This window comes from Sparus aurata, chromosome 18, assembly GCF_900880675.1.
Source record: "Sparus aurata chromosome 18, fSpaAur1.1, whole genome shotgun sequence".
Classification (NCBI taxonomy): Eukaryota; Metazoa; Chordata; class Actinopteri; order Spariformes; family Sparidae; genus Sparus; species Sparus aurata.
Genome location: NC_044204.1, coordinates 33815228 through 33945036, shown reverse-complemented (window position 1 = coordinate 33945036; position 129809 = coordinate 33815228). Strand labels below are relative to the sequence as shown.

The 129809-nt window shown below is 41.4% G+C and overlaps 5 protein-coding genes across 10 annotated transcripts in view; 2 read left to right on the top strand and 3 right to left on the bottom strand.

Annotated features, from left to right (window-relative positions):
- The first annotated feature begins 17673 nt into the window (after positions 1-17673).
- cxcl14 (chemokine (C-X-C motif) ligand 14) lies at positions 17674-28545 on the top strand. The gene is made up of 4 exons (XM_030396608.1): positions 17674-18091; positions 20025-20130; positions 24735-24848; positions 26044-28545. Exons 1-4 carry the CDS (start codon positions 18028-18030, stop codon positions 26057-26059), a joined length of 300 nt encoding a protein of 99 aa, XP_030252468.1. The 5' UTR covers positions 17674-18027; the 3' UTR covers positions 26060-28545.
- Positions 28546-30057: 1512 nt separating this feature from the next.
- fam13b (family with sequence similarity 13 member B) lies at positions 30058-101777 on the top strand. Of its 4 annotated transcripts, none has more exons than XM_030397137.1 (24): positions 30058-30316; positions 49262-49414; positions 52057-52263; positions 56307-56519; positions 57909-58086; positions 59261-59405; positions 69292-69419; positions 84569-84613; positions 87678-87773; positions 88241-88388; positions 89444-89541; positions 90850-90907; positions 91025-91154; positions 91770-91841; positions 92434-92707; positions 92822-92963; positions 93133-93214; positions 93950-94159; positions 95302-95516; positions 96128-96211; positions 96298-96393; positions 96475-96860; positions 97239-97340; positions 97946-101777. In XM_030397137.1, the coding sequence occupies exons 3-24, from the start codon at positions 52098-52100 to the stop codon at positions 98067-98069; spliced, it is 3192 nt and encodes a 1063-aa protein (XP_030252997.1). In that variant the 5' UTR covers positions 30058-30316; positions 49262-49414; positions 52057-52097; the 3' UTR covers positions 98070-101777. The 4 variants fall into 4 exon arrangements, with proteins under 4 accessions (XP_030252997.1, XP_030252996.1, XP_030252998.1 ...); XM_030397136.1 differs by having other exon boundaries at positions 30059-30316; positions 49267-49414; XM_030397138.1 differs by lacking the exon at positions 91770-91841 and having other exon boundaries at positions 30059-30316; positions 49267-49414.
- A 1939-nt stretch (positions 101778-103716) lies between these two features.
- Positions 103717-124997, bottom strand: klhl3 (kelch-like family member 3). 2 transcript variants are annotated; one of them, XM_030397140.1, is made up of 15 exons: positions 124903-124997; positions 121907-122065; positions 121427-121533; positions 121210-121331; positions 117546-117708; positions 117108-117217; positions 115048-115164; positions 109196-109345; positions 108965-109082; positions 108666-108863; positions 108474-108575; positions 108247-108375; positions 107832-107972; positions 107398-107541; positions 103717-107286 (listed from the first exon to the last, which is right to left on the bottom strand). In XM_030397140.1, the coding sequence occupies exons 1-15, from the start codon at positions 124950-124952 to the stop codon at positions 107258-107260; spliced, it is 1839 nt and encodes a 612-aa protein (XP_030253000.1). In that variant the 5' UTR covers positions 124953-124997; the 3' UTR covers positions 103717-107257. The 2 variants fall into 2 exon arrangements, with proteins under 2 accessions (XP_030253000.1, XP_030253001.1); XM_030397141.1 differs by having other exon boundaries at positions 121907-122041; positions 124903-124995.
- LOC115569186 (piggyBac transposable element-derived protein 4) lies at positions 110423-113521 on the bottom strand. 2 transcript variants are annotated; one of them, XM_030397144.1, is made up of 3 exons: positions 113108-113521; positions 111273-112277; positions 110423-111140 (listed from the first exon to the last, which is right to left on the bottom strand). In XM_030397144.1, exons 1-3 carry the CDS (start codon positions 113272-113274, stop codon positions 110726-110728), a joined length of 1587 nt encoding a protein of 528 aa, XP_030253004.1. In that variant the 5' UTR covers positions 113275-113521; the 3' UTR covers positions 110423-110725. The 2 variants fall into 2 exon arrangements, with proteins under 2 accessions (XP_030253004.1, XP_030253002.1); XM_030397142.1 differs by having other exon boundaries at positions 110423-112277.
- Positions 124998-127364: 2367 nt separating the features above from the next.
- LOC115568498 (heterogeneous nuclear ribonucleoprotein A0-like) overlaps positions 127365-129809 on the bottom strand; it is a 5630-nt gene continuing 3185 nt past the window's right edge. The window contains exon 2 of the mRNA XM_030395812.1: positions 127365-129214. Coding sequence (XP_030251672.1) covers positions 128059-129006 — 948 coding nt within the window. The 5' untranslated portion in view covers positions 129007-129214 and the 3' untranslated portion in view covers positions 127365-128058. The remainder of the gene's footprint in view (positions 129215-129809) is intronic.

Below are 129809 nucleotides of genomic sequence, written 5' to 3'. Positions count from 1 at the left end.
GATCAAGCATTTGTGTGTTGTTTTTTTAATCACTCAAAATAATGACTGTATTTCAAGCTAGAACACGTGCATCTCTCTCCTCCCTCCATTGTTGTGTGTGTTTGTGTCGCTGCGTGGTGTTACACGTGAGTTATCCTCATGCTGAAAACGTGACTTGTCGCACACGTGACATCACTCCCCGAGACGCAAGAAGAAAGCGAAAATATATATTTTTACTAAGGAAACTGACAAAAATGATAGTAACGCACAGGGACTTGAATAAGTAACTTTAATCTGATTACTGGTTTGGAAAAATTAACGCGTTAGATTATTCGTTTCTGCAAAAAGTGGTCAGATTAGAGTAACGCGTTACCGGCATCACTGATTGTATAACTTAAGTGCAACATGGAGCTTGAAGATGTAAAGAAAAAAAGAAAAACAGGAGAATTAACTTTAAGCAAGTTTAGAGGTAAGTCGGAGGTGTGGAACCATTTTAAACAAATCATGGGCAGTGACAACATGTGTCGGCTGTGTCGAGTGCATTAAGTGCGGCACTTGTTGCATTATTCGTTAAGATAATTCTAAACATATTTCTGTGGCTCAAACAACATGGAATTGTAGTTGAGAACATCATTTATAACAGCCCACGTATTAAAAAATAAATCGGGCTCGGGCTCATAATTACAGTTAATGGGCCGGGCCGGGCTCGGACACAACGTGCACAGGCTCGGGTCGGGTCAGGCTTGATTTTTTGGGCCCGATCTAAGCTCTAGCTGGGACACCAGAATGATTAAACTTTCGCTCATTTTATCAGATAAATCGTTTGCGTTGTATGATGTCACTTCCCGTCTACAAAGCAAGCGATTTCATTGGTCAAGCGTGTAGTTTCGTAGACGGAATTCTGCAGACGACAAAGTGGTTCTGGATTTTTTTTTTGCCGCACGAAAGTTCCGCCCCGGTGTGCAAGCTCCCATTAAAACCCATGAAATCATTATTTATAAATTTCCGTGCGAATAATCCGCAAGGAAATTCGCACTTGGTGTGAAACGGCTTTAAGTTGTTTTTGGGATGAAACAACTTCTGCAAAAGACTCAAGACGTCACCTCGACCCCACATAGCATGACTCCCTCGCTGAAGTAACCTCACAGTACATCAGAGAGAGGGCGAGTCCTCTCTATATATTCAGTTTCTATGTCCTCATCTTTGCCCTGACATATGTCCTGGAGCTCCTGGATGAGGCCTTTCTGTGCATGAGATCTCGGAGCGATCCCTTTACATGACACGTGAATTATTCAGGCGCCCGGTCACGTTTCCACGGGTGTGCATCTCGTCTCGTGCCAGCGTTCGCTCGGTGACCTATATCGTGTTCGCAGCCTTTATGTTTACATGTAGGCCGACAGCCAGGACGGAAAATAAATGTGTCACGGTTGAATAGAGGGATAGACACAGCACGTCGGATCAGATTGCACGAGTGTCGACTCTGATCCTCACATCGCTGAATGTATGTAACTCCTGCTGGGCATGTTTCTGTGTCTGAGGCCTCTGGACTAGTTTAACGATGATAATTGTTTTCAGTGGGAATAAGTGACAGACTGACAGTCGGCTCAAAGCACCTCAAGTTTCTTTCTTGAAAGTATCAAACGTTTGGCAATGTAATCTCAAAATGACGCCTGTCATACCGGCTTAACGTAAAGGTTTCGTGAGGTGTGTGCAGGTAACATCAGTCAGGAATGTTGAGGACTTTGTGTGAAGTCTGTGAATGACTGGAGGCCGTGAGCGGTGCAACAACAAGCTGCATAACACAGCACAGATCAGACTGAGGCCCTGTTCTTTTTAAGTGCAACCAAGTCTTTTAAAATGTTTAATTCAAATGAAATGTATCATTATCTACTTCAGACTCTCGACACTTCAGGTTCGTGCGTAGCGCTTTAGCGTCGCAGCTACGGCGATGATTTCAGCTTTCTATCTGTAGAAGTTGACACAGCTGCTGTTTTGACGTTCCACCGCGTGACGAGCGCGTCACGGTTCTTTCTCACTGACTCACAGAGAAAACATGAAATAATGAAGTTTGATTGTATATGATTGAGCAAAATGACCGTCTAATTAGCGATAATCACGGTGTTTATGGGGGAATTGTTTCATCAGACTTAAGCCAAAGACAGACGCAGACGGACATGTGGCCGTTACTGGAAAGACAAAACACGACAGTTAAAACAACACAGACGTAAAGTGATCAGTGTGATTATTAATTGACTCCGGTTATGAGGTCAGCTGAACCTGTGTGTGATGACCTGCTCAGTTTAACACACCAACTTCTCTCTGTTGTGAAACTGAGGAGGAGTTTTCAAAGTAAGCAAACATGATGTTCTTAAAAAAGAAAGAACTTTATGAAGGAAAGTTTTTTATGGATGCACAAATGCTTCAACTTTTCCAAACACGTGTATCAGCAGAGACCTAATTAACTTTAATTTAATCAATGTGAGGTAGCGTGTCCGATCAAATGGCGTATTTTCCACCAGCGGATTTGCTTTTCCATCACCAGTTTTACTACGACTAGTCGAGCCGGGCCGCACACGCGATGGTTCTGCTCCGGAATACTGCCAAGCCGGGCTCGGCCCAACTCAGAGCAGGCTGCGGTGACGTCTTGTGACTGCAGCCAACACGTAAGAAGCTCCAGTACCAACCTAAAAGATTAATCATTGATCGATTAATCAGCGTTAAGAATTGAAATAATAACAAATGTCTTAAACGACAGAGCTGTATCACAAATGCATCAATACAATCACAGATTACAGATACTTGCTTTTCAGATAAATCCATATGAAATAGTAGTTTGCAAACGGGTAAAGCTGCATCATAATAAAAGCTTTTAAACGACTAAATTATGTGGGTATTTTATTTAGAAGAAGTTATGGAAAAACGAAACATGTTTGTAACTGAATTAGCAGAGCAGCTTTGTTGGTGGTCGCCAACAACATTCACTGTGCCAGGTTTAAAAAGGTTAAAACACTTAATGCCACTTTTAAAAAGTTCTCATGTGAGCGCAGAACAGCGTGGAGGAGGTGAACTGTTTGAGCTGGTGGAAAAAGATTCAGTGTTTATATTCCATCATGAGAGAGGAACATGTTGCAGCGCCGTAGCTTCATTAGCATCAGACTCTTAACCGCTGTTTATTTAGAGAAGAGGTGGCCAGTATAGTGTTCTGGTCAGTGTGGTGCGTGTGTGTGTGTGTGTGTGTGTGTCTGTGTGTGTGTGTGTGTGTGTGTGAGTGTGTTGTATCCCCATTGTTAATCTTGTGACACATGCAACCTGGATTCTGCTGTTTCTGCTCTGGTTTCACACATTTACATTTCTGTTTCGTCTTCTCTGTTTCTACCTGCCTGTGTTTATCATCTGTCTCCTCCCAGGTGACGTCCTGTTTACCTCCATCTTGATCTCTCCTGTTCTCTCACTCACTACGTTAAAGCAGTCTGCATATTTTGCGTGTTCAGTGTAGCCAGCTTGTATCAGTTGCAGGAGCTTGTCGAGGCCGTTCTAGAAAACCCTCATGTTTCCTGCGGCTGCACCGCGGCACGTTTCAGCCGTGTCCCAGAAGCGTCTCTCTGCTTCACACATGTGCCAAGTAGGAGTAGGATTACGTCATTATCTTTTCACTATTCGTCTGTTTTAAGTGTGATTATTGTAAATATTTCGGCCTGTGTTCTGCTGTACATCCTGAGTCGGCACACAGTGTTTTATTTTGGAAGTTGCACTTGGATGCACTTTGCAGTTCTTCACATAAATCAAAGAAAAACAAACACAATGTGAGCGAGCCGACAACATCCGGCAGGCACGACGCTCCTCACCTGAAACACTCCCGGTGGGATCTGCAGCGTCGGACTCAGCAGGTAACACAGACGTGCCCGGTGTGCTTCACTTGCTTTGTTCTGGAATTACCTCAACAAATTGTTCGCTCTTATATAATGTATACAATTAGTTCCACACTTCATCCAGCAGCTGCTTAGTTCAGCCTGAAAGTCTCACTCACACCACCTCCACAGCTCAGTGAACAGCAGGTTCACAACAAGTAGAAAAACAACACGCTGTGCATTTATATTCCAGATTATTTATTGGTGCGGCACGGTGAGATGGAGTGGCTGTTTCCAGTCTTTGTGCTAAGCTACGAGCTAACCGACTGCCGAGACAGGCTTCACATGTGCAGCTCACACATTAGAGGGATATCGATCCTCTCAGCAAACTTTCCTCGAGACCGCAGGAAATCATATTCCCCAAAATGTGCCAACAAAAGCACAATGTTCTTGTTCATATCATATGAAGTATGAATCACTTAATTGCTGTGCCTCAATTCAAGGACTCGGCCTTTGTGGTCTTTGAAGGCGAGTCCTTCAGAGAGACCTCGTTAACCGCGTCACGTTGTTAAATGAGACGGTCTAGCCTTTGGAGCATTTCCTGGTTGTGTCACGATTTCTGCCGCCCAGTGACGCGAAAGTGACGATCTACGACACGCGATGTCTCCGCAAAGAATCTTGGGATATGTGAGGCCACGAAGGAGAGTAGCGGTGCGTCCTCCAAAAAGAGAGAAAAGATCTTGAGGAGCCTTTGAATTTGGACAGGCTTCACGCGACGTTGTGACGTAATTGGCCTTCAAATGTTCCTCTGAAGGATTCAGACCCTGAACTGAGACACAGTAAATAGCTGAAGGGCACGATCAATATATTGTGTCGACCTACACATCGTCTTTATAAGCATCTCTTCATACAGAGCACATTTTCAAAATGAAACGTGTTGTCTGTGTGTTTTGTTGAGCAGCATGGTTCATGTTAGGACAGGTTTCTGAGTCTTAACTCTTCTTTTACAGCGCAGGGAACACATGGATAACATCTCTCCTGCATCTGCTCGCTGAAAGCTTCCATCTGCCTTGGCAACAACAGAGACGATCGGTGGGATGGAGGGACGGGAAGAACGCACACAACGCTACAACAAAAGAAAAAATGAAGTTGAAGAAAAAGTGTGTAGGTGTGGGAGAAGACGACAGGAGGAGAACTGATACACATCAGATCTCAAAATGCGATCACGCGTGTTTTTTTTATGCGTCTTTCTGTGGATCTGCGCTCGCACACGCTGGAGCTTCATCACGCAAACACAAACAGGTTGTTTCAGCTGCCGTTGTGTCTCTGAGTGAATTCAAACCTTCAGGGCGAGTCGTGACGGTTCCTGTGGGCTGAACTTTCTCGCAAACACAGATCAGATGTCGTTTGGCTCTGATCCGATCACATTCATGAATCAGATCGGTGCATGCTGCGTGCGTTTACACTTTGCATGAACTCCTTCTCCACATAAGACATTAAAATTTATGTCACATTATAATAGATGGCCCGAATGCACTGAGATTGACTCTGACTGTGATGTCGACTTTAAGGAGAACATACTGTATACCTGCATGAACTCTACAGGCAGGACTGAAAACAGCTGTAGAGATTATTCTTCCAGATTAATCGACTAATTGTCTATTAAATGCCACTAATTGTACCAGACAGCCTCTTCTGGCCCTCATACGTCATGAAGGCACCTGGGCGCTTGTCAGTAAAACAGAACTGGCCATATCTGCACCAGAACCAGCCCTCCACAACACAACTGTGGCCCGCATTGTGCCCGTTCAGGTTTATTCAGTCCGCTCTTGGCTGACATGTGGCCTGTTTGTGGCTCAGATCTGATAAACAAGATGCCCGAGTGCCTTCATCCTGCACCGTATGTGGGCCAGGAGAACGAATGTGCAGTGGGCCGAAAATATTTTGCTATCTGGGAGATTCCTTTTTTTGTCCAACCAACAGCCCATAAAGCAAAGACTCTTCATTTACAATATACATGACAAAGAAAAACACCAAATATTTACATTTAAGAAGCTGGAACCAGCAAATGTTTCCTCTTTTTTGAGAAAGAGTTGCTAGCGGGGTCTGAATACTCGTTAAATATAGCGTGCTGTAGGCATTCACACTAATAGCGGAGCCAGTGGACGTTCACACATCGAGTGAAACCTGTTGTTCCTCTGTTCTGATTGGTGGACTGATGTTACGCTCTTTCTAGTGTTCAGCGCCACAAAGAACTGATATTAAGCATCGTGCAATTAATTTAAAGTCAACTACACTTTAGAGTATATGTCTTTATCAGTAACTCTTCAAAACTGAGGTCACTAACAGGTGACCACCGTACAGATCCAGAACCAGACGTCGTACCATCCAGACTTGGACCTATAGCAGTTGAATTATGACTTTTTGAAAGAGCATTTTGACTTTAAGCTGCACACTCAGATCTGTGCCCTCAGATAAGCATTAGCGAGTGGGATCACATGACAAAACGTCTCCACAAAAACTTCTTGTTCTCCAGATTATCATCATTATGTATATATATTTTTTTAAGGCGAATGCTTGTGGGTGAACTGGAGCACCTGGAGAAAACCTGTATGAAAATCCAGAGAACATCTTCATCTTCCACGGACAGCTCGGAGGTCCAACTGTCCAAGTCTCTGAATTTTTTTTCTAGTTATTATTTAGAACCCTGTAGATGATTCATGTGGTACTTGACACCAGCTCCAGATCCAACCATCATAACAACAGATTTAGTTCAGTTCAGCCAACATTGTTATAACTCTGTTAATAAAACAGCTCAGGATGGATACTTGTTCTGGTTTGATTGTATCTAGGGTCAAAGATTTGTTTCTTTTTTTTATCTGTCTCTTTGTTGGAAGTCTCTCTGGAAACTTCACGATTCCCGACAGAAACCTGGAACACATTGTGTCCAAATTATCTGCCAGCAGATAAAAAAAGGCCGCTTGGGGTTTATAAAAGATGATTGGGATGGTAAAAATACTGCAGAGCTGGACGGTCTTCATAGGTTCTTGTGTGTGTGTGTGTAAAATGTTAGTGTGCACCTGCTGACTGAGTTATTGAAGCTGACAAATACTAGAAACATTTTTTTTACTTTATTTGGCAAGAGAAGCTCTTAGATTAATTGAAAAATAGAGAGAAGAAAATCACAAAAATGGCAACAAAAACTCTTAAATGAGCTCACGTCTGTAATCTTTGAGATAAACAAAAGCTTAACGGCCTTAAGTAACCTCGACCACAGCTCCCGTGTTCACTGAGAATGTTATCGGTACGTATTTGTCAGCTGTTAGTACGATGAATGAATGAACAACTGAATGAGACTCTTTCTTGCTAAGAGATCACAGCGACACGGCACCGAATTGGTGACAGCAACCATCCTCACATGGTCAACTTTGAATCTTAGTATTGATACAAACAATATGTGTTTTGCTGAAATATTGTTTGATACAAAGAGTGTACGAGATTTAACATGTTACAGTTTTTACCTGTTCTGCCAGACTTTCCTCACTCCTGGGGCGAACGATGAAGATACAAACAGCACAATCTATATATTTCTTTCTCCGAACACTCGTGTTATGGTTAGTAAGCAAAAAAACTTAAAGGTTTTTTAAAGCCTGCGACTCACATTTGGATGAGAGGTGAAGCGTCTTCAAGAAACTGAATCAAGTCCAGTACAGCACTCAGAATTACCACTGAGAACCTTCATCAACATGTTTTTTAAAGTAATCTTTCAAGTAACTTTTTTTAATTTTATTTATAATGTTTTTAAAGCATTTTCTCAGTAATGCACTGTAGCTTTTTTCAGTATAAATATCCTTATTTTTTCATGTTCCCACTGTTTCCAGGCTCCATCAGCTGCGTCCAGCGTAACCTAGATATAAGTGGAATGAACGGTCAGTTTTTAGAATTGGCTTTGATATGGTGTGAAAAAAAAAGGATTACATAACATCAACATAAGCCTGGATCAATGTCATAAAGGCCTCAAAATAGGACACGTCCTGGGACTGAACATATGTTGTCTTCATGGTGAATTTGATGGCAGTCGGAGTCGGAGAAGTGTTGACCTCACATCCGTGTCATCAGGGACCCTCTACATGGTAAAACATGAACAGACATGTGAGTGTGTGAAAGTGTCTTTGAGATCCGAATCGTTGTATAACACGATTTACAATCATCCATAGAGGCAAAGGAATCGTTCACCTTTTGGGGAAACACACTTATTTTGTTTCTTGCTTTTGTACCGATTGAACAAACAAGATAAAACGTGTTTACTTCAGAGTTTTATACAAATTTACATTCAGATTATTGACTGTATGAAATATGGACGGATCATCAAGGTCTGAAAAGTGAAGCCAATGCCGAAGTGGCTTAAAACATCATTAATTCTACTGACCAGCAGGGGGCAGTACATCTGGTTGCAGAAAGCAGTCCGACAGTTTAAAAGCTTATGAGAAAATTATCCTACTTCTCACTTGATATACAACCTCAGTAAACAGACTCCAAATTAGTTTAAGATCGCAATCTCTACTTTCAAGTCTTCATTCCTACAGCATGATGTTCATTTTTTAAATTATGGTCCCATTTAGAGTAAAATAGACAATAGATTATGCTATGGTTATGCTTTAGAGCGTCTCTGGAGACGTAGTCACTTCTGGCCCCAAAAATCTAAGATCTTGACAAGCATGGTGACAACTTAAAGACTTCAAAATGTCCACAAACATATCGGTGACATCACAATTGGTTTCCACTTGATTTGGACAGAGCCAGGCTAACGGTTTCCTCCTGTTTCCAGTCTTTATGCTAAGCTAAACTAACCAGCTGCCAGCTGTATCAGTATTTGATGAGCTGGGAATGAGACTCAACAGTCGACCATGTTTCTCCTGGAAGTCACATTTTTTTACTTTATTATAAACGGCTTTACACACAGAGACTGTACTGATGGAGAACATTAAACCCCCTTTTGGTTAAAATCTCCCAAACAATCAAAGTCTCTCTTGTCTTATATTTGTCCAACTTATTTTAAATGAATATATTAATTTAAGTTTTGTATTTAGTGGTCCCAGTTTGATCTACCTGTCCTGGCCTATATAATGTATTTCTACATGTATTTTTAGAAGCTCTCGTGTCGGTCCAGCCCTGCAGACATCACGTGCACTCACATGCTTTTCTACAGAGAAATACGTCCAAACAGACCGACAGTGAGTCTCTGCTCAGCACTAATGGCTTGTCTGTTTACATGTTAACTGACGTGGATATAAGAGATTTCAAGTGGGAACCTCCGAACACACACACACACACACACACTCGTCCTGTAAAAGTATTTACTGCCAGCAGACGAGTCGTATCTATGAAAAGTTTTCTCGTAGAAGTCGTACAAACCCAAACAAGCTGCGACTGATGACATGTTTGTCTTCTCGGCTCTTTTCATGTCCCAGCAGGTAACGTCGTGTCACGAGCCCGTGTGTGACATCCAGTCAGACTCAGGACTGTATAAGGACGGATGGTCTCTTCCACATGAGCATTAATCCAACAGGAGAATTTTGGAAAGAGTGAGAGGAAAATAACATTGCAGAACTTTTGAGCTATATCGTGATACACAGTAAACTTCTCGAGTTTATAAAATCTCCTCAAAAGGACAAAAACTCAGTACGTTTACATGCACAGCTCAGTCGGATTACAGCCATAGTTCGACTGTGCTGCTCAATCGGACAACTGCAATTATCTGAGTATACATGCCCCAGAGAAAATCAACTGATCGGAGCATGTCATACCCCGCTATGATAGGTGGCGCTGTACCCATTTCAACTAGTGGTAACAGAACCACCTCCAGCTGACCTCTTTACGTAACCAGCAACAACAAACTGCCTCGGCATTCGAGAAAGATGGCGCACGAAGAGCGAGACGAAGCTACATCTTTGTACATTTCGTATATTGTGTACATGATAATTACACAAACTAGATGCACAATGGAGCTCTTTCTTGCGGTTATTTCGGAGGAAAGACGCCGCCGCCGCCGTCCTTCTACTTCCGGCTCACGGGCCCCAGGAACAAGATCTCAAGCCTGCGCAGAACACAAAATCTGAATCCAATCTGATAGAATGTATACATGCAGGAGTAATGCAACTATCAATCAAATAATCTAGGTGTTTTAATCCAGCTATCAGAAATCCGATCCGGTCCGATTTTACTTAGACTTAAAAATCTAATCATAGTCGGACTAACGGAGTAATTCTTTGTCATGTAAACGCACTGACTGTTTTATAAATAATCATTACTCTTGTGGAAATAATGACGAAGTGGGTAAAGGAACAAGTAGACCGTCTGATAAGTTTAGAAAGTAACATCACATGCAGTATGTCATATCAATATTGCCCAGCCAATGGAGTAAAAAAAAAACATCCCATCTCAAATATAATAAATATTAAAACTGGTGGTGACTCATCGATGACTGTCTGCAGTGTTGTACTCACTCATATTTACCAGTTACCTAAATATGCCAACATTTTCCTCCAGATCCATTATTTATACACAAAAGTAAAACAAAAAAGAAATCTCAAAATGTTGAAGAAAGTGAGAATAAATCCTGGATCCGTCCCTTTCTGTACCAGAGGGTTAGCAGCTTTTTATCCTGTGTTTCATGTCAATCCATTCATCAGTTTTTGTGTGTTCGATATATTATCACTAAATTATGAATTTAAAAAATGGGGGTCTGGCATCCCTCCTCAAGAGGAAGACATATTAAAAATCACAGTGAGTTATGAAGTAATAAGAAATGACCACAGGTGGAGGTAAAATTGCACCCTGGAGGAAAAAGAGGAAAAGACCATCCTGTCATCACGGCTCAGCCTGAAACTGATGAACACGATGTGAACACGACGGCTTTAACAGCAATTACATCTGTGCCCGGGGCCGTTAACCTCCCCCTGCACCCACCTCAGTCACCTGGGAGGAATGTTCCTCTCACACCTGCCTGCCTGTACGCACCTTCCTGCACACCTTCTGTCTGTCTGTCCATTGTTTCTGTCTGTCTGCCGGCTTCTCAGACTCGCTATAGACACACAGAATCAGTGATGTGGAACTGTACGTACAGGAATATTCTGGTTTCACTGGTTTATTCAGGGTTCCTGGAAAATGTAGTTTGCGAGAAGCCACAAACCTGATAACGCCGCCCAGCATCCCATTCAGTCGGTAATTACCTCCCAGCATCTGCACACCTGTCTGTGTGTCTGCGTCCCGACACGCCTGCATCCCCCAAACACAGAAAACAGTCCTTATTTCCTGCAATTACCTTCAGCACCTGTCTACCTGTCTGTCTGTGGACATGTCTGTGTGCCTGCTGACCTGTCTGCATGCAAATCCTAAAAGTTGTCTCTCTCTCTCTGTTGCAGGGAACAAATGCTAAACTCGTGGACGACATGCAAATAAGAACGAAGAATGCAAAGAAGGATTCTGCAAAAGATACCAGACGTCCAGCTGGAGGTAAATCAAAACAGCTTCATTCCACCTATTTAGACTCAGTTAATGAAGGGTTTTATTTACTAAAGTAATGTATCTGACTGAAGCTTTGGTGCTTGAAGTGATTGACACTGATCTGAAAAGCTTCATGATTTATTTTAACGCTGTGGAACCTCACAACACAGAAGTTTGTGTCATGTTGCGTCTGAGGAGTTTTTGTTTGCTACACCTCCTCCTCTAATCCCAAAAACCCTCACAGGTGAGGATTAGTTAAATCACCTGACAGTCAGTCACACAGTGGACAGACAGACAGCAGACTCGCAGTAATAACAGGTGTCGACCCGCTCGGCTTCAGGCCTCGATGTCCTCAGACGGAGGAAGTCCAGCTTTAATGAGAACAGAGAAGAATTGACTGCTGTTATTCTGACCCAACCAACAAAACAAGGGTGATGTCCAGAAAGTAACGTGATGGTGAACAGGTGGTTCCATCCGGTTATTTTTGTCCAACATGAGAAGTTTATGCAGAAAGACACACACATAATTAATTTATAATCCTTTGCTTTGGATTTTATCATAATTCTTTGCTTGAGGATAAATTGTAATATACATTTCTGCATTAAAATGCAAAAGAATGTAAACCTTTACTTCATGTGCAAAAAATAAAAATTATTTATATTATTTTGAGACTTAAAAACATTATTATTCCCACGTTATTGGGAATGAAGATCATAATCAACTTCATGCTTCATCATTAAAACAACAACTGTTATAAACACGATGCAGGTTTTCCATCATTCCTCGGACTGATCGCGGTTTTAAAGGATGAATGTCTCATTTCCGAACACTGTGTGCCCTCCAGATTTTAATAAATCAGAAGGGATCTGTTGGATCACTTTCTGGCATGAAAGCGGATGCAGCTGCTGTTCTGGTGGTGGTAACACTGTCAGGAACAGACGTTTGTTTTTAACATTGTTTATTGCTGTGTGGTAAACAGACATACAGCACAAGCATATAGAGAGCATGCTGCCCTTTCAAAATAAAGTCGAATATAGCGAGGAAGAAGTAAATGCACCACGCTCAACAACTTCAGTATGATTAAATTAGTTCACAAAAAAGGTGATTACATTCAGCAGAGACCATCCAGATTCTCAGGTTCTATCAGACTCACCAGACCAAAGGCTACACACCATATAGATATTTCTACAATACGACAGTCACATTACATGTTTATGACTTGACGGGAGGCGGAGATGGCCGCAGTTTGACTGAGTTCCAACTTTCATAAGCGTGACACTGTTCTGTAAAACGAAATAAAGCCGAGCACTATCGTGGGTTTCCCCCGGACCTGTTTGTATGTAACACACTTCCTGTCTCTGAAGTAAACCTGCTTACAAGGTACTGGCACAGTTGCAAAGTCCGCTTACTATAAGCGACTTTGGGCTTGTTTTTCTGTAAAGTAGCTTATTAATATTGGTATTCTGGGGGTGAGGGTTTTTGGGCTTGTGCTTAAAGTGTTCCTCTTCCTGTTGTATTGCATGTCATGTTGTTTTGAAGTCCTGGAACTAAAACAAAAAAGGATCACAACATATAAAAACAATAATAAATACAATGATATTTCTGGATTCAGGGTGGTATTTGTGTGTGTGCTAAGTGTAATGATCTCTCTCTTTGCTTGTTTTGGGCTTGTTTTCATAGGCCCGCTTGCTTGTTTCTCTCGCGATATCTGGCAACACTGGGTACTGGCTTGTCCTCCGTCTCATCTTTGCTAACATTTAGTCTGATTGTTAACATAACAGACACCACTGGATATATTTAAGAAGATCTCGGGACGTATCCAGTCGTGTTTGTGGTGACGAAAAACAGATATTTCGAACGAGACGCCTGAAAAATCTCCGGGTTTGTTTTAAGCCAACGCATGGTCTTCTCCTCACCCTAACCACGAGCTGATTGTGCCTAAACCTAACCAGAGCACAGCGGAACATAAACTGTCACATCAAGGAAAGTTTCAACATATTCATGGTACGTTGTAAACTTGTATTCTAGTGATTTTGTCACATTTTCATTGGGGGTTTCTTAACTTATCTTTAAATTCCTCTAACCTCGTTTAACTGTGCAAACAGACATGTTAGTTCAGCAACATGTTAGTAAACCTTTAAATAACCTCTAAAGTCTTTGACATCATGTACGAGCTGTCTGCTCCGTGATACGTCTGCTTACAGTATTAAAACTCATCATGTCATCACAGAGGCCATGATGAACTGATTTTTTTTTGGGACGTGAACAACCTGAAATGTTTTGTGTGTTTTCGTTACAGACCTGTTTTTAAAATATTAACACACATCCCTCACTAATACACAAACTCTCTCCTCTCTCCGTCTTTTCTCACACTTTCACCACATTTCATTTCAAACTAAACAGCCTCAGCTCGCTTCACGTTCTCTCTGCCATGTTTGACTTCGGGGTAAACTGTGCGATTTCCCTGTGAATTAGGTCTCCGCGCTCACGCTGCTGCCAAGTCCACTAAGAGCCATTATATTAGACGCTCTGCAGGATGCATCGCCGAGACAAATGGAGTTTACAATCTAACGAAGCGGCGCAGGTTTGTGTAAGTACACGAGTCCATCTCTGGAGGAATGAATTCAGTCATGTTGAAGGAATGAGAGAGGTGGCCAGAGGGGCCGAGGCATGCTGACAGACACTCGAACAAAACAGCTGTCTCACTTCATCAAGTAATGGAAAAATCTTGTAATCCTGCAAAGTGTCTGAATGTGACGTGTTTATTGCCCAAATGATCTTTTGGAACTCACAGTGATCGTGGCTGGCAAACTACAAGCGTGTCTCGCTTTCCCACCGATCTGAGCCACTTGAAATGATTCACTCACACAGAGAAGCCAAAAATCAAATGGATGACTGGTAGAAGACGTCCAGCTTCTGTCACTGTGGCTCAAATGCAAACTTGCTCAAAGCTTCTGGAACACGACGGAGAGCTTACGTTCGCTGAGCCTCGAGCTTCGTGCTATCGCAGCATGCTAACATGCTGCAACACATCCTCATAACCAAACCACTGAATGGGCTGATTGTCAGTGACTCCCAGGCAGGTTTATGAAAATGTAACTTTGGCTCAAATATCTTCATCTGTAGCTTCTGTTAGAGATGTGCCTACGTTACGTACGCAACTTCAGTCACGTAGCTTAAGTGCAATAATGTGATTACTTCAATAATAAACGTTGTGTGTGAGCGTGTGATTGGTTACAGACTTGCAGTAATCCCCTTTTTAACTGAATCTATCTGTAATCTAACTACATCTTTTTTTCCATAATTTTACTGGAATATATTTGCCTTTTTTTTGTCCTGATTACATAATTTACATGTACTCCGTTACTCTCCAAGCCTACGTACGTGACATAAACTTCACTCTGTAACCCACCGTTGAATTTACACTTCCACACTGGACATGAACAGCTGTGTATTTTGCATGACTTCCTCCTTTGCAGCCTTAATTATTACTCCGGCCACTAGAGGTCGCTGCCTAACGAAAATAGTTAAATAAGAGTCGTAATAAGCTGCGTTCACCGTTGACCTGCATAGTTTTGGTTTTCTAATGAGGACAGGCTGACAACAAGCTAACATTGTGATGTTTAGCAGGTATTATGTTTACCTTGACCACCTCAGTTGGTAGGATTTATGCTCTGAGCACTGTGAGGTGATGAAGAGGTAAATAAATCAACGTATTATTACTCAAGTTTATCACATGGAGCCAGACAACAAATGCAGGGACCAGCTGATTTAATGCTCTCCAGATGTCATTATGATGTCGTTATTTGTTTCAGATATTGGCTCCAGCCTTCTGCTAATATATTAAAAGTGTTGGCACAGTTCGGCTCATAGTATTATTTTTGCTGTTCACTATGCTTTATTGTCAAAGCTGCTGATGTATGTCCTTTTATAGGAATAAACATAAATACATATTGTTGAGATATCCTCACTGAGGTTCTGTTTCATGATCATGAAATAATGCTAAAGTTCACTTCACTGAACCTCCTCCATCTTTGACTGATTAAGAATGACAGATGATGTCATCTTCATCATTTCCAGACAGATTCCTTCTGAAATCCTGCGTATTTTTCTCCCATCACTGCCTTCAGTGTCTTTCCTTTGCTTCGGTATTCAGTAAAGCTGAAGTGATCTGATGGGTGAAGACAACAGACGTCCGACCGATGATCAGTCACTTCGGCTGAAGGCTGAAACCGACAGCTCGCCTGTGTCTTTTATCGTGAGATCAAAAAGACCTGAGACGGATTCGCACAGCTTCAGTGTCCTGCAGGGTCACGAACATCTCAATCTGTCACAGTTTACTGGAAATGGAAGCTGGCGTCATATTTTACTGTCGTTTACTGAATAACCAGAAGACCAGAGGAGGCAACGATTTCATCCTGTTTGTGACTCAGACTTCAGAATACAATATGTTGTGGCTTCTCCGGGTTAAATCTCTGACTTTTAAACATAATTTGACCAGATGCACTGTGGATACACTCTTAGAAATATGGATATGCTGCCATGAACATGCTGTATACACACACACACACACACACAGGTCCACGGTGCAGTCAGACATTTCATGGCCGCTGGTTTGAGTGATGACAGGAGCTGATTGCATCAATGTTCAGGGCAGGAAGGTGAACACACACACACACACACACACACACACACACACACAAACCCCTCATGATGCTGGACGGTGATGAATTCTGTTTAATCCTGTGGTCAGAGCGTCCCAGGTGGGCGGGGTCAGACCTTCTTCTCAGGGCTATCTCTTACAGGCCAGTGGTTCATCCTGATGGCCTCCGCAGATACAATGGCCTCATTTATTTGTATCAATAGAAGAGAACGGACATTCACAGGGAAAAATGCCCCCGAGTTATAATTAACTGTTCTTTAATTGTCATAAAATACACAACAAAAGTGGTGAAGTGTCCTGCAGCTCCCTCAGATATCATGCTGTACAAATATTGAATTCTAAAAGAGTTACGAGCTCGTCGTCTTTAATGTTATTCTGTTTATTGTGTTCTTGTTGATATTTGTCATTTGTTGTAATTGTTCTGTAAAGCGGGGCTTCCTTCTTATAAGCCTGATGTTTTTGACCTCTCCTGACACATCTGTTATTTAATTTGACATCATCTGATTTCGTCTAATCTAATCTGTGTGCAAATAAATTACTTAAAAAATTATTTTTGCACATCCGGTTCCCTCGTATAAAAGTCCATCAGGTTTCTTAAATTGTTTTTCAGTTAAATGCCTGAATGAAGGTCTGTGGTTATTACACACATAAGATACTTACCCGTTTTGTTCAAAGAATTTAAAATACATAATTAAATGTCCCACAATTTAATCTTAAAATGCTCATGTGTCTTAAAAAACATGGTTGCTTAATGAAATAACTTACAACCTGCAGATTGATCCATTTTTTATCAGTTTTTCAGGAATCGTGTAGTGAGACGTTTGGTGGTGCGTGTAGCCTCCCATTTTACTTTTAGCAACTTAATTCTCGCTATTAAAATCACAAAAGTGGTGTTCAGATGTGAAGATTATCCTGCTGAACAAAACCTGGAAGTGTGTTTATCTAGTTTATTTTCGGTGATATCCCAAAAAACCAAATAAAAAAAATTCTCACAGGCTTTTTGTCGAGGTAACGGGCGATGCTAACTTCCAGGTTAGCCTATAAAAACACGTCATCGTTCGCCGCTCTACTCTTATTCTCGTCTTGTTTTATTATTTTCACACATCAGAAGACAGTTAGGTGACTTATTGAATCGTTTCCACTCATCAGCGGATGTTTAACGGTGTTTTTTTGCTTGTTTTAAGTCAGTTAGCTAGCTTCGTTTCACCAACTGCACCTAGCTTAACTGTTAGCAAGTACTGTTGCCATGGAGACGTGCGCACTGATATAAAACCGGTGCCAACGCGTTTTACCGGAACTATGTTTGAGGTAAAACATTCCTATCCACAGGGGAAACGATGTGGGACTAATTATATTTATTTTAGTCTCTTTTGAATCATTCCTTTTATTTCACGAACACATCAACGGTGCGCAACTGTCGCCATTCCTCCCGTCATGGCGTCCGTCTTCTTCTCCTTCTTCTTCTCCTCCTTATTCTTCCTCTAGTTTGTCAGTTTTAATCAGAACAGAGGCTGAACAGCCACAGCGTCAGCCCGACAGAAACCATGCCATCACCCGTCTATCAAATCACACGTCACCCCTCCCTCTTTATGGTGGACAATATGCGTATTTTTGTATGTTTCCCCTCCCCTCCTCTCCCTCTCCATGCTCTCCATTGCTCCCTCGCAGGCCACAAGTGTTTGATTCGCTGTCTGGCCGTGCATGTTAATGAGGAGAGGACAGCGGGCTGCTTTTAAAAGAGCTGCTGCCTGAGAGAGGGAGAGGGAGAGAGACCTAAGCGACTGATTGGAGCTTCATCCAGGCGCACAGGACGCACAGCCGGAGTTGCACAATCAGCGCTCCAGAGAGACTCCAAGAAGCAGAACCGCCTCAGCAGCTCATCCGCTCTGACATCCAGCCGACAAACAAGTGGATATTACTCATTATTTGCATCTCGACAGAGTCTTTGTTGTGTTTTTTGTGCGTATTTTCTCTTTTGGAGAGCTCGGATTTTTAAGGAAAGCATCTTTTTTTTAATAAACTTGTGAAGACATGCATCGGTGCACAGCGGTGCTACTTCTGTTAGTGGTGGCGTTATACTTCCTGAGCGCAGAAGGTAAAACTTTACAGCCTTTTTATCTCTTCCAAGTCGTGTTTATTTCCCCTTTATGTGTGCAGGATGAAGTACATTTGCATCATGAGGGAAGTTGAAAACAAATCTCCATCACAGGTTTGAGAAAACAACAATTTAATGTCAGTTTCTCAGCGGTGTCTTGATGTTGACACCTTGTTTTGTGCATTTCACTCTCGGTCTGATCACAAATCACCACTTTGTTCACTCTAATCCAAACTGTGGTGATTCACTCAGCTGTGGTGCAAAAATCTGATCTCATCAGGAGCCTGAAGTTGGCTCTCGCAGGCGTTTTTACACCCTGAGACTCAAAGTGAAGCTCAGCATACATAGCCGAGTTAATTAAAGACAATATTAAATGGACAAAATGGGATTTGTGTCTTGGGGGGGGGAAACAGACTCAGTGAGTAAAAGCAAAATGAGAATCTTAAATGAATTTAAAATGAACTACAAATGTCAAATTGTATGTTTTTTTTCTCTGTCAGCTCTTTGGAAAACAGGGGGAACATTTTGGCAACCATCAAGTTACATTCAGCTTTAAAAGTAACTTAAATGGCAGAGTAATCTGATACATTTCTTTAGTAAGAAGACTCTATCTCTTCACGTAGACTCGTAGCCGTTTACCCCAATCCAGACCTCTATAACACACTATACAGATGTATTAACCTCAGAGGGGCCACACTTTTATTGGCCCTTGTTGTGCTGTGTGTGTGTGTGTGTGTGTGTGTGTGTGTGTGTGTGTGTGTGTGTGTGCGCAGGCTGAGTGTTGTGACAGATTTAGTGGCCGGTGGTGGCGACAGATAGCGGGTGATGGATGAGGGAAACCTTGGACCATCCAGGTCATCACCTCCCATCTCAAATATACAACCCAGCTAAAACTCGTTCCCGCTGCCTTTTATTCAGTCGCAGCGTTTAGAAAACTGGACCTGGAGTGGCATGAAAAGCAGCGTGTTGTTGTTGAAGCCGCAGGTTCCCTCTGCAGTGTTTTCTGCAGGTTTGTGGAGGACTTCAGTGCATGAATGTAGGGCGAGGGGGTTGTTTTTTAATAAAATAATATGCGCTTTTACATCATCTCTGGCAGATTGTTTTGCCGTATCTGTGTACAGAAAGTTGAAAAACCTAGAGCAGATGAAATAGATTAAAAAATACGCACCAAAAAATGTGTAGCAGTTTAAATTATAATCACTTTTTTATCTGCCATATGTGAGCGTATTGTAAGGTGACCTCTACGAGCCTGCGGACGATTTGTTTAAGTCGTTTAATTCGTGGATTTCTTTGTGAAAGTTGGATTTTTTAGCCACAGTCCAAAAAATGTGACTCACCTCAGCGCCTCGCTCCGCTAACAGAGAGCGACAGCAGCTAACGTTTAGAAATGGAGACCGCTAACATGAACCAACGACAGAGCGCCTTTAATGATAAAACTTATCCCTGAGATCTGTGAAAAGTCATTTAGACGCTAGTTTTCATTCATCTTCCAGTCACGATTTACTGTTTTCCCTTGTTTATACAGTTTGTGATCTAATCTTTACGTGAATGACTGTTTCACCTCGTTGTTTGAGTACAAGAAGTAAGAAAAAGAAGAATGTGAAGCTGTGACGTTCCAGCAGTGAATGACAGGACTTAAATACCGTCGCTGGTAATCTCCCCTCGTCACAGTGTGCGCTTTAAAGATAAACTGCAGATTGACTGGGAGCCAATTAACTGTCAAACAGCAAAGAATTCACTTTTCTATCACGTCAGTTTCACAGCTGGATGTAATCCTGAGACTGACTTGATAAAAAAAAAAATGTCACATCATTCAGTTTCCACATGATCAGTTTGCATTTTTTTGGAAAGAAATGCAGCATCACAACTTCATTTTGTGTCTGTTTGATGGTTAAAGTCCGTCTGACGTGTTTGTGTTGGATTTGTTTCATAGCCTACAAGTGCAGGTGCACCAGAAAAGGACCTAAGATCAGATACAAGGATGTACAGAAGCTGGAGATCAAACCCAAACACCCGTACTGCCAAGAGAAGATGATATTGTGAGTGAGACTTTTACTCCCTTTATTCTCTTTTCATAAACTATATACTATATTTTCTCCTTCGCGTCCTCTTCCCTTCTTTTCTCCCTGTGCTTCCTTGCCCGACACACATATATACAACTGTGGCTGCGCTGTGACGGTCCTCCGAAATACCGTCGAAATATTTGGCAGCTGTTCAGCCGTTATCAAAACATCCTGTCGCCTGTGCTTAAAGCACTTGGGAGGATTTACAGCGTGATAATAAACTGATGATGTAACATCACCCTGCCGTCAGGAGCAGGAGGGATTTATTCGTAGGAAAGATGGAGAGAGAAACTTCAACTTCCAAAAACTTTCCAGAACTTTATTTTCAGACATTTGATGATGGATTAAAGCGTCTGTGCTGCAGTTAAGATCCTGTTACACGTAGAAAACCTTGTTTGCATCACATATGTGCATCTTTATTACATTATTTCACACAAAAAAATCTAAATTTCATCACAGATCGTCCCAAAAGTTGATTTCTGTTTGATATTACACCCCAAACTGCAGTGTCACATACAGAATAGTTAGATATCCGACCTTTGACCCATTAAATCACAGCTCGAACAGACAGGCAGCTCTTACGTTCAATCAGTCATGGTGGTTTAGAGCACAAACCGCTTTAAATAAATATATATACACAGACTATGAAAATCTCCTGCATAGCTGGAAATGTGAGCTGTGATTCCCGTGTGAAATTCATGTCGGCGCTCCATGAAGGCACAACAGATGGGGACGTTATGTCAGCCTCCCGGGAGCCCGTTTAGTGTCCAAGCCTCAAACTCTGCTGCCGCCTGCTGGTGGATCACAATGTCACCCGGAGAACTGAGCTCAGCGTGGAGGAGACAGATGGCATCAGTCTGTTTCACACAGTCACTCTCAGAGCTGGAAGAAGTACTCAGATCGTTTGTAACAGTAGCAGTACAACAGTGTAGAAGTACTTTGTCATGCATTTGATGTTTTACTGAAGTTATAGAATCAAAGTATCAGCAGCACATTTATTTAAAGCACCACAAGTGAAAGTACTCATCATGCCGAATGATTTATTGTGTTCATCACTTTAATAATGAAGCTGCTTAATGTTATTTATCTGCTGGGTAGTTTGTGAATTTTCATCCTTCGGAATCAATTAAGCAGTTTGTTAAATGTAAAGTCACACCTGACTAGAAGTAAAGATATCATGATGTACTGTATACTGTATACTGTATACTGTCGACTGATTATCGGATCTGATATTCAGCATTTTTCTGATCATCATTGTGGGGTTTTATTTCACCTGATTGCTGATAAAATAAATGGATGTTTTTTTATGTACTATTTAAGTAAAACAACAAAGTAACTAGTTATTAAAGTTGTCAAATCAAAGGAGTGAATGGAGTAAAAGTACAATATTTGCCTCTGAATTGTAATCAAGTAGAAGAACAAAGTAGCAGAAAATGAAAAGACGTCAAAATTGAACTTCAGTACAGTACTCGAGTAAATGTACTGAGTTACTTTACACCACTAGTCAGACCGAGGCTTTTTTAAAGGAACAGAAAAATCATTCAATTCTAGGATTTAGGAATAAATTCAGTAATTATCTGCTCAGTCTCCCATCAAATAAAGTAGATTCTTGTTTTAAAACATTATGAAACAACAGTGCAGTCAAAGTCTCAAAATGTGTGTGTGTGTGTGTGTATGTGTGTGTGTTAGCCGCCACACAGCCATTATTTATTGCCGCTCTATTAGCATGAGATGGGGGCCACCAGCCGCTGGTGCCCAATGAAAAATGAGCCTCAGCGGGCTCCGGAAAGCCTCCGAAAGAAAGAGAGTAGGAAGAAATAAGAGAGAGAGAGAGAGAGAGAAAGAAAGAGAGAGAGAGAGAGAGAGAGAGAGAGAGAAAGAAAGAGAGAGAGAGAGAGAGAGAGAGAGAGAGAGAGAGAGAGAGAGAGAGTCCCTCTCTGGCAGTTGTTGTGGCCGTTTGGCTCACAGCGCTCAGTTTGGCATTCAGAGCGACCACTCCTCACCTCGACACAAGCTGGGAGCCCCAAACGTCCCTGTTTTCTCTCACTGTCTTTTCTCTCTCTCCGTTTCCTTCGTCTTTCTCTTTTTCATTCAGTCTTTTTACACTTTTATCTTCTTCTCTTCTCTTTTGGTATAATTTCTGACCCTTGTTTTTTTTTCCTGTCACTTGTTAGTTTTCTTGTCGTGTCTTTATCAGATCCTCTGCCTCAGTGAAAGTAATAATACCACACTGTAAAAATACTATTCTGGGATCGATCCTGCTCGTTTTAGCTGTTTATCTCTTAAGATAGATAAATAAATGTTAATATGCAAAGTAACTTATAATTGCAGCTGTAACGTGACTGTAGTTGTATAAAAAGTACAAAAGAAGAAGAAGAAGTGCATTTTTAAATTAATCTATAACGTCCACCACGAAGGTTATGTTAGCACCTGTTTCCACTTGTCGGTTGGTTTGTAAACAGGATTAAACAAAAAGTGCTCAACAGAATTCCACTAAACTCCTTTTGAGGATGAGTCTCAGCCCAAAACAGACCCCAGTAACTTTTGGTGCAGATACGCATGAAGGGATGGATCCAGGAATCTTCTTCTCACTTTCTTTAAGGGGAATTGTTGGGCTTTGGCGGAGGTATGCGCTCTACTGAGTGCCATTCTAGTCTTACCTGCAGTCAGATAAAGACAAATGTAGAAAAATGCTGAATATCTGGTTTGATCATTTGTTGGGCCGGTAGCAGATCGACCAACAGATAACGGTTTATACAGACATTTATTTCCAGAAAACTGCTTTTGACACTTACAGTAAACACATTTAATATCAGATACTGAAACCTCCTGAACCCTGAGTGTCCCTTTAACTTCCCCTTAAGCAGATTTAAGGTTAAAAGATAAATATCCAACATTTTATGATCACATAGTTTTAGTAACTTCTTGTTCAACACACTATATGATTAAGAAACGTGAAAAGTGAGGATGGTTAAATGTTAAACATGAAAAATAAATGAAAACATCTTTAAGTCTTTTCAATTTTCAGTTTCAGTTTGGTTGGTATTTTTGAAAACTGTCGCCTGGAATTAAGTAACTGGAGTTGTGACTAGAATTTAAATGTTTTTTTCCCGCATTTCTTTATTTTCTGTAATAAAAACAGGTTGTGTCGATGATCCCTGTGTTAAGGTTGAAGGGGTTCAGACTTTAAGGACTATTTACCAGAGTAATATTAGGACACTACATCTTTACCTTTACTCACGTGTGACTCTTGGGTGCTTCTCGCACCACTGAGTAGAATTATAAAGCAGCAGGAAATGGAAATACCCACTTAAGACTGAACATCTCTCCCTCTCTCGTTTGTTTTCTCCCCTCCTCTCCATCCTCTCCCTGTGCTTGTGAAACATTTCACAAACCATATTAGACGTTTGCGCCGGCGGCTGCACCTCAGCTGCCCAGGTGAATTATAATGAGGAGGAACTAAAGCTCATATTAACACAGTAATTAGGTTATATTTCACCTCTGCTGAGCAGCCGGGGATAAACATTAAGGTGCGTTTATTACAGCCTTGCAGATATGAGTCCTCTGGCGTGCACGCAAACAAAAGCACTTTCATGTTCTCTCTATCAAACGGTCAGTTCCTCCAGAACAAAGCGCGTTCAGCTGCCCAGCGAAAAAAACCTCAAGAGCCGGACAAAGTGACGACTGAATGGGCAGGAAAACAGATGCAGAACTCTTTAATCTTATCCGTATAACTACTGAATGCAGCATTTTTATTGAGAGCCGAGCCTTTTCTCTCGTAGTCAACTCATTGAACATTCATGGCCGGGCCGGTCTTTGACTGTGTCACTGGATGGAGAGGCCCCATGGCACGCTGGGTGTTTTTCCCACAATTCTCTTGTTTGGCCTGAATATGCCACATGCAGGCAGACTGTCTCTACCGTTGCCTTAGGCAGAGGGTTACAGGCGGACCACTTGATTCAATGAGCTCAGATGTCACATTTTTCAGTGGCAGCTCCATAATATTACTCCATTGCCAAGCGCCCGGCCGCCCGGTGCAGGCTGATCTGTTGAATGGAGAGGCCATTTCACCGAAGACATGTTTTGAGGGCAGTGAAGAAAAGCAGCCAAAATTTAAGGGAAAAACATGTCAGATGTGCTACAACTTCACCCGTCTCTATTGAAGCGACTCTGGCCGGCTTTCAGATGGTTTAAAATAACTCAGCATAAGTATTTTTTTTTTTTTACTTCATTCAGCTTCATTGAAATTCTGCACGTTGGCTCCTGCAGTCTCAAACTATTCAAAATAACATGGTTTTCTATTCCACCAAACAAACTGTGCAGCCTAGTAAAACTATTCTGTTGCCAAATTATTTGACAGGGGGTTCTAAAAGTCAAATATATATTCCTTTATCTCTATATTACAGTAGCATGCAGATTGTAGTGGCACGTTATTGTCTGTGAAAATCACATTCTGGCCTCCAGAACGAAAAACAGTCATGTGAAAAGTTGTTTCTTATACTTTATGATTAATATTAGATTCTTTAACTTTCTAATTTCCCTGTTTTTCTTTGTCTTTTCATGTTTTCTTGCGCTCTCAGTGTGACGATGGAGAACGTGGCTCGGTTCAAAGGGCAGGAGTATTGTCTTCATCCCAAACTGCAGAGCACCAAGAATCTGGTCAAATGGTTCCGCATCTGGAAGGACAAACACAGGTAAGGAAATAAATAAAAATCAGGCAGTTAATTTTTTATCTTACACCTTGTATTTGTATAATTGGGTCTTAGTTAGCCAGTATGTTCCAGTATAGGCAGTTTCTCCAACAAATCGAATGACTATGTGAAAATTAGAAGGCGTCACTCTTCATTAAAAAAAGGCACAAACAATAATTCCACTTCCTCTCAGCACTGCGGAGACTGTGTCTTGTTTTAGTGGCCAGCTGGTGAACATAGTAGACCAGAAACAAAACTTGGTCTTGACTTTGGTCCCAATCTCAAGCAAATCCCAAGTATTTTTTTCCGAGGCAAACCCACTGAGCATTTCTACAAACATGTCCAAAAGAATGGATGAAAGCCAGAATGAAATGTTATTATTATTTTATTTTTTTTTTGACATCTTTTCTACCTCATCAGCCTCAGAAGCCTGCAGAAGACGTTTAGTAGATGCCATATTTTGGTCTTGAATATTAGTCTACCCTAATGAAGGTGAACATTTAAAATAGATCCAGTGGAAGTCTTTTGGATATGTTTGTGCTCAGTAAGAAGTCCTGAGTCGAGTCACCTTTATTTTATTTATGTTAACCAAATGATGAGACAAACACGTATAAATGAACACAAATGTCACTGCATAACATCTGGAAGGCAACTAAACATGTTCATCACACAGAGGTTGTGTTTGCTGCCCCCACATGGCCCAGAACAGTTATTACAGTTTAAATGACGGGTTTGTATAATTGCATTATATAATATAAGACATTTTAATCTGAGTCTTTAATCTTAATGAGATCTCCACACCTCTGGCAAGCAGGCTCACGATGAACACACTCTGCTCTGTTCTACACCGACCTTTGGAGTTGTGGATCCTGTCCAGCGGTTTCTCTGTGAGGCTTTATTGATTTATTGATTTCTCCTCACACCTTCCTTCCACCGCAGGGAGGTCAAAGGTCAGGGTCCACCTCAGACTGAAGCCCAGTGGAGTGGGCAGAGTTTCAGTATTTTGCTGGGTACAAAAGATCTTTTCCACAGGGACTCTGTAGGTTACGGGTGATTAAACCTGCTCTTGTACTTACATCCACAAGGCCGACAAATTGAATTCGAGAACCTTTTCATCGAGAGAGTGAAGGAAACACCTGGTGGAGGAGAGAATCTAAGATCACTGTCAACCTAACACACACTTTTCTTTCCTCCTCAGGGTGTACGAAGCCTAAAAAACCTCGGCCGCCCGGCGCACATGGATCCAGCGAGACAAAACAAAAGAAGACGACAAAATCACCAGGACTGTTTTTTTGCAAAGTACAAGATGTAATCTACAATCAAACTGTACTTCTCCCTCTTCTGCCTGAGATCTGTCGAGCACATTAAGAGATTTCTTTAGTTCGTATATAAGCTGGTGGGCTCGTCGCTCTAGTCACAGTCACTCACCACTCCGGTCTTTACAACTGTAGTTATACTTGTCAAATAGCGGACGAGACGCTGCCATCCGTGTTCAACAGTTGTAGGTTTGTTCAGTTGTCACTTAACGGGGACTTCTCTTTTGTTTTGGCTTTTAGGCTTCTTTCAAAGTGAAGAATGTGTAAGAATGTCTCTAAACTCTTTTTGAAAAACACAGCGTGGGAGTTTCAGTTGTTAAGATTTTCACCACTCTGTATTCAGTATGACAGGTAGGACGTTAGTACAATGCCATCGTTTAAGGCTCTGGTAGCGGTTGTAGTCGAGACACAGCGATGGCGGTTCTCAGTAAATCTGATTGTCTGTGTTTGTAGAGGAGACGCAGCGAGTGTGTGGTTACATTTAACACAGAGGTTGCTGTCGTTCAGTCGGATAGAGGAGATCTACCGCTGTGTGTGTGTTTACCACCAACAAACGTGTCAAACAAACACACAACTCTGCAGCAACCGTTTTGTAAAATATTATCTTATTAACCTGCAGGGCGTAGTTTCATTAGAATACAAGAGTACAGTAGCTCATTTGTGCCATTGTTACATACAGTAGAATCAGTGGAATGGGTTCATTAACGAGTAGGTTCACCCGAAAACTTAAAATTTAGAGAGGAGATAGAAAGTCATGTGAGGTTTCATCGTCCTCCAAACATTTCTGGAGCTTCACAGCAAAACAGCGTTGCAGCGTTCTGCTAAACAACAAAAGAAAACAACCAAAATGAGACATGAAATGACTCCACACAGCTCGTCAGCTCACCTGCACGAGCACAACGCTGTGTCAATATGGAATCTCAACACTGTTTTTGCTGTTAAGTTTCCATCAGGTGACCACATGATGACAGATTTTTTTCATTTTTGGGTGAACTTGATTATTAAACACACGTAGAAAGCAGGTCAAGCAGTTTACATCAACAGAGGACTTTCTGTGATACGTTTTCACGGTCGTACGATTTTTAGCTCCACTTCTTGAAATGAAGTAAATGTGTAATAAAGCAATATAACATTCAAACTGCCTACATAACCACTGTAGTGAACTTCAGATCATAGCATCATTTAAAGATAAGGATGGTGATGTTTCAGTTTTTTGTGAATGTAACCAACATCCCCTAAAAAACATCCAGACCAACGATTAGTTGCTGAGTATTTTAGTTCCTCTTGTGTCCCCGGCACTCAGCCTGAAGTCCATTAATCCTGTCTGAAGATGTAAATGTTTGAAAGAGTCTTTCAGTAGTTGTTTAGTCAAAGCAAAACTAAACTAAACAGATCATTTCCAGTTCAAATCTAAAGACATAAAGCATGAGAGAAAAGGAAATAAAGGAAGAGGAAATATTCAACTGTAGATGGGCATTGTAGTTTTTAGCGAACGTCACTCAAAACAGGACTATATGATGCTTTTGTGTGGAACTACTTTCTGCTGTGGATGAACACACGTTTGGTGCCTCCAACAGTTCGGCTCACTGACGTGTCTCTAACAGTTTTATCTGACAACAATGGAGGAGTAAGATGTGTTACATAGACTCGTCTGTAGGATCCATTCATTGTTTTATTTTTGCTCGTTTGTTTTTTTGAAGAAGAACACAGAATATTATCGAGCTCATCCTTTTTAAACAAGCTTTGTGTGGATTGTGTTATTATGTCGTAATGAAAGTAAGAATTGGACCAGTGCGCGAGATTTTAACATTTTTAACAAGGGGACAATGTGGCTGAAATCACACATACAAAACAACACACACTGAGTACATTACAGCGTATATTTAGATAAATGGCAGCCGTTTCACTGTTTCTGTCCTTCACGGGCGATGATACTCTTTTCTCTCCTGAACAATACTGTCAGACGTGTTTTGTATGCCGTGGATACACTTTGTAACGATGACTGTCGGGTGTTGTTTTGTTACCACCAAACAGAATTCACTCACAAATATATCTGCATATATACGAAAAAAAACACCACCGTTTCTTTACCTTTTGAAGAATGTGCATTACTCTTGTTTTATATCTATAAATATATATAAAGAAGCATTTTGTAAATGGACCAGTATAGCCTATATGTTAGTGAGAATGGATTCACCTAGAGACTTTATAGTGTCATGTATATTGTATTACTGCATTATAGTTGTTTTTTTGCTATTTAAATCCTGGTTTGGTAACAGATATTTGGAGGGTGAGTGTTTGGACCGGCCCACCAAACACACAGTTAGACATTCCATTGAGTGTAAAACAGTAAACACAGCAATAAAGTGTCTATAGAACAGCTGCTGCTCGTGTCTCATTTAACAACTAATGAAACTGAATCAAAGGAGAAATCATGCTGTACAGATGTGGAGAGTGCTGTGAGAGAAGCTGCCCACCAGGTGGCGCTATATATTAGTATATATTAACTGATGTGTATGAGCCATAATCTCAGAGTTTGCCTTTAAATATTTGAGTTATGTGAGTTTGTGAAGAATGTAAATGTGTGTGCATATTCACATGCAGACAGAGATAACAACACTTACATATAGACAAATAATGATAGTTATTTGTTTTTATTTGTGCAAGTTTTCTGTTTCACAACAGGGAAATAAAAAAACAGCAGAATTAAAGAAATAAAAGATATAAAAATGTTGAGTTAATTCATGCTGTTGGATTGTGAGAGGAGGTCAGTGAACCAGGAGAGACTGAAATGTAGGTTATGAACCTCTTTTTGCTGTGAGGCAACATCACTAACCACTGCGCCACAGTGCTGCCCCACTTTATTCATAAAACTGGGTTATCAGTTATCAGATTGACATGATATGATATTTTGTTTAATCTAAGTGGACTTTGATGGCATGTATTTCAATCAGGTACATCAATGTCAAACTGGCTTACAGTATATTTAATGTCTATTACCAATACATACAAACAAAACTATGTCCGACAGGTAGAAAAAAATATTAAAACATATTTTAATCAGACCATGTTTAAAACAAACAATGATCCATGTAAAAAAAAATGCCATAAATATACAATATATTAATATTATTTTCAACTTTCACTGGATGACATTTTTCAACCAACATAATTATTTTAATGAAAACAACACATAGAATTATTTTTCATTAACTTAATATATAAAGTACTTTTATGGCACTTGGACCTGGAGCATTTTTTTCACTAAACGTGTACCTGTACTGTGTTGTACCTGTGCAAATGACAATAAACTCTATTCTATTTTATTCTATTCTATTCTATTCTACTGTGTTTCTACTTTACTATGTTCTGTTCGGTTCTGTTCTATTAAACTCTAATCTTTTCTATTTGGTTATATTCTATTCTATTCTACTCTATTTTATTTTATTATATTCTATTTTATTCTGTGTGTTAATATTCAGATAAACTGCTTTAGCTAGTGAGAAACAGTAAAAATGACAGAAACTCATCCAGGACCACAGAAAAAAAAGCCTTACAGCATTATATTATATTATATTATATTATATTATGTAATATTATATCATATTATATTATATTATGTAATATTATATCATATTATATCATATTATATTATATTGTATAATATTATGTAATATTATATTATATTATATGAGCTGAAGTTGAAATAACACATCTTCACCAAAATGTGTTTTAATGCAACTATAATGATCCTGAAGTGAAAGTTGAAGAGGGATTAAATAATAAAACATGATGTGTGTATGTTGAAGTTTGTGTCTGTGTGTGAGGCGGCTCAGTATTTGGTCCCCCGCTGTGTTCGCAGTCAGAGAGGCGGGGTCAGTATTTGGCAGGTTCGCCCCCTGAGGGTGTGTGTGTGTATGTGTGTGTGTGAGAGAGAGACTCGCTAAGCAACGAACGACCTGCAAACGGGCATCCGAGCCAGTCCGAGCAAAAACAGGAACCACATTATTCTCCAGTGTCTCTGCAATGTTCCCGACGATATTTCTCCGCCGTCTGCTCTGATCCCGTCGAAGTCTTCGTCTGTCCGGACGTCGGCTCCAGAAACAACCCAGAGATTAATGCATCGAGCTGCGCGTCCCTGTTTGTTTTGACCTGGTAAGGTACCCTGTAGCGACTGATTAGCTCGATATGCTAACAGCGCTTCTTCTGGCTCACTCAGCAGCATCTTCGTGGCTAACGCTAGCCCGCTAAGCTAACTGTGTCTGACGCTTTGTTTCACCATCTCTGGTTGATTAAACCACACATGTAGTCTGTCGACGTGTCTACCGGGGGTCTGTCTTCATTTAGAGACTGACGTTAACGTGTGTTTGACGCCTGTTGAAGCGTTAAAAGCTTCATTTGTGTTCACTGGGAGCTAACGGCTAACGGTTAGCAACGGAGGCAGTTCCATCACATCTGTGGCTCCTCCGCAGGCAGAGCGAGCTGAACTCGGAGACAGAGGAAGAAAACTGTCATACTTTATTAAATATCTGAGGGTTTTTTTTAGGATTTACTTGCAAAAACGAGCAGGGCATCCTGTTGTCAGTGTTGTGGGTGTTTAATAGTTCAGTTGTCTGTATTCAGGAGTTGTCTGGAGGATGTGAGATGTAATGTTGACTTCAGAATCACACAGTTTTTTTCTGTAACGGTTGTCGTACAGAAGCGTTTACAGAAACACACATCCTGTGTTTGGACTGACTGAAGTTCTTGTTCCTCCGAACTGTCGCCGCTACTTTCGTTTTCTGTTCCGGCTGTTTTCTAGAAAGCTTCCTCCTGCACTCAGAAGCTCCAGCTCAGTGTTACCAAAGTGTCTGTGCTGGAATGTTCTGGTGTTTTGTGGCACGGTGTTTTGCCATGAACCCATTTTGTCTGAGCTGTTTCTCAGGGAATGGAATTTTTATTAAAACATTTTTTTGTCTGGGCTGCTAACTCGTTTTAAAGATGTGATGGGCTGCTGACTTTCATATCTGGGCTCTCTGAAATCCTCTGCACATTGCATAATCGTATGCAGCCACTGCCCTAAATTAGAGAGGATTGGTCTCACCATATGGTGCACTGTACTGTACTATGGGCATAAATGAAGCAACAGCCATGTATTAGGTTTATTCGTACTGCACGAATAACACACAAGGCCACTAAAAGTGCTTTACAGGAGCATACAAATGCATTACAAACAATCAGGAAGACGTTGAGAAACAACATGTTAGAAACAAGAGCGCACTGCACTGGGCACACACAGTATTTTGCATACTTGCATGTAAATATTCACAAATACAGTAAATTCGCACCATTGTAGAGCTGAAACGTTTATTGACAAGCACAGTTTGTAGTCCGAAAACCCAGAAATCAGTTTGCATTTTGCACATCCAAAGTCTATGAGTTTTTTTGAATTGAATTTCTGTGAAGAGCCTGAAATAAAATCTGTTGTTACAACAGGCTGAAGGTATTCACACCTTTTGTTCTACGTCAGGAAATACATGTTTGATTATAAAGCACTTACGTGTCTAAAAAGAGGCGGTTGCTGAAAAGTGGCTGAATAAGATCACTGAAGTTGTGGCAGACCTTTAGTGTCTTCACTTATCTACTTATTAGTCGATTTAATTACAAACTATTCTAACATTACAACTTGTAGATTGATCAGTTTATAGAGGAAGTGTTTAATAATTGTGTAGTTAGATGTCGTGCGACCGCGATATGATCTGATGAGATATTTAACAGCTTAACATGACATTCAAAATAAAATCCGTCCACTGAAACAGTTAACCTAAGCATTATTTTTCTGCATTATGTTCTATAATAATAAGTTCATAAACCGCTACATATCAGGCTCCATAAATACCAATACGTCTGTGATAGGCAAATACTGGCTGTTAAAATCGGCCAACAGATGCACCGGTCAGGCTCCAATTATTAATCTGCTAACAGCTTTAAGACGATTAATTGTTTAAGTAGTTTTCCAGCAGAAATAACAACCAGTCTGAGGCTGCAGCTTTTTATTTGTGAAGCTTTGCTTTTTTTCTTTGTCTTCTATGACTGTAAAGTCGGTAAATTTATCCTGTTCCAAGCTATAAAGACATTTTATAGACTGGACTATTAATCCTCTAATCAGAACAACAATAGGTGCATTATAAACATTATACTATTATGTAAATAATTGTTATTTGCCTTCCTACAACACTGCCATTATCAACAAACCTTATGATGATGATCGAATCTGTCAAATCTGAATTACAGACAGATTTAAACTTACATTGATAAGAGGAGATTTAAATTTGATACACTTGTAAGAGAAAATATTAGGAAAACAACAGCAGTTCTATATATGAATAGAGTCAAAACAAGCCTAAGAATATTATGTTCAAGACTGAAATAAAGGAAGTTATTATGTGCTGTGTAATAGATAATGTACTGTAACTAACTGTTCTGGCAGCCTGTGATACTTCTGCACAGCATGCTGACTAGATAATGAGTTCATGTATGCATGTACGTTTACAAAAAAGGAAGATCCTCATTTATTTACTTAATGTAGAGAAGTAACAGCTACCAGGAAACATACTATAGATTTGAGGTTAAACATGCTCTTTGTGACCACTGCTCTCTTTTTGTCTGTGCTGTCTTTTATGAAGGGATTTTTAGGGTCCAGCTACAAAAACAACCAAAAAACAAGTTGAACTTAAACTGCGGCCGCTCTCAGAATACACATGAGCTGTAGTCTTATCTGAGGGGCTTGTGTAAAATCTGTTGTATACCTCAGTTAAGTTTAACCTGTTAGCAAATCAGCTCAGTTATTGTGTAAGAGAGATATGACCACAGACAGGCTGGAGTAAAGGTCAACCTCGCGGTGGTGCTGATGTTGGAAAATGTTAGCAAAACAGTTGTTGAGTCAGCTATTGAAAAAACATTTGTGATTGATGGTGTAATACACTTAGTGGCGAGTATTAGGTCCACCTAGTTAAACTAATGCAGTCTAATTCAGCAGCCCTGTAATAAATCCCCTACTTCATGAGGATTATAATGTTCAGTTTTTGTTGGAGCTGTTTAAGAGACATTCAACTTTACGGTCATTTTGGGAATTGTTGTTTGTGGTGCTGTTAAATTGTAATGTGTTATAGTGAAGTGAGATGTATGTTTTGTATCTTGTCATAACTGCAACAACTCTGTCCAATTCCATCTGGTGAACCTTCATACCATCCTCTCTTCCTTTCTACCTGCCTTCTAAATGCCCAAAACATACATATATATTTATTTTTTTTGCTGATATTTATGCTGATATTTTTGTCTTCAAATTGCTTATTTCGTCCAGCGAACAGTCCAAACCTAAAAGACTCTTCGTCTATGATAGCAAAGAGAAAAATCAGCCTATGAAAAATGACTATAGAGATTAATGCATTGTGCGAATAGTTGGCAACTTTTTTTCTTTACGTCGGCTAATCGATTTATCAACAGTAAGTTGCAGCTCTGTTTGAAACCAAGCGTGTTCTAACTGTTGATTCAGCTCCGTGACAATGCAATTAAAACGCAAGGTCACTGAGACGCTCGAGGCCTTGCCATGACTGGCACTTATCCCATTAAGCGTACCTCAGCTGAACCTGTAGCCTTTATGTGAGGCCTCTCACGTATGCACATACCAACAGTGTCAAAACTCTCCAGCCTCCCGCTGTGTGAGATAAGACAGTGTACGTAAGACGACCCATGGTTTTTATATGGAAGGAAAACACATGCACACACAGCAGTCACAGCAGTGTCATAACCACACAGCTGCCTGCAGTGTGGGATTGTTGTTGCCAGGTCAGTGAGTGGTTGTTTTAGACTCTGTGGACGGGGGCCAAGCTAAACCAAATGTGGTCCAAATCTCTCTGAAGCCTGAGCCACACTGCCAGAAATTCACCAGATTTAATCCATCGGCTTGTGTTCATACCTGTATGGAAATATGTTGCATAATGGCACGTTTTACTGGTGAAAATGTGATTAGCTTTCGTAATTAAACACTTAACTTGTGCTCTTTCACAGGATAAGATAAAATAATAAGACACTCATAGCTTTAAATTATTTCAAAGAGCAATTAAAGCAGTTCAGTTGGATAAAAAAATAGATTAATACAAAGGAAAAGAGAGATGCCACGATCTAACAGGACGCCTTGGAGCACTATCCTCCGGTGTACAGTATGTCAGAATGGGCCGGAGGCAGTTTCATGCAGTGTGGCACTGACCTGGCCCAAAGATTGTGTAAATGGAGATGCTCCATTAGGCAGCTGAAATAACAAAGGCTTCTACATGGGGAAAATCTTTTATTCATGTGTTGTTAACTCTTCCTATCAGAGAAAAAGGCCCACAAGAGCATTTTACTTTCAAATTCTGGACAAAGCTGCACTTAGAAAATGGTGCATGTCTCTTCAAACATAGTAAAATCACAGACTGCAGATGTCATGAAGAGGGAATTCAATAAGTGGGTTTTAGTAGTGCAAGAATATTTATTTATACTTGCAGATGGGAACATATTTGTTGACCCATTGTTTATCTATAGATTGAATTAGATTTCTAGATAAAATTAAATATGTTATAGAAAATTCTGCCCATATCACACCCTCCAAACCAGATATGTACATCTCGTGTAACGTAATTATTTCAGTTCCTAATCTGTGGAGCGTATTAGTAGATAAATGGGATTTTTTTGTGGCTGGTGTCGACGTCATCTCCTCTTTCCCAGGAAGTGTCGCTATGGTAATGACGGGATTTAGTGAGCTCTTAATTTTACTGTAGCTGTTAGATAGAGGCGCATTATCTTTATTATGCATCAAGTTTTTTTTCTGTACTGTGCTGAAACAGAAGGCTGCAGCTTGAGTATAAGAAGAAGACAGATGGAAAAATCCTGTGCTGGGCAGCTGGCTGATGTAATCTGAGGTTGAGAACATGTCCTCAGTAGGTTTAAGAGATGTGCTCTAACTGTACAGAGTCTGCTGAATGTGTGAAGTCATGAGAGATTGTACAGTGATGCACAGTATTTCTAGTCATGTGATGCACAGAAGTCACATGACAGGAAATGCAAGATGACAATCAGTCATAGCCTTTTATCTGCAACCTTTGGCACTGTTTCCTACACCGGCTGGGGGAGATCCAGTCTGCAGTTTTCTGTTTTAAGATATTTTAAAACTACAGTGTGATTGGAAAGCCCCCCGAGTCCTAAATGAATTATTGCGCATAGTTTTTTGTTAAATAATCAAGATCTCCAAATGTCCACTTACCCACAATCAGATACATTTTTACATTGTAGTTTAACATACAAGGAAAAGGTCATGTCACTTCCAGGATGGTCTGTGAGAAAATCCTTCAAACTGCACTGTCAGTTTGCTCGGTCACATGTCAGCGAACTCTCACAGCTGGTGTTGTGATCTATTGTTTACACACAGGCACAAACAGATGGAAATGACAAGACTCGTACTATTCTGTGTACACTGCAGCATTTGTTGTGTGTTAATTGAGTCTCATTCAGTCCACGTATAATAGAGCAAAGATGGTTTATTCAATGAGAATTAACCACAGGCTTGGGATTTCTTTATTGATTCACGGTAGTCCCACTTCCCGGTTGCACAGTCGTTGCTTTCATAGAGCTGTCAGGCATGTACAGAATATAAAGACAACAGATGGAGAGGGATCTTTTTTTAATGCAGCAGAGGCAGGAGCATACTGGCTGGTATTTTAGTGTGCAGTGGTCTGGAAATTTCCATCAGCATGAGACAGAACAAGAGAGAGAGTTGATTAAGATCAATACTAAATCGATAAAGCTCGATGTCGTCGTCTCAGACGAGGCTGAGCCCAGTGGCTCTCTGCTAAGGTTTGGATCATACTTGGTCCACGATGCAGTGATGTGGCTGTGAATTGTAGTTTTGTGTTTTGACTTACAGCGAAACACTTTGTGCACATTTTATGCCTCAGGCCTAAATAAAGAGAGAATAACTGTCACAGCATCATGACCTCTGTGTTTATCCAGATCCTCAGCTGACTGTAATATTGCATCCCTACATTTAAATAGACAGATTAGAATATTCATAGACACATTTTTAAACTTTTATTGATTTACGGTTTTTGTTAATCTGACAGAAACAAAAAACATTTCTCTGGAGAAGTCCAGCTCATGCCTGTGCGAGGGTTTATGTCATATGATGTTATATACCATGAGATTATATAAACTTGCAGTACTATTATAACCGGGGTAGCTTTTTCTTTTGACATCTTAGAGTCTGTTAGACAAGCGTTGTTGGCAATGTTGCAAACAGGGTGCAAAATTAGACAAATGGCTTGTGAATGTTCATTTTTAACCAGCCGCTCAGTGGATTACCATTGTGCTTCTTTTGGCTGATGGATGAAACACGTCTACCAGCTGGTGGCGGGTGCTAAATCTGAGCCCTGGTAAATCATTGAGACTGATAGCTTTATGGTTATGTTGTATTTTTTATTTGATTTTTGCTTTGTTTTGATGGGTGTTTAATTAGCTGATCAGATATCCTCGTCTGGTTCTTGTATCTAGTTTCCTCATAATTTTTCCAGAAAATGTAATATCACATTATCAGTGTTGTAATAAAAAATAACATGACATACATGATTTAAAAAGTGCAGATGGTTGTATTATTAGCACCCCACACCCATCCCTGTTTATGCACAGATAATGCATTCAACACATGCAGCGTTATCTGAACCCGAGTGTTACAGAAGTATGACAACGGAGCTCTTTTGCGGCACAAAGTTGGAACAAAACTTCATCATGTGAAGCGGCTGTGTGTGATATTTAATGTCCATGTGCAGTCTGTTTGAGATTCGTTTTCATTTGACACATTTTAGTCGTTTGAAACTCACAAACTCTGAACACCTTGATGGTGCGAGGAACCATCCTTTGACCAGAAAACTTAAGGTTATTATTTAAGCCAGTGTGCACTAGGGACTCAATTTAGTAGTTGACCTATAAACAACTAGAATGGCACTCGGTTGAGAGCTTACCTCCACCAAAGCCCAACACTCCCCTTTTGTACTAACTCTGGGATTCAAGCCACCTGAATACGCCGGATTGTTTTCATCATGATCTACGTAGCATTCCTGGAGAAATTGACAAAAATGTTGGAAAACATCCTGTCAAGCTACGTTAAAGAAAGTGAGAAAAGAATTCATAGATCCTGATCCGCACCGAAAATGTATTGGGTCTGTTCTGGGCTGAGACGCATTCTCCATCCAACTTTCAAGGAAATCTGTTCAGCAGATTTTGTTTAATACTGCTGACAAACAAACAAACGATCACTGTGGAGACATAGAGAAAAATCTCTTCTACATAAAAATGATTCTAAAATGTCAGTCATGATAATGGAGCTTTACTGAATGTATATAATGTACAGGTATGCTTTAAATTAGTCCTTTACCTGAGATGTTTCATTGTCGCTTGCTTTGATTACTTAAAGATCAAACACTAAAAATAGAGCTCTTGTCACATCGTGAAGCCCACATGTAAATAAGTTGCATAAGCAGATAATCAATTCAGCTTTTGTGTAAGAGGTCGCTGTGATCTAAAGCTTTTCTCTGGTTTTTCTGAAAAAAATTATGTCTGACTGTTTTTAAAGAGTCGATAAGCAGATAGACAGAAAAACAAAGAAGAGTCTACGTGACTGTTCACCCAGATAGCAACCAAGCAAACTTCATGCAAATGTCCTGAACAAATTGCTCCACTCCTCCAGTTGCCAACACAGAGCTGCACTTGTTTCCACTGTAGGCGTGCAGGCTTTTTGCAGTGTCACAGCCCCCCAGGCGAGCAAAGAATGGATCTTATTTTCCTGTTTTTTCAGGGCATTTGTATGACAGCCCATCATAAAAATGTAGTGAGAACGACATGAGAGGGTGAAGACTAAGATAACCTGGAGTGCAGTGAATCAGGCTTGAGGCTGGAAGACCGCCAGTTCAGAGAAACTCCCTCTTCCTTCAACAAATGCTGTTAAGCAGGGCACTTAACCCTGCCTGTGGAAGTGCGTAGTGGCAATTAAGTGCTAGCTGTTGAAGGCTTTGGTTGCACTGGGGTGTAACTGTACAGCATGCATAGGACGTGTGAGATTAGTGATTACAGTGCCGGTACCCTGGCATCTGCTCTTAGATTAAAAGAATATCGGATTGATGTGCCGGAGATTCGGACGATAAATATTGATAATCCTCATCGTTATTTTCTCGCTGACTTGATTAATTGTTTGTGAAAAATGTCTGTAGATTTAAATATCCTGTCCAAAACACACAAAAAAGCAAATCTCTTCTCACCATTTCACGTTTTTTCATGAAAGGCACAACCAATTTTCAAGTAACAAAATTATAATTTTCTGCAAGTCAAGTAATTATCTCAGCCATCTAATAAATATGGGAGTCTGGACCGGTCTGAGTGCATGGAACAAGCTTGAGATCAATTCGTCGCCTCAGGCAGCCATATTCATCAGATCCTCAGGCTTCAAAGGAATAATTAAAGATGAATAGTTGGACAGATTATTTAAGCCCTATCACTCCCATTTTCTACAGTATATAATATAAGAATAGGTCTTTTAAAAGAATCATATTTTCTGTTGGACCTTCCTTGCATCCTCAAAATAAATGGAGGAAAGATTCTGCAACTAAAGATCGAGATAACAAGGCCCGAAAAAGCCTGCGTCCCCTGAAGACATGTGCTTATTAATTCATCACTGACAGGGCTAGCCTGGGAGGAGCAGCTAAACTAGGCTAAGGCAGGGAACTGCTGCTATTGATTCGAGGGCAAACACTGGCTTTACTGCCTCAATCTTTTACCCCTACTCTGCCTCTCCTCACCTCATTTATTCTTTCTTTCTCTGTCACTTCCTTTCCCCCCACTGCTTTCTCTCCTCTAATCTGCCTCTGCCATTCTCTTTCTGATGTTCTTTTATTCTCCATGACGTTGCCTCTCCTCGTTGGTTTTTCTTTTCATCCATCTTTCATGCACACCTCCCATCCTGACATGACCTGCTCATATCTGCCTGTAAAAGATTATCAAAGATGTTAAAACTATGAAGGATCCACTACATCCTGCAAACCTTGAGGCTATCAAAAGTGAAACTTTGGATAATTTCTGCACTCTAATTAGTACTTTGTACCCACACGTTTATCATTTATTCACCACTACTTAGTAGCTTGAGTCTTCTTGACCTCAAATTAGTTCATTTTCTATTACTAAAGATTTTAATTCTAGTCATGCCAAAATATTACTGAATTATTTCCCAGAGATAATTGGCAATCAGCTGCAAGTCGCTGCCGTTTTGACTTTGAATTATATGTTTATGGGAAAAGGAGAGATTGTGAGTCGCAAATTAATAATTTGTAGGGATGAAATCACTAATTAATGTATTTTAGTGAATGGATTATGTCTTTGTTTCTTGATTTAGGCTCACTAAACTCCCTCTCTGTCTGCTGTTGTCATACAGGCAGTTTACCCCCAGAGAGAAGTGGGTTTGTTGGATAGGAAAGTCAACTAATTATTGACTAATGACACAGCAGTAATGAGGACGCATGTAAGAGAGTTCATTGTGCAAACAGCACAGATAAACAAGCAAATAGACAAGTTGCATGGTGAGCAGCATTGCATGGTAAATAAAATGACAGAGTAAAGAAAGGTTGGTAGTGTGCACAACCGCATCCAGTTGTGTACAGCTGCAGGGCAAAAAACGACTCTGTGTAGCTCGCTTTTTGTCTGCATGGGTGTTTGCACAGCGGTGAACTTGTGGGTCAGATGCTGCATTGGTAAAATTTTTGAGAGCTTAGAAATGTTGGGTGTGTTTACAACCTATCCTTTGTCCGAGTTAAATGTCTGACTCAAAGGTAAATAGGTCGACAGACAGGCAACAGTTGACAGACAGGCTGAGAGGCAGCTTGGCTCAGATTCACAGTTTGAAAGTGTTAAGTAACGCACATGCTTCACTTTCCATTAGAAGACATGTCATGTAGTATTATTTCTTCATAATTGTTATTTTTATATTTGTTGTATTTGTACATAGTTTGTTTCCATTTGTTTGCCATCACTTTTATGCAGCCATATTTGATTTAATTATGACTTGAATGTTATCACTGGTGTGGTGAATTCAAATAATGAATGCCTCTCATTGTATGGTTGATTTACTTCTTATCTTTTTCATTTGTGTGTATTTTTGAAATGGTGCAAAACAACAATAACTGAAACAGTTGGATTGATTAATTAGTGTTAGTGTTCAGAATATTCTAATTACCCTTGTCTAACACCTGCACACTTGGTTGCAAGAATTATTCAAAGGAACTAAAAACCCAGTTGACCTCAACAAATATTGCATCAAAAATTTGGCCAGAAAACCTTTGTTAAGGCCTTTTTTTTAATTAATTTCTATGGTTAACATGTTTTGTCTAGAGAACGTCATTACTTACTTAAAAGAGTAAAAAAGTAAAAAAAGAACTTGATTGACCAGCAGAATCCCAAAGACGTTGAGTAAAGGTGCCTTTTAGAGAAACTGCATATGAAGGGAATTGTCCAGCGAGTGCTTAAATGCATAGATAAGACTGACGTCTAAATGCTGATCTGCATATTTTGCAGATTAATCCCCAGTATGCACATATATCTAAGATGTGGTTAAGAGCCATTGTGAAATATAGAAAGAAACAGTCAAACTCGGTTGAAGAAACCAATAGAAAAGGACTCTCCTCCTGTTGTGCGTATTGTCTACATACTTTTGTGTTTACTTTTGACCTTAGTGTCATGGTCACCCTCAGTCCTCACCTCTCACTGTCACTGCTAATGGCTGACAGCTTAAAATATGCAGAAGCAGGTTAATGGTCAACATTTACAACACTTAACCTTCAGCCTTATTAGGTGTGTGCGTGTTTGTTTGTGGGTTTTAATGGGGGCTGTGTATGCTTTAGACCACAGGCTTGCTTTTGCAATTGCCTCATTCTTCAAGCCACAGAGAGATAAAACTATGTATAGCGTGCGGCTGAAAACACTCAGACCAACATAGAGCTGAGCTTCATATTATGCAGGTTTAGATAGACTTCCTGTTATGCAGCTTCCTGGACGGCTAACTAACCTAATGTTGGTTGAAAAATAAGATCATTTCCACGAGGTGACACATTATGAAGGTAAAAGTCATAAATGTGTGCACAGTATTACCATCTGTACATAGAATGGAAGATGCAACACAAAAGTCCAGTTGCCCTGAGATTATATGCACCCAAGAAGAATTCTGGTCTCATCCTTAAAGCCTTTATCTCATAAAATTGAAAAACTAAATTCTTACATATAAGCAGAGGATGTTTAAGAACAACATCTTGGGCTTTGGGAAACACTGATGGACAATTTCCCCCGTTTTCTGTTGTTTTATAGACCAAAAGCCAAACTGCCAGTTCCTGCTGTTGCTCTGACAGCAACCTCCTACTGTCTCACCCAGCTGTGAAAACTGTCTGCGGGTCACCAGTGAGGGGAGCTGGCAGATCAGCTCTCACATCACTGCCGGACGAGCATCTGACATACATGCTTGTTTTTCCGATTTTAAAAGTCTATTAGCCTCCGCACCACGTCTGCAACTTAGTTTGAAGCTTGAAACAAAAAAAGCTGGTTAGCCAAGCGAAGTGCCAATGACAGCGGCCCTCAGAAACGTTAACCCCAATAACGTGACCGTAACAAGTAGCAGGTTTGATAAGAGCATAATGAACAGAACATGGAGACGTAGTTCATTGACCATCTAAAACCATAGTAACCATGAAGTTTACCTAGTTATCACTGTGTTCAGTCTTTTTTAAGCTCCTCCTTGATCATCTGCGTTAGTGTTATTCGTGTCCACCTGAAAGACGAGTTATTTCAGCCCGCGTTCCATTTCAGCACATTTGTTGAAGCCCAACCTTAGACACACTTTTAGGGAGTGATTTACTCTAACAGACTCTATAAACAGACTTGAAGACACCTGATAAGCCTACAAACAATAAAAACAGTCGGGTGCTTATTCCTCTCGATAGGTTTATATCGGTTTGTCACATGAACTCGTGGACACAGTGTGACAAGCTGTTTTCATTCCATTGTTGACAGTGCAGATAAGGATCTCTGTCGTATGTTTGGTGATTGATGGAACAGATTCGTATCCGTTTGTCTCTTGTGCTCTTGCAGATTCAGCCCACACTCACACCTTCCCTGTTTGTGTCCTACTTTTTTAGGTGTGTGCTTGTTTGGATGTGTCAAGTCATGCGCGCACTGGAGAGCACAAGGAAGTTATGCGTATGTCACAATCACGGGATGCATGTTTTTAGAATGGAGCAAACAACTCAACACCATTGTCAAATACAGAAATACCAGGCGTTCATTCTCAGGCTGTTTTGTGGAGATTCAGGCTGGAGAGCAGAGGTCAGGTGGTTCAGCTTAGTTAGTCAGAGGTGTGTCTCTGCTTGTTCTACCTGTTTAAGGTCAACAGACTCAGTTGGCTTACACATTTAAAGATCAGTTTGTTTGTGAAGACAATTTTACCTCTTTTGGTTTTAACTGATTCAGATGCACTTTGATACGTTCCTTTTTTAGCTTGTCTCCCGTCCTGGGGTTCACAGACTTGACACAGAAATCTGATCGATCTTGACTTCAGAAGAGGATTCCTGCGGTCCGACCTTTCTGTCTGTCACGTTCTACCTTCCTGATGTTGGTTGACCATGACAGCTTGGCCAGCTCTGATAGAATATGCAGAGTTTAGCTGCTTTTATCTCGTTGTTATATTTGGGGTTTAACAACCTGATGCAAGATGGAGGACATTTTTCTGATTTATTTATAACCTCTGGTGAATATTTAATCTTCACATTTGGTCCTGAACTTTGTTTTGATGGCGCTGAGGCAGTTTTGCAATTCACTGAGCATTCATAACAGCGTTTTAGTAAAATTGTCTATGAAATATGAATGTACTTTTGTATTTGTTGAAGTGTTTTGCTCACATCTGCAGTAGTTATTTCAATAACTAATCGTAATTGCATGAGGGGAGGGATCTCACAGTTGAAATTATATGATTCAGGTTATGTTATTGTTGATGTTGTTCCTCCAGTTTTACGTCATTTTGTCTTTCCTGCTTGTTTTTCAGCTTGTTTTGTTGCTGTGTGTTTAGTATTCAGTTAACTGACTGACTGTATTTATGTTAAATGTGTCTCTGAAGCAAACTTCACAGGGTCAAACAGTAGCGCAGGTATTAAACCTGTGACCTTTCTGCTAAAGGACATTAAGCTTTGACTGCTGCCTCCCTGCAGACCGCTGTCTGGCCTTCATCTGTGGTTTTGAGCAGGTGCTGCTTTTAGAGACTAACTGAAATCTGATATACGGCAAGCTTATTTAAATATACTGCTGCTACCTCTGTGGTAGAGTCTTTATCTTTAAACTTACTGTGAATTAAGATAGGTACGGATTTCCAAATAGGTCTGTTTGCATAACCCACGCTGTTGTACATATTTACTTAATCTTTAAAATGAGACCTTTTCACCAGACTGATCAGAATAACAGGCATGCATCTGTGTCGTCTTTAACACTGGTTTCTGTTAGAAAAACTGAAGTTTGACACATCAGGAATATAGCTTCAGGGCGCAGACACACCAGAGAGACATCACAGAATTGGCCGTGACAAGAGTTAACTGTTTCTCAGTCAAAAAGCTGCACTTGAACACACCACAAAAACTACAGCCGCCGGCCAGCTAGCTAGTACGTTGTGTGCCTGCGTGATAGGAATGATGAAGCTGTGTTCTTTGACCACACTCTCGCTGTTATAGTTACTTCTTATCAAGAATTTAAATGATACAAATTTGCATTCGGCCGAGATGAAGAAGTGTAGGCAATTAATAAGGAGATACTGAGCTGAATGGGTGAAATCAAGGATACTACAGTGACCTTTCAGCATTTTTGGTTTCTCTCCTTGTGCACTAATTAGCTGAAGAGCCAATCAGAGTTATTTCTGTCACTGACGGGCTCGACAAGCTCAATCTGCCGAAAAGCTACAACAAGGGCCAACTAGTGCTCAGGGCCGACTGTCGCTGCCCAATGTCTCTCTTTGAGTTCAGTCCAAAAACAGCACTGTGCATAGTTTATAATAATATGACATAACTTTTACAACTCCTGGAAAGTCGTCATCTAACAGTTAATTTGGTCTAGACAGTGTAAACTGTAGAATTACCCGTTTCACGTTACAAAGTTATCAACCAGAAATCTGTGGCCACGACGGCATATTTTTGCTAAATCATCTTTGTCTGCACCGCTGCCGTGTACGCGCAGTGACCTCATTGAAATGAATATGTGCTTCTAACATCGTGGATTCACATCATCTTGTTTTTCAGCTCCTCTTATATCCGTTTCTCTGTGTTGTTCTCATATTATCCATTGGTTCTTTTCCCTTCCTGCCCTTTAGTTTTCTCTTTCTCGCTCTCAGAGCGCGGCCTTAACTTTCTCTGTTTCCCCTCTAACAATGTCCTCATTGTTGAGCAGGAGGTTGTCAAGCATGATATCTGGGATTAAGACACACAGACAGACAGAAAGAAACACAGACAGAGACATTCTAGACCGTTCCATTACTGACCAAATCCTCACTACAGAGGCCTTTTAGGGTCATGGCAGGCAAGGCACTCGTTTGGGAACATTGAGATCCCTAATCTCAGAGTGTCATTGTCCTCATCTGTCTGTTAAAGCTAAAGCGTGTTGAGCCTGGCAGTAACGGCACTACTGTACTGTACTGTGCTACTTACGACCTAAATCATTTTTGTTGCATGAACTCATCTGGTGTGTCGTTGGTACCTTTTTGATTTCAATAGTAAAGGCCCTGACCCAGTACAAGCGTTTCAGCTCCAATTGTGGGATTTTCTCTAGCTTTTAAAGCGGCTTAGGACCAAGCAGTGCCAGTTTAGTTGGTTTTGGAAAGCATAGAGGATAAAGAACGCCTTCAGAGGACTCCGCAACCTTTATGAGCAAACATAAGAGTCTCGAAACCCCAGTTTAATAAGTCTCAGTAATAGGAAAACCCTGAGCAGTTTTCAGCTCTTCAGCCAGAAACACATATTAAATTGCAAGGTTGAGTATCCTTTTTCATTTTTTGCTGCCAAGAGGCCAAATCAAACATAAAACTTATCAAATATGCCGTATTTATCCCTAAAAAAGGCAGGATAGCATGAGAGAAGACATATTTTGGAGGTGGAAAAGGTAAAAGAAACTGACCTGTAGTTGTTGGAGGTGCTGTTTAAGATTCTGCTCAGGTTCAGTTGAACTCGTACACGCTTTTATCCCTACAAGTGACAGTTGAAGATGAAGGGCCAAGAGATGTCTGTTCACAGTCTGCTGTCAAACTGGGAACAATGTGATATAAACCCAGGCAGTTCTGGTGAACCGACAAGTGGAGCTGAGTTTCATTTAGCCCCGATAAATGTGATTCATACCAGAAAGAAGCTTTTGGCTATCATGCTGTTTGTGGCTGCAACTAGAGAAAACATATTTTCTTTGATTTATTGATGAATCTGCCTATTATTTATTTGTTATGTTTTGCCATGAACGGATCATGAAGTGCCCAAAAGTTCTCAAACGGAAATCTTCAAATAGCTTCTTTTGTCCAACTTACAGTTCAAACCTCGAGGATCAGTCATTTACCATCAGAAATGATGGAGAAAAGCGGCAAATCCTTATATTTAAAAAGCTGGAGCCAGACATGTTTGACATTTTTGTGAAGTGTTACCAGTCAGGACACATGGAGTTTTATAGACAATCTGAAAAAACCTGCTGATACAGAAAAAATGCTGAATATTGGCCCTGACAATCGGCCAGGCTGACGATCAGTCTGATGTTATGACTCTGCATAAGTGAAAGCTTCCTCCACTTTGGCAGAATGGTCCATCCTTCCCACCTCTGTGTACAGGTGACTCATGAAAATGTATTTGTCAAGTATTTTGATTGAGTCATAATAAAATAACAATAAACTCTGAGCCAGGAAAACCTCTCAAAGTAACTTGCAGGTGAAACGAAGTGATGCTTTCTCTAATCTGTTTGGCTTGACTTGAATCTGAGGAGGAGGCCAGAACAGACCATTTAAGGCAGCAACTGATTAATCAGTCACCTCGGAGCTGGCTGAGCTTTACAAAGGTTAACAGACTGAATCTTCTTTATTCTTCTTCTGTGGAGCTCAGTAGCATCAACACTGCTGAGGTTTCAGTCAGTTTTGGAGTTTCCCATTATAGAAATGTATGTGTTTATAAGTAACCTTGTACATCTGCTTGGAATTGAATGTGCCTTATCATTTCAGAAGCTTTTAATAGACAGTTGGCTCTAAACGTGTGAATCCCCTACATGATGTTCGGAATAAAATCACCAGTTTTTAAAGAGCATTTGGCAAAAGGCTGAGTACCAAAGAAACATCCGTCTAAAAGCTGTAAGTCTGGAACATCGCTGTCCCAACACACAGAAAAACATTTAGTGTCCTTAAAAGGTCTTGACAAGGATTTAGATTTTATATAACACAAAAAGTTAAAAGCCACAGTTAGTGGATTAAACCAGTCGTTCAAGTCTAACTGTGGGTTTTATTTTCTTTCATTCTCTTACCCAATAAACATGTTTGACTGCAGGAATGGTTAATAACTTGTGGCTGATCTTTGCTCCCAAATTTGTTGAAATAGCCTTTTTCTTGTATCTAAAGATTTTTCAAGGATTGCACAAATTGCTGTTTTTAGAGTTTATAGTTTCAATATTGGCACAGGAATTTATTTCCACATGGTAATTGCCAAAACTTGTAAAACTCCTGTTATTGGTGAGACTTGTGCTACATGTTACTTGACTTTATTAACAGAGTGGTCATTGTTTGAGTAACATTTTGAGGAATTGAGTAATATAATTTTCCTTAATGACAATCCTGGTTTTCTGCAGAGATCTACTCCTCTGCTCCTCCTGACGTAGAGCTGATGAAGACCTCCTAAGTAGGTCGGATGACTTGCATGACATGCAGCATAAAGACGAATGAAAGATAAGGACACAATGAGGAAATGAGGAGCTGCAGGACAGTTGAAACAGATTAGGCAAAAAACAGGCTCAACCACGTGCGTGTGTGCTTAGTCATTATTCATTCTCAGATGGATAAATATGTGTCAGTGTTGTTAATGATAACTGGGACAAATCTGAATGAAATAACTGCTCAGATTTTTACAAACCAGTCAAACTGTCGAGGCTTTTTGATTGTTCGACTTGTCAGTTGTTTAAATGATTCATTCATCTTTTTTTTCTGTGGAGACACTTTATTTTTAGCTTTCAACAATCAGACATAACTCAAGTTCTAAGTTATTTCATATTTTTGAGAACTAATTGGTTTTTGTATCTAGCAAATCTATTTTTCCGTCCTTCCTCCTTCTGATTTTTCTCTCGCCTTCACCGTCTCTGACGTCATAACTCTCTCAAAAGTAGAACTGTGTTTTTAATATTTTACCATGTAGTCACGTTCCCATGTGGACTCAGTCCTGCGTTCAATTTGCGCTCAAGGAGGCCTAATTGAGCACACACAAACACAAACACACACACACACATACACTCAAATATATAGCAACCGTAAAACAAGCATCCATACACCTGCTAACACACTGAAATGATGAGGTGGCATCAATTAACAGGCTAACACCCAACACACACAGATTCAAAGTGACAGTTTGCTCACATTCTACTTCACATGGGCATGTACAGACATGTAGGACAAACACACACACACGCACACACACACACACACACACACACACACACAAACACTGACACAGCCTTCTAGCCTAACCAGTGTCAGTTTGATTATTGTTATAGGTCCTCGCCTCCAGCAGATTCTTGGGCAATCTGACAAGTCATGAAGTAGGAAGATAAGATTAGAGGGAAAGGGGAGGAGAGAAATTAAAAGGGAGAGAAGGTTAAGAAAGGAAGGAAGGAAGAAACTAGGGAGGAAGTTTACAAGAAATGTTTACTGTCGAAAACACTAAATGAGAAGAAACAATTTTCTGATCTAAACTTTAAACAGCTAGTTGATAGAAACACAAAAAAGAATAGGTGTGATTTAGCTCATTAGCATCCAGTTGTGAAAAGGTATTTTTCTTGGTAAGCTTTTGCTTGATGTTTTCATGGTGTGTGTGTGTGTGTGTGTGTGTGTGTTGTGTGTGTGTGTGTGTGTGTGCGTGTGTCCTTAAAACACTACCGTGAAGCAGTTTAAAGTACTTTGCCAAGTGTTTGTGTTTGTATGTGGACAGATTTTGGCAATGCGATAGCGTCTTAACTATAAAAGATACAGCCATGAAACCTAACAGGTGTGTGGTCGACATCCAAATGAAGGTCGTGTTAGAAGATGGGTAACAACTGCTGACTAGTCTTGGCTCAGAAGGTGAGCATGTTGTCAGGCTTTGCAGCTGTTGTGATCCCATCACAAGATGGTCTCTAGTTTTTTATTACATTCATTTCTTGCATTGCAGTTTGTGTGTGACCGCTGGACAGAAGACATTAACTTGCTGCTCTGCCCATATGGCATCGAGCTAATTATCTGTGGTACTACTGAAATCATTTTGCAGTGAATGTCTGTATTGGCTGAAACCATTTTATAGTCATTATGTGCACAATGTTTATGTTGTTGTTAACTCTTTTTTTTTACTGCTCAATGGAAAGGTTTTCATGCATTATTGGTTTTGGCAGCCTAAACCTGTTGGAAAGTCGGGGTGTTCAGTGTACTAGTACTTTTTTAATCCTGAAACTGAGTCAGTGTGATAAAGCGAGAGAAATATCTCACTGTTCCGCAGTTTATTTATCCTAGTAGACACTTTACTACAAGTGTTGAGAAAAGCAAATGTCAAAACTGTAAATATGGAACAGCTTAAGACACTGTGTTACTGTATTACAATAGAAAATATAAAATGAGATGTTGATTGTTACCTAATCTGAGCATCTTTTCTCTCTCCCCACCTCTGGCTCCATCCTCACTCTTTCTTTTCTATCTGCATCTTCTTCTTCTTCTGCCTTTATCTCCTTGTCTTTTTTCTCCTTCTTCCATCTTTTCTTTCTGCCTCTCCTCAGTGTAGCTAGAAGGGAATCCTGCAAGAGGGATTAGCGGTCCGTCAATGAGGAACTACCGGCTCATCTTCTGCCACAACCTGAAGCAGCCTTAGATGATTCAGTGGTTCATTGGCCAGGGGAGGAGAGGATAGGACACACTTTCACTGCTACACGGTGAGTAAACACAAACAGGCATGCTGACACACCTTCTGCACATGAATATTTGAAATGTTTGAAAGTCATTTGCAGCTTGTGATCTTCTAGATTGTGATTCAGATTCTTCTCATCATCTGTCATTTACCCATAACAGTCCACCAGTTTAAAAATCACAAGACCAGATAATTTTCTCGAGAATAATTCACCGCTCTGTTATTCTAAGTTGCAAAAAAAATCATCGTCCTGTCTTTCAAAATGACGCAGAGTGGCGCTTCCATCTCTGACCAAACTTTAACAGGACGGACTGGCACACAGAGAGCACATCGGCTATGAAACAGCCCCAAGTTTAATTATGTCCGACTCACAGAATTAACATTGATTAGCTGCAACTGATAAAAATCTGCTGAGGGATGTTGTTTATATCCTGCTTATGATTTTATTTTTTATTTTTTTTACTTTCAAAGCGCACAATTTGTTCTGATTAGTGTGATATCAATCACAACTCTAACACAAAAATTATAACTCTTTAAACTGTGCTTCAGACATATTAAAAGCCTTCTAACTAAACTTGGCCACAAAATAAAATCATGTCCATTTTTATTTGTGTTGCACCAATTCACAACAAACGTTATCACATGACACTTTTCAGTTGGAGCCGGCCAAGACCATTCTCTTTAATTCAGTAATTTACACAGACCCAACAGTTCCCTCCACGAGCAAACATCAGTGGCAACAATGCAAGAAAAGCTGCCTTTTAAAAATACTGACTCAGTATTTTGTGGATTTCGCTTTTTGTTAATTACACATGTGCTGTACATTTGCACATCTGCACACTGAATGTCTCGTCAGAACTTAACCTACACAATTGGACAAGATACCAAAACCTAGTGTGAAGAAAAAAACCTCCTCCTGTCCTCATCAGCTGGTTTGTCATCTAATGCAACAAACTAAATATCAAACAACAATAAACTGGATTTAAACTGGTTATCAGTAGAGTCAGAGGAGCAAACAGCTGACCACATTGAACAGTTTGTCCTCACTTAAAAATCCTGTCCGACTGCCCAATTATACTGCTTGTGTGTGTTTTTGTGTGCGTGGATGCCTGTTTTTTAGCAATACATGCATGCTTAAAAGAATCCCATATTGTGATCTACCTATCCAAAACTACTGCTATGATATCATTGGAGATAAACTGTCATGAGCTAAATTTAGTTGGAGCAAAACCAGATTATTTTCTAATAAACATTTGGTGATGATCCTCCTCCCCCGATGAGTAGAGTGGACACCATCTGCCACTGTTTGCATTCAGATTACTCACCAACCGACCATCATCAAAGTCAAACTTTAAACTGAAATGGTCGTCCCAGATTCTGGCTTGCTTTGCATTGATTTCCATTCTGCTTGAAGACTCAGCCGGTGACAGCATCCCCTTTGCATGGGAGCTGACGAGTCATGATGACAGAGGGCGGAGTTAAATTTAAGTAATGACCTTTTTAAATAATGATTATGTAACAAATACTGGACAAGTGCACAAAAGCTGACTTTCACCCACACTGAATAATGTTTGAGTAACATCCCCTGTGGGATGAGATAGTTGTAAGAAGGACAAACAGAACTCATTTATTAAACACTGTAAAACGTACATACAAGCAAACTGTGTCAACTAACCACTGTCTCGTGTTCTTGAGCCCATGTAGTAATAACCTCACCGCACTTACCCAACTTTTTTTTTTGCTAGCATCAAAATAAGCACACGTTTTATTAAAAAAAAAAAAAAAAAAAAAAAGTTCTTGAAGTTAACTTGTCCCTGTACAGTTTTCAACTGAGAATATGTCAAATAAGTATGAAAAGATCTGATTTCGCTGTTTACTGTTCAACACAGCGCCCCAAATTTTAAGGAATCAGGGTTGCACGGCGGGAAACCTGGTGTGCTACTTCAGCCGCCCTGTCATTTAGCATTACAGGACACCATTTTTCTTTTCCACGGTTGGCGAAGTCTTGGCCTGATGAGTGAGATTGGTTCATGTTAGGTTAAACCAATCAGAGGTAGAGGACACCTGCTACGTAATCTTTGTCTGACTGCTCATCTCTGCTCTCACCTAAATGTCTGCTTGTTTTCCCGCTGTGGTTCCCAAAATGAAGTGTTTCCTTAAACCATTTTTTAATGACATGACACTGAAATTTTTTAATATGTAATGAGGACTCGAAAAAGCAACTTGACTCATTTTTGGTGTGAATTCACAGTTTTAGAAACACTGATTGGTCATGTATGTAGGTGGTTGATTAACCCCAGTTCATGGATTGCATATATACCTCCGCTCTTGGACTTGTCCTCCTACACTACCTGCTCTACCCACCCCTCCTTGAAGGACAACGTGTAAATACCTTTGCTGGCCTCCACCTCCTCATCTTTCTTGGTTAAATGGGGAGGGGAGATTCAGAAACATTCAACAATGTGTGAGCTAGCCACTCCCATTGGTTTGAGAGTGGTATGCTCATTTTTGTTTGCTTGTGAGCAGCGAACGTATTTGTTTGCTCTCTTATCTCCTCGGATCTCCTGGAGGTTGTGTTTTTCCACTCTGAAGATCAAAAGTGATGTATTTTTTTCGCTGGGCTGCATCCTGATCTCCCTCCTTCTGCTTTTATTTCTCCTTTCGAAGACGTGAGGTCTTGGCGGGGTTGTGGTGAGGAGGAGGCGGCCATGAGGAAGAGCGTGTCTCCGTTGCCAGGCAACGAGGGCGGGAGCTCAGCCGGCACCACTCGGGTCTTTGGCGTTCCGTTGGAGGAGGTGACGCGCACACACACGATCAGTGGCCATGAGGTTCCTGCGCTGGTGAAGCACATCGTGGAGTACATCGAGGAGCACGGTGAGTGACACAAACACTCAGAGTCGCAGTAGCGTTCACAGACACTAACGTCATTTACTAAAGTTTAGGTTTTTTAACACAGATGTAGAAATCTACAGATCTTTGTACGTTCATATCCAATATATGGTTCACAGGGAAATAATATTGGCGAACCTTAAACACTCTGTTGTCAACTGATGCTGATGATGCCAGTGGAACAGTTTCAGCAAATTTAAATGATATTAAATTAATAAAAGTGGCGGTACATTCAATATGCATATTCATATGACTCATACACGCCCACATGTTTATGGTGATGAATTTGTTTGCTGGAATTTGACTAAATGTGTTTGTGTGAATTGAGTGCTATAATGTTCATCCTCAATATAACCAAAGAAGAAGCAGTGAAGGAAATTGTCAGAATTCAATGGATGAACTGAAAGCAACGAACATCATCAATATTTATTTGTCAGTATCTATTTATCAGTAGCTATAAATAAATACTGAAAGAAGCACCTTCTCATGTGACTCATGTTCATATTTAGCTTAAGTTGGCCACGTTAGCCTGCAGGATATTTGTATTTGTGACATGCAATAACAGCAGTTGTCTGCTTTTTGGCCCGTTTCCCAACATAAGGTTCAAGTTTTGGCCCTCTGAGGGAAAAAGTATTGCAACGCTACCCAAAATCTTCTCTCTGAATCTTTTGTGAGGTTTTTATATGTTCTCTACGACCAGAAGAATTCGTGTCTATGTGACCAAAGCATATCTTAATATTCAGACAGCGTCACTCTTCTCAGCAGCTTCTGTTGTTTATAACATTTTCACTCAAACAAAACGTTTATTATATTATTACATTCAGTTGAGTGTTGCAGGGTTTTGCAGATTGATTCCAGTTGGAATGGGAAAACAAGAATAACACCAGATTCAGCCCACTGTCATTGCACCCCTGTGTGTTCTTCATAATTTGAATTCCGAACGTTCTGCTCCGCCTCTAAGTACTACTCCTTAGTAGATACATCTGATTGCGTTGTGTAATGCTTCAGTATGCCAAACATGCCCTGCTTCTTTTGACCATTTTTACATCATGATAAACCAAAATATGCTGGTGTGTGGAGTTCCAGTTTATTTGATAAGATGAACTCTCAGTGCACCGGCAGACAGCCGCGCGGTCCGCTTCCTTTCCGATTACACAACAGTTGTGTCAACTGCAGCTCCGCTTTGAAAACAGAAGAGCTTAGCTGTGAAGAGAGGAACCTAGCAAAGTCCTGGCCCGAGGTCTTTCCTGTGTCCCCTCTGGAACATTTCTGTTCAAGCCTCACAGAGCAGGAGCTTCAGTCTCATGTCATTATCTTTTATAAGAGCATGCTGTCGGTTCAGACTTCTTGCTGTGAGGGACACAAAACGGACACTTCTACTTTGACTACTTCACCTGCCAGATGTAAGTTTTAAAACTAACCACCTGTAGCCTAAATTTGAATTTTTGGGTGGTAATTGAACTGGCTGCTTAATCCCATTAGTGCTGGTTTGTTGTGTTATGAGGCCGATGCAGCCTCATACCTGACCTGTCATTCTTCTTCATTCTTATTTATGCTAAATCGCAGCGTTAAAAGATACAATTCAATTATATGTAGCTGATGCGTGACGTGGGTGTTTTCTAACCAGAAGCTATTATAAACAGACATTGTGATTTCTTCTATACACATTAATGTTCAGATTTAAACATTACAAGGCAGGTCAGTAGGACCCTGGTCACGCTGGATGTATCTGCATATTATGGAGAGCAGTACAAGTGTTTGGGATCGACGTTTTGATTGGCCATCAAGTTGTGAACTTAATCAGTGCATGGAGAGCAGATGTTGAACACACCTCTGCAGTGAGAAAATAGACAATAGAAAAAGCTTCGTTTTCTAATTTCCCTTCCCATTCTTCTACTGTGGAGGGATCACTGTCACCCACAAAGAGTAAACATTTTCTTGTAAAACCTGTTAAGTCAGTGGCTAAATCTTAACTTTTAAATTCACCTCAAGTCCCCTCCAGGTACCAGTGAAGCATGTTGGTGGTAAGTGTGACCTGGGGACCCACTAGTCCAGCTGAGGTTATGTAATAAGCCTCTAATCCTGCCGGGCCTCTGCTGGCGCTTTAATTAGACTGGTGCTGCCAGTCCAGAAGTTATTCAGCCAGTGAAAAGTCTTAATCTTTTTTTATTTAATTTGTTTGTGATTTTGGAGGTTTTAGTAGAAGCAGGGTGTCGAAAATATGAGGTATAAAGGTAATCGGATGTAAGTCAGAGATTGGAAATGGAAAACGCTGGAGGTGTGTTGGACCGAAAGCTTGTGACTCATACAATCTAAACGGCGACCGGCAGCTTTGGTAGATATTACTGTTGCATAGCGCTGAGCAAAGTTTTAACTGAATCATAAATGAATAATGTGTGAAGACGTCCGTATGCAGATGACATTGAGATTTTTTTAGCTGCACTGATTGTGACTGCAGACCTTGAATGCTGCTCTGCATGTACGCTATTTTTAGTGAGTTCTAAAATGTTAATATCTCCCGTAGGGACAGTCAAACTAAAACATGGTGTTGGCTTGTTAACAGATGAGGGTGAACAGGAGTCGGGAGGACTCACCAGGCAGTCGTTTCATAATCTGCAAGTTAAATAAAGATCTTGAGGCATTGCTTGTTGTGTTTATGCCTCTCCAGGTTGTTTAGGGGGGACTTCTGCAGTAGTCATCACAACAAATGATTAATGGGACTACCAGAGAAGTGATTGCACTGGGTGGAAATAGCTCATGAATCACTTTATCCCTCACTGTCGGTGCTATGTGCTTCAAATAAAATTCATCTTGGATGATCGACAAGCTGATAGTCCAAAAAATGTTTAACTTTCCGAAATCGTAAATAAGAGCAGGCCACGGTCGTACAGCGACTGGCCAAGTGTTTTACTTTTCTTCACGCAGCTGCTTCAGTCAGTTTTTATGTTCATCTGAGTTAACACCATTATTTCCTTCAGGAACAAACTATCTGACAGTGCGCTTCATTAGCCCGAGTTGTTAGATTCTCACATCTAACTCACCCTGTTACATAATGCTTTGTGCCCATCCCACATGTGTCACCATTTGGAACAGGTATAAACACTTGAACATGTTTGATACATGTTCAGACAACGGAAACTGAAGGCTTCCCTGGTTAACCGCTTTTGTTCTAGAACCAACCAAAAATACACCCAAACAGGCCGGTCAGCATTCTCATTTGACAGCCATTGTTTTTACATCACGCTGTGGTAGATTTTCTCCATCGTTACATAAAGCCTTCGCAGGCCTTCAGCAAGCCAAGATAAGCTGAGAGTTAATGGAATAGCGCGTGCATGTACAGTAGATAAACATGTGTTATCCATCTAAAAACACATAGTTTCATTAGTAGTTGTTATCGCGGTAACAAGGGTTTTCCAAGAGATTCATGTGACGGCACGTCGCACATAAGATGAACATTATGTAAAAGTTTATTATGTAAAAGTTGAAATCATAACTTCTGACTTCTGATGCTATCAGTTTGGTATTTCAATCACAAACGCTCAGTGATGTTGTCACACATGATAACAGTAAGTGTGGTCATGTGTGGATTTTCTCATACTGATAAGACATAGATGGATGTGTGTGTTTGCACAGAGATCCTTTAACTTGTTTTCTTATGTTGACTGTTTGTGAGCTGGGCATCAGATTACATTCCCTGATATTTAAGTGTCCAGGTGATTTTTCATTTACTCACAATTTTGGAAATGTCACGTGACCTCACATTATTTATCGAGTGAATTTTGCATTCAGATTGTTTCCTGATTGTTTCCTGTTGAACTAGATGATGAAAGTAACTGCTGTTCTGGACATTAATCACGATTCAAAACTACATTCTCACATTTTACATAGTTTACATCCCAGTTAAGTACTTATACAAAAGGTCCAAAAGTTATGTTTGCTCAATGACCAAACAAAGATCAGAAACATGTCTTTAATGTCAGTAGCTCACAGCTTTGACTAATTGTAATTATTCCTCTGTGTGTCATCAGGTCATCTGGACCTGGAGGGGCTCTTCCTTGTTAACGGCAATGCAGAGCGCGTGGATTGGCTGCGCCAGCGTTACGACAGCGGTGAGGAGGTGGAGCTAGAGAAGGAGGCGGACTTGGCATCAGCGGTCAGTTTGCTCCGACTCTTCCTGCAGGAGCTTCCGGAGCCTGTTATCCCAACAGCGATGCAGGGACACATACTACAGCTACACCAAGGTGTGTGACGGGGACGTAACTCACTCTTCTCCCGCCTCTCATGTTCATCTGAAACTAACAACTGATGTCATCTTTTTGTTCTGTTTTGAGAATTGTTCAACAAGTGTTTCCTTTTTGTACCTTTCTCTCTTCCTCATGCGTGCTGCATGATCGCCTCACAAAGCTTACTTAATATCGTGTCACAAAAAGAGAGGCGAGCATACGTATGAACCGCACACTATTGTCTCCCAATGTCTGGATTTTAATCCAAGTTTATTTTGTGTTAACTTGTTATGTCTGTGGCCATGTGCACTTCAGTCATCTAAGCTGAATACACAGTGCAACGGTAAAACCACTAAATGAAGCAGAAACTGGCTTTCATAACACATTAGGCGGTTAGCTGTACTGCACAATTACGTAAATGCCGTGTGTGTGTATATCTGTTATTTCATGTTGTGTGTCTCTGTACATAAAGGATAGTCCTCCAGTATGGACTGGAGAAATGATAACAGTAACTGGTCATGTTTTCAAAGTACAGTACTTATATGGCCATGTGAGTGCTGTGTAAAGATAGACTTAAAAAATGTGAACGTGCTGTACCCTCTAATGGCAAACGTTATGTTTATATGGTCCCCTGGTTATTCAGGACTCTTATTAAACTCTTTCCATTAAGATTTTTTGTCCAAATATGGAGAAACAAGGTAAATATGATCATGTAAATTGCGCTAAGTTACAAAACGTTACACATTTAAAGAATATTGACTGAATTAACAGCCAGATTTACTCTTGGAGAGCATCATTCATAATGTTGGCCACAATTTAGTTTGTAGTGTAAAGTTTAATGTAAAATCTCCCACTTGTACATTTTCTCTGTTTCTGTTCCTCCTCTTTGCCCTGTCCTCTTTCGGCTCGTAGATAATCTATTCTAATCCCTTTTATCATGATGGTGGTTGTTCCTGTCACTGTCATGCAGGTTACAGCGGTGGGAGAGTTTGCCTGAACTCTCCATGTCATGTTGTTCATTTCTCTCTGTATTATCTCCTACAATTGCGACACTACATTAAGATTTAACCTTTTTTGGACATTTTCCTCTCTAATGCCAGCTCCCGTTTCACCTCGCTTCACCTCTCCCACAGGATTGCACATAATCTTATCTGTGTCTGCATATTTTCCTGAGATAAGAATTTGTACGGTCAACTGTGAAGAAACAAGAAAGACTTCTTAACCCATAATTCATCACACAGATTCTCCAGATACAGTAAACGGGAGCATTTGTAGCAACATCGAGTGCAGCAAGTTGATTACGGTTCTAATAAAAGTGATTAGAGCTAGTTGGAGATGTTGACTGCAATGAAGCTCATAAAAATCTAAATTATGACATGTAATTATAACTTTTATTCTGCTTCCCAGATTACAGCAATGAAGAGGAACTGTGTAGAAACCTGAAGTATCTCCTGCAGCAGCTTCCACAGCTGAACTATGGCCTGCTGCGCTTCCTGTGCCGCTTCCTGGCCAGCGTGGCGTCGCTTCAGCAGGAGAGTTGGAACATCGGGACGCTGGCCGCCGTCTTTGGACCAGACATCTTCCAGTAAGATAACTATACAGGGCTATCTAATAATTACAATGAATGATCATTTTATCTTTGCTAGATAATCTGAGCGCGGTCAGATATTGTGAGCAAGAGCATCTTTTCCATGCAACAAGTATTTACTTAGAATGTTATTAAGGTCCATGTCATCCTGCTTTTTATCTTTTGCATCCTCGTTTGCATGCTTATTTCTGCATTTACTCGTGTGGTGCAGATCAGCCTTTCATTTCATTAATTCAGATGTCTAATATAAGATCATTACACTTATTTGGTTACTGATCTTTACAGGTAATAAAATCATCTAGTGTATGTTGGCCTATATCATCAAATCCACAGAAAATTGGTAACAAGAGAACAAGATTGCTGTTTGGGGAGAAATTGCTTTTTTCCAGAACTTCTGTATTTTTAACCTCGGCCCTGTATTTATATGTTTTGCTGTGTAAATGATTCATGCTTGCCAAAAGTTTTGGAATCAGCCTCAGCTGGCAGCACATAAGGTAACACACAGAGGAAACTCTGACTTTAATGTCACGTTTTTGCCACTTACAGGCTGAAGTCATGTGTGTGACAACAATTCCTATTGATTTAGACCCTTTTGTTAAAGTTTAAGATCCTTTTTGTACCAGAAACACAATTCTTGTTCTGAAATCTCGCCAGGTGATGTGTCACAGTTGTTGGCTAATCTAGATTGACTTTGGAAATACAGTACATTCTTTCTGGCTGGTACACTATAAATTCTTATCTCCGACTCACTGACTCATGTTTCCACTTCCTGCAACAACTCACCTCTTGCGAGACCTATCCTTAAGCAAGACTTGTGTTTCTGGTTATAAAAGTGATTTTTTTTTGGTTCTGTATTTGTTTTATGTGCTTCCCCGTAAGAGTTGTTTACGTAATGTTGTCAGACACAGAATAAGTGGCAAAAACAAGCACTTTTAGTGGAGTTGCCCCTGAGGATTACGTTGCAGTTGAGTTGCGGCTGCCAGCTGAAGCGATTTAGTGGACCAATTCCAAAACTGTTTGTAAGTATGAATCATTTACACACCCCGACAGGTAAATATAGGGCCTAGGCTTAGAAAATACCAAAAGTCCTCCATCACACAGATGTACAAGTGCATTTATTCTGCAGTGTACAACCAACACAACCAGCTCTTCTGTCTGCTTCTATGTTCAGTCTGTCCACAGAAGGAGAGGACCTGCGAGACCAGGAGTCTGTCAGCAGAGTCCTGGCAGAGCTGCTGGACAACCAGGAGGGCCTGTTTGACTCAGAGGACGATGACGTCTCCACCACCAACGACTACAGCTCCATTAATGAACAGGTACCTTTTGTTTCTAACTTCTTCCTCTTCTCAATCTATCACTCCCTCTCTCTCTCACTGTTGTACTGTATCTGGATCCGCTTGTATATCATATAATAGTAAACACGGTAAATGTTCACATTTGTTTTTTCAAGAGCTTTTCAATTATAAGTGACATCCACAAATGTGTACGTATGTGAACGTGGATGGACGTCGGTGGTCTCAAGCTGTCACATCTTCAGCTCCTGCTGTAATAGTTTCCCTTCAGGATTAAATAAACTATGTTTTGTCTATTCTTACTCTCCATTCCCTACATCAAATGGGATCTTTTTAGTTATTATTTGACCACATAAAATCTCAGTATAAATCTACCGTTTGTACGCACACTGTTAGCAGGTTCATTGTGTAAAAAAAGTGATGAATACTTGAATTCACTGACAGCATTCCTGACATCATAGCCAAGAAATCATTATGAAACCCATCTAAATCCTCTTTGTCTTCTCCTCGTGGTCTCTTTTCTTCTTCTTTAATGGCACTGAGACAGTAGAATGTGGCATTTAACTCTGCCAGGATCAGGCGGGGAATTCTTTCTGGGCTGACGCACAGAGAAAACAGACAAATCCTTCAGTGAAAGTGTAGATTAAAATTTCGGTATGCCATCAAACTGTAAGCAAGACACAGCAAAGAGGAAGACAAGACCATAATAATAGATTTACCTCTTGAGGAGGGTACACTGATTAATCAGAGCACACAATTTGTGATACTAAAGGGTTTACAAGTGCTACTGTACGGTTCTGTTACAAGTGGCTTTAAGTACTCCAGTGAAACCTGTTTGTAAATCCTACAAGAGCAGGTGACAAGTGTTCAATGACTAAACTCCTACCTAGGAGCCAAAATCTATTCTAGTGAATCAAACAACATTGAATCCATCCAGGCATCCAGAATGATTCATCAGTTTAGTGGTCAGGCTGAAAGCATGTTGTGTAGGAATGTAAGTCATCTTGGTATTCAGCTGTTGTCACCTCCTTCAGCTATTGTTGTACCATACAAAATATTCCTGAGCAGAAATTTGTTTCCTTAAACTAAATATTTCTTGGAAGAATCTAGAAGGACCCCACCCAAACATACCCCACACACACCCAAACACACACAGACACACACACACACATACCCTCACACACCCACACACACACACATTCTGCCCACACAAACTCCAAGGTGTGTAGATGAGAATCTCACTCCCACTAGAACTATGAATGTGGTTTAATGAGCGCATGTCACAATCGTATTTCTCAGCTGTTTAACGTGTTTCGTCGTCCATCGAACGCGCAGGATGTGACGGGCAGACCAAACACACCCAAAGGCATTTCCCCTGTTGCCCAGCAACACCACCTCACCACTTGGCCGACAATGTAAAGAACAGCGTAGTTAACATTTAATTGTATTGAGGCCTGATGACGTTGTATTTTTATATGATAACAGGAACAGGAACACAGTGATTACGGGTGAACCCTTGATCGTTATCTCACGTTGCCTTTCTTCTGTGATTCCTGTCACATTTAAGAGCAGAGATACTGTAAAGATCATGTTTACATGTTGAAGATAAAGGCTGCAGACGTTTTTGAAAGTCTCGTTGAAAGAGGGAGAACAACAGCAGTGTCTATAGTTGGTAACCTTTTGAATAACTCTCCTCACTGATTTTCTCCTTTTTTTAGCTTTCAATATCTATTTTAATATTTTCAAACCCGACGTCTCTCCACTGCTGCAGGGAACTTGGCTTTAATTTAGCTTGCCTTATAATCTTGACTCCTTGCAGTCAGTATCTGTCATAATCTTCCTTTATTCAAGAAAATATCTAAGCGCTTACGAAAGCTTTGGCTAGTAAAAGAAAGCTAATGAGATTGTGATTGAGCTCAGCACAGCAATGAGCTCAAGCAGAAATTTCTTTCTTAGCAGCTCTTTGAATTTACTTCCCATATTCACTTTCTTTAACTCTCTTGGTTTTTCCTAGTTCCCCACTGTCCTCGGTTTTATTTGCTGGCTTGTTCGACGAATGAGAATATAATATTACCTAGAGACAGAATGAGAGAGAGCAGAGAAAATCTGTAAAGACGAATCATCTGTGCAGTGATCTGTGCATCTTATGTAAGAGAGAGGGCAAAAAAGTGGGTGGTTTAGAGAGGTAGAGGGAGAACAAGCAGCCAGGAAGATGGGGGAGAAGCAGCGAGAGTGTAGAGAGAGGAGATGAAGAAAGAGATGAAGTGAGGGAGCGCTGGCGAGGGAGGGGAAGGATAAGAAAAGAAGCTGTTGATGATGTAACCATGCAGCTCACACCTCCAGCCCCTGCACTGCACTGGGGATGGCTCTCTGAACGAACAAACCCTCATGAAGGGGATTAACTCCCACACACACACCTGCGTTCACAAAGGAAATAACACAAGCTTCATGCTTTGAGTTAAGCCTGGTAGGGGAAGCAGACTTCAGAGCTAGTTGAAATTGCATCATAGAGGTTACAACATTCAAATAAACCACAGAAATAAAGGACAATGCAAATGTTAAGTAAATGGATGAAGCTTTATAGAGAAGTAAACAAAACATGGAGGAAGTGAGAAAGAGGACAGTCTTTGTCTCGTGGCATGTTGGGGCATAACTTTGAAACCCAGTGAGGCTGGCAGGGATCTAACATTGAGATGTGCCAAGCTGGATTTTGGCTTCCTTGTTGGCAAAAATGAGAGTCTGTTGAATTAATATTTAAGTGAAGGTGAGGCTGTGCAGAGGCTTGTTGTTGCTATGATGAAACCAGTAGGTGTGTCTGTTTGGATTTGGTGTTTGAAGAAGCTTTTCTAGTGCCAGGATTTCTGCGTACAGTAAGGAAACATGATAAAAAATCCAAACTCATTCACTTATAGAAAGACTTGAAACAAAGGCTGCACTGTTGGGTTGGACCAGTTATCTTTCCTTAACATACGTGTTTTCTCAGGATGCACAACAGGCAGAAGTAGCTCTGACCAACCACATTGCATCCTGTAAATCTAAAAACCAACGTGTTCTGTTCTGACTTGCACCTCTTGAGTGAGTTTAATATGCAGCATGTGAGCAATTAGAAATTATCACAGAGTCCCAACTTCTTCTTGTGCATTACTGGACATTATAAACAGGCAGTGTAATACACTAGTTCCCTAAACAATTGATTAATTTGATGAGAAAATAGATGATTTATTGTTAGAAAAAATATTCTAAATCCATCAGTGATGCTCCCTGCTTTCTTTATGCATCTTCGATAAAGCCACAAGGAACCTAACGGCACTCGTGTCTGTCATTAAACTGATACATTAAGCCAGCGGTGTTACATTTACCATGTTTGTGAAGGGCTGTAATGGCGTCTCGTCTGGTGTTGGTTCAGACTGTCTGCTGTCTGTCTACTTAATTAATTAGTCTTTTACAGACAGCCTTATTTTCCAGCTCTGTTCCTTTTAACCTGAGGAGATAAATGAATCAGGATGTGTCCTATTACTTCATCTCTGCCAGCTTGTTCAAGTGCTTCTGGAGCTGAGCCACGTTTCAGCGAACGTATAGCTGTAGCCTGGACTAAGGACATTAAGTAGAACTGGGTGGGAGGATGTCACAATGTCCAGCAGCAGAGAACGGCATGTATAGGTCTGAGTATATACACTTACATGTTCATGTGACACAGTGATAAGCTGTTGAGCAATAACCTATTTAAGTTGGACCGTGGAGTTATTTAAAGTGGAGGTGGCGGCCTACTTGGACGGTAGAGGAGAATGCATGATATCTCTTTAGGGTGACATGTAATACAAGCACACAAGTGTTGAGTAATACACAGCCGCACTGTCGATTTATTGACTCTGACCGCATTTTATGATTGGTCAGAGAGAAGATGAATGTCTGTAAATCAGGTTGAACACATTTGAAGGTAATGATGAGCGATGGACGACGCGGCCCACTCACTACAGCAGCGTTCTTCCAGATGTCTCCAGTGGTACTGCTGCAAGTAAACAGTGCCGTCACACGGGCAGGACTGAGCAGGAACACACTGATTTGTCCAGAATGCAAACAGGTTTATTTCAAAACATTCAGTTTCAGGTTTTTTTCCTCTTTCAGAGGCCTCGCTGTTTCCCAGTGCCCTCGTAAAACTCAGTCTTTACACTCAGTAGGGGTCGTCTTTCATAGTTTTCTTGACTTCGTTATCAAAGTCCCGTCTCATATCTTGTTTAAATTCCTTAAGCTCTTTGGAGAGTCGTGTCAGGGCCCTTAGCCTTGTGCCTTGAAGAGCTATGTTAGTGTGTAATATGTTTCTTCTTTGTTGCAATCCTCTTTCTGCTCACTAAGAGTCAGTTCAGAGGTTTCCACTGTTTTGCTCATTTTCTTGTCTGCGTATGAACCTTTGCACTTGTTGTCCTTTCATTCTTGAGCTTCTGATACATTCAAAGTCTCTGCATTTTTGTGATTTAAACCTCGATCTGTATTTTGCATCGGCTGTTTGTTATGTTGCAGAACACGAGACAACTGGAGGTAGAATAGCAAAAAAGGCAATTTTAAAAAAAACGTCCTGGAGTTGGAAGAGAAACTGGAAGAGCAACAGTAGGAACTGGGAAGTTCAGTTGAAAACATTTCTGAAAAGGGGTAATCCCAGAAAAAGAGAGCTCCAAAACACAACCAGGGAAAAGAAGGAATGAGCAGCAAAAACAGAGAAAAGTAGAAACACGAGGGAAAACTTCAGGACACGGAAACTGATGAAGAACATATTGTACATATAACATTTCACCATAGCCCTGCAACGTTCCAACGCAAAGTTTTCTTTAAGAGGACAAAGAGCCGAGCAGCAAGTAGCATCAAAAATTAAGAGGAAAATCCATCAATATTAGATTTTCACATGAAAGGTTGAACTCATTAAAAGACAAACCGTGAGCCCACGAACAAAATCCACCCAATAATTCAACATCCACAGCTAGATAAATTCAAAACTCTTCACAACTTTAAGTTTTGCAATGAGAAAAAATCTGCTTGTCCTGTCAGTGTTTTTCTCAAACCTGCACAGAGGTACAAGTATTCTCTGTATTGATGTTTATCTAACATCAGAATGAAAAGAGGGGCACAAAAGAGCCTTGAAAACCACCGATGTAGGCCACAGTTTGAGACTTGTAACGTCAGTCCTGGTCAGTCGTCATTGTTCTGTGTTCTTGGCCCACCAACACTTCGACCAGTGATGTCAGTGAGGCTCGTTGTCTTCTCTGTTCTCCGCACCAAAAGCCTGGACCGGACCGCCAAAACCAAGGCCAAGTTCAAGACCTTTTGTTCCAGGGCGCTCTCGGGCCTCGTCGTTTCACCCACTCACGCCGTACAGAGATGTGCTCGTGTAGGAAAAAGGCCTCATAATACACAGAAACACACACACAGCAACTCTGTGGAAAATGTTAATCATGTTAACTCACAAGTCAGAGTTAAGTAAGGGGATAATATTTTCAAGTCTGTGACCATTCCAGGTCATCCTGACAGGAGATTTAACAGCTCTTATCCTCTAATATTGTTACGTCACCTCAGAGGCCTGCCGACTCAGCGCAGCCTTGATCATATCCGGAACAGTGTGCACCCCATGAATGAAATGTGCATTGTTCTTTATGTCAACTCTTGCATTTTAATGGGTATACACAAGGGGGCATTATTTAATATTGATATATGCACTCTTATTTATCCCACATCACTGCTCGGGGACCTTGATAGAATATGTTCCTGATAGCTGAGATATAATTCAAGGTTATATTCATGGCATCGTTTATTCATATTACTGGCAAATAGTTCTGAATTCATTTTAAAGGCTGATAATGTGGATCAGACCTCGAGTCAAAGTCACTGAGGTCCGCCTGAAGTGATTTATCCTGCCATGACATCAGGAACAATGATTGACAGAAGGAGCTGTGAACTGGACGATGAGAGCAGGAAGCTGTTTGTTTAAATGACTGTCTGTAGATTATTACTGCAATGTAGACTGGTGTTATCCCCAACTGTTTGTCTCTTACTCTACATAATCACCTGTTGTTCAGTTCCTGTTTGCAGTGCCAGAAACAGATTGTGATGTTTAACAGGGTAGTTTGAATATTTGTCAATGAATCGGGAGAAATACAGGAAAGTTGTGGAGCAGGAAACTGGGACAGGGCAAGAAAAAAAGGAGTCTGCCAGAAAGATTTAAAGAGTTGATTCATGAGTGGATAGATGAGATCAATATTTAGATTATGACAAGATGAAACTTAAATTCAAAATATCTTCAATGTAGTTCTGTCATAATTTATATTAAAGGTGTTTTTAATTATCTTTTCAGATATCTCGCACCATAATGCTCCTAATCAATGTTGACTTGTACAGATCTGAAACTGAAGTTAGCTCTTGAATTTGAGTTGGCAGCCTGGTGTACTTCTGACATTCATTGACTTATTCAGATGGTCGATGACAAATGAATTACAGGGAGAGTTTGAGATAAGTCGAGCTAATTAACTGCACAAAACACAAGGTCATTTGCACGACTGTAATAAGCCGGCGTTGCAGTGCACTTGTTTTCCTCTGACATGTGAGGGAGCTGTAAATCACTTTTCCTCTGCTTTTCACACCATTTAGTCATTTAGTTAACGTTTTACAGACACCTACACATGAAGCTGCACATCGCAGTGTGGCGCTGCTCCGCTGCACACTGACACAACCAAAACATTTTTGCTGCAAAGTTGAATTTTAATAAGCTTTTAAAGTTTTTGTTCATTAAAAAAAGATGTAAAATGGAATTGAAGCTGTCTAAAAGTGGGATTTCTTTCCCTAATCACCTCGTACACACACACACACACACACACACACACACACAGAGGAGTGTTGTGAGTCATCCTCCCTGAATCTGCACTTGTGACGATGCAAGAATTCCCCGACAGCCAATCAGAGCTCATTGAACGGGAGGTGTTGCCGTAGCAACGACACAGTGACAGCAGCAGATGGGGTTGCTGTCGAGAAGCGTGAAGGAGGAAAGAGAAAAGAAATGAGGACACACGGAGAGACGTGGAGGGAGAATGAACGTCTCATGACGACGCGTCTGGCTCGTGACCTTTTCACCCGTGTTTCTCAGGTTTTAACTGATACGTAAATCAGCACATGAGAACGGTTTTGTGCCCGAGGTATAGCACTGGTGCGTTCCATCATTTGATGATCTTACAGAATTAATTGACATTGAGTTAGAAAAATCTAATATAACTAAGGGGCAGAAAGAAGCTGTTTGTCATCGGTAAGCTGCTGCCCAAGTGTTTGTGTTTGTGTCTTGTTCACATGCTGTCAGCTGCCTGTTTTATGATAACTTATTTCTGTCTACATATTTACTTCCCGCCCTTTGACTCCACAGCATCTACCTCCCTTTCCTTTTTCCCCTTCCCGTCTTCCATCTCTTGTTTACTGTCAGATTCATTACACTCTGTCCTCCATCACTCCCTCCTTCTCTTCCCTTTGCTTCTCTCTCCTGTCTTCTTTACTGCCTCCATCTATGGCATTGACGTCTTCCTTTAAATTCAAGTCTCTCAATCAGAACAAAACAAAACAAAGGACGTAAGTAGTGTGGGAACGACCACTGCAGATGGAAAATCTATCTATCTACATGAATCAGGCAAAATTATCATACTTATTCTCTCCTAGAGGTTATGAAGGCAGGCGACCAAATGAAACGCACCGTGGGGTTTTTGGGTGTCAACATTCAACTCAACAAAATACAAAATAAAGGTCTAGTCGTTTTTATATATTTTAATGCAGAGATGGTCCATGTTTTATCTTTAAGATAGGGCTGTCCTGGATAAATAACATTGTAATATTCATATCTTATAATATATATATTGTTGAAAAAATTGCTTTTTGTTTTTTGGTAATTTTAACACAACAGTTATTGTTTCTTTCATCATCTTTGCTCCTCAAAACAACATTACTGCAGATTCATTACTGCAGACACTTGTTGGTATAATTTTTCTCGATGTCTGTCTCAGTGTGATTGATTGTGATCGTAACTCGCACATATTTATTACAGGCTTAATATTTGTCATTTAAAACAAGAATTTTCCTGTAAAGTTTTTATTTTATGTTGAGCAGTAAACTCGTTTTTATGTGTTACGCGTCTGGTCAACTTGACCTTTTGCAATGTGAGGGTCAAGGGTACACTGCAGAGTCGACAAGAAGATGATACGTCTCTTAGGTCGACTTTAATCCTCCCTCCCTCCTCTCACTTTATTTCTCTATCATGGTTTTATCTCTCTGCTTACCACTCTGTCTGTAGTGCCAATATATATCTCATTAGCTTCTTCTATATTTAGATGTGGAACAAACTGAAATGAGTCCTTCCTGTCAGGCACATATGTACTGTAAATGTGAACCCGGACTGTCAACACCTTATCCTGTTCCTCCTCTGTACTGAGCAGCTCCAGACACTGATAGTCAAAACTTAACACCAGAGAAATGAGGAAGGAAAGGTCAATTTTTATATATTTATTTAAGATAATTATTAAATTAATCTTTAGGGCGGGGATTATTAATAGTTTAATTGTTTATTAACTCAAAGAAATGACGGGTGTTTACTAATCTGTATACAAGTTAGTTTTTGGACTAAACTGGTGAAGTAAATCTAACAATGACCTTTAGTTCTTTTGAACATTACCTAACTCTTGGTAATTCGAGGGATAAACGACCCGGTACAGAGCTGTTATCCTCTCCACTGAGCTCGCTCCTGAGGCTGTTAAATGTCAGTGTGACGAGCGGGAACACAGCTGTACATTTACACCTCCATGCTGGTGATAGCCGGGGCTAGAGGCGTTCGGTTTTCGCTTGTCCGTCTATCACATTCTTGTGGACGTCATATCTCAGAAACGCCTTGAGGGACTTTCTTTAAATTTGGCAGACAAAGGTGGTGAAAGGTTAACGTTGCTGCGAGCTCAGATCCATTTATCACATTCTTGTGGCCATAACCTAAGAATTCATCTGCTAACAAGTTTCACACAGATGTTTAATATGATAATAAATTGAAATTCTTACATTTTATATCAAAAATGTGAACGAGTCAGCTTGTAACAGCAAATTGTAATGATCTGCAAAAATTCACTTCTAGTGGTGATTCAGCAACGTAACTCGGGAACCGAAGGGGAGATTTTACCATATTTCACATTTGTTCAGATACTGAAACACTAATCTTGACTTGACTGACCGGTTGTCAAGTTTTGTCTGCTTTTTGACCACAACTCTGCCCAAAGTTGAAAAACTGCTTGATCAACTGTTGAAGGATGCAAAGGACAACTCAATTCTTCTCATTCTTTGATTTTTGTTTTCTTGAAGATGGTTTTGGGTTTGATGGTTTCAGTGGACATAAACAGAATGATGAAATGGAAATAGGTTGATAACCTTCAAGATGGACAGAAAAGACATGCATTAGTCTCAAAACTAAACTATAAATGATATGATTTACAAACTATTACTCGATCTTCAAACAAAGTAATTTAAATTAACCTAGGATTTCAGATCAATTAATGATTAAAGTACCAATATACATGCTTAACCATTAAGTTCACAAAGTCTTAACAAAATACATAAGCTTAAATTAGCTTAATCCAATTTATCCAGTCATGGAGAAGCATGACTTCAACACATCATCCACATTAAAAGATCAGATAAAAGTAATAGTAGGTTTACATTATTTCTTTAAATGTTCAATGGATGAACATAACCATGAATCTAATTACTCTGTAGGAAACGGTTCAGATCAACAGAATGGATTTGCTAAAGAAAAATGTCTGCGCCCTGAGTCCTGTAATTACCGATGTCTTCACCTCTCCTCCTCAATTAATGGATCATTTTTTAAAAGGTAACCGTTTGTGTTTGTCCTCAGATCACAGAGCTGTTGGATGATGAGCGGTGTGAGGCAGAATGTGAAGAGCTGCCTCAGGACGGAGAGGAAGGTCCGGCCTCCTCTGACTCACCACAACACACACACACTGACGACGGCCCCGCAGCCAGGTGAGACATAACGACCGGAGCTTGTGTTATTATGTAAGACGGGTGAAATACATGGAGGATGGTACCGAGAGGAAGAATGATGAGACAAAGGCACACAGTCTGGACTGGATTTAAAAACTATGACATTGCAGTTACATGGTTTTCATCAACAGTCCATCAGGCCAACTTGTGATCTGAACCGAGTCAGCTGCTTGTTTCAGTCTCATTTTCACAGCTTCTGTTGTTGTTGTTGGTGTTTCATGGACGTCCATGACAATAACCTGTCGTAACTGTAACTGTGTGGTTCAGACAGTCTTTCTTTAAACTTGTCAGATTTGTTCCTACACTTCCACTCTTTTTCTTAATTATGAATTTTGAACATTTCATTTCACTGTGTATCAAGTCAGTCAAAATGAATACATGACTAAAAGATAATTATTTACTGGATAACAGCACAGGAGAGGTTAGGGAAGGAAGTAGAGTTACATTGTCTAGTTTTCAATTATTCAATTCATCAGCAACTATTTTTAGTTCTGAAAAATAGGTAAAAAAAAGTCAAAATTCTCTGGTTCCAGCTTCTTCAATGTGAATATTTAAATTTTATGTTTTACTCCTTTATGTCAGTAAACTGAATATCTTTTGTTTTTTTGACAAAACCCGACATTTGAGGATAACATCAAGAGTTTTGGGGAACATGGATTTTTGGGATTTCAAACAACAAATCAATTAGTCGAGAAAATCATCAAGAGATTAATCGAACGTGAAGAATTATCATTAGTTGCAGCCCTATTCTTAATACTATTCCTATTCTTAATGAAATATTTAGCACATTTTTCAAATTCATTAATGTACACTTTCAGCTTTTGTTCTTTACTCAAAGCTTTTTTCAAGTATACATACATTAATTTCCAAAATGTGCTGGAAAGTAGTGACAGCAGGATTCTGAAATCTGACAACATATCAGTAATAAAATAATAAAAAGTCATGTATATTTTATAATGTTTGTCATCTTTAAATTAACACTTGAGTCACCTGCTAAGCTTTAAATGTCCGACAAATAGAGAAAACAGTCGTTATCGTTAATTGAATCAGAACATCGGTGACAGCAGTTTCCATTTGGTCTCACTAAAAGATGCCGAGCTCGTGTTCTGACCTGTTGATGTTCTGTAGCTGCTAACAAACCAGAAAACAAAGGCCTGACACACACATGCAGACACTCACGTACACAAGATAATGAGTCTCCCTCCGGGCTGAACGGCCAGAGTTCAATCCCCTGAGGGAACATGGAGACCTTCTCAGGTTCTTGTGATCTGCTGATCTCTTTTTAAGTTGATTACTGAGTTAAACACTCAGACACCCAGAGATCTACTGTGAACAGAGAGGGTGGATCACAGAGCAAAGATGTAATGCTTGTAGTAAATATGTGAAGAGCCACCCAAACAAACAGGCTATATCCTGGGACAAGAAGCACAGCTTTTCTCATCCTACTGATGTTTTTCTAACAGTTAGTCCTGTTTAAATCAAACATGCAACAATCTTTGTTTTTGTTTTGTCGGCTGTTCAAGATTTCGAGTACTTTGAGTTTTCATCAGAGGAATGTTGTGCAGACAGACTCGGAACAGAACATGAATGAAGCTGTAACTAAGTCAAGATTTATTCATAGAGCACTTATGGAATAAAAAGTTGGCTTTGGGAATACGAGCGAGTTTTGAAGTTGTTTTTAAAAATCGCTCTGTAATCTCAGTTGTTTGAAGCAACAGTGCAAGTTAAACTTTCTTTTTTATCCAGAAAAGTTCATTTAGTTTCGTCGTCCACTAACACATTCCATCTGGACTATATTAGATCCTGACTCACGGGCCGTTTAAACCAGGGATTAAGTTAAATCTGTGTTTATTCAGCAGTGTTTGCACTTCATTGCTGTGGTTGTTCAGCAGCTCGCTACCTGTTGAATACAGATAAAGTTGTAAAGCAGAGGACCATAAATCAGCCCGCTGTGATTCTTTACAACACTGTGCTCTGCTTGTGTGTCAGTCAGGGTCATGCTGCTAGCTCTGTCCCACTGGCCTTTAAGATGATTACAGTAATCCATAATCCACACAAACACACACTCACACACACTCACACTATACTCCGTCACACTCACATGACTTTGAACGTACAGCACATGCATTATATCTGCTGACATCTCACTTTAAAGACCAGTCTGGGCCTTTAACTTGATTTCTGAACAGATTAACTGCAGCGGGGCCGCCAGTTAATTGTTTGATAATATTTTCAAAGATTTTATATTTACAAACATTTAAATGGCAGGCATTAACATGAATCCAACAAATTATAATGGACTTTACATTTGTTTTAAAGAAAAACAGCAAACATTTTTAACACAGCATTCATGATAGTCGACACATGGATACTGACACAATCATGCTAACGTGCCTAGCTGTTGTTGACTTGTTTACACATGGCACTAAATGCTGCGCTATGATTTGTTAGGCCCAGTTTAATATGCAAGGTCATTTTAGACTTCAAATACATGTTGTTGTAGAAGGGGCCCTGATCTCCTGCTCCGTCTCTCTATCAGCTAACGGGTCCCTGACCTGAAAACTGTTGAAGATCTTTGGACCAGGTGTGAAACACAAGGTCAAAACAAACACTGTTTAAAGATCTGGCTCTATTTCTACAAACTGGTGCATTTTAATTAGATAATGACATTATTAAATACCATGTCAGGAAATAAGAAACACAAAATATAATTGTCTTAATGTAAGTAATCAGCTGGATGTCTCACGTGTAATGTATCACATGAAGCCCACTGTGCCACCTATGGCAGCAATGTTTAGGCTGCTATTTGTGTCATCTGTGCATGCGTGTGTGCATCTTTGGTATCTAAGTGGTTTAGTAGTTAATGCAGTGTTTGTGGGGCGACATAAAAGGATTCCTCTGTGTGTATTTGTGTGTATTTTATTGGATGAAGGCTTCAGGTTGCAGCTGTTGTCCATCGGCACTCAGACTGTACTCGCAGCTTTAATCGTTGTTGACGAAGCAAATCATTTAAATGAAACGACGCAGGCCAGACAGTTTTTATCTCTGAGTCTCATTTGATTGTTTTAGTTGGTATTAATTGTCTTTAGCTGTGGCTCGCCTGCAGACATCATCCCCCATGACCTTACCTCTAACCTCAGTGTCTGCTCGGGGGGATTAATGCTGTATTTGCAGACCCTGTACTCAATACCCTTAACCACAGACATTTCAATAACTTCGGCCCCGAGCTTCAGAGAATACATCTGTTTAAATTGCTAAAAATATCAAACACGGTGACTTCTTTTGAAGGCATCGAGCATTTCGTCTCAGCGCCCATCTAACCAAAATTTGTGCATTTTAATTACACATTTTCATGTGGCGGCGTTTAGTGCTACAACTGATGCGTAATTCAGGTATCGATTAACTTTTGATGCCATCGTACGTCCCATCATAACTTCCTGAAACTCAATTGTAAATTTTTGTTCGACTATCAGTCCAAAACTCAGAAAACTGACATATGTTTATATTTGAAAGGGGGAACCATGAAATGAATAAATGAATTGCTGCCAATTAGTTTTCTGATGATCGATTATCTAACTTATTGTTTCAGCTCTGGTCACGTTGAGATAATTGTCCCTTCTACTCCATTAAAAGTACTTTCAATGGAAAATCAGTCAGAGGGGAGTTTTTTAGGTTTTTATCAGTTGATCATATTTGGTTGTCTTTTGTGTTTACCCACTCAGATTGTCTCGAAATGACAGTTCATTAAATATAACCATGAGCACTATTGTGGAAGTTTTGTTGAGTCATTGTGTATCTGCATTTCTTTACTCAAAATGAGTCGATTGTTTTGAGAGCAGCTCACTGCTCCATGTGTACGACAGTCGCTGTTTGACTCATAAGTGGTTGTGACGGCTCTGAGAGGGAGAGAAAGTTCCCGTCTAGTGACTCAACATTAACTCTGCCTGAGTTGTTTGTCTAACACTTGACAGACGGGGAAGTCTGTCCTCTGTGGCTGTTGCAGTGCTCCTTTAATAGACTCTGACAGCCAACACACACACACACACACAAACACACACACACACCTTACATGCTGACAGCCTCTGCTCATTTCAAATCTATATATAATCCCTGGTATTTCTCTTCTGATCTCTCTTCTTCCCCCGTCACTACTTCCCTCCTTCTCCCCTCTTCTGATATCCTCCTCTCTCTCTCTCGTGGAAAGTATTTTTTATGAGGCCACTGATTTATCCCGGCAGGCTGAGGAAGAGGGCTCTTGGGATGAACTCCTGGCCCTGGTGAGGAGAAGCAGAGCAGGAGGGGGGAGGGTGGGATTAATGGATGAAACGGAGAATCAGAGGGCAGAGACGGCCAAGACGGAGCAGGGAGAGGCTGGGGGAATTGGAAAGTGTCCCTACTTGTGAACGATTTATTGATCTCCGGTCTGAGTGAATATACAACATCAGACCTCAGGAGGGAAAAGGTCAACAGAGAAGATAGAATTTAAACACATTATAAAACACTTGTCTTCAATTTCGTCCTCGACTAAGAGCCTTCCTGCTCTCCGTCTTGCTGGTCATTCCTCGCCAACAATCGGAGCATTACTGACGCATGTAGCGTCTCGTGTTACAGATAATCAGCGTTGGTAATATCTGAGAATCCCCGCACATTATTTCTTATACAGCTGTGGAAATTATTTATATCAAAGCGTGACACTAAACTTGTTTCTCTGTGTGCCAACAATGTGCACGTGTACATCAACACACAGCAGGCTCAGATGAAAATATAGGCCCCCTCCTCACCGCCAGGTCAAGTACATTCACTTGTTTGACCTGATGATTCATGTGCATGACAAAAATAATCGTGTGAATTTATTGCATTCACGCCTTGTCTAATAAATTCATACAGTCTGGCGATGTCAGACTTACTTAGACAGATATTAATTGAGCTATATCAGATTGTGAGATTAATGCATGAAGAATTGTCACGCTATGCCATCCGACGTCATCCATCTGTGCCGCTCATATGTTTTGAAAATGCAGCCAAATCATAGAGAAAGAGAAAGCTCTGGCTGCTTTTGTTCCTCAACTCTATTAAAAATGGCAGAATATATATCATGCCCGCCCGTGTAATCTAAGTCGTTTCACGTTTTATTGGTTGCTCCAAGATTTTCCAAGACATTACCACGTTTCTCTCAAAGTGTCAGGAGCTTGTTTCAGACAGCTCAAACATTCTACAGTGTAAAGGGTTCTTAGGCTCTCTAGGCATGATTGGCAGAAACCCATTGATTTCCTATAGAGAGAGCAGATACACAGATTGACCACCTGTACTCATTAAATCAGTTTTAGTTTTGAAATCTCAATGAGCACCAACGCAAAAACAGCTGTCCAAGAACTAAACTAAAGGAGACTTGTGTTCGATGAAAAGCCTCCTGGATTGTCACTTGCTTCCTTATTTTGTTCTCCAGAGAACACTGATTGCTGCTGCCTTCTTTTGCATTAAAACACTTATTTTACAGAACATATTTTGCGAGGCTTTCTTCCACCTGTTGCACATTGGCACTCCCTCCTTGAGGATACAGGTTGTGTCTCAGTGTTGACCCTCTCCTCTTTTTGGTTTTCTTTTGACTTGTTTATGGTTGAGGTGTCCCCTGTCCAGTAAGGTACATACTATATATATCAAATGTTATGTGTCAGCGTGACCTATATATATATATATACACACACACGGACAAACATACAGTATTTAGGTCAGTACAGCTGTATCAGCTGTGTACTTTTTGTGTTTTGACCTACTTCATTGATCACTCGTGCTTTTTATTCTATAGCTCACACCAAAGGGAATAAAAAACATTCTGTTCTGTAGTTTTGTGCACACACTATATTATTTTATTAGTCATTATTTAGGTTTAAAATATTAGACATGTCTTTAAACTAAATCTTAAATCTGTCTTTAAAGTTGGCACAAACCCCACAGCAGTGGCTGAAATCATGATGGGATTTCCTTTTTGGCGTCTGTGTTCAAAATTATCTTACTTTTTTTTGGCAGCTGATCGAAGAATTTAATTTTATACTGGTTCTGAAAGCCGCTACAGGGTATTTATTGCATATTAATGCATGAAATAAAGATAAAAAACTAGAGAGAGAGATCAAGAGATGTATCGATTATTGTGAGATCAATTAAAAACTCAAAGCATTCTCCCTTATTAATACAGTAAATGTATAAAACTTGTACTCATCACTGTAACTGTTTAAAAAGAAGTCTTCCTCTCTTTCCTTCAGTTTCTCTCACTTCTCGCCCTCCTTTCCCTGCTTTCCTCACCCTTCACTTCTCAGTCGTGCCTCGGCCTGGGCGCCAGCACCGGGCACAATGTGTAACATGACACTCTAACTGACCTAGATAGCAGCGCTCACCACGTGTGCTATCAGTTCTCACCCACAGTTCTGGTACAGCCGTCTTATCTGGGTTTCTGAGCAGCACTCACGTTCATAAATCATCATGGAAACTGGTTTATTTTGATTGTCACCCTTCAGGGACTCGTTGTGTCCACAGATTGCGGCCGAAGTTGCTTTGTGTTAGTCACAGACGATAAAGTTTGAGATTTCTGGAAAGTTGTTTGATACACTTTCAGGAGGTCGGGGACCATCGGGGTATTTTACAAATCAGTCAAGTTCACATTGTCCCATAACGGACTTGCACTTTAACACTTGTGCTGCACTGGAATTCATTATGTACCATCTACTCTTACAGGATGGCAGGTGTCAAAAGTGGTTTAACTTCAAAATATCCTCATGTATCCTCTCGTAAGTTATTGCATGAGGCAGGTTTCTGTAGAAACTGGGGCTGCAGCTCGTAATGTCTTTCATTATAAATTCTGTCAAGTATTGTTTTAATGAAGAATTGTAAGAGAATAAACAAGAAATATTCATTACAAGGTCTCAAAGCCCAAGTTGAACTCTTCATAATGTTATGTTGTTGAGTGTGTAAATGCATAAACATAAAATGGTTAAAAGCAGCAAATCCTCACATTGTAGTCGCTGGAATTATAAAATGTTCTGTGTTTTTACTTGATAATGTCTGAAACAATCAATAACAGATCAAAAGTGTTGATCAGTTAATCAGTTCAGCTGTTTGAGCAACAGTTCTTCCATAGGTTAACTTGTCTATAAATACACTCTACAGTACATCAGGACACCTTGTCGAGTGTTACAGCTCACTGAGAAACCAGGAGTTATTTTTACTGTATATATTATTTAAAGGCTATTTTCTATTAAACGGCCTTCAGCTTTGTCAAGCAAAGTCATGAAGATACCGGAGCTCAGAGACAATTCTTGGAACTTAAGACACAACATATCAACATCATAACAATACAATGTGTGAATGTTTTTTATGCTATTACCTCATAGTGTGATCTTTCAAAGAACAGCAGCACATTGTGTTTTGCTCCTGATCAGGCAAAATGATAATATTGTGTTAATAGATTACACAAAACTTAAATTGATAAATTTTTCTGAATTGTAGTTCCAGGAGATCTTGCTGGCAGGAGGAACAGCTGTGTTATTTTACTTTCGTATAAACTGACTTTTTTTACCCAACAACTCAACATGATTTATGATACTTGACTTTAGGTGCAAACATTTGGATTGGTTGTTTAGTGAGCACCGTGCCAAAAAGGTCAAAAAGTCAACAAAGCTATAAAAGCATTGATCTTGTTGCTCTCCTACAGTGAGATCTCTGAAAGTGATGACTTGTATCTTAAAATGGCATTCTGTTACAGTGTTTCTGATAAAACGGACTTATCTTGTCCTGGTCCAAGCAAAATGTCCTGAGTAGCTTCTCTGAAACAGCTGGTGACACAGAGTGAAAAGGTTCACTTGACTTGGACCGGAACAACGTCATCTTTCAGTTTTCTTTGGTTATTCTGGGATACTCTTTGCCTTTATGGCCTCTCTTTGGGAAATCTCTTTGTTAGAGTGTATTTTAAAGGTTTCAGTCACACAACTCCAGCTCAGATCAACTGGTCAGGCAACAATCACATGGTAGATTAAACCCCTCTTTTGCACGGCTTTGCCTCCTGGCGCTTGCTTTATACTCTCCTGTATGATATTGTCTGTGACGTTGATTTGAAAGAAGTTGATCTGAAGTCTCGTCCTATTGGAAACACACCGACTGACACACAGAAACAACTAACCTAGTTTCCCTCGAAGTGATTTGTGAGTGTTTCGATTCTGTCATTGTTATCAGTGTTGCCACTGTCGTCTCTCATACAGTGTAGACGCAGATATTATCACTTTTAAAGCACATTGATTACATGTCAATACCTCCTGCCCTCCTTTCTCTGTTGCCTTTTCTCTGGTGCTGTTTTCCTCCCTTCTTTCCTCCCTCCTGCACTCCCTCTTGTTTTCTTTCTCTCTGATCAGATCTTTATGTATCTCTGTCAGTCCCGTTGTGATCAATGATTTGTTAAACGAAAGGCTGCCGTTACAAAAGGCTGATAGAGGGTGACGTAAAAGTCTGAGGTGTGTGTGTGATTACGTGCATCTCATGTGTTTGATTATGTGTGTGTGTGTGTGTGTGTGTGTGCACGCCATTACACAGCCCACTGGGTCGGCTTTAATAACTGCTGAGTTATAGTCACCTCTGAGTGGACCGAAAAGAATCAACCACCCTCCCACTTCCTTCCTCGTGATTGGCCCACATAATTCTTTCCCTCTATACAATTGGCTCCCAATGTCAGCCCCTCTCATCCCATTGGTCCTCCTGGAGTTGTTGCCAGGTTACATCAGAAGCTCGTATATTTGAGCAGAGCTCTGGATGTTTACTGCAGCACTTTTACAGACAGAGTGCAGAGTGAGACAACCTCACTCACCAACACACACACACGCACACACCCCCACATTCAAGAACACACACAGACACACACACACACCCACACACACACACCGGTTCAGAGGACGTCACAGAATGCACCCAGGCGATACCCTGGATCTGCTGCTCGACCTGCTGGTACTGACGCTGACACCTCAGAGCGCTCAACTAGGATAACCTTCCCACTGGATACAAGGCCGACCCGATACTGAAGGGAAGATATCTGAAGGGAGGAGAAACAGAAGAAGCCAAACAGCTGGATACTGCTCCTACAGGAGATGTGTCAAGTGGTTAACAAGCAAAAAGAAGGAAGAGACCAAAATCGTGCCGAGTTTGGTTAAAAGTCAAGCCGACTCCTCTGCGGGATTCGAAGAATAATAAAACCGACTGGACTTTAATAACCTGCGTGTGAGCCTACTGACCGCACTGGGCAGAAGAAGAGGAGATCCAACTGACTGAAAACAGCCTGTGAGACCAACTGAGACACCCTCAGGCTGCATCTGCCGACACAAAACACCCCAAACTAAAAGGACAGATCGCAGTGAGAGAAAACACAGCTGGAAAAATGAGAATGGCCTGTGACATTCTGCTGCAGAGGTAAACATCAGGGTTATGTAACTCCTGCTGTCTGATTGGAATGGATGGGTGGTTGGCTTTATGGATGGATGGATGACGCAAATATGTGATTGGATTGATGGAAAGATGAGCAGTGGAGGGCAACAAAACGGGAAAAAGGGCAAAAATTGGATTAATTAAGTCGGTTAACTGGGGAATGCCAGAGGATCGGATCAACGTATGAATGCTGGAATGAATCAGTGGAAACCTTCACTGTGATTTAAAAGCTTTTTATTGTGAATGGAAGAATGGAAGGGAACGAGGTTCTATTGTGTTTCTTGCTCATTGTTTTGTTGCCAGGGAGAGATGAAAGAGAATATAGAGGAGGGGAAGTCTGTGACTTTTCTTTTACAGGAATAGAAACAGAGCAGGAGATGAAGAGAAAGGGGTCATGGCATTACTTAACAGCTGGTTTTGTGTTATGCAATCTAAGTATGAGGAAAGAACGGGAGGCTGGCTGAGAATGTGTCAGCATTTTGCTGCACAGAAGGGCAGAAAATGGCTTTTCTCACCTTTTTATAATAAGCTGTTTCAAAAGGGCCGTTCGGATAAATCAAAGTCATTCACCTTTTGCAAGCACAATAGGTGCACTTATAATTGGAGGAAATGGCAGATGTTGGCAGTTTTAACATTTTCAAGTACCTTAAAAATGTCTGCAGGCAGTTTTCAGACTATATATTAAAGATGTTTTCTAGTGTCAGGCTTAATTCTCACGATCAGTGTCACTATTGTTGACCACGAGAAAAACAAGTCCAATGAAAACACACAATCTTCAGTCTAAAGTATTTTCTGACGATGTTCGAGGTCGATCAATGTGTAAAACTTGTCATTTCCTGTTGCCACTAGAAGGCGCTGTGAATATAAGTGGCCTGAAGTCTCAGTCAGTATCAGACGTGTGAAGTTTGTCTCATTCCATCTGACAAACACTCTGAAACTTTGATACTCAATTTATCGATATAATACAGAGAGAAACAGGACAACCTATTTTTGGAGAAACTGGAATCAGAGAAATTTGGTGTTGTTCTTAAAAAATGATTGAAATAACAAAAATAGACAAAATAACCTTTAGATGCAGCTTTGATCTGGAGTTTTATGTGATGCCACAAACTGCAATAACCTCTGACACAAACATACTTATTTATTCTGTTTCAGTGTGTCATGTTATTCACATTCTCAGGCTGTGCCAAACATTTGAAGTGCAAGCAATCAGCAACCTTTCACCAGCTGACTGCAAGAGTGAAGATTAATTGAAGGAGGGTTGAGGAGGTGGAGAGAGGGACTGTGGGAGATTTGTTCAGTCGACTAAACAAAATAGAAGTTATTCTCAGATGGCAAAATATCTGCGTGATGATTATGGGAAAATGACTGGAGAGGAGAGCTGCACCGCTCATATTTAGTCCTCAAACAGAACAACTGGTGGGAACAAACAAATGAGCAGGAAATCAAACACAGATCTTAAATTGTTGGTGTGTGTTTGAGTTGTGGATTGTTTGAGTGCTGTGAGGCTCTGTGAGAGGAGCGCCTTGGCTCCGACATGAAGGACTATAAATGTTTACTGTTTCAGAGGCAGCGAAGAGCTGTTTATGAGATGTAAGATGATGCTTATGATTGTGTGTGTGTGTGTGTGTGTGTGTGTGTCTGGCTCTGTGTGATGTTGTGGTTGAGGGACGACGAGGCTTTCAGAGGCAGCGTGTGGTGTTTTGAAGTAGGTTACTAGCTGAAGTGCAATGTGTCCTCCTCTGCATGCTGATATATAGGTGAGGTGTGTGTGTGCGTGTGTGTGTGTGGGTGTGTGTGTGGGTGTGTGTGTGTGTGTGTGTGTGGGTGTTTGTGTGCAAGCATGTGGGTGGATGTGTCGGCTGCAGCAGTCTGTGTTACCTCCCAGTCAGAACAGAGCAGACTCAGGTTTGCTGACAGCAGCACCACCGTGGAATCACAGCTAACCTCGAACTCACCTCAGTCACACACACACACACACACACACACACACACACACACACACACACACACACACACACACAGCCAGTTTGTCTTTGTTCTCTTTGCATCGAGCCATCAGAGCAAAGTATCGAAGGACACCCTTGATGTTTCCCTCTATCTCATTCCCATTTACAGCACCTCTGTTGCTGTTATTTTATGTATCAGTTAAAATGCAGCAGACAAAACGCTTCTCTGACATGTTTCTGGTGTTTAGTCACTCAGTCAGCTGAGATGAGGCGACTGATACGTCACCACAGCACAGCGCCTCAGCTCTGCAGTAAATCTTAGCTGTGTGACATACTCTTGCCCTATATACTCTATGTGATGTGTAGTACCACCTTATGTTTAGGTCAGCTGCTTACACAACAACAAAATGAAGTACTACTTGTGCAGGGATGAGATGCAGCAGAAAGTGATGTAACAAAAAGTGAGAATGTGAGAGAAAAACAAACACTTTGATCCAAAGTAATTCCAGCGAGCGCCTTCGTCAGCCCTCAGGTGATGCAGTAATCTGCCCCCAGAGAGATTTTCTCCTGCTGTGATCACACCGACGATCTGGTTAGCAGACTGCAGATTAGCCTGATGTGATCTAAGTGAATCTGGCAAGAATTCATTTTACCCAGCCCTTCACCTCAGATACCCTCCCAGGATGTAGTCGATAAATCACTTAGTGACTTAATAATAGTAAAAAAAACTAAATCAGACGTGGGAGACCGGTGATAATTGGTAGTTTTGAAATATAGCATCAGACATGAACGTTCAGTCAAATTTAAAAACAGGCGGACTGTTTGTTTGACGCGTCTGTCTTCTTAGGTCACTTTAAAGACTTTACTGTATCGCCTCCAGGTAGCTGAAGGTGCGACTCCTTAAGATGTTATCAAGGTTTAATCTCCATCTTTGGCTTCTACTGCCGTCGTGTCTGTCGGACAGGAGCTCGTCTAATCTGACCTACTTGGAGCAGTTTTGAAAGCCAAGACTTTATTGGCCCCTTTGTGCTTGTTTGGCACCATGGCACAAAATCACAAAAATAACCTTTATGTGTCTTTGGCTTCATCCAAATGTCATCTTAACTCCCCTCGCAGTCTCTGGACTTTGAGGACGCATTCTCAGGAAGTCTGCGAGTGCTGAGTGCCGTTCAAACCCACAATGCATCCAGTCCACAGGGGCCCCCAAGTGGAAGACTTTCTGCAGACTGAGTCAGCTTCAGCAGCAGACTTCATCAGATGTTAGCGATATAATTACGCACAATCATTACGATATGGACGCATGCAAGTTTCTCCAATTGCAGACTAAAAGAACTTGATTAAATATTGTTGAGCAGAATACTTCACAACCACATCATGATACAGAAACATGTAGGACAGCAGGCCATCACAGTGCATTTTATTATTGTAGTCTCAGTCAATCAGCAGCTTATATCAGCCTTGTAGTCTCACGCTCACAAAAACTGGTGGTGACAGTGAACATGTCACAGTTTTGTACGACTGAAGTCCAAAAACACATTTGGACTTCAGGTGGTTTGGAAGACTGAACATCCCCTCTGACCTCCTGCATGTTCGTTACTATGAATTGATTAGTGAAGAAAAACTGCAGGGAACATTTGACATAAGACAGAATCAAAACCCCTTTCTGCTACATCAGGGACCCAGAATGCTTTGATTCAGTCCTCTCTGCCCTTCATGTCGTCCTCAGCGGGACTAAATGCCCAGAAGTCCTGTGAAGCATGTTGTGTATGTCCTTTATGGCTCAACTGACACTTACAGAAATGTCATCTCTGCTTCTGAGGGAGCTCGAGGACGGCAGCAACACCCCGAAGGCTGCAACGATTTTAAATCAAGTCTTCTGGGGCAAAGTGGTGCAAGGGCAGATATTATCTTTGCTACTTCAGGCCCATGAAGATCACGTTACATCCTAGAGGACCCTATCAAAGATCTATTGTTAGTGCTGCAGCCACCCAGCGTGGTCCCAAGGGTACAACTCAGCAGGAGAGCCTGCTGTCAGATGTTATCAGTCCTTCTGAGGGACAGTCGATGCTGGATGGAGCCTGCAGGGTGCGTTCCTGTTTAAAGGGCAGTTCTGTGTGTTGACTAACTGGAGGAGAAGGGAGAGTTTCAAATGACACAGTATCTCAGTCCAGCCCAGATATTTATGGACTCCAGAAATATTTGTCAGATGAACAAAATAGATGTTACATCATCCAAGTGAGTCAACTTAGGAGGTTGTTTTCGATTTTTTACCATTTCCTTTTTTTTTTTGCACATTTTATTACTCCATCTCTCTCACAACCATTTCTGCAACACCAGTACCTCTTTCTCTCTTTCTGTCTGTCTTCCCATCGCATTCACATTCTCAATCGTGGTTACAGTGTCAGAGAAGGTAATGTGAGATACCTGTTACAATTTAAAACCCGTCAGAGTCGAGGGGAGAGGAAGTCAAGAAAGATAGAGAAAAGAGAACGTTAGCGAAAAAGATGATTGTACAAATCATGATGGGATTGTTTGAGAGAAAGAGAAAAAGATGGATGATAAGTCGCGATAAGAGATGAGTAAATTGAGAAAAGAGATCGAGGGGAACGGCAGACTTTGTTTAGAGAAAAACAAAATGATGTGGAAAAAAAACGACCGTAATGAAGAAGAAATTAGATTAGAGGAGAAAGTCGGGAGGCGATTTGAAGGAAGAGGGCAGGAACAGCAACCAGAAACAAGGAATTAAGATGGAGGGCATCACGGTGCCCTATCTGCCATCAATAATTCAGTCTGTATCGATCTACCTGAGGACAACTGCTCGCTGCATCAGGACTGTGCGTTTGTGCAGTTGTGTTAAAAGACAAACATGCATCCACACAAAAAGCTTGCATAGCTTCCGCTGCTGCGCTGCTAATCTGATGACCGCCGGAGACACACACACACACACACACACACACACACACACACACACACACACACACACACACAGTATATATGATACGTACCCATGCACTTGGACATAATGTGGACGACCTTGTGTTGTGTGTGTGTGTGTGTGTAGGAGTGTTATATAAATCTGGAGTCCTGGTGTGCGTTTGTGTGTGTGTGTGTGTGTGTGTGTGTGTGTGTGGGTGGATGTGTGTCACACATCCACACACACACGCACACACGCACACACCCACACACACACACACACTTCCTTGCTTATAGAGGAACATCAGGGAACAAATATGACTGGACACACACCCTTCTATCTGATCAGCCGGGTTTAGCAGAGCTCTGTAGCCTAAATAACAATCTGCCCACCCAGAGTGGCGCCACTGACTGAAACTTTGTGTATTTGTGTGTGTGTGTGTGTGTGCGTGTGTGCGTTCTTCGAGACTGTCGTTTGGCACAAAGGATCCGAGATTAGAAGACAACTGCTGTGAGAACATAAACTCCTCATGCTGACTTACACACATCTTGTATTTCATCCTTTTTCAGCACACACACTCTAACACACAGTATCAACAGCTGTAGCTGTGGTTTAATTGTTATTGTCGTTCTTCTTCCCTGTTTTGACTTCTGCTGTCCGACGTCCACACCCTCCAAGGTCATGTCATGAGACGGGATTCAAGAAGTACGTGATGTTCTAACCATGTTGTCCTTTTCCCCTCTCTCCCTCTCTCTCTCTCTCTCTCTCCCTCTCTCCTCTCTCCCTCTCTCCCTCTCTCTCTACAGCTCCCACCTCTCCCCTATATCCATCCTGCCTGCTGACTCTGCTGAGTAAGTACACACACACTCACACACTCCAGTAATTTTATCCACTTTACGATGAGATACATCGACACTACGCACACACACAAATATGCGCTCCAACACCCTGCAGACGTCCACGCCTCGTATTTTAGCAACACTAAGAAACTGAAGTCTGGCAAGTCGTTTTTTTTGTGCAACTAATTGGAAAGAAATGGTAAAATAATCAGGCAAAATCGTGCGATCGTTATTGAATCGAAAAGCTGCGAACAAGGTGTGAGAGAGGCGACCGTGTAAGGTGTGAAGAGGGACTAAAGAGCCATCTGCTGAAGAGGCAGAGACGATCAGCGAGGAGGTGAGCAGGAAGGAAGAGGGGCCGGACGTGTGTTTTGATTACGAAGCTAAACTAAAGCATTCAGCCTGACTTGGTGGTTTTAGAGCCCCGAGGACATGAACTCAGCAATCACATGACTGTCAGGCCTCTGAACCGGTGCATGACATGGCAACAGGGTGAAATCGATTTCAGTGGTGCTGTACATTAATGTGAGTTTAGTGGCCTGAAGGCAAAACGGCACAAACACTAAGAGGTGTCACAGAAACAGTCAGCAGCCGGATGCTTTAATAACCGAAGAGGACAAAATGGTCCTGATGTTTCTGATTTAATTTTCTGTTCAAAATTAAATTAAATGATCTTTATAAAACAGGTTGAAAATGACTTAATTTACCTGATTTCAAGGTAAGTTAGATAATCAAATTTGAATAAACCCTTTTAGTGATTGATTTTCAACACTTTATGGTGTTTCATCTGCACAGTCACTCGTGTAAACAAAAGATCTTTTTTAATATTTAAAATGTCTCATCATGTTTGTCTCCTGAAGTCGAAAAAATAAATACAGCGATAAACACTGGACACTGCAGGTGTGAAGGAATTATAAAACATTTATTTTCACAATTGCATTTATAGTAACAATTTACATGTTTTGATTAAAGCTTTAAAAGTCTAGAAATGTTTGGTAAAGTTTCCTTCACATGCTTGAAAAGTGCTTTAATTTTACACTAACAATTAATCATTTATCATTTTAGTTGCTGATTAATTTTAATATATCTATATATAAATATATAATATAGATCCTGTCCAGCTGACCTTTTTACTTCTATGAAATAAATGTGCATCAGTCAAACATCATCAAGAGAAACAAAAACCTGTGCAGGCTGCAATTTAAAAAGCAAGAAAACAAGAATATTTTCTCAGAGCTGAGCAGTTTAAACACAGACTGTGTCGTCTTCAGGAGGATGAAATTTATCACCTTCTTCACATCATTACACCCTGTTGTTCAGTAATCTAATGAAACTTAAAATAGTTTGTACTTTTCAAGCGAGTACATTACGTCTTTCCATTCCCAGGAGTACATTAGGTCGCTGCAGGGTCTCGGCTGCAGAGTGAATAATGTCTTCATTCTCCTCCGGCTACCAGGATGTGTTCGAAAGGCCTCTGCTCTGTCGGGAGGCACGGACAGATTTAGACAAAAGCAGCAAACACACGGTGCTTCTCTTGACCGTGTGGGTGAACGAGACAGACTGCAAGCACATCATGCTTTAATGCTTCTGTGTTAGGTAACTGTGTTTTAGTGTGACGGTGAAGGTGGGCTCGCCATCCAGGGAAATGTGTGCACAGGTGTGTGGTTGTCACACACACAGATTTATTTGACCCAAGGCCCAACACCTTTGTGAGTTTTAGCTTAAATGGTCATGGAGTCCGAACATAGTTATGTTCCAGCTCCAAATCATGTAACTTTGTTGGTGTAAATGAGTCGACACACACCTAACACACCCAGTGTGATGTCACGGAGGAGGATCCATCAGGAGCAGCAGCTGGTGTGGAGGAGTGTGAAGCGAGCTGGAGTCTTTCTCCACCAGATCTTCAACCTCTACTGCTGTCTCAGCTGGAGGAGAAACACACCTAACAGCCCGCAAGAAGCCAGAGGAAACGATGGAGTGGGAAATTATGATCACACACACGTGGTCATGCGAGTTAAAGAAGGTCTCAGTAGAGCCTGTGGATCATCCCGTCAGTGTGGACGAGGTCAAACGGACTGCTGCTGTTACCTTTTATAGGCCGTTACGTCCTCCTCTCCTCTCGTCCCTGGCTCTAGTTTAAGCATTATTAATCCTCTCAGAACTGCACCCGGTTATTCACTTTATAAGGACGTAACGGTTAAATAGCCCAGAATAGACAAGAAAGCATTACAGTGATTACAGGCTCTCGACAACGTTCGATTCATTAACAGCCTTCAGTAAATGTATTTCTCCTGGAGGTAAACACGTCCGTTTGTCAGTTAAAGCTCCTGTCTTTTGTCTGTTAATTAATGAGTGGAGCTCTTTCTGTTCATTAAAAAGAGGCGGATGCCAGGTGGGATTATGTGAGGAGGCTTTGCACGTGGCCGCAGACATGAAGGTTTCACCGCTAAACCTTCTTCTTGTACACCGAGATGTTAATTAAATGGATGAACAATGCACTAAGCTTATTGGATTCAGTGTAAGTGAACAAAAGAGCACATGAACTAATCTCATGTAGAGACAATTCAGTGATTTAACACACACAGGAGTTTAACACATCACTGAGCAGATAGAAGCTTTAGTAGCAGTTAAGAGGAAATTAGATCGGTATTAAATATTAATATGATATAGTGTATATTTAGTTGGGATTCTTAGTGGTGAATGTTCCAAAACAGGTTACAGTTAAAAAAAAAAAAAAAAGCCAAGTACTTACACAGAATAATAGTTTTATAACATGCATTATTATAGAAGGCAAGCGTCGTTATGTGTCATTAATTATGGGCAGATTTAATTTATATTACTAATATTTCTTGTGAGAATGAGTTAATTATGTCTCCACATCAACATAACGAAATATTACGCTTGTGATTTGGAGATAACGGCTTTCAAACGCAGCACTAAACTGAAAAATGTGAGAAGCGATGTGAGGAAGATGCTCCATGTATGTCAGCTTAATGCTTCATCACACAGAGTAACAGAACATCAGAACACATGGAAATCTTTATTAATTAATTTGTGTTATTTTTTGTTTTCCCAGGATAATCCAGCGAACCATCAGAGCTGCAGTGGAGCAGCACTTCTTCGATCTAAAAACCTCCATCGACCAAGACCTCAGCAACTACGACAGCGCTGGGTGAGCGCACACACACACACACACACACACACACACACACACACAGAAAACCAAATACACCTGTTGGGCAGTTTTTCCCTCCGTGCACCTGCCGATTGAAACATGCGTGACACAAATTCCTCAGTGGTGGAAAACGGCATCAGGTGACTTTAAAGACACATATTTGTCATAGTGAACATAGTGTACAAAGGCACGGAGCCAGCCAGATGGATCAGTTTACCAGTAAACATGTTGACAGCTGCGATGTTAATTAGCAAAGTCTACGTGTTGATGGGAGCAGCTGTTCGGTGGTCCTTCACCTCCAGGAGTTTTACACACCGCCAAGACTTAAATAGACGTTACATGTTGGCGTGAACGTCGGCCGCGAAGGCTCGGCGGCATTTCAGTGTTTTACGTGTGTGAATGTGAATGCATACGTTATTTTTGTTTCGTTGTGTTATTAACCCTTTTATCTGTTTGTTTTCCAGGGTGAGTCCCAGTGAGCCTGCAGACCACGGTTGCCATGGAGACGAGGAGCAACAAACTGACCCTGAGGACAGCCCCTGCGACACAGAGGGGGAGACCCCGCTCATACAGACCGAGCAGCACATACAACAAAGCCAGACAGACACGCAGGTCAGTGGGAGGCGCACACACACACACACACACACACACACACACGACCAGCGGCTGTGTGTGTTAGCAGCATATTTCCCATCGCTCACCTCCTTCCTGTCTCGGTCTGTCGGTTCATTCTGCGGCCGAATGTTTGATGTTATCGCCACAGTCCATCTTTGCTCTTCTCTGATTGCGTCAATAGTTGGAATTCTACCGGGAAACACAGCAGAGACAACAACAGATCTATTGTAATGGAATTTAACTAAATACATGAACTCCAGTATTCTACTTTGTCTTACAGATCATTCAGTGTTGATAAGTTATTACTTGTGATGTGTAAGCAGTCAGAGCGACAGAGTCACTGTTGCTGCATCAGAGCCACAGAAGCACATTTTTAGATTAATTCATTTCATCAGCAATCAGAAAAAAAAAAAAAAAAACAGACACTGATTATGTGAAAAATAGACGTACGACTGACATTGGTATCATTCGCCATGATACACTGTAAATCAAATCCCCTCTGTGCGTTGGCTTTCCTCCCAAGAACCATTTTAGCGTCCAGACGGCAGGAGAGAGATGAGAAGCAGACAACATGGCAGACAGAGTGAGACGCGTCCCAGGACTGATGAGAAATCTGTCACCTCGTTAAAAAATAATCTTGGTCCAATTCTTTAAATAGACGAGCCGGGAGCTGAAGAACGACAGCAACACCTGTGCACAGAACTACAAAACACACATTTACATACTGTCTTTGCATAACAGGATACATAATGTATGCACAGCAGGTTATATGTGCACACATGCTTCTCATGTGACAGCCAACACGTCTCGTCTTTCTTCACCGTAAATCATCAGAAATGTTGGAGCAGTATTTATCACGGGAGTTGTGACAGTTTGGATTTGAAATATTTTTAGGATTTGAGATTTTCACACAAACCGTTTGTTTCCTCACACTCGCAGGATGTGAAACATGATGATTTGTGCAGTTTCTAAGAGCAGGGAAGCTTCTGTTTATCAGAGATCTGTTTGTTTCTGCTCTGGCTTAATTTCTTGCTGTTGTGTTTTTTTCCCAGGATTCACTGGACTCTGGCGCCGCCCTGGAGGAGAGTTCAGGAATGGAGCTGGATGCAGACGCTGTGAGAGATGCTGAGAACAACATCAACACTGCCAGGTGAGCCTTAAATCAAGAACATTATGGGATAGTTATGGCTTTGAGATGTCAAGAACAGTTTGGTCCAACTCAAGGTTTCATCCTGTGAAAGCACACGTCCTCGCCCTTCGCATGATTCTGTTTAAATTATTTAAGTATAAAAATAAACGCCTGAAAGAGCATTCATTCTTTTTGCAGCGGAAAGATATCTGACCTTTCTGTCATTGTGTTTGGTCATGTGTTCTGCAAAATGTGGAGGCAGGTTGATTTTTATGACACAGTTTCAGTAATTTGTATCATTTGGTTTATTGACTGACAATCTTTTAGCTTAAATTAAAAATGACGTCACAATGAATAGAAATACCAGTGAAGCAAAGGGGAGATTGAGAATGAAACTATCAAAACATCTTTTCTCTCTGCTCATAAAAATGAACATATCTCAAAAATAAAAAAAACTGACATAGCTTAAATAACTTACAGTAACTTAATGATTTTTTTATTTCCATATTTTATCAACTATTACTATTTTTTGACTTGCACAGCGTTTTAACTTGGGTTGTACAGATTCCAGGGAGATGAAACACATGACAATCCTTCAAAAAATTACATTTAGATAATAAAAAATCACACCATAGTTAACATGTCCAGGTAGATAAATGTTGAATGAATCTCTCTGATGTGGAGAGACGACTTCCTTCTTCCTCACAGACAGTGAATGTCTTGTCTCTACCTCGTGCAGGGACGTTGTCTCGAACAGATCAGTTGACGCCTCACGTTTACAAATCACTTCGACATGCTGCCTCAGCCAGAGGCTCGTTTTTACGCTGCATCTGAAACAGAACATTATTATCTCTGTCTCTCTCTCTCACACAACACGTATTAAATTACTCGGCTTCCTCGTGTAGATTTACACCTCATACATCATCCCGTGTCGCACCTCGGGGTTGTGATAATGCACTGTGGTTGATTTAAGTGTAAAACAGGCAGCTAATGCTTAAATTCTGTTTCACACCTTTTAAGGAGAAATGGAAAAAGAACGTCACGGTTACAGAACTGAGATGTGACAAACTTGATGATGTGAAACGGCTTTTGTGTGACTCTCAGCAGTCGAGGCCTCAAAACTGCTAATAATGTAGAAGAATTACCAAAAGCAATTAAAGATAAAATACATCAGAATGTTTTTTGATTTTACAGGATCTCTCAGGTCTGTTCGACTCAATTGTTGTAAAATGTTCAGGTTGAATGTGTGTGTGAACTTTTGTGGGTTTAATATTAGTCGAGTGTTTTCTTTGCTCTACTTAAAGTCGTGTTTCTTGTCTTTGTGTTCAGGCGGGACAATCAACCCTGTGAAATCATGGAGCAGACTCAGTGTGACACTATAAGCTGTGTAAGTATCAATAAGATAAAAGACTGAATGTGTCCGTCTGCTTCCTGACTGTACTGTCCTTCAGTCCTTCCATCCCTTTGATTTGTCTTTCGGTTCTGTCTCTCTGTGTTCCTCCAGGATTCGGGCTCTTGCCGCTGTGATCAGAACGCCAACACCAGCGAGAACAACAGGAACCTTCTGTCGCCATGCCAACCGATCTCTGGCCAGAACCCCCACCTCCAACTGTTTCCTGACAGCCAATGGGAAGGTTGGTACCGACTTGTCCCGACTGTCACACTATGCTTTCTGTTCACCAACAAAATTAATCTGGAAGCAAACAAAGGAAAACTTGTTGAAGTGAGAAGACTTCCTTCCAACGCAGTCTTTCAAAATGTTGTTCATAATATATTCAGGTCAGAGTTGAGTAATGCTGCTGGAATGATCAGTTAGTTATTGATTAGTCGGTCAACTTTTTGGATAATCTATTTATTATTTCAGTAATTTTTTAAGCAGAAATGTCAAATGCCTCTGTGATGTGAGGATTTGCTGCCTTTTTCTGTCATGTATGTTAATAAATGAGGAGAGTGGGGGTTGCAGACTGTTGGTTAGACAAAGAAAACACTCTGAAGTCTCATGCGATGAGCCATTTTTGTCAGTGTTTCTCAGGGATTTCTATAATCTCATCTCATCTCCATCATAACCAATCAATCCCAAGATATCTCGTATGACTGAGGAAAAGATTTGACATTTTGATGCACAGAAACCATAAAATCACATGTCGCGAATGAAAGATGAATGATTGACCTCAATGCTCGTCTTCTCTACTATCTCTCTCCCTGTCCCTCCTCCACTTCTCCTCCTCTTCCTCCTTCCATCCCAACAGCGTCACCTCCCTCTCATCTCCACCTCCCTCCCATAGACTTCTCATGTATGCACCTGCAGAAAGAAGGCCACGGTAAGTCGTTAAACCTCCACCAGCCTGCCCATCCTCCATCTCAGCCTTTTCTCGTTGACTTCCTCTTTGTTTACTCTTGTTTTTGCTGGTTCTGACACAGCACGGGACGCTTTATTAAAACACTCTCACGTTCTGAAATGTGCCTGTGTGATTATGGATAAATCCCCGCATATGAAACACTCTTCCTCCCCTCTCGCCTCCTGCTGCAGGGTCACTGGGCAGATTGATCTCTCTAAACACAGTTTTTTCTCCTGACTCCGCTTCTCTGTTTCTCCCTCGTCTCTCTTCCTTCACCTTGCCCAATTTTTCCCCTCTACTCAGCTCGTTAACATAACGCTGACAGTCAAGACACCGTTAATAAGGCCCAGAGTGAGTCAGCAAGGTACCGAAGAAGAAAAGTTGTTGTTGAATGTATGAGCTCAGCAGCCCCCCTCCCAGGCAGCTTCTGTGTGTGTCATAACGACATGAACAGCATCTACCTCGCTTCTAACACTCCTGTGAACCAGGGATTAAATTGATCTTTAGTCTCGTCCTCTCCTCACCTCCGTTAACCTGCTCTGACTCTCTCCCCTCTTTATCTCTGTCTCTCCAGACCCCGTCCCGGCCTACAAATCCTGGCAGGACGACAGCGAGAGCGGAGAGGCGCAGCTCTCCCCGCTGGCCGGTCGCATGGTTCCTCTTCTCCCTCTGCACCTGGAGGAGGAAGGCGAGGAGGCAGAGGAGGAGGGAGGACAGGATGCCTCCCCCTCCTCTTCCCGCTCCCACCCTCACCTCCTCGCACGCCGCTTTCTTGACTTCGGAGCCCACAGTGCCCAGCGGTTCCTCCAGCAGGACCTGGACGCCACCTCACCCACCAAAGCACAGAGGTACGATGAGCGGAGAACATCTGTCTGTAATCAGACCTGAAGAGGTTTCCTTTGGTGCCAGTCGGGGCAAAATTAAAAAGCTCATTTATACTTGTGTATCCTCCGTCCCTCCAGGCCACGTCGAGCATCGTTTGGCTCCAAAGAGGCGATGAGAGGAGGAGATTCAGTGACCCACCAACTCACCAAGAAGCTCCAGCACCTGAAGAAGAAAATCAAGCAGTTTGAAGAGCAGTTTGAGAAGGAGAGAAACTATAAGGTACAAACAGAAATGTAAAGCTACTTAAGTTCTGTTGATTTATTTGACGTGGACACGACAGTAACATCTGTGATGCACTTAGTGTTTATACGAAGATGCTGATTTACACCCGTCAAAGGGAGCTGGTGCAGTTTCATCTTCAGTGACGTGTATATTCTTGTGTCTGCAGCCCTCTCACGGAGACAAGGCGGCCAACCCCAAAGTCCTCAAATGGATGACCGACCTCACCAAGATCCGCCGGCAGATTAAAGGTAGAACCACTCGCTCTTTTTCCTGTGAATGAGCATTTGTGTGAGTGTGTGTGTGTGTCGGGGTTAGAGTGTCTGTGTGCCATCCTGTTCCACGCTGGACAGCTTGACCTTCCCCACTCCGAACCTTTGACCTTTGTAACAACATTGCATGTGTGCTGGTCTAACACACGAACACTGGCAGACACACACATGTCGGGAGCTGTCGTGGCTCCCACCCTTCAGTGTGCTGGTGCGTCCTTGTGAACCCACATTCATTAGTTCTGCGGTGAATTCAGCGCGGTGAAACGGTGGATAAGACGATCAAAGATATTCATAAACAGTTTGCAGAACTTGTAGAAATGTCGAGATTTCCTGGTAAAGAAATAAACTATGAAATAATCTTACTGATGAGAATTAAAGTCGATGCTTCAGATGTTTTATTCCTTTGGTAGAATAACGTTCCTTGACAGTAAACGAGGTGTTAGAATGTAAAATCTGACGCACCTGATGTGTATGAATAGTTTTCTACACTGACGTGTCTCTTGTGCATCGTTTCACCGCTCTGAATCGACCCGTGACGCTGAGGTGAAGCCTCTCCTGTTTGGAGAACGCAGTGGCCGAAACATTTCTCTCTCTGTATCAAATCAACAATTGAAAAAACAACAATAACACGAGCACCCGCTCTCCACTTTCCTCCCTCCTCCTCCTATCGCCCAACGACCCATTGATTGATTGATTGACCGATCGGCCAACCAGGACGCCAGCACCACCTTTTACCCAGAAGCACGCTGAGGCACCAGGCTTTGCTCCATTCATACAGACGCCACCATGCTCCCTACTCCTCCCCTTCCTCCCCCTCCTCCTCCTCCTCCTCCTCCTCCTCCTCTATCTGCTCACCTCCCCATCACACACTCACCCCCCCGCTCCACCCCTACTCAGGCCTGAGCTCTAGACCGTATCACCTCAGTAAGTACCAACCCCTCAGTAAGTAGACAACACCTTCACTACTGACAGTCACAATGAGGCGGCATTGTGCGAGCATCGTGCTTCTTTGCTTTGGTGTATTTCCTGTTGAAACTGGGCATTTAACCACAGGTTTCTCTCTAAAGTGTTAATTACTTTGTTTTTAACGAAGGGATTTTATCGCCACATTTCTGTTCAGGTGTTGATTTACTGCTGACCATGTTTTTATGTAAATGTGACCTGAACTGTGCTCGCAAACTCTTTGCTGTGGACATTATACCTGCGTCATCAATAAGCAAAATGCTGTAGGCTTTTATTTCCTGTTCTTATCATTTATAAATGATACCTGAACATTTTAAATAGTATGAACTGTTTCTACGAGGAAACAACGTAATTTAAGTTCCAAAGCTGATGGTGACGTGGCAGAAACATCGTCCACGCAAGTACCCGAACGCAGAAGACAGTTTGAGCTACACAAGAAAGATTTCCCACATTGTTTCCCTCATCTGGGTTCTGTCACCTTCATATGTTAATGCAAGTGGAGCGCTGAGCCTAATTAAAGGTGCAGTATGTAAGAATTGGCCACTTTTTTATGTAAGTTTTGCTGCTAACTGTAGCTGCCGTTAGCTTCTGCAACACAAAACTCAACGAAAATGTTATTTCATCACACTTTTTTGAAGTGAGCAGCACCAGAACTGAAGGGGAACCAGGAGCTGTCGTGTTCATGCTTGTGTGGACCTTGTTTCTGCCTTTATTATCGATGCTGCAGAATCCAGCAGGCAGCAGAACTGAACCCTAGAATTTGGGTTTGAGTCTCACAGTCTTATTTTTCACACTCTGATGTTAGAAAATGTTCAGGAGGAGGTTTTTTGCTTGCTGTGTTTGGGTTCAGACTGTGTCCGGTGTTGTGGTTCTGTTCTCTTGTGTAAGCATGGTTGTCTCTCTCCTCACATTGTGACTGGCTGACTTGAACCACTGCAGCTGTGTGTCAGACTCCTGCATGTCTGATCATCCAGTGAAAGATGTTTCATGTGCTGTCAGAAGATTTTCTCTTCTTAACCCATTTTTGTTCCTTCTCTCGTGCTTCACCCTCTGTGTCCCCTCCGTCATCTCCGTCCTCATCGCTGTCTTCCTCGTCCTTACAGATGCCAAACACCGCGCAGAGAGCGAGCTCGGCCCCCAGACTCGTCCTCGCAGCAACACTTTACCCAAGAGCTTCGGCTCCACGCTGGACCAAAGCGCTCACGATGCTGCGGTGGAGGCCAAAGGTCAGCATCCAACACGGGAGGAAACACTGGAGCTCATCGAGCGCAGGGTCAAAGGGAAGAGGCAGGAGGACGGCTGGCCGGATGACATCAAGGTTAGCAGCTGATATTTCTGGACTCATAGCAAAGTCCTACACTCCAACTCAGGTGTTTCAAATTGCTCCCTTGTCCAAACAACAGTCCGAAACCCAAAGTCTCTTCGTTTCCTGCCAATAATGTCAAAGAAAAGCAGATGATCACAACATTTAAGAAGCTGGAACCAGCAAACGATTGAGTTAGTCCCGTTTTATACTCATGCATAAAAACCAGTCATCTTAATATCATCAGATCCATTATTCCCCGAGAGATCAACAGAATTGTTTTGTGTAATTCTGCTGACAAACAAACGAATAAAAAGAGAGCAGCGTGTTTTGTCTCAGCTGTAGTTTCACGCCTCGACACCGAACTAGACAAAAGACCTTTGCTGAGGATCTTAACGTGCGCACAGGTTCATCGAGGTATTAGAAGGTCTGAAATGTAATCCGGATCAGGGCCCTGAGGAGCTTTAAAAGTAATCAATAAGATCTTAAAATCAATTCTGAAAGACACAGGGAGACAACAGGAGTGATGGTTGAAGCCGAAGATAATTCTAGATAATCTGTCCTGAATTAAAGTTGTATGTGGAATGTTTTAGTGAAAGATTGTAAAAAACTGTGTGTGTCTGTAGAAGATGACCAAGGAGCAGCTGTCCTGTGAGAAGACGGTCCTTCAGAAGAACCTGCTGCACTACGAGGGCCTGCACGGTCGGCCGGTGAGTCACCGACATCATGAATCCTTCCTGGGTCGGATTTGTTCTGTGAAGCAGTTTTTAATGTAAACGTTGCCTCGATCTCTCAGGTGACCAGAGAGGAGCGCCTGGTGGTGAAGCCTCTCTACGACCGCTACAGATTGGTCAAACAGATGCTCACCAGAGTCAGCATCACGCCCGTCACAGTACGTACACACAAACACTGCAACGCACAGACGCAACGTAGGACAGCTGTTATTACAAACCTCCCTCTCCTTCTCCCCCAGGTGTCCCCCTCCAGTAAGAGGAGAAGTCAGACCCTCCAGCCAATCATCGAGGGCGAAACGGCTCATTTCTGGGAGGAGATCAAAGAGGAGGAGGAGGACGAGCGCAAAGAAAAAGAAGGAGGAGGAGGAGAAGAAGAAGAGCGGGAGGAGGAGAGGGAGGAGGAGGAAGAGGAGGAGGAGGAGGAGGAGGCGGAGAGCAGCGGCGGGGAGATGCAGAGCTCCGAGGTCATCATGGCCGTCGACGTCATGACAACGACTGACGGACCAATGAGGAGCCAGAACCAACCTGACCGGCAGAGCAACTGCCCAATGACAGCCAAGATGGAGGAGGGGTCGGGGAGGCTGGCGCTCGACCTGCGGCTGTCCAGCTCCAACGCCTCGTCCATGTAAGAACACACACACACACACACACACACACACACACACACACACACACACACCTGTAAAATAAACTGATTATCTGGATCTTTGCTGACCGTGTCGACACCAGCAGGAATAATGTGAGACAGTAAACAAACAGATTTTATCTGATGAGTCTGTAATCTGGTTACTGTGTCACCGAACACACACACACACACACACACACACACACACACACACACAGATAATCTTCTTCAGCAGCTCAGGTTCGATCCTGACAGCTGATCCCTCACACCACCACAGTCCACTTCCTGCTCACCGTGACCTCACTTCCTGTCCTCCTGTTCTCTCTGACGTCACTTCTTAATGTTTAACACATTCTCGTGTCTCTCATCTTCCTCCAGGCCAGAGCTGCTGGAACAGCTGTGGAAAGCCAGAGCAGAGAAAAAGAAGCTGAGGAAGACCATCCGCGAGTTCGAGGAAGATTTTTATCAGCATAACGGAAGGTGGGTGGAAACACAGACAGAGTCCAGACTGTCAGCGTGACAGATTCAGAGTCCTTCCTCTCTCAGCTTTTCTTTAAAAAATAGTTGGTAATTAATTAATTCAGTTCAACTTTCTCTGCAGTGTTGTCTTGTCTGATATGTGAGCTGGTATTTGCAGGAAACACAGATTCTGATCCAGGCTGGTAAAAATAACTCAGACGAAACAGAGTTCAGTTGAAATTCCGCGCTGCAGTCGTGTAAACCGCTGACAGATTAAGGGACTCTGGTGTCTTAACTTCCTGCTGTTGCCTTGAAAGAAACCTGTCAAGTAATATAGCCGATATACAGTCATTATGAATGTGTGAGCCGGTTTTTCTCTCGTTGTTTCACCTCAGTAAACACTGAAAACTGCACCAGCTGCTGCTTTGTCGTAAAGTTTCAAAGACTAAACAAGCGTTTCGTGAACCGGAGCTGCTGGACAGTTGTTAGAGGTTCAGTCTGACAGCTTCTCAGTAGCAGCTGGTGCAGGAACAGTGAGCATGTGTCACTGAGAAGACAGAGCAGAGACTTCTTCAGGACGCTAATTAAAAGTTTTTCTCCTCCGTCTCCGTCTTCTTCTGCTGCAGAAACGTTCAGAAGGAGGACCGGGTGCCGATGCTGGAGGAGTACAGGGAGTACAAGAGGATCAAGGCCAAACTCCGCCTCCTGGAAGTTCTCATCAGCAAACAGGATTCCTCCAAATCCATCTAGACCTCCTCAGATACCAACTGTCACCGCGCACATCAGCTCTCATCACTGCTGCGAGGACTCGCCGGGGACGCCATCACATCCTGGGAGGGTTCAACAAACGCTCCTGCAGACATGAACAGTCACCTGCATCACGCCGAGACGCTCAGTCACACCTGACCAACACCAGTTCAGTTGTTTTGCTGCATTCATGTCACGGAGAAAAAACTAAATTGAAGTGACTTGCTGGTTCAGAGTTACAGTACGCTTCGGAGAACTGAACTTTAATGCCATGATTTAACTTTTATTTAACTTTCAGTCACAGTGAGAGGGATTTCTGTAGCATCCAGTCAGACACGACGACTGTGTTGTCTCTGATACACGACACCTCAGATGAGTTTTAATCGTTCTAATCTGCAAGTTTTCTGCACGACGGCCAAAAAAAGTGAAGAAAAATATGCAAATTTTAAGCATTTTGATCACAGAATCACTTAAATCAACTTATTGTTTGATAATCTACACGTGACTACACATATTTATTTGTTGATCTCAGAATTCATCAACGTGGAGATATTTTAAAGGATGAAGTTAGAAATGCATTTTTACAGACGTTTTTTCCCGTGACTTGAATGCACCACCAACACCAGTTAAACTTAAAATCACTCCTGTCAGCCACAACTGATCTCTGCTGCCTCGTCCGACTGCATATCATTATTAAAACACGGAGAAAAGGAATCATCATCATCATCATCATCACTGTTTGTCTTCATCATCATCATCATCATCATCCCAACAACGTGACTCAAGACTTTGCACTCGTCTTCTGATTTCCTCGACTTCTGAGAAAGAAAAAAAAAACGAACACTTTCTGACTTTTTACTTTCTTTTCTTTTAGCCGATCGTCGTCGATTCTTAGCGGACAGCCGGAGGACTGGAGGCATTTTAGACTCTCTTTCTTTGGGACGCCACAACCGTTCCGCCTCGCTTCAGGGAGTCGGATCTGTTAACGCCGCCTCCTCGACGCGAGGCGGTCGGTTATTAATCTATTCTGTCCGTAAATCTTAATTTAACACCCCGGATGATTCACCTTCTGAGGGATTTTACGCTTAAGTCGCGAGTTTAAAAGCGAGTTTGTGTCGTGTATACGTACATGTTTGTGAGACACTGCTGTTCACGTTCTTCTTGAATGAAAAAGAATATGAAAAAATAATCGTATTAACTCCCAGTGTGACCTTGGAGCTGTTGTGAAAGACTTTTCATTTATTTCTATTCTTCAGCATCTTCTTTCAGTTTTTTTTTCTCCCTATTTTGGCAACATTTGTCAGTAAGATGGACACTAGACACGGCGGTGTTGAGTAAATCTGAACTGTGTTTCTCATGAGCCTCTTCAGGAAAACTCTGCTCTGAAGTCATGTTTGTGATACTAAAGGCAGCGTTGGACTGATGGCGTTCATGGATCACAGTCCTTCGATCAGGAGGTTTTAAGATGTAGGTGGCTTTTTTTTCTGTGTTTCACTACTCGTGGCAGTTTCTGAGGGATTGTGGGTGATAAATGCGGAGAAGAGGAGCCAGTATCTGTTGCTGCTTCTTCTCTGAAACCAAAAGCATGTTGGCTGCAGACGGCTGCCGGCGTCAGCGCAGTTAGACAGAGTTTCTTTAACACGGTTGCCGTGCAGCCGATGCGACTGTCTCAGAACGACCGGTGGTGCTCGGTGAACGTTTGATTGTAGCGTCAGAGGCCGCTGGGTGGACGAGGTGCCGCTGCAGAAGCAACTCTTGTCCGGTGAGTCGGCGCTGAAGGTCTGATCAGTATGTAGCATGAGAGCGGTCACAGGAACAATCCTCCGCTGTGTTTCTCTGCAGTCCCAGTCAAGTTTCATTTCCTGCTGGCAGGTAAAATGAGGGCAGGTGAGGAAGAGGAGAAGGTTTGAGGTGTGATGCATGCCGACGTGCTTGTGCTCTTCATTTTTCTTCTTCTTCTTCTTCTTCTTCTTCTTCGTAGAGGCCGTGTTGTCTTGTATCGGATGAGAGTTAAGATGTCACAGTGTGATTTGAAACGTGGGACGAAGAAGTTGTCCGACTTCAGCCGGTGTGTTTGTAAACCGGCGCTGTCGGCGGGGGAGGTTCTATTATCAGAACCTCTTTGGCTCGTAAAGCGGCTCGGCGGGACGGATTGGGTTCTTTTCTTTGCTGAATTGCCAGAATCAAAGTCGACTGCAGTCTGTTGCAGACGTGTTGGTTTAAAAATCAAAGTTTTGAACGAGTCACGAGTTGAACTGTCGGTGGAGAATCTGAGGGAGGCTGTCAGGACGAGGAGCTCCGGAGGTTTGATGTAAAAAGATGTTATTTGCACAGCATTCACAGAATGCAGCCCTTTTGTGTTCCTTTTTTTTCATTTGTATTTCTAAAAATGAAGCACTACTTCTATACAAATATAAATATATACTGTACATAAAAAAAACACCCGAAGGAATGAATGTCAGAAATGTTTAAATTATTTCAAACATTACGTTTGGCCCCCTTTGGTTCATTATATTTGTGATGCCCTGAGAATGTGTTTTTTTTTTTATTATTATTATAAATATTGCTATTACTATCATAACCATTATTTTGTGTGATAATGACAATAATAATACTCCTTTTGTATCTACTCACAAACTGTAAAACCAGCTGTAGAAGTTAGTCTGGCACTGTGTGTGGCTAATCCAACATGAACCTGCTCCCTGATCTGATTTCTTTCGTCGCTCTGTGTAATATAAGCTAATATAGAAGCAGTACTGTAGTGAGCTTGCATGGCAAATGAGAACATAATAGTATGAATAACACAATGTATTGTTTCTATTATTTGTGCCATGAAGAAGCAGCAATAATAAAAGTTGGCGTGGAGGTTTTACAGTGCCGGGTAACGATGGGCGGGATCGACTGTGTGTGAGAATATTCGAGGTACATTTATGATTTCTGTTTTAAGTGCTTTCAGCCTCACGTACACACACACACACACACTCTGCTCAGACGGTGCGTTTTTACCACTGTTGTCAGCATAATGTTCATGTTGGCGCTGCTGAAAAACCAAAATAAGAATTTAAAGGAAACAGGAAGTTGAACAGGGATTGAAAAGCCAATGACAGATGTGTGAAATCTGCAAACATTCCAGTTTTTATCATCATTCAAAAAGTGGAAACAATCCATCGTCAGTCTCTGAAGGGCTTTTCTTTGACTTTACCGTTTTGTTCGAGCGGTCGATTTGTGTGGCGCCTCAGTTTTCTTGAACGTTGTTCTTCATTGTGCCTGCAACAGAGTGGTAAAACTCACGTGTGGTTCATACGTTGTAAACTGTAAATGTGTCTATCGGTGTACAGTTTGTTTCATCTCACTCACACATCCGACGTGCACGGTCGCTTCACACATCTGGAGCTCACAGCAGGCGTCGCTGTCGAAGCGACGAAGGTCGTTCAACGAGTCTTTAAAGTTTAAAGGACGCGAAATCTTCCTGACGCGTGACGCCGACGCGTGCTGTGAGTTCCTCTGACCAGAGATGTTTCTTGCTTCCTCCAGGACATGTGATACTGTGTTTTATCACATCGATATATTGTACGTACGTATGTTATCTATAAATGTTTTCTTACTTTGTGAATGCTTTCTGTCTGTTCTTCTTCATTAACAAAACGGATGAGAAAAAACAATCAGTAACAAACATTTACACATGAAAATAAACTTTACAAGCTTGCCACATCAGTTCTCCTGCTTCTTGAGTCAAATGAACTAAAGTGTTCGCAGCGTGTGAAGATGTTGATAATGTTCAAAATAAATGAATCTTTTGAATTATTACTACATGTTTACAGTTAGTCTTGATTATCACTGCATAATATTCAATATTCAATTAAATCCTTTCAGGATTTGAGACTTTAAATGTCAGAAAGAAAGTTTTCAGGTTTGAAACCGAGTTAAGAAACATTTTTTATGGAAGATTTTTTTCCCAGGTGTGAAGCGTCAGAACCAGGTAAACTTTGTTCAGGTGTGAAACTAAAAGAAAGTTTTGAAGCGGAGTTTTTGAAAAAAAAAAAAAACATTCCCCAAGATTTTTTTATCAGGTGTAAAATTGATCGATTTTCTGGATTTTGTCTAAAAGTGAAACTGACTTAAGTTTTTTTTTTAAGTTTATAACTGAGTTTAAAAACATTTTTGACGTGAAACTGAATAAAAAAGTTTAAAATTCAGGAAAAACTTTTTTCAGGTTTGAAACTGAGCGAGAACATTTTTTTCGGAATTAATTTTTCAGGTGTGACTCTTAGTGAAAAAGCATCTTTCAAGTGTTTTTATCAGGTGTGAAAAAAATGTATTCAAGGTGTAAAATAAGCAAAACAACAACAATAAGCATTTTTTCAGATGTAAAAAAGGTGAAAACATTTTTCAGGGGATAAAATAACTGAATCGAAATTTTTTTCTGGATGTCAAACTGAGCAAAATATACTTTTTTAATTTCAGGATTTTTTTTTTTAAGCTGTGAAACCGAAAAAACATTTATCAAGATGTTTTTTCCCCGAGTTGTGAAGCTCAAAAAAGAAAAAAAAAAGAAAATATCTGGAAAAAAAAATTCTGTCTTGAAAGTGTGTGGAAAAAACATTTTTTAAGAATTTATTAGCGAAAAGATTTTTTTTAATATAAAATGTTTCTACAAGAGTGAAAATAACATTTTAGGAGACGTTTTTTAATGTGTGAATTAATGCGTACAACAGTTTTAGCTGTCTGTCTGTAACATACACAGTGTTTATAGACACATTATGAGCTTTAGGTTGAATAAAAAAAACACCTTTGCCAAATGTTTGCAGTATAAAGTAATACGGCCAAAATGATCCGAAACTTTAAGTATCAGCAGCTCGAAGGTTAGAAATCGTTGTAACTGGTGACGAAAACAAGTTTTACCAGGAAAATGTTTTTGAGTTCTTTTTTCCTTCTGTAAAAACTTGAGGGAATTTATTTTCTATGTCTTTTCAATGTTTAAGCAAAATCAAATAAAAAAATTCTCCTGCCCAGACTTTTCTCCCAATCGGCTCCACACACACACACACACACACAAAAAAATGAAATAAATAATATATCTTTGAAAAAAAATCACTTGGTTTCGACTTCAACATTTTTAGTGGCCTCTCAGTTTCACACACGAGAAAATTATCCTGCATTTATTTTTTTGAATTCTACTTTTTAATTCTCAAATCTCCTGAATTTTGTTTCCAAGATGGACAAAAATAAGAAATTAAGAAGGAAGCAAAACTTTATCTTCTAATCTTCTTAGTTCCTTTTTTTGTGATTGTGATGCAAAAATGATTTTCACCTCTAAGCGTGAATCAAACTGATAAAAAAAAAAGAGTTTAAATCGCTCATCAAACAGTTTTCCTGGTTTCTATCACGCAGCAGTTCAAAGGTTTAAGTATATTAAAAGTACGTGACATGTGACGGCTCTGCAGACGCAAATGTTTTGGATAATTGTCAGATAAATGTAGTGAAATAAAAAGAAATTACAGGTTAAACTTCTCTCTCAAATGTAACTGAGTAGAAGTATTACGTAGCAGTAAACTGAAATACTCGAGTACCTCAGAGTGTGTAAATAAATGTACTTAGTTACTTTCCAACACAGGATGTGTAGATGATGATTCAAACAGTCTCCTCAACATACGTCACCATGGTTTTATTGTATTTTGTGCTTTTCATTAACTTGACAGATCAGGTGTACTTTTACTGAATGGTGGATATCATGTTTGTGTAATTATTGTTCACTGATATTCTCCAAACATCCCAACAGAGTCGCATCAAAGTGAGTCAGCGAGAACGAGAAGTTCAGCCGAGACACAAAATCAACCCGACTCGCTGAGTTCACTTTATTCTGTCCAGACGACTTCTGACAGACGGAAGTTCATCTCATGTAAAACATCATAAATGCATATTTATACAATTTCAGACAACAGCAGCACAAGTCAGGTTAGAGATTAGAAGTTTTTTTTTTTGCAAAGTAATCCTGCGTAGTATGTGTAATTATTTCAAGTTTGAAGGTTTACAAACTGTAAGAACAGAGTCGACCTGCAGCTCTGAAAACCACGTCAACCTGTAAAACTCACAATATCAACCAAACGGACCTGGAGGTGAAAATTCTGTTTCCAAGGCAGAAAAAGACATTTGAACCTCGACCACGCTGGAGAGAGTTTCTGGATGTTTTAGCCAATAAAAGATCAGATTGAATAATAACAGTGTGTTTAGACTGAAAAATGCATTTTTCTATAATCCAGGCAGACACTGCTGCGTCTGATGTGACCTGGTTTCATGATGAGCAGGTTTTATGTAACGCAGCAGTGAAGTGAAGTGAGTTCAGAGTGTTCAGAGCTCCTGACTGACACTGCTGCTCTACTGAGGATTTCAGGAGCGTCACTCAGAAAACACTTTCATATTTCTCCATCGCAGCCGCTGACGGGAAAATCCTTCACTGATAAACAGACGATCATCAAAAGGACATCTTCTGTTTTACTTTAACAGAAAACGCTACAAAGGAAAGTTGTGTTTTGAGAGTAATTTTGTTATTTTTTCGTGGCAGCCAACAAAATATGTTACCTGGAGTTTCATGTGAAGCTCCTCGTTATAACATTTAGTCACACGGTCGCAGACGGAAACGCTGCTCTGGTTCAGATGTTAATAAAGTTCTGCTTGAGGTGTATTTATTTAAGTTCTGTCATTTTGTTTTAGTGTTAAATTGTCAGTGTGCAATTCATGCACAATGTAGTGCCCTTCAAAATAAATCGCCAAATGGAAAAACAGTCCGACTCTCACTGACGCTGCATCGTTTCCATCGATCTCCACGTATTATTAGTCACCACAGTGAGCAGAGCGTCTGTTATGTGAGGAAAGGTGAATGAATTAATGCAGCAGTGATTTCAAATAAGTGAAAAAGACTTAAATTTGTAACACTAGAACGGCACTGAGTAGAGCGCATACCTCCGCCAGGACCAGGCAGTCTCCTTTAATTCAAGTTTAAATCCACCAGATCCAGATTTTTATTTGGATCTGCATTAAATTGTACTCACTCATTAGCTAACTCAATACACCTGATTGTATTCAGATATTAATCCCCGAGAAATTAATAGAAGAGCCAAAAAAACGGCTTCTCTCTTGTAATGTTTATGAAAAAGAGAAGAAACAAATGAATCGGTCTCTTAATCTTGATCCACACTACGTTTTAAAAGGGTTTATTCTGGCTCGAGACCGTCCTCTGTCAGAGTTTTGGGGGAAATCTGTTGAGTAGTTTTTGAGTAATCCTGCTGACAAACCAACCAAACATGGTAACTCGTTGGTGGAGGTGACAGGAAGCTGCTCACGCTGTTTGGATCTTAATTTCTAGATTTTTTTCCTTCACTCAACCAGAAAAAACAACGTGTCTTTAGCGTCTTTAACGCACAGACCACTGTCGTATAATTTAAAGATGCTTGTGGAGTTTCTGCTCTGGAGATTTGGAGCTCACACTGATGTTGCTGAACTCTGTTAAAGCAGCAACACGAGCGCCGAGGTTCCTTCAAAAACACTGGAACACTCGCAGCGATCACTTCCTGTATCTGGAGTTTTATACCGGAAGACACGAAAAAATGCATTGATCAAGCTAAATGTAGGATTTGTAACGTTGACGGGACTCGTGTAGAAAAGATGACTGAACATACAGAAACAGCAGTTTGGTCTTTGAAGGGTTTTATACAACATTTTATCACCACAGCCGCTCGTTAACTCCGTCATATCTGGAAGATTGCAGGCAGAAGTGAAAGGCTGGCTGAGGACGCCGTTCGTTAAAACAGCTTCTGTTAATCTCTTCTTGTCAAAGCTTTGGCACCAGTCAGTCAACAACACGACTCCACCTAAAACACACCCACCTTCATCTGAGTCCGTGTGAGAGGAACACAAGGCCGACAAAATGAAACGTCAACTTCACTTTGAAATCAATAAATGCTGAATGTGATCGTTATTGTCCCAGAACAATAAATAGAAAATCTTAAACCTGCATCTTTTACATCATCAGTTTACAGTTTTCTACAGTGCATGTTGACACACTCAAACAAACATTTCCTCACTTCAGTTTGTCACTAAGAGATAAAAACACCACGTGACTCCAGCATGATCATCCTAACTGGCACTTATTTTTTTTTATCCTTACAATTTCGGATGAACTTATTGGTCTTTACGTGTTGCGTTTAAATGCTCCGATGAGTACGATCAGAAACGGAGACGGAGAGCCGAGCGGCCGTCTGTCTGTCTGACAGCAGGTCAGCGATACGGCTCGATCAGTCAGAGAGACGGGCAGACGTCCGGGCCGGCCGATCGGCGAGTCAGAACAGCGAGCGGACCGGTCCGGGTCGGTCAGTGCAAGTGATCAGTGCATCAGTAGTGTGTCGACGACAGAATCGAGTCCTGCTGCGTCGACTCGGATCGACCAGCCTGGGTATAAAGTCACAGCAGTGGTTTTAAGCAGTTTTAACCTTTTTTTAAAAACAATCTCAAAAATATTAAATAGCGTATTTGCATATAAGATGTTTTATACATTCTTTAAATTATCTCGCAGCGCTCTCTCGGTCCAGGTTGAGAACAAATACACTCTGCAACCACGCGACCACATCACGCCTCAGCTCTCTGGACCAGCTGACGGTCGGCACAGGAACCAAACAACCTGCCTCATTTCTTAAAAACACGCCGAGCAAATGTAGTCTGGGGAATTGTGGCAAGTCTCAGAATTTAAAAAAAAAAGGAAAAAATGGCTCCCAGGTTTGACACAGTCCATCACCTGAAGGCTCCATTCAGTCGCTCTGTGTCGGGTTCTTTCCAAAGTCCTTCCAACATCAGCGTCTCAGTGAGTCGTATGTGAGCTGATACAGCCACAGGTTATCTGCTTGGCATTTGAAAGAAACCATCTCACCAAGACAAAGTTCTTGTAAGCCCACCGTCATGTGGATATTGTTTCTTTTCCAGTGCAGCAGCGTCCCTCAACGTCAGGGTCTCACTAACGGAAATGTTTCGGACAGAAAGCCTCCTCGAGTTGCCCCCTTGGTTACTAAGACAACTGAGGACTGAGGGCGTTCCGTCCAGATGGCGTTACTTCTCAGTTTGCCTGTCGGGCTTCAGGCGTCAGCGTGAGTCTCTGTGAGATGGGCCGCCGACGCAGAGCCGACGCTGCTGGAAGCCCCCGGTCATAGCGGCTTGTCAATCACTGCGACTCCTGTAGGAGTGAGAAAACGAAGGACTGAGTGAGGGAAACGGCTGCATGAACAGGTGAACTGTACTTCTCTGTAAGAGGCAGGAATGTTGTCTGTGCTGTTATCAGATTTACCAGCATAGCTGCGTCCGTTGCTCATGTTGGTGGGAATGAGGCTCCACTTGTCTGTGGCTGGGTTGTAAAACTCTACAGACGAGAGGTTACAGGAGCCGTCGTCGCCTCCGATCACGTACAGCAGCCCGTTAATGGCACAGACACCTGGAGGAGAGAGTTGTACATTCAACAACCCGGACAAATCAATATATATGTGTTCACAGTAAGTTTTATGGTACAGGAAAGAAGAAACATACATAATTATGTGTTTATTGGAACAAAGTAACCAGATCTGTGTGACGCCGGAACTCTTTAAAATCACAAATTTTGCGATTTCCATTATTTACAGTAACCAGTCGACCTATGTACGAAAACCTGGCTGATGGACAGTGTGTGTGTGTGTGTGTGTGTGTGTGTGTGTGTGTGTGTGTGTGTGTGTGTGTGTGTTATCTGACCTGCGTTTCGTCGGCACATGTTCATGTCACAGACGAGTCTCCAGGCGTTGGTCTGCGGGTCGTACACCTCAACGCTTTTCCTCACCAGAGGTCCGTCATGTCCGCCTGCTGCGTACAGCTGACCGCCCAACACGCCCACTCCTACACACATGACATAAAAAAACATTGTAGGAAAGAGTTTAGTTCTATTCTTTATATTGTTATCGTCTCACTGTAATGAATGACGTAAGTAATAGCTGTTCTTTGTTGTGTTTTTGTTTGTTCAATTGCAGGGAAAGTCCACCAGGTGGTGCTGTTGCTCCATAAGAATACTGAATCATTAACTATCATACAGTGTGAGGCTTATTTGTGTATTATGCATGTAGAAGTGTGTGTGTGTGTGTGTGTGTGTGTGTGTGTGTGTGTGTGTGTGTACCTGCTCCGCTGCGCCGTGTGCTCATGTCAGCTACGTAGCACCACTGATCAGTGACGGGGTCGTACTCCTCCACGGTGCTGAGACACTGACGAGACGCTCCATCGTAGCCTCCCACTGCATACAGCTTACCTGCACACACACACATGGTCGTCAACACAGGTGACATTTGAATTTAGGCTTATGATGTCACACACACTCACAGAAACACAAACACACTTCTGTCTTACCATCGACCACCCCGACACCCACACTGCTGCGTCGTGTGTTCATAGAGGCGACATACAGCCACTCGTTGGTTTTATAGTTGTAGGCTTCCACCGTCGACAAACCTGATGCACAGAAAACAAGACAAACAAGTTAGACAACTGAAGAGATGAGCCCTTTAGTGTGTGTGTGTGTGTGTGTGTGTGTGTGTGTACCTATACTTCCGTTAAAGCCTCCTACAGCATACAGTAAATCTGCCAGCACTGCAGCTCCCAGCGTGCTGCGTCTCTCCTGCATGCTCGCCACCGTGCTCCACTGGTCTCTCACGCCGTCGTACACGTCCACCGTTCGCTCCCGCAGCGAACTGTTGAAACCTCCAACTGCATACACACGGCCTGCCATGGAAACCACACCTGGACACACACACACGGGAGGAAAATGACATTATTGGACCATAAGTACATAGAAACACACTGAGGTAGAGTTCAGATTGACACATGAAACACGGGCTGACCTGCTCGGCAGCGTCTTGAAGGCAGGTCGGCTACCTGGTACCATCGATCGTCCTGGAAGTCGTAACACTCCACGCTACGAATCGCTTTGGGAGCCTGACCGCCGACCACGATCATCACCTGCACATGCCCACAGTCAGTTTCATCAGTTACATTACATCACTGCTTTGTACAACATAAATACACATGAAGCCTTTACGTAGGATTGTCATGTAGAAGTGTGTTTTTTGTACTTTAGGGATGCTGATGGGAGTTCGTGGGCGCGTCCTGTCCGTCTTGATGAGGTGTCGCTGGTCAGCTGGCAGCAGGTGATACTTCATTGCTTCTATTAGAAAATCCTTACAGGTGTTGTTGTTCTTTATCAAGGCCTCTTCCTCGACAATCTGAAACAGGGACAACATTTCACATTTCATTTTGTTTTAATCCACTTAAAACATCCAGTCTTGCAGAGAAATTGTAAAAAAAAAAAGATACATTATAAATAAATATATTTAAACCTGGTATTAACTCTACATATGGACACCTTTTACAAGGAAAGAAACAACTTGATGTTTAAGAAGAATGTAATGATTTAGAATTTGCCGTAGCAGTTTCACAAAGTTTGTTTTGGTTCTCCTCATTCAACTTTTCCCCAAAAATCACAATTTGTTCAGATATTATGGTTTTTAGTTCAATGCAAACATCTGCTGCTGACACTGGCAGAATAAGAGCCCATAGATGGAAGACGGTTGATACGATGTGTTGGCTTCTCACAGGTGATCAAATCATTCAGAAACTTTAGAGTGACAGTATTTCTTTAGGGTCACATACACAGATAAATATTGATGAAGTCGGTGTCAACGCACAAGTAATAAAGTCCCTCCCAACTGCTAAATTTGATGGCCCATCACTTTGGAAAGTCAGTGTGAATTGTAAGAAAAGATGAGACAACAAAGGCCTTTTCACGGTTTATTGAAGATGCCGTGTTTAAAACCAAACAAACAATGGACATTTTGCTGAATAGAATGTAGTCACATTAAATTACTGGAATAATAAAAAGTTTGAGCAACATCTGGCAACAAAATCTTCGTTTTGACTCCCTGTCAAGAACTTGACTCTGAAACAAGACAACACTGCGACGATTATGGGATTTTAATAGGGGTGTGCCAAAATATCGATACTACGATATATCGCGATATTTCGTCTTAAGGTACGTTATCGATACACTGGTGCCAAATATCAATATTTAAAAATGTAAAAAAAATAATAATATATTTTTTTTTTGGCCCACCACCACCACCACTCCTCTTCGGAGGACAGCTTTATCTTTATTCAAACATAGGTATACAACCAAATAACATTTTTAAAATGGTTTAAGTAGCTCTGAAACCCACACATATAGATATTTAATGATAGTTGTAGTCAGTGTGTGTGTTAAGAAGAGACACTGTGCAATATACTCTTTGTTTACTTGGCTGTCATTCATGTGAAATTGATTGACAATGTTTTGTAATTCCTGTGAAATGGATTCAGTGCAGTCAATAAATTCTGAATTTCTTCAGTGACACAGATATCGTGATGTATCGTGGATGACATTTCGTGCAATATATAGATTATCACAGAATCGCTGTATCGTGATATTATCGTTATCATGGGCAAAATATCGTGATAGTATCGTATCGCGAGGTACCTGGTGATACCCAGCCCTAGATTTTAATAGTTTAAAAGAGCGTTTCCTTTGGAATGAACAGAGTTTCTTGTCTCTCATCTTGTGGAGGATCATCCTAATCAGGATGCCAGGCTTCAAAACAGTTTCTGTCTGGTTGAACGCAGAGGTAGACTTCACATGTTTTGCACTTCCAAGGAGTTTTAGAGCGCTTTTTCCGGTGTAACTTGCAATATACGCAGGACTTGGACACAGCGTTGGCCTTCATCCTGACACCGTTGGCAACCTTACGCCAAGAAACTGGCACGTGGACACCACTAGCTTTCTTTGCAGGGGTCTTCTGTGTCACGCCGCACAGCTGTGCAACGAGCTCCTCCATGAAAGCCTTCTGGGTCACGCTGTCCTGTTTCATGAGCTCTTTGTGGAGAATGTAGGCGTTAGTCGCAGAGATGTCTAAGAAGTGAAGGAAGAGCTTCCTGTACCACTTCATTATTTTGTGTTGTGTTGCGTAAAACTGAATCAGCTGATCCGACGACTCCGAACTTCCCATGTGCTTGTGGTATTCACTCACGGGTGCGGGGCATGGGAAGGACCGACCATGCTTCACTCTTCCCTGCACTGCATGTTCAGTGTTGGCTGTGTGGATGGTGGAGCAGACGGACACCACATGTGAGTTCATCCACTCGACAAAGAGAAGAGGACCGTCCCTTATCCAGCGGAACGTTCCTCGATGAGACGTCTTCGTCAGTGTGTTGACAGCACTGCGTGGACAGTCTCTCCTGGAATCTCTGTATGTTCCACAAGCACCAAACTCAGAGGCCAACAAGTCCTTGAAAAGCTTTGGGCTCGTGTAGAAACTGTCCATGTACACGTGATACCCCGACCCCAAATGTCTCCTGTCAATCAGTGACATGACCGAGTCGTACGAGAGGCCGCGGCCTGTGGAAAAGTTGTTCCTTCCAGTGTACACAGAGAAGTCTACAGTGTACCCGTTACTGGAGTCTGTCAGCACAAACAACTTGAAGAAACATTTACTTGGTGTGTTCCTGATGGTCCATTTCCTCCTACTGTGTCCTTTGCAAGGCACCACACGTTCATCCACCACAAGACTTCTGCTGGGATGGTAGAATGACTTACAGGCTTTCTGGATGGTTTCCATGAGAGGTTTGACCCTGAAAAGTCTGTCGTGCTCCGAGGTTCCTGTCTTGGCATCGTTTATTCTTTCCTCGTCCGGGTCGCTCATGTGTACGTTCCAGGATAAGGCCTGGTATCTGTCCTTTGACATCACCTGCAACGGGAAAGGGATGGTAAAGATGCTGTTTTCCCGCCAGAAGGCCGCTGTGTTTTTCAGCTTGACCATGCTCATGTAGAAAATCAGTCCGATGTAGCTGTAAAATTCAGCAGCTCCAACATCGGTCCAGCCGGCGGTGCTCCTGGCAGCTCGCTTGTTGGTGTTACGACAGAGAGTTTCCACGGCGTCATCAGAAAAGAACAACTTGAAGAAGTCTAGAGGAGTGCGATCATCCCCGCTGCTCAGCTTCACGCCAGGTTTCCTCGCAGGGAGAAACTTTAACGGTGTTGGAGAAACATCGTCATCACTTTCTGTCTTCCATGACAGCTGCTGCTGACACCGAGCTTTCTTCCTCGCAGGTGAAACATTCTCCAAGTTGCTGTAAAATAATGAATGATGTGTTCAACTACTTTTTGAAGTAACATACATACATTTGTTTTAGGCTCCTGTGCCAACAGTGTAAACACTAACACTCCCCTGGTGCTCAGAGCTCCCAGGGTGGATCACTAGCTGCATGGCTAACAGCGCTAATTAGCTAACAGCAGCTACAGTTAGCAGCAGTACGCGGTTACTCTGGTGATATGCTGCCACATATTTGTTTTGAGTATGAAACTGACAGGTGACCTACTCTGAAGTATTGCACCTTTAAAGTATCATAAGAAGTAAAGGTTAATTATTGATACGTTGTTTTTTAAAAGTCTCATCACTGATAACTTTGGTTCTGTTACAATATATAATCAGCAAAATAACCAATAACTTAACTTATCAATTAAACAAAGTAAAAAAAATAAATATTTTGCCTTTAAAATGTAGTTGTGTGAAAGTATAAAGCAGCAGAAAATGGAAAATAGTTCAGTACCTGTCAATTACACTTCAATACCTTACTTAAGTAAATCCATTACTATCAAATAAATACTTTTTAAACCTTTTGAAGTCAGATTAACATTTTGACTTTTGTTTAGTTGTGTGAAAGCCCTTTATACAATAAAATTAATCTATCTTTTGCATTAGCATGAAACATATTAACAGGTATTATAACATTAAAACTAACTGTCACCAGCTGACTGTTGCTCACTTTACTGGTTTCTAATAAATACGACATGATTCAGTCAGTTTTAACTTCATATTACTTCAATACAAGCTGCGTTAAGACAGCAGTGTAAACTATTTAAAGCGATATAATGTACGGAAGTAAAATGATTCACTTACTCATCACAAACTTTCTCCTCATCGGAGTCGAGTTGGAGCTCAAAATGGCAGCTCTCCTCCTCACTGTCCTCCTCCTCCTCCTCCGCGGAGGAGAAGCTGCTGTCATGGTCGCTCGCGTCCACAAACAGTCTCACGTCTTCGGCAGTATATAAACTCCTGCGCGCCATTTTTTAGCGCAATGAAACATCACAAGTGTTTCATTCTGTGAGCTGCGGCCGCGATCCGGCGCCGCAACAAGCTAACTCCAATTACCATGGGAACGCTCGCGACGTGATTGGCCCAACACCCGGAAGTGACGAATTTCCGTTTCCTCCGAACGACGGGAAGAGATTTTTATTTTTATTTTTTTGCCAGCTGTGTTTTCGACGCAGCTTCACGTCTACTTTTACCCTTTAACGTATCGGAGAAAAAAATAATCAAATAAAAATATTTAATACAATTAAAGTAAAATTATTAGTATAGTAAAAATACGGTGTAAATAAATAAATAAATAAATATCATTTTCAGAATAACTTAAAAAAATATATAAATATTTTCTGGTTATATGAAACGGTGGCTGTGGCCAGGATGAAGAGTGGGTCACGGAGTATATGGAAAGTTGCTGGTTCAATTCTCCATCTGCATGTTAAAGTTTCCTTGAGCGAGTTTATAAACTCAAAAGTGCCCGTGGCATCTCTTACAGCAGCCTCTGCCATCAGTGTGTTAATGGGTGAAGTGTTTTACAGCGTTTGAGTGGTCACTAGACTGGAAGAACACTATAGAAATGTAAGTTCATTTACCATTTTACCATAATATTTAGTTAAGATATTGATATTATTTATACTGATTAAGGTAAATCTGCACAGAACCTTTGGCGGTTTCTTTGCCATGAGCTCTACATCGCTGCTGTAGCCTACTCTCCATAAAAAGTCGCTCCTCTCTTTAGTTCTTGAATTTTATATGATGGCTCTCACAGCGACAGGCTCAAGGAGCTTTTCTTTACTTTTCCCATTTTCTCCTCTTGTGCTCTGATTTGCAGAATGAGCTCTCTCACCAACAGGCTCCATCACCAATTCTACACGCTGAATCAGCCACAAAGCCTCTGACTAGGTCCAATAGGAAACACAACAACTTGGCCACAGATGCTCACAGATGGCACTGACTGTGACTGACAGTCGACTGTCAGCCTGATGTGTTGCAGCCATAAGAATGTACCTGAATCAAAATGTCAAATGTTCGCCGGCGGAGACAAACTAATTTAGATTTTCTAGAATCCAATGTGTTAGATTTAGTAGTAGTCTGACTTTGGGTTTGGATGGAGTTATTTAAATCAGTAACGATCCCTCTTTTCATCCAAGCTCTCTTCTGTTACTTTCCCTTTCACACGTGTAGATGCAAAAATCTGATTAGGTCGGTTTCTACCTCGGTCAGAAAAACACTCTAATGTGGATGAGCAGGTTTAGTTTTTTAAAATGAAGACAACTGCTTCATAGCATTGGTAATGTTGTTAAAAACAAACCAGCTTACAAGAGAAATTCAACTGTAGCCTTGTTAGTTACTGAAGTGAATGTAACTCAGCAGAAGTGGCAACGATAATGTAAAGAAACAGAATTATTCCCAAATCTGCCCAGCTCACAAAAACATAATATAAAATACATTTAATTTCAGTTTCAGGCCCTGTGGTGCACTGAAGTGAAACTAACATTTTATTTATTTTTACTTTTTAAAAGACAAACGTTTAACACCAGAAACTTGTTGATGAGCTCAGGATGAAACAGGTAAAGAACCAGACTTTCTGTTTAATCTTAAATCTACATCTCCTGTGATCTGGACTGCTGAGAATCTTGATTGTAATCAGTGTAACTAATAACCTTCACAACATTCAGGGCTGGACTTTGTTCCTTGAAAAAAAGTGAAAGCTTAGAGTCAGTAGAGTGAATAATGTGTCAGTAATGTTTTACCTGCACCAGATAGTCTCTGGACAGCAGTGGAAGTCTTACATACTCCATCAGTTTGGGCATGTACTCCAGACGAGCCGGCTTATCGTGCTTGATCCAGGAGATCATGGCCTCAAACACCTGAAACACGGAGAGCAGAGTTAGACTGCAGTGAAAACACGACAGGATGAAGAGGGAATTACAACAAGAGTGCAGACGAGGAGTGATCAGCTAAAACGGACATCATGTGTGAAAAATGATTTGTACATTGATAAAAGATGTGTTTAAAACTTTAGCAAAACGTTCTCAACACCCACAAAAATTCCAAGGTTCACCTGAAGCCCTCTCTCTCTTTGAACCTCTCCCACCTTGGATGATCTGACACGCCTCACAATTTAGACGATTTGACTCACTGATGTGTGAATTGCGTCATAGAAAGCAGTAGATACTGTGTTCTTTCACAGTGAAATACAAATATCGATTGCTCTCAGCAGGGTGTAACGCTTAACAAAGGGGGCCTTTGTTCTGCATGTTTTCCTGTCTAAAAACTACTTCAAATTCCTTGATTAACACACTTGATGGTCTCCTGTTGGCCTGTGGAGCAGCTCCACTCAGGCAAACAAGGGGTCGAGTGCCCCTCCTGTTGTGCACAAAGGGGACAACGACGACGAGGACCAGTACTCAACGAGTCTGACTGGAAACCCTCCAACAACACACACGTTACTTACACTGCAGATTTACACACACGTGTTCATAATGCAGCACAATGACACAATAATGAAACACGGTCCACTTGTACAATGTAGTTAGATTAAGAACAATGCAGTCTTGATCTTCTGTGTGTGAGTACTGATACAAAATCTTTCATCGCTGCTGAATTTTAACCGTAGCACGGCCTTACGCTGAGTCCGCACGATACTGTGGACCTACAATAATAACCTGTCACTTCAGAATCCAGAGGGGAACATATCAGGACGTTGTGTCAGATATGATGTGCTCGCTTGGCAGAAAAAGAAAATTACCTGTGTGCATAAACCAATTTCACCATCAGTGGCAGTTGCAGCTAAATAAAATCCAACATGATCACAGTTACATCAGCTGATTAAATAAATATCCACTGTTTAAAAGTAAAACAGAAATTAAAAAAAAAGAAATAAGTAGTTTTCATTCTCCTTTTTTGAAACTGTACTTCTGCTCACAATCAAGTATGTGTTTGAGGTAGTAATATACATTTCACTTTGCCTCATTTGTCATTTATTCCTTCTTTACATCTGGTCTGCTCTAAAGGCGAGGACTGACTGTAGGAGGAAATACCACCACAGTGTGATGATGACGGAGCAAACGCCAGAACAAGAGGAAGCTTTCAGCGACAATCTCCGGCCACATCTGGCTGCACTCTCTGTACCAAAATCGATCCGAGACGACAGAAACATGAAGCGCCTCCAGAACAACACTGAGATCTCAGCTTTTAGTCTCTTCTGACCTCTGCGAACACACTGACGAAAAGCTGCACATATTATAAATGAAAACGTAGCTCGCTATTGAACTATGTTGCCAACGTTACCTTCATAAATGCATTTAATTAAGCAGGTTGTACTTAAGTACAGACTTTCAGTACTCCACTACCACTACAAGGTCACTGATTGTTTCCCCAGATGCTTTTATAGCCGATATGACTTCACGGCGATGACAGCTCCCTCTGTGTCTCTGTCCGACTGAAGCAGCAGTCACTTTGACTGTTGCTGCTCTGACAGCAGGACGACACACAGATGCTCCCTCAGACGCTTCCTGTTGACTGGATCACAGCAGACAGACACTTCATCAAGTGGAGTACGTCTGATGTCAAGCTGAGCTAATCAGACACGGCGAGTATGATGAGGATACGTGTCCTTAATACAGCTGTAGATACTTCTCAGCTCCCACTCGACGTCTTAATCTCTTTCCTTTCCTGGAAGTGCTCATGTTTTATTTTGTGTTCCTCAAAAAGCCACAAAACCTTTTCACTAACAAAGACACACAACTACTGCTTTTATTAAAGGACTGTATTGTGTGTGTGTGTGTGTGTGTGTGTTGTGCTGTCTGACCTTCTCCTCTGTGGAGACGGTGAGTTTGTCACTGGAGATGAGGCTGCACACCTGCTGCAGAGAAAGGCCCAGGAACTCCTCTCCCTGCACCACCTCGCTGAAATGCTGCTCTGAGAGACACAAACACGTCGGGTTACACACAGCAGCAGCTAAATATTTCACCCAATAAGCTCTGTGACATAAAAAACCACCGAGTCAAATGTGTCCTGATGTCCTTCCCGACATCTGACACCATTTACACCATCACGCTGTAACAGTAGGACAGCAGTGTAAACTGTCTGGACGTGCTGCATTTTTCCACAAAAGTTGAGCATCTTTTTCAAGGCTGGTCAAACTAACGGTTACATAAAAAGTACCATCGTCCTACCACACCCCACGCACACACACACTTTGGCAAAGATGAGTCACGATCTGTGGTGTGAACACGGAGAAGCTTACCAGCGTATGCGTGGGCCTGGTTGAGGAGCTGCGTGCATGTGTGCAGGTCAGCGAAGGCTCTGATGCCCAGACAGTTGGTGGGGTGGAGCTGAGACTGCAGGAACTCACAACACACCTGACGAACGTCCATCAGCTGCAGGAGACTGGCGGCCGGCAGCAGAACCTGCAGCGTCGACACACACGAGGTCAATTTACACCGGATGTTATAGATGGAAGGAGCTAACGATCACATAACGTGGTAGAACACCGCGCCAAAGACTTAGGAACACGTGGTAGTTTGACATCAGTGTGTGAAAGTGTTCAGTGTCGGTCAGTTAGTTTGTTAATTAATGAAACATGCACTCAACCAACCAGCGAAACAGTCACCAAGCTCGCCGTCAAGCTCATTTCGTCTGTAACGTCGGCGGAATATTTAAAACTAAATCAATGTTTGTCTGCATCGGGAAACAAAGCCCTGGATTTGGCTTTAATCCCGGCACTGCGTTATTGGCTGAACAAGCAGATTTGTTGCAATTTACATGCAGCTTTGTTCATTTACAAGACTCCAGAATCACCATCAACTGCATTTACACAGTAATGTAGGTCAGTGTGGGGTTTTTTAGCAGAGTGTATTCTTAGATTTGAAGTAGCTTCACTTCTGCATCTTCTTAACTCCTCCATGTTGCCTTTACATGTTGTTTTTTAAATGAACAGACTTGGAAACACAAACACACTGATCTGCAGTAAAACAACAACGCAACATATTCAATGTGACAGCGAGAGCAAGAGACAAAGAATCATTTTGCGACTGTGATATCAGATTAAATATTGAGAAGTTTTGGTCACTGGGACATTATCATCATCATCATCCTGAGAAGATTCTGACGAGTTACTTCTACATTTATCTTTCGAGACATTTTGTTAAAAGCGCTATGATGTCTGATTCTGTCACTGCTGCTCAGCCTCACAGCCATAATCCAGCTCTGCTTTAAAGCAAGTCAGTGAGCTGTCAATGAAACAAATCCAGTGAAGCGGATTTGAGTTAAACACTGAGTTTAAGGTCTGACCGGTAGTTTATAATGCAGTCTAGATTTTACAACTCTGCCAAGTTATTACGACAATAATCATTTTATGGTCGCCACAATCATAAAGTAAACAACAGAAATACAGCCCATGTGTTCGACTTGTGGACGAGGACGTCACGTTGTGAAGCCACAAAAGTTGAGATACGTTTGACTTTTTTGCAGGATAATCATTAATCTGGTTTCGCTTCGCTTCATCACCCTCATATTCACCAATGGACTGGCCGCGGTGGAGGGAATGAGAGGGCGGGCAGTTAGCGCTCTGTGCAAAACACAGAAACTTAAAGCTGCAACAAGGTACTTTCTCGTACTGTTGATTCTGGCGGCCCCTGTGGTAAAACACTGTAACAGCACCGACCACCTCGTGTCCAGAGATTTTGATTTTCAGCCGATCTTCTTTTATTAACCACAGCGACTCACAGGATGTCTGAGGACAAAGTAACAGATCCATGTAGTAACTATCTCTATAGTGTTAATGCTTCTTTCCTCCAGCTGTGAAGCTCCATGAGTCATCCTCAGCACTCCGCCATCAAAGGTCTGAACTCGTTTGACTTGGTGACGGATGCGAAGGTTACTATAACAACCAATCACAACCCGCCCGTCTTCTCACTCGAGGTCTTGTTTGCTTATGTAGGTCACACGGAGGCATCAGTATTAAATTGAGGCTGTTTCATAACCAGTTAAGAACTCCTTGTAGTACATTTAACTAGGTCAGTGACACAGTCTGTCTGCTTCACGCTCACTCACCCATCCTGAGGGTGTATTGTTACGGTCTCCTGTTTTCTGTGCACAGCTGCCCTGAAGCCTCATGTCTCCTAAAAGGGAACATCAGGTCCACTGAAACGCTGCTCAGGGCAGATGTGGCGCCCGAACACACACTCAGAACTGAGCGCAGCACCGACAACACTTATGTTCTCCAGAGAATTTGTGAGTGAAGGCAAACTTTAAACCAAACAGGAGCCAATCATTTAAAAACACACACACGTTACACAATCCACAGTGAGCCAATCAGACAGGCACGCTGCTAACAGTGGGAGGATTTCCTGCCTCTCTCCATGCACACTTCCTGTGCTAATAATCAGAGGAAGTATCCTGCCCGCAGCTTTATCCCGCTGCATTTGTTCAACCCAGCGCCGGAGCCGTGCAGCGACCAAGAGTTAATGCCACCGAGACAAACGAGACCTCGACCCAGTCAGTGCTTTCACTCTCAGAACCGGCTCTTACATCTCTTGTAATCAATCATCTGCTCCGTTAGCAGGTTCAATCTGGACGCCCTGAAAGTTAAATCAAAGAGTTAAAGCGATCAGGTCATTTATGGAAAATTTAAAAAGTACATTTTTTTAAATCAGTTTTGTCAACCAGGCTTTTTTCCTCATCCGATCTCAGATATAAACTTTGTTCCACTTTATCTACACATCTTTATATTTTTACTCTTTACATAAATAACTTTTGGCTGCTTTTTGTGAGATGTTAACTGAATTTTGCCCTGCAATTACAATAAAGTCTAATCCAATGAAATCAAACAATCCCTTGTCATGAGACCAAAAAGTGAAACTGAATATGTTCTGAATGAATAACAATAAATGGCTGCTTCCTCTGCACAGCCTGTAATAACAACGATTTTTGTCAGTTTCCCTCCAACAGTGTTCAATAACAGCAGGTTTGGTTGTTAGTCTGACTTTTCCAAATAAAGGCCGAACACAGAAGAAGGTCGAGTCAGCTATAAGAAAAGTTTCCTTCTCTACAACCAGGAAGTTTAAACACTGTCTGGCAAAAACTGTGAGCTCGGCTATTTTCACTGAGAGCAGCAGCGCTACCTTCATTTACTTATCTTAACTGGGACGAAAATGAACTGAGCTGGTCCGCGGGCAGCCACATGTTCAGAGCCAAGAGGTCTCAAAGGACACCAAACACACAAAAATATTGCTTTTACCGAACTACAACTAACACTTTATGTTTTCAAAGAGAAACTACAGTTGGAGACAAGGTGAAACCCGCCGAAACAGAAGCAAAAAAGAAAAAGCAAACATTGTGTAAAAACAGGAAAACACTTTTTCACTCCCTTTGTCCTCGCTCCCCACGTTCATCAACACTCTCCAACCGGTCTCTGCAGGAAATCGCAGGATTTTTTGGGGGGATTTCTGAAGCCTAAAATTACAGATTTCACAGCAGCAGTGTTTTGTTTAAAAGCATTTTTAGGCTATGAAAATGAGAGAGGAAGTAAAAACTGCAATAAAAGAAAGTCTCTCTCTCCGATTTCTTCACACATCCAATCTGATTTTTTTTAATAAAGCACATCATGTTTGATCATTTAATTAGGACTTTTTATTGCTGCACTATTTTCACTAGTGATGGGCTACAACAAACCTTCTTACTGATATGATACTGACACTTTTTGCTGCCGTTTTATTCATACAGACACTGATCAGTTCTTAAATCGTTGAGTTTTTCTGCACTTTTGCCCGACAATTGCACAAATTTCAAGCAGTAATTTTTGTTGGCGACATGTCTGCAGTGTCTGGACAAAACGTCAATGTTCTGCAGAATTCATGGAGGATGACTGATTTTGCGTGAATCTAGTCTAACACACTGGTCGCTCTCACCTGTACGTTGTCCTCCGTGACCTCGATCTCAGCCGTGTAGATGTAGTCCACCAGTTTTCTCAGAGTCTGTCCGTCCACCTCTCGGATCTCCACCTGATGGGCCTTGCTCTCGCTCATATCACCTGCAAACACACACAGTTAAGCACACGTCAGCACACACACACATAAATATGGACGCCAAGCAAACAACAGTGCGTGTGTGTGTGTGTGTGTGTACCTGTGAACATGGCACAGAAGTAAGGGCTACAGGACGCCAGGACCACCCTGTGAGCCGGCACCTCCACGCTGCCTGCCACCAGCTGGACGTCACACAGCATCTTTTTACTGAGGAACAACAGAGAGCGAGAGGAAGGTGATAACTCTTCTCCTGTTTATCTAAGTGTGATAGATGATGTGTAAAAATAAATGTGCACACAGGAGCCGGGGAGAGGGGCGTCGTTAGAGCCAAGCACGGACACGCCGGCTGCCAGCAAATGTGCCAATTAAGGTGTTTAAGATTTTACTTCTGTATTATATGGATTTAATGCATCGGGAGATAACAAGAGTTTAGCTTTAGTGTGTTTTTATGCTTGATGGTTTAAATGTTGGATTTGTGATTGTAGTAAATGAATCCATCAGTCTAGCAGGGCGTCACATTCACTACATTTCACGTGTTGTTTTCCTGTTTGTTTTTTAGGTGAAAGTGTCGGCGCCGCACCTCCTGAGGTCGTTCATCAGCTGGAAAGCCTTCCTCATGTGCGTCTGGTTGAAGGTGTGCATCCCTCCATTCACCGCGTCCTCCTCGGAGTCCGTGGCACAGGCGGGACGCGTCGAGGCCGGTGTGGCCACCAGACTGGTAAGACATGAGAGGCAGTGTCTGGATGATTGGAGATAGATGATTACCCGACAGTTAGATCGTCCGTCTCGTGGGTTACGAGAGGAGGATGAGACAGGGACGTAACACCGGATACTAGTGATGACATGGATCAAACTGATACTTGTTCTGTCACTGTTGTCAGTATTGTGCTACACCACAGAAAAGGCTCTTCAGTTAGAGTCCAGTCTGTCTTTTCTGGTGATTCCCCAGTGGGCAGCTATGAGGGGCCCTCTCTCTCTGAGCATGCCTCGCTGTTTGCCAGTACCGGCTATTTTTGAATCCTTGTATGACGCCACTGACCCATCCTCGCTCAATAATCCTCGCTTCTTCATGGTAATCTGCTCTGGTTGCCATGGAACTCAGATGCTGTTGCAGGACTGTGGAATTTTAATACGTTTTTAAAATGAATTCCAATCACGTACGCGATTATAAACATGGCATCCGGTCGTCACATCGGCATCGCTTGGCTCGTTTCTAGGACGGCGACTAACAATTATCTTTATTATCCATTAAGCCGGTGATTACTTTCTGGAGTCGTCAATTCATTCCCAGAACCAGAGGTGATGTTTCAGTGCTGCCTTGTGTTGTTAAATAACATGCAGTGATATTTAGTTTGCCATCGAACAAGACAAAGCAAAACCAGCAAATATAAATTTTTGAGATGAGAAACTTCAGGGAATCTTTCCTTAAATATTTCTTAAACAATTTGGTGATTATCAACACTGCTGCTGATTAATTTTCTACCTATACTTTGGTTATACATGTGTGCAGGACCAAAACTGAAATGATTCTGGATTAAAAGGTTCACTGACACAAAGATGATGAAGTAGCAACAGCAAATAAAAATACCTTTCAAATGAATAAATACCTGTTGAAAGGACACTTGTGCACCTCCTGCATTAAACTAATGGATGCCAGTTTTCTGATGTGCTAATTGCACTTAATAACCATTCAAGCTCGTCTATTAGACTGAAGACCTCTGTTGTATTGAAGATAATGGCATGACAGTTTTCCTTCACCAACATACTTCGATCAGGTTCTTAAGTGATGAGGACTTAAAGGATCCAGCTGCTGATAAATTCTTCTGATGGTCAACAAATACAGTGAAAGACCAAAAAACAAAAGTCAGCCTGTCTCTTACTGCTTTCTGACTTCCCAACCGTCTCGTTCACCCATTTGTTACGTGTTAAATAATCTAAATCTGGTAACAAATATGTGATTTATTAAAGGATAAACGCAGTAAAAGTACCATCATATCAGTGATTATTCTGTCAGATTGCTGATAAAATAAACACATTTTTTAAATGTTTGGCTCTGATGCAGCTTCCTCTCACACAACGTCCCGCCTACAACACCATCTGACTGGCAACACGTCACAATTAATAGCCTATAAACGCTGAATAATCTGAATCTAGTCACTGAATTTATCAAATAAATTAAGTGGAGAGGAAGAATAAAGCAGCAGAAAATTTAAATACCCAAGTACAGTACTTTAAAATAGTTCTTGAGTAAATTGTTCTTCTGGTTGTTGGAAATTTTTACACAATTTTTTATCTTTTCTGCAAATGAATATCAGTCCCAAATATCAGTTTTCAGTGTCATTGATCTCTAATAATAATCGAGTCGTTACTTTCAGCTGTAGGCTGCTGCACATGTGGTAAATCAGTGTTTTCTGCAACAACAGGATGTTTGTGGGACTGAGCAGAAATAAACTACAGTCGTCGTGTTCACAGAAAAGAAGTCGTGTGTGGACAACTACGATCTTCATGAACAAGTGAAATGAGCCGTATCAGAAAATATTCATTTATTATTAGTTTAGATTTCCATGGAAGTGTAAAACCAAAATAGAAACAGAAGTCTTATCTTTTACTCCGTCCTCAGACAGGTTCACAGAGAAAAAAGAGGAGAAACAACAATATTTCCTGTTACCCAGATGTTTCCTAATCCAGACTGACCACATGGAAGAGCTTTCAGTTTTGTCCAAGTTACAAGAATCAAATGAAAACTGAACCTATAACAGCTTGTAAAGTCAGTTTTAAATGCAGCTGCTAACCTCAGGTGAGCTGCACTGACCTCAGAGCAGGTGGCAGGAGGTAAACAAAACACATGACAGCACCAACACTGATGGAACATTTACCTAATGTGCGATGTTTCACCCTGTGAGTCAGAAACAGATGATAGTGTGTACAGAGATGTTCCTTATCTGAACTCTAATAATGTCTTCTGTACAACTCAAACACAATGAGAGAAATGATGCTGCAGTCTCAGGATTACTGTCATTTCAAGACACAACGGCACAAATCCGTGAACTAATACTCAGTGTCCATCATGACTGAGGCTGCTCACAGAGATCTGTCCCCTCCTGGTCCACATTTCATTACGAAATCACTAGAAAAATGTTTGTTTTGAGTTTGTTGCGCGTCAAGTTGGAGAACTGGCTAGCTGTTAGCATTGCTAATCATTTAACTTCGATGCTAACATAAGCTGATAATAGCAACCGCTACCTGCCATAAATCACCGCATGATGAAAGCCACCACAGTCTGCGTGTGCTCTAAAGACTTGAGAACAGTTTCCGCATGTCATCTTCTTAAACTTGGGAGTTTGATTAGCAACTCAACCGCATCAGCTGGGCAGCCGTTGGTGCTAGCTAACTCACCGAAGCTAACTAGTCAACAAGGCTAGCTCGAGTTCGTGAGCTAGGAGAGGAGCTCTCTGGACTGTCAGTGTCGGCTCATGGCCGGGTGGATCGTGTGAGGCTAAATGTTATTCAACAGATGTAGAAGCAGCGTGAATCTCAGTCTTATAAATGTAATCCCCTAACGCGGAGCCAACTCACCCCAGCGACACACCGTCCATCCTCCCGGAGTCCGACACCACGGCAGGCATGAGCGCCGAGCAGCCGCGCACAGATGCTGTATAAACAGGAGGAATCACTCCGGCTACAAAAAAAAAGAAAAAAAAGAAAAAGAAAAACCCAGCAGACTCGTCTTCTTCAGGGAATTTATTTATAGTTCATTTGTTCAGAAGAATCTATATATATTTTAAACTATTACAGTCTAAATATAAAAACAAAGACTGCTACACATAAATTAATTTATCCCAGGAACAATAGAACACATTAACTTTCTCTTGTTTTAAATTAAAAGTGCAATATATAGTTTTCATTTTAATCAGGAGAGAAAGTGTTTTTTAATCAAACAAATTAAATAAACAAACTCTTTTTGTTTTTATGACTGAATAAACAAACTGATCTTAAAGGACCACACGACTTCATACAGTTTTACTTTGTTTACATGTGGCGGACCCTGCCACATTTCCAGCTTCAAACAGTGTTCTGGGGACCTTATTTTCCTTTGAGAACAGCTTGTATCTATTATTAATATATGAAGTTTATATTATAACCTGTTTGCAGGTTTAATTTATTTTTTCCAAAACCACGCAGTGCCCCTTTAAACAGCGCTGCATCTGATGGTTAACCGGCTGATTATTTTCCAGATTAATCACTTGGTCTATAGAATATCTGAATATATGAATTCATTCTTTCATTATTTTTTATTTTCCACACACTCAGTTTGTCACCAGTGATGTGCGACATCAAACTTGTTTAATGAAACCATACAGATGCTTTTAGTTGCTATTTTATTGAATACCAACACTAATCAGTTCTTAAATTATCTGATTATTCCACTGAATGTTTATAAGATAGATGACATGACACAGACACTTCCAGACATTCATGTGAATTCATTTTCAAAAGCAAATGAGTTCAATTTTATTTCAAAGATTAGGTTTTTTAAGAAATACCATCATTAAAATATGAAACATGGTCAGAACATGAAGTTCACAGACTGTGTTACAGTGATTCATCTTGACGGTGGGTTTTGTAGCAGACAATCAATGACTTTCTTTAATGTTCCACCATAATGTTTAAAACAGATTACACTGGCTTTCATATAGAACATCAGAGGATTCTCTTGCATGGTCGTTAGAAACAACCAAGTCAGTCTGCATCCAGTTATCCATCACCTGGCTGATTATTCTCCAGTTTAATCACTTGGTGTGTGAAAATGAAATGTCTTGACTTCAAATTCAAACATAATAGTTGCACATCAGTTGTCAAGCTGGTAAATTATTTCCACTCTACAATTATATCGTGACTTTCACCTGCTAGGGAAGAGAAGGGGCAGTGGGATTTTACCACTTTACTAAAACTAGATGAAGGACTAGAAGCTCTTTGAATAATTGTCGGCACATTCTCTGGTTCTATACAAAAATGCCTGTTCACAGATTTGGTTCAGTGTGTATGTTGTTGAAGCATTTAAATACTCAGTTTCACAAGTTGTACAGATCAGAGAAGCATCTGGAGACATCGGACTCTTCAGAGGATTCTGTTTTAATGCTTTTTCATGTCTTGTGTACAAAACTGTCTTGTTATTGATTAGGTAAGTGTACATCTGAGTATACGTAGCTGTTTCAAATGATCAGAATGTGTAATTAATGCACAGAAGTTTCCATTTGATAGCAAACACTTGTTCTTTAGCTCTGGCCGTTCTCATACTTGGAAACCGGGTCAGAGTGAGAGCTCATACTTTCTTGGTTAACCATCCCTGATCTCAGTGAATCTCCTGTTTTCCACAAACAAAATCAGTTCTCACAAAACCAACATACCCCAAAACATCCAGCATGCATTGCAATTCTGGTGCTATAAATTTAATTGATCTGTAGTTATAAACATCCCAACAGCCACAACAATGTTTGATGAGAGGAAATGTGCAACAGAGACGAAAGATCAGTGACTGAGATTGACACCGACAGTGTTTAAGATTTAAATCCTGGTTTGTAAACATTTGTCTAAATCAGAACATTGCCTCAATTCGTCCAATAATGGATTTAAAGTGAGGTTTTTGATTATTTGGTGAATTGTTGGTTTTCTTACACACTACTCAAATTATTTCAGGGATATATTAGTGTTTCACTTCTTTATTCTGATGCATCTGAATTTTATTTAGTGAATATTTGTTTCTCAACAATTACACACTCTTTGGCCTTAATTGCAGCCAAATCCAACTAATTTTGAACAGTGCAACCTTAGCTTCAGACAGAGCACCATGCACACAATCAGGTTTCTGCACCAAGTGAATATTTCCCGGTATAAAATGGCCGATGAACTGGAAATACAGGAATATTTATGCGACACTCCCTCCTGCTGGCAGCTCCATGAACTCGAGACTCTGATTAAAAATGTAAAAAAAAAAAAAATAAACCCCACACGATCTGAAGTAAGACTGCGAGATTAGATGGATTTTCAAAACATTAAAAACTTTAATAAAAGCAGAATAAACATAGGGGGTGAACTGAACACACGGATTTCAAAACACTTTTAATCCAAACGAAAAGCCTGTAATGGGACGGGAAGAGTGGAAAAGGTCATTTACAACTGACAAAAAAAAAAAAAAAAAGTTCGTGACATTTCTCAATTAAAAAATACTTTGTCACGTGTGTTTTAAGATCAAGAAACTCAAGCAATCGAGTCCCATGCTGCCCGACACTGCCACCAACTTTTACTTAAAACCCTGAGTTCATGATGCAAAAATAACAGACACATCTGGCTGGTTTGCAAGACAAACAAACTCATCTCTGAGCTGAGAAGCAGTGACTGACAAAAAGATTACGCCTTTTTATAAATGGTTCAAAGCAAGTCTTTCCAAAAAACAAAACAAAAAACAAAAAAAAAGTACAATTCAATAATTCACCATTCGTAGTAGTAAAGTACATAATGTGTGGAATAAGAGGGCAGATGGGGTGTCCGGGTGGAGGAGGGAGCCAGGATCCGGAGGACAGTCTCATTCATTCAGTTGTGGGTGATGGGCGCTGCTCCCTTTAACTGACCCCTCACCCCAACTGGGCTTGTGTTGTGTTGTGTGTGTGTGTAAATTCAAGTTCGTTGTAATCAGAATTGTCCCCATGAACATCTCAAAAACTAAAGGAGCCATTAATAGCCACCGCCATAACCTCCTCCGCCGCCGCCTCCCCTGCCGTAGCCGCCGCCGCCGCCACCTCCACCGCCTCCTCTGTTGTAGGGAGCCCCGCTCCTGTAGGAGTAGTTGCCCCCCTTCATTGCACCATAACTGGAGTGCTGCTGTCCGTACCCGTCCCCAAAGTCACCATTACTGTACCCACCCCCCATCTGGCTGTCGTATTCTTCGTATCCACCATATCCGCCGCCGTATCCTCCGCCACCGCCGCCGTTGTTGTAACCCCCGCCATAGCCTCCACCGTAGCCGCCGCCGCCGCCTCCTCCGTAACCGCCGCCGTAGCCTCCTCCGTAGCCACCGCCGCCTCCTCTTCCGCCGCCATAGTTATTCATCCCTCTTCCTCGACCTCTTCCTCCCCGGCCGCCGGTAGACATCTCCTGCTTGGTGAGAGCTTTCTTCACCTCCACCTTGTTGCCGTTGATGGTGTGGAACCTGGTGAGCGCAGCTTTGGTGGCAGAGTCGTTGTCCTCGAAGAAGACAAAGCCGAAGCCTCTCTTCCTGCCCGTCTGCTTGTCAGAGATGATCTCGGCCTTCTCCACCACGCCGAACTGGGAGAAGTACTCGGTCAGGTTCTCCGCCTCGACGTGGTCTTTCACACCGCCGACGAAAATCTTCTTCACGTTAGCGAGGATGTCCGGGTTGTTAGCGTCCTCCCGCGATATGGCCCTCTTCAATTCCACGTCGTGGCCTTCGACGACATGTGGGTTAGCCGCCATTGCTGCGTCGGCCTCCTCCGGCGTTGAGTAAGTGATGAAGCCGAAACAGCGGGAACGTCCGAGTTGCTGGTTCATGACCACGACGCAGTCACTGAGCGTGCCGAACTGCTCGAAGTGCTTGCGGACCCCATCTTCTGTGGTCAACACGTTTAGCCCCCCGACAAAAAGCTTGGTCAGTGTAGTCGACATGACCGTATTTCTTCTGAGGATGGTATGCAGCGAGACCGTCCTTCTTCTTCAATGGACTACGTCAGGGCGGGCCGTTTGACTTACCAGCTTTCGTAAGACGTATTAGTCGCTGATTGGTCATCTTGAAAAATCCGTTAACCTCATTGGCTGGCGAGCGAATCACGTTGTTGTTGCCTTCAGGTGGTGTCGGAAATCCTATGTTCGATTGCTGAAGAAGAAAGGGAAACGTGGATTTCAACCTTCGTGGTCCTTCGTTTTGTTTGGGTACAGTAAAAAAAAAAACATCCCATTAATAAAGCAAAATCCCGATTAATCCCCCTAAATGTTATCATCGCCACTTCGATGCAACCACCACATACAGCTTCAAAGCATAGGTAATGTTTTTATAAATATAACCACGCGGCTTTTAACTGTGCAAAGCGCGTATGTGCTCCAAATACACCAGAAATCGGCATTTTATAACAGGTGAATACAGATATAAAACATTCTGAAAGTGCAGATTTATCTGACAGTATCCAAACAAATGCCACAATATAAAAGGGCGTAAAAACAACCAATGGTTGTGGTTCCAAATTTAAATTCTTCCATCTCCTGTAAGTGTTTAATACGTTGCTACCATGTGGCTGTGACCATGACTACTCTTCAAACCTTGTGCCCATTGTAAGTTGAGTACTGCTTGACATCTCAAATCTGTGCTTCTACATTCAAGTTAACTTATTTACCCCAATACAAGTCACAAAATTGACACAAGAAGCATTTCAGATGAGGAGGAACTCCCTAAAACCCCTTTCACAAGAAAAAAA

Excerpts from the sequence above, each read along its gene's own strand:
- cxcl14 (XM_030396608.1), top strand. The coding sequence starts at position 18,028 with ATGCATCGGTGCACAGCGGTGCTACTTCTGTTAGTGGTGGCGTTATAC. Across the intron at positions 18,092-20,024 it reads ATACTTCCTGAGCGCAGAAG|CCTACAAGTGCAGGTGCACC; the intron begins GTAAAACTTTAC and ends TTTGTTTCATAG. Across the intron at positions 20,131-24,734 it reads TGCCAAGAGAAGATGATATT|TGTGACGATGGAGAACGTGG; the intron begins GTGAGTGAGACT and ends TTGCGCTCTCAG.
- LOC115569186 (XM_030397142.1), bottom strand. The coding sequence starts at position 113,274 with ATGGCGCGCAGGAGTTTATATACTGCCGAAGACGTGAGACTGTTTGTG. Across the intron at positions 112,278-113,107 it reads GAGGAGAAAGTTTGTGATGA|CAACTTGGAGAATGTTTCAC; the intron begins GTAAGTGAATCA and ends ATTATTTTACAG.
- fam13b (XM_030397137.1), top strand. The coding sequence starts at position 52,098 with ATGAGGAAGAGCGTGTCTCCGTTGCCAGGCAACGAGGGCGGGAGCTCA. Across the intron at positions 87,774-88,240 it reads AGCAACTACGACAGCGCTGG|GGTGAGTCCCAGTGAGCCTG; the intron begins GTGAGCGCACAC and ends TTTGTTTTCCAG. Across the intron at positions 89,542-90,849 it reads AACAACATCAACACTGCCAG|GCGGGACAATCAACCCTGTG; the intron begins GTGAGCCTTAAA and ends CTTTGTGTTCAG.
- klhl3 (XM_030397140.1), bottom strand. The coding sequence starts at position 124,952 with ATGCCTGCCGTGGTGTCGGACTCCGGGAGGATGGACGGTGTGTCGCTG. Across the intron at positions 108,864-108,964 it reads TTCAAGACGCTGCCGAGCAG|GTGTGGTTTCCATGGCAGGC; the intron begins GTCAGCCCGTGT and ends GTGTGTGTCCAG. Across the intron at positions 108,376-108,473 it reads GGGTGTCGGGGTGGTCGATG|GTAAGCTGTATGCAGTGGGA; the intron begins GTAAGACAGAAG and ends GTGTGTGTGCAG.